Source organism: Pipistrellus kuhlii, unplaced genomic scaffold (genome assembly GCF_014108245.1).
Source record: "Pipistrellus kuhlii isolate mPipKuh1 unplaced genomic scaffold, mPipKuh1.p scaffold_m20_p_64, whole genome shotgun sequence".
Classification (NCBI taxonomy): Eukaryota; Metazoa; Chordata; class Mammalia; order Chiroptera; family Vespertilionidae; genus Pipistrellus; species Pipistrellus kuhlii.
This window is the reverse complement of record NW_023425567.1, coordinates 934085-1069660: the sequence shown is the minus strand read 5'-3', so window position 1 is coordinate 1069660 and position 135576 is coordinate 934085. Positions and strand designations below refer to the sequence as shown.

Genomic DNA, 135576 nt, shown 5'->3' with positions numbered 1-135576 from the left:
GCACACGCCCACCATCGGAGGGGGCTCCACGCTGGTACTGTTATTTGTCTCGTCTCCCCACTGAAACGGGGGGGCCCTGCCAGCCAGAGCCAGCTCTGTGTGTGCCCGCGCCCCACCCAGACACGCTCCGTTTGATTCCTGCCGCTCAGTCCCCCAGGTGGAGGGCGTCCGGGGTGGGCCAGGCACTGGGACAGTCACACCATCTCCCCGTGTCCACCAGGAGGGGGGTCTCAGTTCACGTTAGGAGCAGGCTCAGCGTGTGATGGTCTCGCCCGAGGTCACGCAGTGGGCAGGGCAGAGTCAGGAACACTTCCTGGAGGAGGTGGCAGAGGCACGGGGCCGGAGGAGGGCCTGGACTGGGCCGAGGGGCAGAGAGCTGGCGTTGTAGAAGGTGAAGGGGAAGATGGGAACTGCCCGGGGGCAGGGCCAAGCGCAGCACCCAGCACCCAGCACACTGAGGCTGAGCTGAGCGGGCCTGAAGTCACAGCACCCCAGCTGCCTGGGCCCTGGCCCGCCCCGCACGCACCCAGCGCCTTCCTTCTGCCGGGCAGGCAGGGGCGCCCTGCGGGGCGCCAGGCCCAGGCACCTTTCCGGGGCCTGCTCCGCGAGCAGCGATAAAATATTTATCAGAAGCACTGGCAGCGGGCGCCCCTGCATGGGGTGCGCTGGGGGGCGGCCCCTGCCCAGGCCTCAGCCCCGCTGTGCCCGCGGAGTCCCGGGAGCCCAGCACCTGCCCGCCTCCTCGCCCCTCTGCCCTCTGGCCCAGCGGGTGCCCCTAATGTGTAAGCCATTGGCGGCACGCGGGCCAGGGCAGCCCGGCCGCCGGTGCTGAGGGTTCAGAGCTCGCCGGGCGGAGGACCCGGGCCGCACGCAGAGGAGGCCGAGCGCCGGGCCCCCTGCACCCGCCCCACGGGGTCGCGCCTCCTCAGTCCTCCGCTCCCAGCAAGGTAGGTCCCTGCGCTGCTCCTGGCGGCAGGACACCCGGCTCAGGGCGGGCGCCGTGCGCGGGGTCTGCGCCCCTCGCTGTGCCGCCCGCCCAGGCCGCGCCTGGCGCCCATCTGGCCCCGAACCAGGGCCCGGTGTCTCCTGAAGCCGCCGGTGGCTCCCGGTTTGCGGTGTTGACTTCCGGAGGAACCGCAACAGAAAAACAGCAGCAGATGGCGTCTTCCCAGCGCCGTGTGGCGTGGGAGGCGCGGGCTCTCGGCCGCTTTTGTTCGCTCATTCATAAAAGCGCTCCGGGTGCGCGGGCCGGAGAGGGCTGGTGCGGGCCGGGCCCACTGCTGGCGAGTCCCGTGCTGTGTGGCCTCAGGCAGGTGGCTCGGCCTCTCTGGGCCTGTCTCTGGGTTGTGGGTGGGGGTGAACTGCCTCCGAGAGCAGGAAGCACCCGTGTCCGCGCGTCTCTCACAGCCTCACAGCCTCACAGCGATGAGCACCGATCGGCCTTTGGAACAGGGCTGGTTTCCAGAGGCCCCACCAGGCCTTGCGAACGCTCTCCCAGGAAGTGACCTGAGCTGGCGCCGGGCCTCTGGGTCTGGAGGTTGCAGGTGGAAGTGTGTTCTAAGCTGAGTTCTGCAGGGAATGGGGCCCTGGCAGCTGAGAAGGAGCCAGCTGGCTGGCCACAAACAAGCTGTTGATGGGAGCCTGTGGGGGGCCGGGTCACCTCCATTCCCATTCTGGACAGGGGTCCCTGCGCTCCCCTCACTGCCTGCCCACCCTGCGCCTTTCCCTCCCTCCTCCAGCCTCCCGCCATTGCTCTGCCCGGAATTCCTCTCCTCCCTTCTCCACACGGGGGCTTTTGTTGCCTCCTGAAGCCCCTGCTGCCGATGCCCTCCTCTTCCAGGAAGCCTTCCTGGCTGCCCCATGTCTACCCTAGGCAGGGTGGCCAGAGCCCCCCATGCCCTCCATCTGGGTCTGTGCTCGTGTCTTCCATCTGGCCCTGGGACCTCCCGCTGGAGTGACCTCTCTCCAGGTCTCCTTCCTGCAGCCAAGGTCAAGCTCAGGGCTCAGCCGGGCGTCTGATAGAGGAAGCAGAGAGTGAGTGGGTGAGTGAGTGAGTGATGGCGTCCAGGGTGGGGAGGGGCTGGGGGCCTCTGCCACGTGACTGTCTGTGGCCAGGACCCGTTTCCCGGGCCCTCGCAGAGGGTGGAAGCGCCGCTGATCCGGGAAGGAGCGGGGTTTCTGGGGCTCAGGCAGCGTGCGGGGGGGCGTCCCCGAGGTGGCCCCTGGCTGTGCCACGCCCAGCGGCACGGGCAGGGCGGCGGAGGGAGGTGTGCGTGGTGGCAGCGCCCTCTCGGTGGCGGTCCCTCCCGCCGTGCCAGGTTCGCTCCGTGGCTCCGTGTGCGAGAGCCTGTGCTCACTGCGGGCCACCGCCCCCGTGACCCCGCCCTGCCGCTGGCACCCAGGGTGTTGGACAGAAGGCCAGAGGGGGCCCTGGCTCAGCCCGCGGGCATGCAAATGTGCCAGCTTTGCTAGGGAGGCGGGTGTGCGGGGGGGGGGGGGGGGGGGAGGCAGGTCTTGAGGGGAGGCAGGTGTGCGGGGGGGGGGGGGGGAGGCAGGTGTGTGGGGAGGCAGGTGTGTGGGGAGGCAGGTGTGCGGGGGGGGGGGGGAGGCAGGTGTGCGGGGGGGAGGCAGGTGTGAGGGGGGAGGCAGGTGTGTGGGGAGGCAGGTGTGGGGGGGGAGGCAGATGTGGGGAGGCAGGTGTGCAGGGAGGCAGGTGTTGGGGAGCAGGTGTGCGGGGGGGGGGCAGGTGTGGGGGGGGCAGTTATGCTGGGGCCAGTGTGGGCCAGTGGTTGGCGGGGCTGGAGGAGGTAAGGTGGGGGGGGGGGGGGACCTGGGAGGAGAGGCTGGACCAGATCCTGAGCGGTGGGCGAGTGGGGAGGCTCCTTTTAGAATCAAAGTAGCCTCATCAGCTGAGGGACCCCAGCCTGCCCCGGGGGAGGAACCCCCAGCCTGCCCCCGGGGGGGGGCCCCCAGCCTGCCCCGGGGGAGGGACCCCAGCCTGCCCCCGGGGGAGGGACCCCAGCCTGCCCCGGGGGAGGAACCCCCAGCCTGCCCCCGGGGGAGGGACCCCAGCCTGCCCCGGGGGAGGGACCCCAGCCTGCCCCGGGGGAGGGCCCCCAGCCTGCCCCGGGGGAGGGACCCCAGCCTGCCCCCGGGGGAGGGACCCCAGCCTGCCCCGGGGGAGGGCCCCCAGCCTGCCCCGGGGGAGGGGCTGAGCACTCGGCCCTGGAGGCCCTCACGCAGCCCTGGGACAAGCCTCGCTGTGTCCCCGTTTCACAGGACGGGGGACTGAGGCCATAACCAGGGACGGCTGCGCTTCAGACCAGGCCTGTGTCCCCAGCGTCCGGCCCGGAGCCGCTGGCCGCGGCCTCGGCCTCCTGTCAGGAGCCTCCTGTCAGGGGGAGTGGCCGTCAGAAGTGGCTGCAGACCGAACGGGCACCATTCCCGAGCGAGCCGCACCTTCCGGAGTCCTGCCCGCGGCTGGTGGGGCCCGGCAGGCGCACCGGCCGCGCTGGGAGAGGGCGCCGCAGACGGAGATGTGTGATCTCACAGGAGCCCGGGCAGCCGCAGCCCCAGGTGCAGCCCAGGGAGCGTGGGGGCAGGGGGAGGAGTGTGGTAGAGTGGGCGGGCCCGGGAGGAGGCCACTCCGGGTGCCGGCCGGACGCCGAGGCCCAGAGGAGGCAGGGCCAGTGCAGGTGAGGTGACCTCTGCTTTCCCCTGAGGGGGAAGAACCAGCCCAAAGAGGGAAGAGGCCACCGGGCTAAAGGTCAAGGTCGAGGCCATCACCTTGGTCTGAGCTCTCTGGGCGCTGTGGGCAGTGGACGGGCAAGAGGGAAGGAGGGAGGAAGAGGGAGAGGAGGAGGAGGAGGAGAAATAGGAGGAGAGGAAGAGGAGGAGGAAGAGGGGAAAGAGGAGGAGGGGAGGAGGAGGAGAAGGAGGGAGGAGGAGGAAGAGGATGAGGAGAGGAGAAGGAGGAGGAGGGGAAGGAGGAGAAGAAGGAAGACGAGAAAAAGGAGGGGAGGAGGAGAAGGAGGAGGGAGAGGAGGAGGGGGAGGGAGGAGGAAAAGGAAAAAAGAAGAGGAGGAGGAGAAAGAGGAGGAGGGGAGGAGGAGGAGGAAGAAGAGGAGGAGAGAGAGGAGGAGGAGGAGGAGGCAGTGGCCTACCCAGGCCCAGCCAGGCCCAGCAGCCTTTCTCTGCCTTCCCAGGCGCAGGTGAGGGTCCCCTGCCCCCTCTGGGTTCAGCTGGATGGGCAAGGTGGGCAGAGAAGCTGGGCTGGGCACCTGGGTGTAGTCAGAGGCTGGGCTGGGCATGGTGTGCCTGCTGTGGGCCTGTCCTCCACTGGGGAAATGAGGACCCGCCCACCCGCACGGCACCTGCGGAGGAGCAGGGAGGGGGCACGGGGAGGTCCGGCCGAGGCCGGGCTCACAGCCGGTGTGCAGCTCAGCGCGCGGCCGTGGTGGCTTCTGGCTACATGGGAGGGCAGAGGCCAGGCCTTCGTCCAAGCACTGCCCCTGCCACGTCCTCAGGGAACGGGGCTGCAGGTGGCTGCGCCGCCGGGGGGCGCTGTGGGGCAGGCCGAGTGTGTGCCTCTGCAGCATGGCTGGGCAGTGCTGTGCTCCAGAGCGCATGCTGTGTCGTGGGGCGGGGCTCGTGGGGAAGACGTCGGTGGGCGCGGGCATCCTCAGCAGGGTTTTGCACGGTGGATGGGAGTTGGGCAGCCAGACCAGCTCCGGGGAAGGTTGCCCCAGGCAGAGCGGAGGGCCAGCTGGTGGACAGGGCTGGCCTGGCCTCCGGGATGCCGGCCTCACTTTACCCTGTTCCGGAGCTCAGGGAGGCCCCCGGCGCCCTGCTGCTCCCCCAGCGCCCAGGCCCGGGTGACCCCGTGCTCACCCCTTTTCTCACCCCTGCAGCCCGCGTGCCATCTGCCCCTGGAGGCGGGGAGTCCCTGGGGGCCAGCGGGGCGGGGGGAGCCATGCAGTCACAGCGCTGTGAGGCTCCCGGCTGGCAGACGTCCACCTCCGCCCCGCCTGCCCCCCGCCCACGCGGGAGCCTCAGAGACACCCAGACCTCGGCCACTCCCAGCCACAGTCTGCGAGGGTGTGAGGAGGGCCCTCGGGGCCAGGCCACCCCCACGCCCAGCCCCGGGGAGGGCTGGGGGACAGCAGGCGCCAGGACACGGGCTGTGCACCGGCCCCACCCTGGCCCCGGCACTCAGGCGGCTGCAGAGCCGCCGATTCCTCTCTCTGAGCCCCAGCTCTGTGGGCCGTGCCCGCGTGTGGCTGGCAAATCACCCAGCCGAGCCCAGGCCCCCGGCCCCACGGTGAGTGGTGAGCAGCACCCGTGGCCAGGGGAGGTGGGGGTCAGGGGAGGGTGGGGGTCCGTGGAGGGTGGGGGTCAGGGGAGGGTGGGGAGGTCAGTGGAGGGTGGGGAGGTCAGTGGAGGGTGGGGGTCCGTGGAGGGTGGGGGTCCGTGGAGGGTGGGGAGGTCAGTGGAGGGTGGGGAGGTCAGTGGAGGGTGGGGGGTCAGTGGAGGGTGGGGGGTCAGTGGAGGGTGGGGGTCACTGGAGGGTGGGGGTCAGTGGAGGGTGGGGGGTCAGTGGAGCGTGGGGGGTCAGTGGAGGGTGGGGGGTCAGTGGAGGGTGGGGGTCAGTGGAGGGTAGAGGTCACTGGAGGGTGGGGGTCAGTGGAGGGTGGAGGTCCGTGGGACACCCCAGAGCTGGTGCCATTCCCCGGCAGTCTGTCAGAAGTTCCATCTCACAGACGAAGAGACAGACGGATGCTCAGAGGATGCAGCACATGAGGCAGACCAGCCTGCAGACAAGGGTCCCTGTTTCCACAGGTGCAGGGCAGGCTGGGAGCGGGGCCCGGGAATCCTCAGCTGAACCAGCCTCATGGGACACACGCACACACACGCACACACACACACACGCACACACACACACACACACACACACACACCCGCCAGCGCGCACAGTGCCTGAGCCATGAGCCGGGCCTCATCTCAGCCTCCAGGTGGACGGGGCTGCCAAAGGTCCCCCCGCTATCTCACACACTCACACACACACACACACACACACCCGCTATCTCACCCCCCATCCGTTCCCCATCGCCACAGCCACAGCCCTCTGTGCGGGAGGGAGACTGAGCTGGGCGGGGCTGGAGCTGGAGGATGGTGATGTGGAGCAGAGATGCGAGCTGGGAGGGCAGAGCCTAGGTGGTGGTCTCCCTAAAACCCTCCCCTCCAGCCCCCTTCGCTCCCGGAGGTTGTCTGCCTGGCCCCCGCCTGTGGGCCCCTACCCTTCCGCCCCAGAGGCCCGGCCCCGCCCCCTGGGCCCGCCCCCCGGACAGCGTCACTCGGCTTCATTCCAATCTGCTCCTGGCCTGTCCCCAAGGGAGACCCCGGCTGTTGGAGCCCCGGCCGTGTACCCCCACCTCCACCCCAGGGGGCGGGTTGGGCACAGCAGCTGCTTGGGGGCCGAGAGCGCAGGGAGGGGTGTGAGGGGAGATGGAGAGGCCCAGGTCACCTCTTGCCTCAGCCCTGGCAGCCTGCGTGGCCTGCGCTGTCCCCCCGATACCCTCCCAGCGGGCTGCACGCAGCTGCCGACCGCAGGCCCCGTGCTGTCCCTGCGGGGCCCGGTCCACCAGGGGCCAATCCGGCCTGTCCGTCTGGCTGGGCCCCGCCCGGCCCTGCCGGGCGGCCACCCTCCAGGCCTGCTGCCGGACACCCCGGGCAGTCAGGGTCCTTCTCTGGAGTCCAGGAGCCCCCGCCTGCGTCACCGCGCCCCACGGGGACGGGGCGGGGACAGCGCTGGCCGGCGGGCACTGCCGTCCCTGAGGGCAGAGGGGCAGTGGCTGTGAGCTGTGGGCCCCAGGCAGAGCCGGCTCAGGCCTCAGCCCTCCCGCTAGCCTGGCCTCCGTTTCCTCGTCCGTGGACTCTGGAGGGCTCCCAGCGGGACCTTAGCGCTCGATGCGTGGGACAGCCCTGCTCCCGGGTGGCCGGCTTTTCCCGCCTGTGAAAGGAGCTCCCAGGCTCGGGGCCGGGCCGCCTGTGGGTGACCGCGGGGCGGGGAGGCTGGAAACCAGGCCACCGCGGCTTCCCTCCCTGGGAGGCCGGGCCCACTTCCTCCCGCTTTGACGGAGTCGGCACGGCGAGGAGGGGCCGTGGGGCCTGGGAAATGCTCTTTCCGCTCCCAAGCCGAGACCATGTTCACAGACAAGGAGCGTGCAGGGGCCTGGTGCCGGGGTGCAAGGCGGGAGGGGCAGGGAGAAGAGCCCGTCTCCCTGCTCGCCCACCCCTCCCGCCCCAGAAGGCAGTCTGATGGCGGCTGCTCCCGGTCAGCTGCTCTGCTGTCCCCCGCTCACCGCCCACATCCGCAGCCCCGTCCAGAGCATGAAGGCACCCCCCGCCCCGAGGGCGTGGCAATAGCCTGGTTGTACCTGCGCGTCCTGCAGGCCGTGCTTGGCCGTTAGAAAATGCTTTTAATGTGCTACCTGGGCCGGGGTATTGCTAGAGTCATTATCATGTGCCTGGATTTAAAAACAAAAACAAAAACCATGCCAGGAGGTCCAGTACACACGTAAGATGTGGACTGATGTTTTTTTGACTGAGCTTCCTAGCAACAAGAGCAAAAAGGGGCCGAAACCGGTTTGGCTCAGTGGATAGAGCGTTGGCCTGCGGACTGAAAAGTCCCGGGTTCGATTCCGTTCAAGGGCATGTACCTTGGTTGCGGGCACATCCTCAGTAGGGGGTGTGCAAGAGGCAGCTGATCGATGATTCTCTCTCATCGATGTTTCTAGCTCTCTATCCCTCTCCCTTCCTCTCTGTAAAAAAATTAATAAAATATATATTTTTAAAAAAGAGCAAAAGGGAAAGAGGACCACTAGATTCCTAATGCCTTATGAAGGAGACACAGCTGTTCCTGGTAATGAGATCCAAGGGGCGTCCTCCTGGGAGCCCCAGCGCGGGTCCCTGTGTGATGCGCTGACCAGCACCCTCGCTGCCTCCGTGGTCCAGCGTGGTCCAAGGACGTAGAGTCTGGAGCAGGGTCTGCCGTCCCTCCTGGCTGCCAGGGAGAGAGTGTGGGACATCCTCAGGGGGTCTGTGCGAGTCCCACCGAGGCCCCATAACCTTGAAATGTCGTGTTACCTTCAAAATCCATGGAGCATTCGTCTCGATCTATAATAGAGCTAAACGTGCTTATTAACTACAAAAATAACTCCTTTCCTTCCTCGTCCGCTCCAGGTCCTTGGGTACCACGGACGCTCCGTACAGATGGGCCATGCTCATGCCTCAATCCATGGGGGGAGCGTGGGGGGCGTGAGAGCCACACCCCTCCCCCAGCAGGAGGCACCCTCACCTCCAGGGGCCATGCAGACAGCTCCGAGGTCCCAGATCCTGAAACCTGCAGGGACTCCGGGCGCCCGCGTGGCAGGCTCTGACCTGGGTGACGGGGAACAGGCACCTTCTGGGCCACGTTCACGAACGAGATTCCTCCCGCAGGCGCCTGCCGGGCACGGGGGAGCAGGAACTGCCCTTGGCGTGCGTCTGTGCGTTTGTGTGTCTGTGCGGCACGTGGAGGTGACCCGGGCGGGCGTGCTGCTTTGCAAAGTGCTGAGGCCCAGGACACCGAGAATCCTGTGTGGATGCCAGAGATCTAACCGGGAGGCGCGGCTGGGAGGGACTAGGGTTAATCAGGACTCGCCTGCGCGGCACTGGGAGGCTGTCCTGCTAAGCCCCATCCAGCCTGCGACCGGCCGCACCAGGCCCAGCCGGCGGGGCCTGGACTTTGCCGACACAGCACAGGTCACAGAGCACAGGAAACGGGAGGAAGCACGACATGCCGGGGAGGGACCTGCTGTGCGCAAGCTGCGTGAGATCAAAACACAGGACGCGAGCCCTAACCAGTGTGGCTCAGTGGACGGAAGGGTCCCAGGTTCGATTCTCGGTCAAGGGCATGTACCTTGGTTGCAGGCACATCCCCGGTGGGGGGTGTGCAGCTAATTGATGTTTATCTCTCATTGATGTTTCTAACTCTCTATCCCTCTCCCTTCCTCTCTGTAAAAATCAATAAAATATATTTTATATATATTTATATATATATAAACACACACACACACACACACACGCAGGAGGCGAGCTGGTAACCACCGGCTCATCTAGACGCAGTGTCTCTGTGGCCTTCCTTAGCCGGAGCCGCTGGCCGGGTGGCCAAGGTCGCACAGTCCGCGGGCAGATGGCCTTCCCGCTCTCCCCCAGGCGGGAGGGGGAGCTGGAGCCTGGGAAGGACCTGTGTCCCCCCTTACGCACAGGTGCCCACACCCTCCCCGACGTGCCAGGCCCTCGAGGCCATCGGGACTTCCACGCAGACCGCGGACACCGAGGAAGGCAGGCCGAGCCCATGAAGACCGCGGGCCTCCCTCCTCCCGGTCCCCTTCCGCCCTCCCCTCCCTCCCCACCCCCCCCCCCCACACACACACACCTGGGAGGGTGCCGCACGCTGTGCCTCCGCGCTCACGCCCTGGTCACTGGCTCCCTGGCCGGCACTGGCCTCATGCCTGTTCGTGGAGCGTGTCCCAGCCTGCAGGGGATGTTTGTGGACATTTATCCAGCCGCACGAGGGCACGCCTGGAAGCGAGATCTCAATCGATGGAGAAAAGGCTCCCAGGCAGGCAGGCCGCAGGCTCTCACGTGCGCCTGGGACGGAGGGGGAACGGAAGGAATTTTCAGGAGCGTGCGCAGGAGGACGTGCTCGCTGGAGGGTTTTTCTACGGGAAAGAGGAGGTTTTTTTTTTTTTGTTTTGTTTTTAAATATATATTTTTATTGATTTCAGAGAGTGAGAGACAGACACATCCATGATGAGAGAGAATCATTGATGGGCTGCCTCCTGCACGCCCCCCTGCTGAGAATCAACCCTGCAACCCAGGCAGGTGCCCGTGGCCTGGACGGAATCTGGGCCCCTTCAGTCCGCAGGCCGACGCTCTATCCACTGAGCCACACTGGCGAGGGCCTCAGGTGTGCGTTTAGAAGATGTTTGTGTGTTTCTTCCCGGCATTTCCGGGAGAGTCAGAAGGAGCTCTCAGTTGCATAGTTCTGAGATCGCCCAGCCTCGTGGCCGATGCAGAATAACCCCAGCAGGCCCCGTGGGGGCCGACCTCTCACCTGGCACGCACAAAGCCCGCGGTCTCTGACTCCCCGCTCACTCCAGGCCGTCTCAGGAGTCCAGGGGACCGGGCCCGCCCCCTCCAGCTCCCTGACTCCCCGTCCCACCCCGCAGACCCTCCCTCCCGGCTCCCACACCCCCGGGCAGGGTGGGATCAGGGAATTCCTGTCGGATTTTTGTGACGACCCCAGAGTCTGTTATGGCTCCAGGTGGGGCAGTTTCTGCACCATCTACCCAGTGGGGGGGCCGAGGCCCTGAACAGCCTCACCTCGGGGCAGGGCAGGGTGTCCGGCCGATGGAGGAGGTCTGGTGGGGGGTCAGCGTGGGGGTGGGAGAGCTGGCCTCAGCTCCAAGGAGGACACACGGAGATGCCCTGCCTCAGGCCCGCGGACAGGAGAGGGCTCAGCGGGGCCGTCTGGGGTCAGGGGCTCCCCCGCGGTCAGTGCCACAGAGCCCTGCTGAGCGCGAGGCCGGCCTGGTGATACGGCGCCAGGGTGGGCGTCTGGCTGAGCACACCCAGCAGGCCTCTCGCTCCACGTGGACTCGGTACCAGGGAGAGGGAAGCCGCCGGAGGGGCCGGCCCGGCAGAGGAGCCGGCAGAGTTGGGACGAGACCATCTCGGTCAGCGTCCGGGGCCTCTACCTGCAGGAGCCCGGCCTCAGGGGGCGGCCTGGGCACGGTCAGTGGTGCTGTAAGAAAGGAGTGGACACCGGGCTGGGCACAGGGCAGCGTGGGACTGAGCGAGGCCAGCGGGGACGAGGGTGCGTGGGCCAGGCGTGGTCTCGGCGGCCGCAGCTGTGATTACATTTGAAGCCTGGGATCCCCCGGGGAAGAAGCTGCCGGATTCAATGGGGTTCAGCACGAGTCACCCCAAGAGTCACCCCCTGTGTACGCAGAGAGTTCTGGGCTAAAGGCAGCGTTAGCTGCGGGTTCGAGAGGAGGGTGTGTGCCTCCCCTTCGTGACCAAGGAGGACGTGAGGGGGGCCTCGCTCGGGATCAGAGGCTTCACAGCACCTTCTCTGTCCCCACCCCCTGCGTGGCACGGCCGACTGCTGGTCCCCGAGTCCCTGCGCCCCCTTGGCCTCCACAGCCCCAGCCACTGCACCGGCACACAGGGCGCCCTCCACGCCGGCCCCTCCTGCCTGAGCTGCTCCCGCGTGACTCCCCTGTGTGCGGGGCTCCCTTACGTACGTGTGTGTACACAGTGAACGTGGTTACTGCCTCTTGCTGATAAGCCTCCCGTCTATGTGACACTCAGACCAGCTGAAGAGCCCGGAGGGAAACACCTCTCCTTCCCCCACATTCTCACTTTACAAACGGGGAAACTGAGGCACGGGGAGCCGTTAAACAGCCGAGGGCTGATCAGTGGGAACCACAGACCTGCCCAGGCCCCCCACTTCCCCGGCCCCGCCCTGTCTGGCCTCTGGCCGTTGTTGCAGGCCCTGAAGGAGCGGCCGCGGGCGGGACAAAGGAAGGCAGCCAGCGGGGCAGAGCCCGGGGAAGTTCGAGGGGGAAGCAGGCAGCTGGACCAGACCACAAGCGGTCACTCGGTGGAGGTGGAGGTGGGCGTGGAGAAAGGGGCTGAGGGCTGGGGGGGAGGCAGCGCCCGGGCTGTGGAGGGCCCTGGACGCCCGGCTGGGGGAGTTGGAGTCCCCCCTGCAGGCAGAGGCCTGTGGGCAGCCTCAGGCGGTGCCGGTCAGGTGGGGTCAGGGACACTGGCAGCGGGGCGCATTCCAGCGCCCAGGTCTAGTGGGAGAGGGGCCGCATGTGGGAGGGCAGCGCCGGGGAATCCTGAGCCTGGGGGCCTGGGGCCCAGAGAGGTGGGCGAGCTGCCGGCGGGCCGGGCCTGTGCCTGTCGGCCCCGGGCTGGGCTGGGCGGACGGCAGAATGCGGATGGGGTCCAGCTGGCAGGGTTCGGTGGGGGCACGGGGGCCAGGCTGGCTGGGCAGGAGCTGGGGCCCCGCCCACATGGGGAGACTTGGGAGCGGGCTCTCCCTCAGGGAGTCCCTCTCTTCCGGGCAGGGCCGCGTTCCCAGAAGCAGGGGTGGCGGGGGGACACCTGCTCCGGGAGCCGTGCCCTGGACTCGGCAGAGGCAGGCGGCCAGCACCCCCTCACCGGCCGCCAGGTGTGTGTACAGTCAACAGGCAGGCCGCTGGGGTCCCACCTCGCCCTGCACCCCTGCTGGGGCTGGTCCGCCTGGCACCAGGAATTCTGGGAGAGGGGAGAGGGAGGGAAGTGGCGAGCGGCTGAACTCGCCCTCCCACCCTTGGGCTCCCTCCCCGGGTGCCCTGGTGCCCTGATCGGTGAGTGCTGGTCCCGCAGCAGCTCCTTCTTTCCAGGATTCTTCTAAGAAGCAGCTGCGGGCCAAGACCGGGCCCTGGGGAGCGGAAAGCTGCCAGGCGAGCCCAGTCCACCATCTGCCCCATGTGACCTCAGCCTGCACGTCGGCACAGGGGGGGGGGGGGCACGGCGCAGTGTGGGCACAGTGTGGACGCAGCGCGGCGTGGCCACTGTCAGTGCTCAGGGCGGGCTGCTCCCCTCCGACTCCCAGACCCCGGAGCCCCCCGGGCTCCCCCGGGACAGGGTGCAGCTGGGCAGGAGGGCGCCTGCCGCCTGCGACAGGGCAGGGCCTCCAATGGGGGTTTGCTGGACGCCCAGGTCCAAGCCAGGCCAGGAGGGCAGCCCGTCTGGGAAAGCACGTCCCGGCGTCTCAGCCGCTCACGTGGGAACCTCCTTCCTCACCATCCGGGCTGCGGTCGGAGGCCCAGGCGTGCAGGGCCGGCCTCCCTGTCTCTGCAGCCCCTGCAGGCGGCCCGCACCCTGGGCCTCCGGCTGCATCGCTCCCACCCCCGCCTCCCTCTGCCCGTGGCGTCCTCCTCCGTGTCCGTGTCCCCACGTGGCGTCGTCCTCCGTGTCCGTGTCCGTGTCCCCACGTGGCGTCCTCCATGTCCGTGCCCGTGTCCCCACGTGGCCTTTATATGGGCTGTGGTTGGATGTAGGGCCCAGCCCACCCCAGGGTGACCTCGCCTCAGTGGGTGACACCTGAGCCCAAGGAGGTCACATCGCCCGGCCGGCGTGGCTCAGGGTTGAGCGTCGACCTATGAGCCAGGAGGTCACGGTTCTATTCCCGGTCAGGGGCGTACAGGAAGCAGCCTTGGCTGATCAATGGTTCTCTATCTTTGATGTTTCTATCTCTCTCTTCTTCCTCTCTGAAATCAATAAAAATATATTTAAAAAAACAAATAGGGTCACATTCCAGGTCTGGGGGTCCGGGCTTCAGCATGGCTACCCACAACAGGAGGAGCAGCCCCAGGACTCCGCCAGCAGGCTGACTGCCTTTCCCCCTTTAATGGAGGGAGAGGGAGAGGGAGAGGGGGAGGGGGGGCAGGAGGAGGGGGAGAAGGAGAGAGAGAGGGAGAGGGGGAGAGGGACAGGGAGGGGGAAGGGGGAAGGGAGAGGGAGAGGGGGAGGGGGAGGGAGAGGGAGAGGGAGAGGGAGAGGGGGAGAGGGGGAGAGAGAGATGGATTTGGTGCTCCCCTTATCTGTTTATGCATTGATTGATTCTTACATGTGCTCTGACTGGGGATCGAACCCACAACCTTGGTGCATGGGGAGGGCACTCACCAGCTGAGCTCTTCGGCCAGAGCAAGGCTGCCTTCTCTGCACCCAGCTGGTGTCTGGGCAGCCCGGGCAGGTGGCGGCCATCCTCTGGTCCGGAGGCTGGAGGGGCCCCTGGTGGTGGCAGCCTGTCCCCCCCCAATCCTGGTGGAGGGACCCCTCCCCCGGCTGCCGGCCCCTCCCCGCTGCCTCTGACACCAGGTGGATCACAGTAAAGAACCGCTCTGGGCGGGGCCCTGGCAGAGGAGCTGTCCCCAGTGTGGGAGCCGGCTGCACCCCAGGAGCACATGACTTGTCCCGCCCCACCTCACCCCCTGGGGGGCAGGCGCGGTGCCACCCCTGTCCATCAGAGGATGAGAGGCGCCTGGTGGCCGGCACTCTGCTGAGCCCCTCCCCGGTGTCGCCTGACCAGCGGGAGGACCTTCCGGCAGCTCGGGGAGCCCCGGGCCTCACCACCAGGGGGCAGAGGTGCCCCTCAGAGCGGGCAGTGCCGGGTGGGCAGGGCTGAAGTCGCTGTTGGCAGGTGTGAGAGGGCTGGGGACAGGCTCTTGGGCTCAGCTTGCTGCCTCGAGCTTCGGCACTGACTCTGACTCTGACCCCCCGAGCTCGGTTTCTCTGCCTTACCCTGCCTGGCAGCGCCTCGCTCTGCCCTCCTCCCACCCCACCCCACCTCGCACACACAGGCTGGGGGTATGCAGCTGGTGAAGGCGGGCACCTGCAGGCCCCGGCCCTGGGCTCTAGCTGCCCGCCTGTAAGACGCAGATCGGAGGGTGGTACCGGCTCAGGGTCCGCAGAGCCCAGGGCCCCTGCGATGCCCCGGCCCCGGGGACCCTGATCCCCGGTTCCCGCGGGAGCCAGGCCGTCCGGCCCCGCAGGTCCCAGCACTGTGAGGGGAAACCTCCGGGCCGGGCCGCAGTGGGGTCACAGCCACCAGGCACTGGGGTCGCCATCTCAGCCGCCCGTCCGGGGGCACACGTGGCCTTGGACGGCTTCCAGGTTCTCTTTGCCCCTCAGACCCCCCCATGGCAGCTGATGGTGTGGCAGGAGTCTAGCTCTGGAGCTCACCCATCTTACAGGTGGGCAAACTGAGGCCTAGCAGTCACCTGACCTGACCCAAGTCTGGCCGTCTAATGAGGGCTCCCTCTCCCTCAGGACCAGCCCTGGGGACGGGGGTCCTCCTTGAGGACCAGGCCCTGTGCCTGCTCCTGACCCCTGTGGCAGGGACGTAGTCCTCAGGCAGCTTTGGGGGCGCATGAGTGGTCCCCACCCCCCGGCCTCCCTTTCCTTTAAGAGGGCGCTTCCCTTCCTGGAGCCTCAGGCACCGAGGGGCTTGCCCTGGGCCCCCTCCATATAGCTGTTCGGTCCCCACCCTCACCAGGCCCCGGAGGTGAGCAGCTGCCTGCCTGCCTGCGGGGGCAGCGAGACCGTCCCGTGGGGCCTGGGCCCGAGGCCCGGTCATCTGACGTCCGAGAAGCCAGAGTCAGGGCTTCCTTCCAGCCTCTGGCCGTGAAGCCTGCGGCCGGCTCTGGGTTCCGGCCCCCTCCCCCACACTGCAGGCCCCTCCCCCACACTGCAGGCCCCTCCCCCGCTGCGGCCCCTCCCCCTCACTGCAGGCCCCTCCCCTGCTGCAGGCCCCCCCCCCCACACTGCAGGCCCCTCCCCTGCTGCAGGCCCCTCCCCCACACTGCAGGCCCCTCCCCCGCTGCGGCCCCTCCCCCACACTGCAGGCCCCTCCCCTGCTGCAGGCCCCTCCCCCACACTGCAGGCCCCTCCCCGCACTGCAGGCCCCTCCCCACACTGTGGGCACCGCCCCCCCAGGCTGCGGGCTCCTCCCCCTGCTGCCGGCCCCTCCCCCGCACTGCGGGCACCGCCCCCCACACTGCAGGCCCCTCCCCACACTGCGGGCCCTCCCCCGCTGCGGGCCCCTCCCCACACTGCGGGCACCGCCCCCCCAGGCTGCGGGCCCCTCCCCCCGCTGAGGGCGGTGCAGGACGCGTCAGGGGCCAGTCAGGGGCTGGACGTGGGCCCCGGGTCCCAGGCCCGCTCTGGGGTTTGTGCTGGCTTTGTAGCTCTGGCCTCCCCCCAGACGCTGTGGCCCCGGGGGCCGGCTGTTCCCCTGGGCTGTCAGCCCCCCGCCCCCACCGTGCCCCTCTGCCTGTCACAGACGCACCCTGAGTCCCTGCTGCCCCCAGCCCTGGGCTGTGGGTGTGACTGCTGGGCCTGGGGTCACAGCTCATTCCTTAGCTCTGACTGTAGTTGCTTTTAACCCTGGGCCCTTCCTCCCTCTGGAATTTCCTATGGCCACCTCCCCCAGACCCTCTGCAGTCCCACCCCCTCCCCCCAGGGCCCCCTTCCCAGGCTCCCTCCCCCGCTCCTGCTCCCACGGTCCCTGACTCCTTATCTGGGCAGGCCAGCCAGCAGGCCAGTGGGCGCCCTCCCATCAGTGGCTGATGGAAGCCAGAGCCTGCCTGCCTCTCCCCAGGACCCGCCTCCAGCTCAGGAAAGCCTCTCTCCACCCCCATCCTCACCCCGGCCCACCCGATTGGCTCTCTGCCCCCTTCTGTCTCCTCTGTCCAGGGGGGCACCTTCAGGGATCTGCACCAACCTGGTCTCATCCCTCCCTCCGTGAGACAGGTGTTTATCCAGCCATTCAACCTATCCTGCGTGCCTACTGTGTGCTTACTGTGGGCCTACTGCAGACCTACTGTGTGCCTACTGCGGGCCTACTGCATGGGGGCGCCGGGGTGTAGAAGTCACAGTGTGGCTTACGGCGTAGGATGAAAAGCCTTGAGAGACCTGAGGGCAACCTGAGCCTCCTCCAGGGGAGGGCAATGAGCTGAGGGGAGAGGAGGCAGCCTGGGGCTGGGGCGAGGGCGCAGGCGGGAGGCCCTCTCCAGGCTGCAGGCTCTGGGCCTGGTCACCAGGCGATGGGAACCCACCGGGGTGCCCAGCCAGGACCCTCTCCGATCACCGTGGGGCCTGGGGGGTGGGGCAGAGTGTCTGTCATCCTGGCCGGATTACAGCAGCGCCGCCTGCAGAGGTGATGGTGGAGGCGGAGGGAGCAGCATCGCAGACACTGCCAAAGGGGTGAGAAGCCGCCTGAGTGAGTGCCGGGGTGAAAGGGTGAAGGTGAGAGGTCACGGCCTCAGCCCTGGGGCGGCAGCGCTGGGGGCAGTCCACGCCCGGATTCTGGCTCCGAGCCCAGCTTGTCAGCGGTGACTGCCTCCCTAGAGGAGGGCCATGGCTGGCGCGTAGTAGGCCCTCGGGAAGCGCGGTCTGACCCGAACCGGACAGCGTCCTCCCACAAGGCTCCTCCTCGCCTCGAGGGGCTCTCCTGGCTCCGGGAGCCACAAGAGAAGCCGCTCAGCCTCCGGCCCCTGCCTCCTCCACGCCGAGGTCCAGGCTCCCGTCTGAGTGGGAGCCATGTGGCCCTGCACCGCGCACCCCGAGGTGGCTCAGCCCACCCGTGGAGCCTCCCTCCAGCAGCCGGAGCTCTGCTCCCACCATCTCGGGTGGGGCCAGAGGCACGCGCTTTGGCATCGGGGACCCCGTGGCCTCTGGGCCTGCGTCCCTCTCTGTACAACATGGGGGGGGGGGGGGGGGCTTTTCGCATCCTTCTCATGTGAGAGTGGGACCAGGCCCTCTCCCCGCTGACTCACACGGGAGCGGTCAGGGCTCTGTGGGCACCGGGACCCGCTCCGCTCAGCGCAGCTCCAGGAGGGGCCAGCAGGGCGGGCAGGGCGGGCAGGCCGCACTGCTGTCCTGGCCCCTGAAGATGGGGGCCGGGCAGGGGGGCGAACCTGTGGGAACCCCAGAAGCTGGGGGTGGGGTGGTCTGTGCCGTATGGGCAGGAGGCCTGGTGAGGCCCAGCTTGGACATTTGTTGGCTGTGTGACACGGGGCACGTTATTTCACCGTCGGAGCCTCAGTCTCCTCAACTGGGCAATGGGACATCCCTACTCCCAGAGGGAGACTGATGGGGTCTCCAGGGACCTGGGGAGGGACAGGGGCTGTAGCAACAGCTTTCCATGACTGTCCCCTGGGAAAGCCACTGCTGACCCTCCAAACCCCCAATCTAGCCACCCCTCCAGGCCATAGGAGGCCGGCAGGGGAGCCAGGCGGCGGGTCCTGGCCTGAGGCACCCCAGGGGCTGAAGGCTCTGTCTGTGAGCACAGCCTTTGTGGGAAGGGCAGGGAAGAGGGTTGACCCTGCGGAGTGGGGAGTTCTGGGGGTCAGGAGTCGCTGAGCATCCTGTGGACGTGTCCGCAGGGGCGCGGCGGGGCGGGGCGGGGCGGGGCTGGTTGATTCCTACCGTGCAAGCTGGTTTGCTGCGGGCCTGTGGGGCCTTCGGAGGAGCGGAGCGGTCCCGCAGACCAGGATGGGGCTGAGCTGGGGTTTATTGACGGAGGCTCGGGCTTTGCCCGCAGCTCGAGGCCCCGCCCTCTCACCCCGCTCCGCGCCGGGATCTGACCCCGCCCCTCCGCCCCGGCCCCGCCCCGGGATCTGGCCCCGCCCCGCCGCTGGCCCCGCCCTCCACGGCCCCGCCCCCGGCCTCTGTTTGCGCCGGGTCCGCGCTGCCCGCCGCGGGGCTCCGGGCTCCCGCCACCACCGCCCGGAGCAATGATTAACCCGGAGGGCCGGCCGGCGCCGGGCCCGGGGCGGAGGCGTGGGGCCGGGGCGGGACCCCGCGGGGCCGGTCGGCTTCCTGCTCGCTCCCAAGTTTCCTCGTAGGCGCGGCGCCGGCCGGGCCGCGGCACCGTGTGGCGCGTGGCGCAGGGCGCGGCGCCGGACGCGCGTGGGCGCGGCGCGGGCCGCGGGTCACGATGCGGACTCTCCGCAGGTTGAAGTTCATGAGTTCGCCCAGCCTCAGTGACCTGGGCAAGAGGGAGCCGGCCGCCGCCGCCGCGGACGAGCGGGGCACCCAGCAGCGCCGGGCCTGTGCCAACGCCACCTGGAACAGGTAAGCGCCCGCCCTCCGGCCCCGGGCCCGGGGCCGGCCCCAGAGCCTGGAGCCCCGGCCCGGAGCCTCAGTGCCGGGGCCAGCGCCCGCCGCGGGGCCGCCGGGCCGCCGGGCGGGGAGGGCGCGCCCCCGGCCGGGGCTGTGGGCGCCGGGGCTCCGCTCAGTTTGCAGGAACTCCTGCGCCGCGGTGCGGGGCGGACCGGGAAGTTCAGTGCAACGTGTTCCCGGACCCGGACCCGGACCCGCCGCCCCGGAGCGCCCGGCGGGGATCGCGGTGGCGGGTGGGCGGCCCCGTGCCCGCCTCCCCCCGGGGTCTCCCCGCGGCTCCGCGCGGGGCCCGGGCGGCCCGGAGCTGGGGCGGCAGGAAGTCTCTCCCGTCCCGCCCGGGAGCGCGGGCCGGGGCGCAGCGGGCGGGCTGCCGCCGCTTCCTGTCTGCGCGCCGATCGGGGCGGGCGGCTTCCCCGGAGCGGCCAGGCCTCCCAGCTGCCGGCCGCCGGGTGCGGCCGCTGCCCGCATTCCTGCGACCCCTCCCCCCGCCCGCCCGGCCGGGACGGGGAGCCCTCCGCCCGCCGTGTGCGCGGCCGGGCTGGGGTCCGGGAGGCGGGGTTCCCAGCGGGGTGCCTGTCTGCCACGGCCTCTGACACAGACACTGTCACCGAGAGGAAAGGGGGCCCGCGGAGGCTGCCAGGGGGCTGAGGCCGACCCACCCCACGCGCCTCCGGCCGGGCCGGGCCGGGCCAGGCTTGGACCTTGCCCTGTGGGTAGGCAGCCGCTCCACCCAGACTCCTTGTCTTCTGCCCCCGCCAAGCTGCAAACGGCTTGAGGGCGGGAAGTGTCTGCCTCAGTTTCCCCATCTGTCCCCGGCATGCACATCCTCCTCACAGGCCCCACGTGGAGACAGTGGAAGGACTCTGGTTGGGGAATCTCACTGACCCGGCGGCTGCACGCTGTCCCCCAGAATCGGGGGACGGACAGCGCCCCCTCCGTGTCTCTGCTTGGGGGACCAGAGGGAGCCGGCAGCCTTAGTTAGAGCCCAGCTGCCCCTTCCTGCTCTGCGGCCTTGAGAAGTCACTTCTCTGGTCCTCAGCGTCCTTACCCATAACATGGTAGGTCCCCTGTCACCCAGCTCAGCCCAGACTCCTGTCGGGTGCCTGCAGGGTTGGGGTTTGGGGGGGGGTTCCTCGGGAACCTGATGGCTCCCTTAATGGCAGGCCCTGCCCGGTGTCCCTGCAGAGGTGGGCACCCTGCGGCCAGCGCTGGTCTCCGGAGAGGTCGCCTGGGTCCCTTGAGAGTCACTCCATCTGTCCCTGGGCCTGGCGGCTGCTGAGAAACAGGTCCCCGTCCCCCTCCCCCTCCCCCCCACACACACACAGCCAGGCCCCTGAGTGACCGGCGGGGTGGGCTCTGGCCTCCCATGGTCCCAGGATGGCTGCAGCGGCCCGCCTTGCTGAGCTGACCCCATTGAGTCCGGATGCACCCCTTTACCTGTGTGGCCACATTCGTGCCCCGGAGACACCGACGGGGGGACCTAAACAACCAGCTTCTTCTCGGGGTTCTGGGCCCGTAGGTCCGCCCTGCCGGCCAGCTCCATCTGTGACTGGCCCCACACCCCTCTGGCTCCGCCTCCGTCTGTGGGGATGGAGTCCGTGCCCTGGCCCAGCCACTCATCCGCCCGCTCACTCCCTCCTCCCTCGCTCCTCACCGGCACTGGGTGCACAGGGTGCCGTCCGCCGGCAAGGGATGCAGGTCTGCTTAGCGCTGGGAAGAGGCCCACGTGCATTCCTCCCCATCCGTGTGTGGGACACGCCTGAGGACGGGGTGCCAGGCGGGCCCCCCCTTGGCCCCCCCTTCAGACCATCCTCTAGAGCTGTGGGGAGTGGTTTCCCCGAACCCGCAGCTGCTTGGTGGGCCGGGTCTCCTGGTGCCCAGCCCGGTGCTGGAGCCACCGAGGGGCTGGCCAGGAGGTTAGAAGGAGCCTGCCGCTCCCACCTGGCGTCCCATATGCCCCCCCCAAGGTCAGGACCCAGGCGTGTGGGGGCCTCCAGCGCCATGAAGGTCGTGCTCTGAGATGAGGATGGAGGGAGCTCCCCGACCCCAACACTGGTCCCCCACACCTGCGTTTGGCGCTGAGGGCGCTAACCATTGTGATACCCTGCTCCTTGCCAGGCCTGGATCTGCCCCAGGGCTAGGGTTTGGAGAGCCCAGCACCCGCCCCACCTCAATGTTAGCGTGGAGGCGCCGAGCCAGGCAGGAGCAGGGGAGCGTGTGAGCCCATGGGTGGGGGTGACACTGGTCACTCCCCAGAGACCCGCCTCCAAGGCGGGGCGATTGTCTTCAGCGGGCAGGGCCTTGGGTCTGCACCCAGGTGTGAGCGCGTGTCCCACGGAGGCTCCCACAGAGGGTCCGGAGGCTGGAGCTGCCTCCCCCCCCCCCATCCTGGTGCCCCGGAGCCTCACCAGGGTCTGCCCTGTGCCCTGTGCCCGTCAGTGCTCGGGAGGAGGCTGGAAGGTGGCCCTGTCTCTTGCGGTACCGGGGGGAGGGGGGGGGATGGCAGGCCCTCTGAGGGATGCCCAGGAGGACATGAGGGGAGCCAGAGGGAGGCCGGTGGGGGCGGGGGGTGGCAGGCCCTCTGAGGGATGCCCAGGAGGACATGAGGGCAGCCGCTGGAGGGAGGCCGGTGGGGGGGGGGCTCCTGGAGGCTCGGAGAGGAGGTTGCCTGCGGGGCCCTTGGCCCTGCCCTGCTGGGCCCGCCCTCCTCTGGCCTCTGTGGCCACCGCGGGTTTCACTTCTGTTTTGGGGGCAGAGAAGTCACATGAGGGCCTCCCCCCCTCCCAGGGGCTCAGCAGGGCTTGTTTACCCAACTGGGACCTGGGAAAAGCTGAACCTCCTCCAGCGAGAATCGCGGGGAGGGGGGTGTCCTGCCGGTTCCCCACCCCCACCCAGGTGTGGGTGTGGAGGGCTGTGGCAGCCCCGCTGGGTGTGGTGCTGGGTGGGGCCGCCTGCAGCCTGTTTGCCTGAGGGTGACAGGCCCCACCTGGTGCTGTCAGAGGGGGAGGGGGAGACTGAGGCACCACAGCATCGCCCCAGCCTCTGGCCCCGCCTCAGTGTCACAGCCGCAGGGCTCCGGGCCCACCGCCCCCCTCAGAGGCCACGCTGAGCCCCATGTGTGGATGGGGACAGGAGCCCATTGTGTGGCTGAGACACGGAGGCCGGTGGGCAGACAGACTGGGACTGAAACCACACCCTGAGCCAGCTGGTGGGGCTGGGGTGGCAGTGGGTGGGAGCCAGGTGACCCGGTGGGCGGGGCTGCTTGGACAGACAGGGGGCGACAGAGTGCAAGGCCATGCCCTGTTCCTCAGGTGGCACCCTGCTCCCCTGTGCCAGGGGGGGTTTAACCCTGAGCAGGAGGTGGGGGGATGCCCTCCCCACACGGGTGAGAGGAGGGCCTGGCTCTTGGGGTGGGAGGAGGGAGGTGGAGGAAGGCCATTGAGGCAGGAGGGGCCATGAGGGAAGCCGGTGGGGTGGGTCACAGAGGGGCTGGACCCCCTGAGCGGCCAGACTGCGGGCCTGGTTATCCACAGCCACGTGGTGTAGGTCGGCAAACTGCGGCTCGCTAGCTTTGGTTTGCCACTCTGTTGACTAATGAGTTTGCCAACCACTGCTAGGGGAAAACTCTTAAAAAACATTTTAATAATGTACTAATGTCTTTAACCTGAAGTCAAAACTTCTGGGTGAGCGGAATGCCTTACGCAGGGGCTGGCAAACTCATTAGTCAGCAGAGCCGCAGTTTGCAGGGGACGGGAGTGGGCTGGGGTCCAGAGGGTTAGAGCGAGGGGTGGGACGGGACGCCCCTTTTCTGGGCGGAAGCCCTGTGGGGAGTTGGCCCTGCACGTGTCAGCGCTCACACTGGCTGCCATATGTGGTCGAACGTGTAATGACGCCCCACACGCCTCCGTGGAGCCAGGCCACGCGATTTCTCGGCCTCATAGGCCCGCGGGCCGGGCTTCGCACCCTGGTTTAAGGGAAGGGGCACAGAGTGGTAAGCATGGGTCCCGAGAACAGCAGGACAGGCCTGGGTGGCCGAGGCCTCAGAGGCCCCGGCTCCAGCTGCCTGACTTGGGGCCCAGGGAGGACGCGGCCGGCCCCTCTGAGCTTCGGAAGTGGCTGGGTGGGGCCGCCTGCACCGTGCCCCCCTCCCCGCCCCCCACAAGCTCCCAGCAGCCCCCAAAGGCTGGGAGTGGGCTCAGCTGTCGGATTCCAGGGCGCTGCCCTAGGACAGCTGCTTCCCAGTGGCCGTCAGACTTCCCGAGGTGTCCCTTTTTCAGTCTGTGGGTGGGAGCTGGGTGCGGAGATCCTGGCCGGGAACCTGAGGCCCAGCCCCCGCCAGGCCAGCATTCCGTCCTCACCGCGGAGGGGCGGGCGCACGCAGGACCCGCATCTCACAGGCAGGACCGGGCAGAGGCCGCGCGGCCCGGACGTGTGACCAGCATCCGGCGCCCGGCTCCGCTGGGATCCGCTGAGACCAGCACGACCCCCATCGAGCCCACAGCGCTCAGACCCTCCGCCCACCGGGCCGCGGCCCTGCCCTGCCTGTCCGCCCGCCCGTCCGTCAGTCCCTGCAGGGCCTCAGTCGGAACCTGCCCAGGACGCTGCCTGCGGGAGGCTGCAGGGGAAAGGGCAGCTGCTGGGCCCGCTCTGTGGCTTCCCTTAGGGGGCTTGGCCTCTCTGAGCCTCAGTCTCCTCGTCTGAGAAGTGGGCAGCCAGTCCGTGCTGCTGGGAAGGCAGATGGGGCACCAGGAGCGTGGCAGCCCGGCCCGCCCTGTGTGTGACCAGCAGCGTGTCCAGCGGACCCCTGCTCACCAGTCACGCAGCCTGCCAGGTGGTGAACTTCAGCGTGCGGCCGTGGGAGGGACTCGGCGAAGTGCGGGGACATGGTCCTTGCAGAGAGGGAGGGAATCCGGAGGGCTTCCTGGAGGCGGTGGCTCCTGAGCTGGCTCCCGTCTGAAGGCTGCTGGCCTCTGAGACGGGAGGAGGCTGCCTGCAGGCAGGAAGGCAGTGGCTGCAGGCCCCGCGGGGCGGCTCCCGGACAGGCTTGGGGTGTGGGACGCCGGGAACCAGGAGGCGTCACCCCGAGGAGCCTCGGATGCAGCGCCCAGGCCTGTCTGCGCAGCGGGTGCCGGGCCGGGAACTGACTGGCAATGGGTGAGGGGAGACCGGTCCAGGGACCGAGGAGGGCCGGGCGGAAGGGAGAGGAGGGGCAGACAGCCAGCAGCAGCGGTGGGATGGGTGGGTTTGGAGGGGAAGGAGATGGATTTCACCAGGGACTTACACCCTGCCTCTCCGAGCCCGGCACAGGGCACAGGTGTGGGCACACGGGGCCCCGCGCTCGGCTTTGTAACAGCGGAGGAAGCAAGTGACTGACAAACCGCCTTCTGCTCAGAGACGCCCAGAGCGGCGGCCGCCTGGGGTCTGAGGGGAGCGGGGGGGGGGTGGAGGGGCCCAGGCAGCAGACAGCGCTGTGTGCAGCGCCCCCCCCAGGGCTGGTGCAGACCCGGGCCTGCCGCTGGGGAGGGGGCACCTGATGCCCAGGCTGAGAAGCCCGGGTGGGGAGGAGTGCACCGGGCTGGGAGGGCTCAGGAGCACGGGCAGGGAAGCAGAGTGGGGGTGCACAGGACCCTGGAGGGGTGACGGGCGGGGCCCGACGCACAGGGGAGGCTGGGGCACAGGATTGTGGGGTTGAGGTGGGAACTGAGGTTCGGGTGTGGACGGGGTCCCGCCGAGACAGCCCATCCCTGCTTCTGGGCGGCCTGCCTGTCCCCCGACCAACCGAGCAGGAAGGCTGCGGTGGAGACGGGCGGGAGGAGGGCCGGGAGGCCGGGGGTCCGGGAGGCTGGGGAGGGGAGGGTGCCCCTGGAGGCCGGGGGGTCCGGGAGGCCGGGGGAGGGGGGTCCGGGAGGCCGGGGGTCCGGGAGGCTGGGGAGGGGAGGGTGCCCCTGGAGGCCGGGGGTCCGGGAGGCCGGGGGAGGGGGGTCCGGGAGGCCGGGGAGGGGAGGGTGTCCCTGGAGGCCGGGGGGTCCGGGAGGCCGGGGGAGGGGGGTCCGGGAGGCCGGGGGTCCGGGAGGCTGGGGAGGGGAGGGTGCCCCTGGAGGCCGGGGGGTCCGGGAGGCCGGGGGAGGGGGGTACGGGAGGCCCGGGGGGTGCCCCTGGAGGCCGGGGGCTGGCCTGGGCACAGCTCCCCTCTCCCCTCCTGCAGCATCCACAACGGGGTGATCGCCGTCTTCCAGCGCAAGGGGCTTCCCGACCAGGAGCTCTTCAGCCTCAACGAAGGCGTCAGGTGAGTGCGCCCCCCGGGCCCGTCCACCAGCCTCACCCAGACTCCACCTGAGGCTGTGACAAGTGACACCATGGCCCTTGGCGCTGCTGCGCCCCCCCCCACACACACATCTGGTCAGGCTTAAGACAGCACCCGCATCCCTGCTGACGGTGACGGAGCGTCTGGTAGGGCGTTTATTCTGTGAGAGGCGGACTATGCCCGTGACGGGAGTGGATTCCTGGTCGCCCTGAGCGCCGGGGAGGAGCCCAGGACCGGCTCCCGGAACTGCGAGGCCAGGGGCTGCCATAGTGCTGGGTGTCGGTGGAGGTGCCCGAGCTCAGAGAGGTCGCAGACTTGCCCAGGGTCACACAGCCGCTACAGGGAGGCATGTGCTGCCCCTGTGTTCCCTTCCGCCTTTGAGCTCCAGGCGGGAGTGGACAGGCGGGGGTACCCCCACGAGCCAGGCCGGGAGGGAGGGCCGGGGAAGCCTGAGAGCAGGCCACATGTGACCATTCACCTTTTCTCAGGCTTCTCCGGCCAGCGGGGTGGGGGGGGGGGGGGGCAGGAGCCCCCGGGGTGCCGAAGGGGCCGTGCAGCCCTGGTCCTGATATGCCTCTGCTTGGGAGCAGGTTTGTCCAGGCCTGAGGGACCTGCTGTGTAAACAACAGAGCAGAGGAAATGCTTCTAAATTCCTGAGCAAACCATCCAGCATAGGCTGGCCTCCCGCAGTGTCTGCCCCCTCCCCTCTGCAGTGTCTGCCCCTCCCCCCCACAGTGCCTGCCCCCTCCCCTCGAAGGTCTGCCCCCTCCCCCGCACAGTGCCTGCCCCCTCCCCCCCCGCAGTGCCTGCCCCTCCCCCCTCCTCGCAGTGTCCTGCCCCCTCCCCCCCACAGTGCCTGATCCCTCCCCCCCTCCCTCCGCAGTGTCTGCCCCCCTCCCCCCTCCCCGCAGTGTCTGCCCCCTCCCCGCAGTGCCTGCCCCTCCCCCCCGCAGTGCCTGCCCCCTCCCCCCCTCCGCAGTGTCTGCCCCCCGCAGTGCCTGCCCCCTCCCCTCCGCAGTGTCTGCCCCCCTCCCCTCCAGTGTCTGCCCCCCCGCAGTGCCTGCCCCCTCCCCCCCGCAGTGCCTGCCCCCTCCCCCCCTGCAGTGCCTGCCCCCTCCCCCCCGCAGTGCCTGCCCCCTCCCCCCCTCCGCAGTGTCTGCCCCCTCCCCCCGCAGTGCCTGCCCCCTCCCCCCCGCAGTGCCTGCCCCCTCCCCCCCTCTGCAGTGCCTGCCCCCTCCCCCCGCAGTGCCTGCCCCCTCCCCTCCGCAGCATAAACCAGACCACGTGCCTCGTCACCAGCCCTCGGGGGCTGGATGGAGCAGGGGCCGCTCTGGGGTGTGTGTCTGGGTGGGGGACGCAGAGATGGACGCCTGGGCCCCAGCACCCCCTGGCCAGCCCCGTGATCCTTACCCGAGAAGCAGGGAGAGGTCAGGGGAGGGGCCCGCTAGGCTGTTTGGGGCAACTTCTTCTCTTTTCTAGACAAAGACAATCTTTTTATTTACCACAGCATTGCCATACTTAGTTCAGTACGTCTTTTTAAAAATATATATATTTTACTGATTTCAGAGAAGAAGGGAGAAGGGGAGAGAAATAGAAGCATCAGTGATGAGAAAGAGCCATCGATCGGCTGCCTCCCGCACGCCCACCCTGGGTACCGAGCCCTCAACCCGGGCATGTGCCCTTGACCTCCTGGTTCATAGGTCGACACTCCACCTCCGAGTCGCGCCAGTCTGGGCGGCCCGTTTAGCCAGTTCGAAGCGAAGTGCGGGACTGTCAGGTCAGCAGGGCCTTCCTTTTTTTGAGAGTTGGCTCTGGGCCAGCCGCCTGCCCCACTTTCCATGCCTCACATTGCACAGCCTGAGGAACGGGCACCTTATCACCCCATTTCACAGGTGAGGAAACTGAGGCACAGAGGTCGGGGGTCGCTCAAGGTCAGAGGACTAGTCACTGGGGCCGGGACTTAGGCCCCCGACTCCAGGGCCTGTGGGTCCTTCCGGACGGCCCCAGCTCCTCCCCATCCTGTGCACCTTAAGTTAGTGAATTAATTGGCATCGAATCCGTGGTTGGCCATTGGCTTCGATCCCACGAGAGCCCGTGATGAGCCATCCAGCGCCCCCGTAGCCGAGTGTCCCCCTCGGTTCTTGAAGCTCCTGTTTGAGGTCAGGCTGTGCTGCTCCTGGGCCAGGATCGGGGTCCCAGGGGCAGACCGCTGCCACTGAGCAGTCTCTGACCCCTCTTCCTCACTGTCTGCCCCCTCTCCCCGCAGGCAGCTGCTGAAGACAGAGCTGGGGTCCTTCTTCACCGAGTACCTGCAGGTGGGTGGTCCCGCTCCCCAGGTGGGTGGTCCCGCTCCCCAGGTGGGTGGTCCCCTGGCCAAGTGGGAGGTCCCACTCTCTGGCCCAGCTGGGGTTGCTTCCTGAGCCTGCCGGAAAGGACAGGCGCCTCAGTGGGTACATGGAGCACTAGGTATCAGTCATGACTCAGTTTCCCCATCTGCCACCACTGGCGGTTGTGAATGTTCAGTAATAAACTCGGGAGGTGCTAGCATGGTGCCCACCTCCTCCTGGACCGTCACCTCGGGCCCGGCGTGCGTGCTGGGTCGCCGCACAGCCCCGGTCCCTGAGCCGCGGTATTTGATCATGTCGCCAAGGCCCCCCTGGCCCAGGCGCTGCCCCTCGGGGCCCTCCTGGCCCCCGTCTGGGCAGCGGGCCCGCAGAGCCGCTGACACGCGGGACCAGCCGGGTCACACGGCTCTGTCCAGGCGTGACCCACGCGCCGGCTGCCACGCGGGGTTCTCAGTGCAGTCACAGCCCTGTGGCCTTCTCCACGGTCAGTTCCAGATTGTTCCCTCAGCCCTAGAGACACCTCAGTTTACCATCAGCCCCACGCCCCTCTCCTCCCCTCACACCCCATTTCATGGCGGGGGCGGGGGGGTCTCACACCTGGCCTCTGTCTGCTTCCTTCGCTGAGCACAGCAGGTCCTGCCGTGGCAGGTGGGGGCGCCTCGTTCCCTTTACAGCCGAGGACCACCCCATTGTCTGCACCCGCTTGTCCCCTTACCCATGGGTGGGCATGGGGCACCTGTTGGCCGGGTTAATGGAGCTGAGACCTGGCGCGGCCGGGACCCCTGTGGGTGAGCCCCCATGGCGGCCCTGCGTGCTCCAGCGCCCCCCCCCCCCGGCTGTGGGGGTGCAGGCCGCCTGCCTGCCGGCTCTCGGAGGCTCCAGGCGCCCCCGTCTCTGGGGTTGTCCCTGCGGCCCCCTCCTGTCCCGTGAGGACCCCTGGTTGAGTCAGCGGGCGGTGTCCTCCCAGGGCGAGCCGAGGGTCGGGCTCTGGCCAGTAGGAGGCGGGATGTCGGGGAGCCCCTCCCGCTGGGCCCAGGTTGCCCCCGGGAAGCCCGGGCACCCCCAGGCGGTGACGGCGTCTCCGTGTGCCTTCCAGAACCAGCTGCTGACGAAGGGCATGGTCATCCTGCGCGACAAGATCCGCTTCTATGAGGGTGAGTGCCGGCCAGCGTGAGCTGAGCCCGCCGCCAGCCGGCGTGGCTGTGTCTCCGTGGCTCCTCGGGGAGGCGGCACAGCAGGTGCCATGGGGCCTGGGCCTCCAGGGCTCTGGGGGGACAGGCCTCCTGGTCGGGAGGGCTCAGAGGGACAGAAACGATGGTCCGGGAAGCAGGCTGAGGCCCGACCCCAGGAGGGACCCCACTGCCGGGAGCCTCTGCCCCCAGGAGGCCCTGCCTCACCCAGCCCGCAGCAGCCGGCCCCGCGGCTCTTTGGGCCTGAGGGAAGGTGGCCTGAAGAGGTCGCTGACGCCCGGGGAGCAGCTGGGGGGGCGGGGCGCTCCCTGCCGGGCATGCTGGGAGTGTTCTCTCTAAGGCCACACCCACCCGGGGGCCTCTGGGTCCCGGCTCCCATTGCCCAGCTCAGGAACAGTGCGGTGATGGCAGGCGGCCCACCCTCTCCTCCAGGCCCTGAGTCTCAGCGGGGTGGGGGTGTGCCCGGTCCCACCCCCTCAGGCTCCCAGTGTCTGCAGGCCCCGGGCCACCGCCGAAGGGGGGCCTCCTTAGGGAGGGTCAGGGGACGCGAGAGCCGGCTCAGCCGATACACCTCTGCGAGCGCCCTCTGCGTCCAGGCCGGTGCTGGGGTCAGTTCTGTGAGTGTTTGCTGAGCACCTACTATGCACGGGGCACAGAGCACATGCTTGCTCTGTAGACACTTTCCTGACTCTAACCCACCAGGTCCCCCAGCAGCCTGTGCAGGAGGTACCATTGTTGTAGCCCCTGAACAGAGGGGAAACTGAGTCACGGTGGGGTTCGGGGGCGCCCAGGCCACATGGCCACGGCTCCAGCCACACTCTTCTCTCTGCTGCTCCAGACGCCTCCTCGAGCCCTCACTCTGACCGGGGAGAGAAGGGGTGTCGCTCCATTTAGCAGAGGAGCAGACTGAGGCCTGGCAGCTCTGAATGAACTCCGAGCTGCATCCCCGTTCCTTCCACAACCCCCGCCCTTCCCTCACCCCGGGCATGGCGGGTGGGAGCTGCGGAGGCTGGAGCCGGGAAGGGGCACACGGACCTCAGCTGTGGGGCCGGGGGTTCGGGCCAGCTTCCCAGAGGAGGTGCTGGAAGCCCGCAGGCCGGGCAGGGAGGGTTTGGCACCTGGCGGAGACGCCCGCCCACGCCCCTCTCCTGACTCGGCGCATTCCGGCACATTCCCCGTGGCCGCCTCCCACCGGCGCCAGCCCGGGGAGTGGGCTCGCCGGAGAAGGGGAGCTTTGTGTGGCTGGTGGAGGCCTGCCCACAGCGCCGTGTCCACCAGGCCACGGGCAAGGAGTGCCCGCCCCGTCCACCCCCCGGCCTCGGGGACAGGCCCGGGGCCGTTCTCCAGCCGCAGAGGCAGCCTGTCCTCTGGCTCCGTCCCCGTCTCAGACTCTGGGGTCCGTCATCCTCCATCCACACGCTCAGCACGTGCCAGCCCGGTGGCCTTGGGGACCTGGGGCCGGAGGAGACCGGCCTCACAGCCACGGGGACACCAGGTGGTGGAAGTCCGTGTGCTGCGCGTCAGGGGGAAGGGATTGGTTTCGCTGGCAATCCAGGAGGCCTGCATGGAGGCGGTGGCCCTTGAGTAGAGTCTCGGAAAATAGTCTGTTCCAGACGCCTGGCCCCCTTCGGCCCTGCAAAGGTAACAGTCACCGGCCTGCCACCCCGAGAACAGCCTGGAGAGCCTCCCGCCCGGTTTGGGTCCCAGGGAGAGTTCTTCCCAGGGACGGCTGCCTGCACCCAGCCATGTCCCCACGGGGGCTCTGCTGGACCGGGTGGCCGCCCCCGGGACGGCCCCGGACCCCCACCACGGCTCCTGTCTGCGCCTCCACGAATGCCGTGGACGTGGGCTCCCAAGTAGAGCGATTCCTGCAAATGAGAAGCCTGGAGGCCAGCCCGGAGGTGGAGGCTCCTCCCGGGACCCGTCCCAGGCTGTGGGCGGGTGGTCTCAGCACGAGGGCTGCTGGGAGGGAGTGGACTCCAGCCGCAGCCAGGATGGCCCCCTCAGCAGCCAGCCCGTGGTCGTCGCAGTCCCTGGGGACTCCGGAGCCGGGCTGAGACCCGAGCCCAGAGCCCGCCTCGGCACTTGGCAAAGGAAGGCTGACTGCCCCCTGGGGCCCCAGCCGCTGCCGTGGCCCCGCTCAGCGTCACAGTGGTGAAGCCACACTCCCCGCGCACCTGATCTCAGCCCGCACGGGGACAGTCACTGCCCCCATTTTACAGAGAAACACGCCGAGGCTCGGTGCCGGGCTCCCCTGGGCCCACAGCAGAGCCCAGCTCAGTGCTGCCTGACCGTCCCCCCCGGCCTCGGTCCCAGCGGAGATCCGGGCCTCGGCCAGCGTGCGGTCCGCCGGGCCTGGGCTCCGTGCGGCAGCGTCTGCTTCCCCTGCCTCTCCCTCCGGGCGGAGATGTCCTGAGCCCGCGGACGCTGGCCGGGCCCACGCCCAGAGCACCCCGCGGCCGGCGATGGCGGGACCTGAAGGGACCTTTGTGCTCAGGCAGACCTGCTGGGGCCGCAGCACCCGCCTGTCCCACCGCACACCCACGTGGGCCGGGGCGGACGGGAGCTGGCTGCTGGGCAGAGAGGCCGGCACCACCCACCAGGCTGCCTGGGCCTCCCTGGGTGGCCCAGCCAGGCCCCCTCCCGGGACCCCCCAGCCAGGCCCCCTCCCGGGACCCCCAGCCAGGCCCCCTCCCAGCCCAGCACCCACAGGCCTTTCCGGACGGAGGGCATGGGGCCCAGAGCACAAGGAAGTGAGACTCGTTCCCATGGAAACCTCAGTGGTCAGGCAGGAGCAGTGCAGTCTGGAAGGCCTCCCGCGGGGGCCACTGGCCCCTCCTTGCCCAGAGATGCCCACCACGCTCCTGCTGGTGCCTCGTGGGCTTGCAGGTGGGGCCGGCTCCTCCTGCCGGGCAGCCTCTCGTCCGAACTCTGGTCTTCCCAGCGGGCGGGCTGAGGTCTGCACTGGCATTTCCTGGGGGTCCCGGGCCAGCGTGGGGCCCTCGGCTGCCCCGTCCCCCAGGTTTGGCACCCTCCCCTGGGCACAGCACCCTCCCCCTCAGGGCTGGCCGGACCACCTGCTTCCCGCACACCCACTTCGCTGGCTCCCACCCACGGGTGCCGGTCAGTACGGCAAACACCCTAACTCAGCCCGGCTCACCGGCTCTCCTCTCCTCCGGGGCGTGTTGCTGTGGCTGGAAATGGTCTCCCTGGCTCCCAGAGTCCCCTCAGGCACCCTGGGGTGTCGGGGACCCAGGCCCTTGAGAAAGACCTTGAACCTCGGAGGCTTTCCCTTCCCTCGTCCAGCGCAGTGGCCCCGTGCCATCGTCCTCCTATCGGCTGTCCAGCCCCTGCTTCCCGGTCCGGGGAGGGGGGGCGGGTTGTTAGGTTCCCAGGGCAGGGTCTGGCCGTGTGGACGTCCTGTAGACATCTGTCCGGTGGACAGACGGGTGGGTGAGCAGAGGGAGGGGAGGGGAGTCAGGTGGGCGGGTGGGTTCCTCAGCTCCTTGGCAGGGCGGTTAGTGAATGAGATGAGACAAGACATGAGCAGAAGCTCCCGTTGGGGGGCGGGAGAGGGGGTGCACTTGTGTGCGTCTGGCCCCTGAGGGTCCGGTGTGGGCAGGACCGGGGACCACAGCGAGCACACGCCAGCACTCGCTCTGCGCCAGGCCCTGTGGAGCTCGTTTCGTTCATCTTAGTGGGGAAACTGAGGCCCAGGAAGGTTCGCGTGGGCCCCAGGCCAGCCTAAGCGCCGCCCCTGCGGGCGGGAGACGCGTCCGGCCCGGGAGGGTGTGGTTCTGCCGCCGTTCGGGAGGGACGGGCGGTGGTGACGGCCCCTGTGCCCACAGGACAGAAGCTGCTGGACTCGCTGGCCGAGACGTGGGACTTCTTCTTCAGCGACGTGCTGCCCACGCTGCAGGCCATCTTCTACCCCGTGCAGGTGCACCCCGGGCCCGGCCCCCAGGCCGCCGTGACCCCCCGGCCGGGGAGGGGCGCCCCTGCCCGCGCGGCCGTTCCAGGCTGCCTCCGGCCCCTCAAACCTGCCTCCCACCCACAGGGTGGACCTAAGGCGGTTCCTTCGAAGGGCCCTGCAAAGCCTGAGCGGCGCGCAGTAGGCCGTGCCCAGCGCGCAGTGGGGGCTCCGGGTGGGACAGGCCAGTGGTCGCTGCCCGGTGTCTGGGCGCCCGTGACCGGCGGCGTGCTGTCCGCAGGGCAAGGAGCCGTCGGTGCGCCAGCTGGCCCTGCTGCACTTCCGCGACGCCATCACGCTCAGCGTGAAGCTGGAGGACGCGCTGGCCCGTGCCCACGCCCGGGTGCCCCCCGCCATCGTGCAGATGCTGCTGGTGCTCCAGGTGGGCGCACGCCGGGCCCGGGCAGGCCCCGGAGGCAGAGCCGAGACGAGGGCCTGGGCCCACAGGAGTCACAGCAGGGGCCGTCGGGAAGAGCCTGGGGCGGGCGTGAAGAGGGCAGACTCGCAGCTGGCACACTAGGGGTGGGACGGCGCGCTGGGCAGAGCCCGGGTTCCAGGAAGGTCGGCCTCAGCCTGGTCCCCTGGGTGCCCAGGAGCGTGACCGGGACCAGCCGCCTCCCCCACACCCCACAGGCCCCGACAGCTCTGGGGGGAGGCTTCACCGAGGGGACAGCTCTGGGGGGGAGGCTTCACCGAGGGGACAGCTGGGGGGGGTAGAGAGCAGCTGTGAGGGGGCAGCCACACTCCTAGCAGCCGGGGTGAATGCCCTGCCCAGGACAGGGTCTGAGGGCCCCCAGCAGCCTCCACTGCAGGCTGGGCCTTTGGGCTCCACCCGGGCCCTGTATGGGCCGGCAGCCAGCCCTGTGCGGGCTCCGCTCCCTGTCCCAGGCCCGAGGCGGCACCGGCAGGGAAACCGCGTCCCCGCCAGGAGCCACGTGCTTGCAGCTGACAGGCCAGCAGCCCGGCACCGGAGTCCGTCCTGCTCCGAGGCGCTCAGTGTGGACGCCCTGCACGGGGGATCCTGGTCAGGCAGGATCAGTGCGGGTGGGCCTGCGGCCAGGGCAGCCGGGGAGCCCAGAGCAGCGTGGCCGGTGGCTGTGGAGGCGGCACAGCTGGGAGCTGAGGGTTAGGGTTGGGGTTAGGCACAGCCGGGAGCTGAGGTGGCCTGGCGGCTCCGGGGCAGCAGGCCGGCCAAGCAGGGGTCCCGGGGGTGTCCAGTCAAACCTGGCCGGGCTGAAGCTGGAGGCCTTGTCTCGCAAGCCGCCCGTTGGCAGGCAGGTTCAGTGATATCAGGGAGAAATCGATGTGAAGCCCCCAGCATGCCCCTGGGGAGCGGGCGCCACTCGGCTGGGATTTAGAGCCAAGGAGTAAGGTCCCGACGCCGGGATCCCAGGAGCCCCGTCCTGCAGGTGGTGCTGCCCTGGTCCTCCAGACTGCCCCTCCTGCGCCTGTGGGTGCCTCCCCAGCCACAAGGCTCTGCTCTGCCCCCCCCCTCCCCCGCGTGGCCCACACTTGGCATGACCTTGTCCCAGTGAACCTGTCCCCACTGATCTAAAGTTCCAGATGCCTCTGGAGTCACAGCTGCTGGGCAGCATGTGTGGAGGGCCTACTGTGCGCCCTGTGCTTCGCCCACAGGGACACGGTTCCTACTAACGGGCAGGGAGTGAGGCCGGGCGGGGGGTGAGGCCGGGCGGGGAGGGGGGGTGAAAAAAAATTATATATATATATATATATATATATATATATATATATATATATATATACATAGATATATAGATATATAGATATATAGATATATAGATATGTTTTTGTTGATTTCAGAGGGGAAAGGAAGAGAGAGAAACATCAATGATGGTAGAGAATCAATTGGCTGCCTCCTGCACGCCCCCACTGGGGACTGAGCCTGCAGCCCAGGCCTGTGCCCTTGGCAGGAATCGCACCCAAGACCCTTCAGTCCACAGGCTGATGCTCTATCCACTGAGCCAAACCAGCCAGGGCTGGGAGGGGGTCTTGATGGGCATGAGGGGAGGGCAGGGCGCTGGAGGTGGCTTTGGGGGGAGGGGAGGGCGTTGGGGGAGGGCAGGTGCTGGAGGTGGCTGTGTGGGTGACCTCCCCTCTCACAGGGCGTGCACGAGGCCCGCGGCGTGACCAAGGACTACCTGCGCCTGGAGACGCTGGTGCAGAAGGTGGTGTCGCCCTACCTGGGCACCTACGGCCTCTGCTCCGGCGAGGGCTCCTTCACACACTCCTGCGTCCTCGGTAGGTCCCGGCCCTGGGCGTGTGCCAGGCCTGTCGCTCTGAGGCGGTCCCCTGGGGTCCCTCCTTCACGGTCCCTCCGACACCGCGGGGATGTCGTCCTTTGCCCCGAGGAGTCAGGACGTTGCCGGGCAGAGTGGACAGCACGTGGCCGAGCCCCAGAAACCGGGCTCACCTGGGGAGGCCCCGGGAGGAGTGGGGTGGAGCCGCTGGCGTCCCGGGCTGCCTGGCGTGTCCGCAGAAACAGCCATTGCTCCTTTAATGGCAGCCCACCGTTCACTCACCAATGGAAACTGCACCTACTGTGCGCCTGGGCCTGGGCCTGGGCCTGGGGGGTCAGTCGAGACCACGCCCCACCCTCGGCTCCCTCCGCCAGGAGAGGCAGACCACGGAGTGCATGGTCCCCAGATGAGTGCCAGGAGGACCTGGCTGCGGGCAGGGAGCTCCAGGGAGCCCAGCCTTGGCCGTGGCTGCGGCCGAAGTGCCCGGAGGAGCCCGGCCTGGGGGGAGGGGGAGGGGGAACACCCCGGCCCCAGCGAGGGGACAGCAGTGCAGGACCGTCCTCGTCCTGTGCCCCCCCCCTCCCTCACACCGGGCACGTCTCCGCCCCGGGACCCTGGCGGCTGGAGGGGACTCTGAGGTGCCTCTGAGCCACTCCGCACACTCAGCCCTGCCACCTGGTGGCACTCTGCGGAACTGCGGGTCCTGAGTGGGAGTGGAGACCTGCTCCTGGGCAGTCACCCCGGGTCCTCCCCGCCCCCCGGGCTCCTGGGATCGGAATAAACCCCAGCGCTGACCTCACGCTGAAGGGCCCCTCGCTGCTTGCCCCAAAGTGGCACCTACCCTCTCCTACCGCCACCCCCGCCCAGACCCTCCCACGCCCACACACACAAGACTGCAGCTCTGAGGACGGTCTGAGCTGCCCAGGAGATTTCTTGGCTTTGCCCGGGGCTGGGGGTAGACACCGGCCAGTCTTAGCCCCCAGCCCCCCTGCCTGAGCAGCCCCCACGCCCACGCCCCACCGAGACCTGCCGCTCCAGAGGCCACCTCGGGGGAGACGGGAGGTGGGAGCCCCGTGACCTCATGTAACCTTAGAGACCCACCTCCCCGCGGCGGGCAGGGCTTCGAGAGGAACCGGGGGACAGTTCACCCCGTGGCATCGGGTGGGCGACGGGCCCAGTTCTCATCGCTCTTCCCGCCCCGGCCTCTGCGCCCGGCTGGCCACTCCGTCCCCAGTCCGCACTCCCGGGCGGGGCCGCGGATCTGGCCGGAGGGAGGGCCTGGGACACCCTGTCCCCCTCCCCGGCCCCGAGCTGACGCCCGCCTGTCCGTCCGTCCGTCCGCCCGCAGAGAAGCACCTGCTGCGCCGTTCCCGCTCGGGCGACGTCCTGGCCAAGACCCCGGTGGTGCGCTCCAAGAGCTACAACACGCCGCTGCTGAACCCCGTGGCCGAGCACGAGGCAGAGGGCGCGGCGGGCGCGGGCGTGCGCCGGCACTCCGTCTCCGAGCTGCCCTCCTGCCCGGACGCGCCCGGCCCCGGCCCCGGCCCCGCGGGGGACCGCGCGCCCTCCCCGGGCACCCAGTCCGGGCCCTGCCCCAGCAGACTGCACCCCCCGCCTCGGCCCCCCGGGCCCGGGCCCGCCCGCGGCTCCCCGGCCTCCAGCCCCGAGCACCTGGTGGACCGCGTCCTGGAGTCCGCGGACTCGGACAGCGAGGGCATCTTCATCGACTTCGGCCGGCGCGGCGGGGCGGACGGCGTGGCGTTCGAGGGGGACCACGGCCGGCAGAGCTTCGTGTGAGGGCCGCGCGTTTTTTACTGAGCCCGTGTGCCGTGTGCGCGTGTGTGTGTGTGTGCGTGAGAGAGAGAGAGGTTTTTACTCTGTCCCAGCCGGTCCCCGGTCAGCCCGGCCACAGCAGCATCTCCCTCTTTGGTGGAAAACCATCGCTGCTCCCCCTCTCCCCGGCCCAGTGCCCCTGTCCTGGGTGTCCGCACCCCGGCTCACCTGCCTCCTGCGGTCACAGGTGCACGGGCCAGCCTTGCGTGCTGGGTGGGCATCATCACTCACTCCGCCCAGCACGCCACGCCCACACCCACGGAGACTGTGACTCAGGCCGCGTGACCAGGCCCCGGAACGGCCCTCGGACCCACCTGCCACCCCCTCCCCGTGGCACACCCCGTGTCCGGACCCTGGGCGCCGCCTGCCCTCACTGGCCGTGGGCAGGACAGGACGGGGGAGGAATAAAACGTGTCAGCCCAGCTCGCGCTGGAGTCGGCTCCCTCGCACAGGGACACTAATCCTGGCCATCAGGCCCCACCCTCGTGACTTCACCTCCGGATGCAACTCCACGGAGTGACGGCTTCAGAAGGAATTGGGGGACACAGTCACTCCAGGGCACTCTGGTGGGTGACGGGCCCATCTGTCAGCCAGCGAGGCCCCCAGGCCAGTTCGGAAGCCAAGGGTCACCGAGGAGCAGGAGCCAGGTCCCTGGAGCCTCCTACCCACATCCCCACACTCCCACCGGAGAGCTGGCATCTAGGAAAACACCGGGGCCTCCTGAGCTTCCCTGACTGCACCTCCAAGTTTACATTTGTCTGGGGTATACATGTGCACCCCAAAATGCCCTTGGGCCAGGTTGTCCTGGAGCACCCACTGCACTCCGCTGGTTCACTCCAGGAGGCTTTGGAGGGGCTGCCGGGCGGGCTGTGGCCCAGGAACCCCTGTGGGGGGAGAGGAGGATCCCCACCGGCTGGGGAGGACTCGAGGAGAAAGGCCAGGCAGTAGGTGTGACTTGGTGATTTTCCACTGGCCACGAAAGTGACATTGGACTGTAATTAGGAAGGCTGAATGTGCCCCCAGCGAGCGGAGGCGGGGGCTCGGGGTCCTTGCCCACCGTGTTCGGAGCACCTCCCGGGAGAGCCGGAAGGGGTGGCAGCCCAGGCGTCTGCGGGCAGGGGACGGGTGAGCAGTGTGTGTCCGTCCACTCAGTGCAATGACTGGGCCTTAAAAGGCAGAGATCCATCCCAGCCTGTGTGGCTCAGCGGCTGAGCATCGACCTATGAACCAGGAGGTCACAGTTCATTCCCGGTCAGGGCACAGGCCCGAGTTTCAGGCTCCATCCCCAGTGGAGGGTGCACAGGAGGCAGCTGGTCGACCGTTCTCTCTCATGGATGTCTCTCTCCCTCTGCCTTCCTCTCTGAAATCAATAAAAATATATTTTTAAAAAGTTAGATCCAAACCATTCGCACAGCCTGTGAGAGGCAGGGGCTGTGCTCTGCAATCCATGTGAACAACAAATGCAGTGGCTGGGGGGGGGGGGGGGGGGGGGGGGATGGGAAACCTGGAGGGGACCCCGCCTGTGACAGCAGCAAGGCAGCCCTGACCTGCGGGGTCTCCGGTCCTGGCCCCCAGGACGGGGGGCCTGGTCTGCCGGTCCCCGGGGCGGGGGGGCCTGGTCTGCCGGCCCCCGGGGCGGGGGGACCTGGTCGGTCTGCCGGCCCCCAGGGCGGGGGGACCTGGTCTGCCGGCCCCCGGGGCGGGGGGACCTGGTCTGCGGGCCCCCAGGACGGGGGGGACCTGGTCTGCCGGCCGCCTGGGCGCACGCCGCTGTCCCCGCACTGGGCCGGGACACGTTGCTCTCGGGGTAACGGTTCCAGGCAGCACCGCCCGGGCGCACGCTGCTGTCCCTGCACTGGGCCCGGACACGTTGCTCTCGGGGTAACGGTTCCAGGCAGCACCGCCCGGGCGCACGCTGCTGTCCCTGCACTGGGCCCGGACACGTTGCTCTCGGGGTAACGGTTCCAGGCAGCACCGCCCGGGCGCACACCGCTGTCCCCGCACTGGGCCCGGACATGTTGCTCTCGGGGTAACGGTTCCAGGCAGCACCGCCCGGGCTCAGGCAGCGGCAGGACATTCCTCTGGGAGAAAACAAGAGCCAAGTCCCGGCCGGGGCCTGCGTCCCCTCCCTCCAGCCCCGCCGCCGCCATGCGTGCGGAGTCGGCTGCTTGGGGAGCACTGCGCTCCGGCTTCCTAACCACGGCGAGAGCAAATGTGATAAAGCTGGACCGTCGCGCCGCTCGGCACGCCCTCCGCTCCATCCTTCTGTCCGGAGCATTGGGAGTGCAGGGCGTGACTGCTGCGGCCACAGAGGGGAAGGGGGCACTGGGCTGGGGGCACGGACAATGGGGCGGGGGCAGCCGCCTGGACTCCCCGCGCCTGCTCTCTCTCTCCCCTCCGACTGTGAACGGGCCGGCACGCATTCCCGCGCCCACAGCCACTGTGTGCGCTGCTTTACTGGGTGTGTGACGGCCGCTGGGCTGTGCTGAGCTGAGCTGTGTGGGGATTGTGTGAGCTTTGCACAGACACAGGCGAGGAGAGTGCACCCCTGCGGGGCGGGGGCACCCCGGAAAAACAGCGCCGCCGGCCGGACAGGGTGCTCTCTCTCGCTCCCGTGCAAAGTGCTTTTTAAAACGGACCCGCCCCTCGGCCCTCTTTCTGAGAGGGGTCTCCCATGGGTGGTTCCGCAGAGAGAGAGAGGTCTGCATTCCAGACGGGAAGGAGAAGCCACATGGAGCTCCAGGCGAAGCCCAGCAAATGGGTGCTGGGAGGAGGTCTGACCTAGCGCCCCACCCCTCGCCTCCGCCCCGCACCCCCAGCGGCTCCGTGGTTGAGTGTGGGCCTACGAACCAGGAGATCGCGGTTCGATTCTGGGTCAACATGCCCAGACGGTGGGTAGCCAATCAATGTTTTCTCTTACCACTGACATTTCTCTCTCCCTGTCCCTTCCACTCTGAAATTAATAAAAGCATATATATATATTTGTAAAAATATATATATATATTATTGATTTTTTACAGAGAGGAAGGGAGAGCGATAGAGAGCTAGAAACATCAATGGGAGAGAAACATTGATCAGCTGCCTCTTGCACACCCCCTACTGGAAATGTGCCCGCAACCAACCAACGTACATGCCCTTGACCGGAATCAAACCTGGGACCTTTCAGTCCGCAGGCCGACGCTCTATCCACTGAGCCAAACCGGTTTCGGCATCATCATTGATGTTTCTATCTCTCTGCCTCTCCCATCTCTGAGATCGATAAAAAATAAAAGGTATAAAGATATTTTATCATGTGGCACCTTGCAAGAAATAGCTCAAACTAGATTAAACAAAAAAGAATTCATTGGCACACTCAATGTGGAGTCCACAGACAGAGCAAGCCACCTCTGCGTCACCCTAAGCCTGGATCTCTGCGTCACAGGATGCCAGCCGGGTGTCTCTGGTGCCCCACTGGACTGGGGAGGGGAGGGGAGGGGAGGGGAGGGGAGGGAGGGGAGGGGAGGAAACAGGTCCCTCCCCCCGCCCTCCAGGCCAAACCCAGCAGCTCTCACACCGCCTGGCCTGGGCTGGAAGGACACCTGGTGACCGGCCTAGGCTCGGGCTGAGGGCTCGGCAAATGCTCCCAATTGTAGATGCCCCGGGACACCCCACTGTCCAGCCCTGGATGAGCTACTGCTTCCTCTCAGCGCCTGGCAAACCCCACCCTTCCCCGCGGTGCGCACCCGCCCACCCTCCACCCCGGGGGCAGGGCGCCGGCCGGGCAAGGGCCACTCCCGCCGGTGCCACCCTCCGCCCTCCCCGCCGGTGCCCGGCTGCTGCGCCCTCCCCTCCCCTCCCCGCCCACAAGGCGGAGCCCCGGCCCCCTGACCCAGCGGCCCCGGGGGCGGGGGGGCGGGGACGGGGAGGGCGGACCGGGCCCAGGTGCGGCGGCGGCAGGTGAGCCGGGCGGGGAGTGCTCTGTGCCCGGCGGGGGCGCCGCTGGCTCCGGGGGCGGTCGGGCTCCGGGCTCCGGGGGGCGGTCGGGCTCCGGGGGGCGGGCTCCGGGGGGCGGTCCGGTCTGGCTCCGGGGGGCGGGCTCCGGGGTGCGGTCGGGCTCCGGGCTCCGGGGTGCGGTCGGGCTCCGGGCTCCGGGGGGCGGGCTCGGGGGGCAGGCCCATGCGGGTCGGGGCCCAGACGGTGCTGCGGGTCCCTCCCGCCTCCGCCGCCCTCCCTTCCGGTTTACCGGGTCCGGCCGCCCACTCCGCCCGCACTCCGCCCCCCTCCCCTGACCGGGCCTCTGACCGGGGCCCCCGGGGCCGCACACTCACCGGCGCCCCCCGGCGGGGAGCACGGGGAGGGGAGGCGGCCCGACCCAGGGTGCTGCCCGCTCCGCAGGGGACGGAGCCCACAGTAAGCCCCCAGCGCACCAGCCCTGCTTTCCCTCTGCTCCCGCCCTGGGTGGGGGAGCCCTGGGGGTCCTGCAGCCCCTGGCGGGGCACCTCCCTGCCCCGGGGCTCCCCCCGCCGCCCCCGGGCACCCCCCGCCCCGGGGCCCCCTCCGCCCTAGGGCACCACCCTTCCCCGGGCACCCCCCCCAGCCCCGGGCTCCCCCCCCCCCCGGGCACCCCCTCCCTCCCCCAGGCACCCCCCACCCTGGGCCCCCCCTACCCTGGGCAACCCCCCCGCCCCCGGTTCCCCCCCACCCTGGACCCCCCCTACCCCGGAGCTTTCCCCCCCCCCCCCCGCTTTGGGGCTCCCCCCTCCCACCCCCCCTGCGGTGCGGGAGGGGGACACGGACCCTCCAGGAGGCGGCCAGCTGGAGGAGGGGCTCCCGCGCTGCTTGTCTGCCCGTGGGGGTTTCGGGGGTGAGGGGGTGGGGAGGTGTGTGGGGGGGGAGTTGTGGGGGCCGTGGGGGGGACAGGGCCGCAGACGTGGGGGTGTGGACTGCAGAGAGGCTGTGCGCAGGCGGAGGTGGGTCCGGGTGAGAAGAGCTCAGTCTTCAGACTCAGCAGTCAGGTCTGGATGTCTCCGGCGGCAGTTTTAGGTCCTGTGTGTGAGTTCCTCCTGGATGTGGGACAAACCATTCCTCAGACCGGCAGGGGGCGGAGAGGGACCCAGGGCGCTGACCGGAGCCGGCCGGCCCACAGGGACCCAGCGTCTGCTCCCGGTGACAGAGAAGCCAGGCCCTGAGTGGCCAGGGAGGGCTTCCCCAAGGCGGCGGCCGCCGAGGCGGAAGAAGGACAGGAGCGAGGCAGTGAGACGGGGAGGGTATGGCGCTGTGGGTCACACGTGGATGGAGGTAACTCACCTGTAAGGGTGGAGACGCCTGTGGAGGAGCTGACAGGAGCTGGTGGCAGCTGATGGGAAACTCCCTCATCGTCCCGATCTGACCTCACTGGGACCTTTGAGGGTCTGGGAACCGACTGGTCCCGTGGACGTGTGGCATCTCCCCCACAAGCCGCGTCCGTGTGGCTCTTGGCTTCGGTTAGAGAAGGCAGCCAGAGCCCAGCCGTCCCGGAAGGGCCCAGTGCACGATCTCACCACGTTCAAAACGCCATCCCGTTCCCTGACTGCACCCTTTCACTCACGGGGAAACTGAGGCACGGGGCAGCAGGAGGAGTCAGTGTGTGAGCAGGTGAACGTGGGCCTGCTGGCCGCCTCCCCAGGGTGGTCCCCGGCGCCCGGCTGTCAGCCCTCACGGCGTGCGTGGTGGCCTCCCCCTCCCTCGCCACAGCCTCGGGAGGCAGGGGCAGTTACTGTCCCCTTTCACAGGTGGGGAGACTGAGGCAGGGAGGCCTCCGTGACTGTCCGAGGCCCCAGGGCCGCTGTGTGGCCGCAGCGCCCGCACCTTCCCCGTGGGCTCTGCCTCTCCCCGGTGGGCACTCTCCGAGCCCCAGGAAGATGTGTCACAGGTGCCCAGGCCCGGCACTGGGGGTGGGGACAGCCTCAAAGATGCTCCTGTGTGGGGCTCTGCCAGTGGCACACCGGCCCCAGTCCGGCCCCAGAGACCTTCCTGTGTGGCTCCTGGACTCTGGCAGCCGGTCTGGGCCCCGCCCAGGTGTCTGGGCCGCTGGAAGGCAGGGGACCAGCCGAGGAATCTCCCCAAGTCCCTTCTCGCCCGTGTACTCCCCTCTCGCTTGGCATCATGAGCGGCAGGCTGCCCTGCAGCTCACAGGGAATAACGCCCACGTGAGTGGTTTACAGCTGGCTCTGTGACCTTGTGTTGCTAGCCCTTCTGTGCCTTGATTTCCCTACCTGTAAAATATGGACAGTCTTAATCTCTACTAATAACCTGTACAATAAAAGAGTGATATGCTAATTAGACTGAACATCTTCTGGACGACCTTCCTGACAGCCATGGTGGCAGGGCTGAGGCAGAGGCAGTTAGAGGCGATCAGACTGTCAGAGGAGAGCAGTTAGGGGATCAGGCCGGCAGGCAGGTGAGTGATTAGGAGCCAGCCGTCCCGAGGGGTCCCAGATTGGAGAGGGTGCAGGCTGGGCTGAGGGACCCACACACACACCTGTGCACGAATTTCGTGCACCAGGCCTCTAGTATATACACTGAGTGGCCAGATTATTATGATCTCTGAATGCATAATAATCAGGCCACTCAGTGTATATCCTATATAAAAAAGGCTAATATGCAAATTGTCCCCTCGACCAGGAGTTCAACAGCAGGCAGGCAGGCCGGCCAACCACCCATGTCCCCTCCCCCTGGCCAGGCTGGCCAGAGCCCACCCATGCAGGAATGCATGCACTCGGCCTCCAACACACACACACACACACACACACACACACACACACATTGAGTGGCCAGATTATTATGTATTCAGAGATCATCATATCTGGCCACTCAGTGTATATGCATTAAGGGAGGAAAGGAGAGGGAGAGGGAGATAGAAACATCCATAATGTGAGAGTCATTGACCAGCTGCCTCCTGCACACCCCCCACTGGGGATCCAGCCTGCAACCAGGCATGTGCCCTGACTGGGAATCAAACTGTGACCTTTTGGTTCATAGGTCAATGCTCCACCTCTGAGCTGCTGCAGCGGGCATCGATACCTCCTCACAGGGCGATGGGAGAATCGGGCCATTCACTCACGCTCGGTGCCAGCACAGGGCCTGGCACCTATGTGTGTGTGTTTGTATTGGTATCAGCCCCTCCCCTGCCGGCGGGAGCAGAGCTTCCGGAATGTGTGCAGAGTGAACTTGCGGGGACCTGTTCCTGCCCCGGCTCAGGGCCAAGCGGTTCTCTCTCCCGTGACCTCGGCCAGAGCCGGGCAGCCAGGAGCTCATTTTCAGTTGGTGACTGTCCACTAGAAGGAACTGGTTTGGCAGGTCAGGAGCCCGGAACCTTCTGGGGAGGTGTCCCCTTAAGACCCGCCGAGGAGACACTGGCGGGCAGGGGCCGGCACATTGTCACCCCAGGACAGCCCCCACCTGCCTCTCACCCCCACCGCTCACCCCAGAACCTCCTCCCCCCCGTCCCCTACCCCCCCATCTCGCTCACAGGTCAGCATGGGGCTGGCTGCCGAGAGACAGAGGGGCCTCCCCGGGGGCAGGGGCGGGGGGCGCAGAGGAGATGGGACCTGGTCTGGGAGGTACAGAGAGGCCTAACCTCCCCCCGGCACCTGGGGCCCTTTTCTCTCTGGCCACGTTGAGGGAAAGCATTTGACCCGGCTGACCTGTGACCTGATCTTCCGGAAGAGCATCTGAAGGCGGAGAGGAGGTATCTTAGCCGTGGCTCCCACACCGATTTCCCAGGAGGCCAGTGAGCAGTGGGTCTGAATCGGACTGAATAAGTGAATTGCACTTGAGCCAAGGAGAATAGAAAGCAGCATGGATCACTTCCCGCCTGCAGAAGCCAGAAGCCCCGTGTCCCAGGGAGAGGGGCGGCACGTGCAAAGGCCCTGAGGCAGGACAGCCTGGTGTGTTGGAGGAGCACCAGAGGCCTGGGTGGCTGGAGCAGAGAGCACGGGGAGGAGAGAGCACGGGGAGCAGAGAGCACCGGGGAGTGGAGAACTGGAGAACACGGGAGCAGGGGGCACGGGGAGCAGAGAGCACGGGGAGCAGAGAGCACGGGGAGCAGAGAGCACGGGGAGTGGAGAACACGGGAGCAGGGGGCACGGGGAGCAGAGAGCACGGGGAGTGGAGAACATGGGAGCAGGGGGCATGGGGAGCAGAGAGTCCTTTCTGTGGGCCTCCGGTCCTCCAGGGGCGGTGAGTTACCTGCAGCCTCTCCAGGCTCCACCTTCATGCACCGCAGACGGCTCCCGGGCCTCTCTGACACAGGCCTTCTGTCCCAGAAGCGCCGGGACCTTCCCTGCTGCCTCACGGGCCTGAGCGCGCTCCTCCCCGCGGCCAGGGGAGAGCTGATGCTGATCGGCTCGCCGAAGAGGAGATAGGTGACTCTCGGGGAGTCGGGTGGCTCTGGCGGTGGCTGGGCCGGCGCCGGCAGCAGGGCCTGCAGGTGAGTGCACACCCGGAGGGGCCCCGGGGTGTTCACGTTGGTGCCTGTGAACCACGGGAGGGGTGGGTGGCCCAGCAGTCCCCGCGCCCTCCCTGAGCGCCCAGGGCCCCTGGGGCTGGGGGCAGGCCTCTGACAAGGTCACAGAGCATCGCCGCTTGCTTGGACCCGGCTGCCGCGGCCTCGGGCGTCTCACCCAGCGCCCTGCCCCGATGCCCGGGGTGCTGGCCCCTGCCTGGCACCCACCGCCTTTTCGCCGGTGTCAGGCCCCCGCGGTGTTTGTGCGGAAGAGTGGGCGGTGGGTCTGTATCAGTCCGTCTTCGACAGCTGAGACGGGGTGACAGTTACTCTCCTGGGAGCCCCTGGTTCCCACCTGGGGGGACCCCCTTTCTGCCTGGAGCAGGCACCCCCGCCCCTCCCACCTGGCTGTGCGTTGCCTGCCTCGGTGACCCTGCTTCGGCCTTTCTCTGGGGCCTCGGGGGCCCCTGGAAATACGGGGTTAGCTGGATGGTGGGAGCACTACCCGCTCCAGACCAGAGCAGCCGTGCGGATGCCCTCCTCGACCACCCTCTGATGAGGGCTGGTGCTCGTTTGCCCCAGGTGAGCGGGTGCTAATTTGCAGCAGCGGCGTGTGGTAATGGCTGTGCGGTTGTGTATGGAACGTGCACATGGGTTTACAGCCACAAGCCGTGTGCTGTGCAGTGGAAACAGAACATGGGGGGGGGGGTCAGAGTCTTGGCTGCAAGGCACCCACGTGGCCAGTATCTTCGCCAGAGCCGCGTCCCAGACCGATGGCTCCTCCTCGGAGCCCCAGTCCCCGTCCCGGGCGGCTCCTCCGGGCGGCCAGCGGGCAGGCGCCCAGGCAGGGACTCAGGCGGAGGGTGAGGCGGGACAGAAATGCCTCCCAGTCCCAGGGGTCCGTGTGCCCTGGGCATCGGTGCCCGGGAGGCCAGTCCCCCCGGGCAGAGGCCTGGGCCGAGGCCGGGGACTGTCTCAGGTGTCCGCCCGGCGGGCATGGCCTCCGGCCAGGCTTTCACACACATGTTCTGGAGTGTTCCCTGGGTCCCCTGCATTTTCAGGGGGCGCCTGGTGCCGCAGACCATGGCTCTCCAGCCTTTGTGTGGCCGGGGACGGGCTCAGCCACGGGCGGGACACAGAAGGCACCCGGGACCCTAGGACCTGGGTGGGGCAGGGAGTGGGGGTGGTCTCCTGTCGTCAGACTTTGGGGAGCCCCTGCCTGCTGTGAGGTGCAAGAGGAGTGATGGTGGCAGCAGGCCCCCCACAGGACTGTCCTCCAGCTCCCAGGGCAGCACCAGGCCGGCCCCTGCCTCTGGCTGCCAGGCTGGTGCGTGCCCACAGCCGGAGGAGAGCGCCCGGCTCCTCCAGCCGCCCTGCCTGCTGCCCGGAGCCGTGTGGCGATCGGGTTTCTGTTCTCACTTTCACTCAGTGGAGTGGCTCCCGGCCAGGGGTGAGGACGGGCCCCCAGGCCTGGGGTCACGCAGGGCCCTCCCGCGATCGGCCACAGCGAGGGGAAGGCTGGCTGGAAGCCGGTGCGTTCCTTCCGGGCAGAAGGTGGGCGGTGGGGCCGGGCGGGGCCTGGGGGCAGGGCTGGGGCCCCTGCCCGGTGCTCTGTGCCCGCATCGGGCCAGGGAGCAAGCTGATCCTGTGTGCACCAGCCCCAGCCAGCTGGCTCTCCTCCCCTGTCTGCACACCCTCGTCCTGGGCCAGAGCATCCACCTGGAAGCCTTCCCCTAACAGGTCGGGGATCTGGGCAGGCGACTCCCTTCTCTGCCTCGGTTTTCTGATCTGTGAAATGGAGCTGAAGAGGCACTAAGCTAACAGGGGTTTTGGTGTGTGTGTGTGTGTGTGTGTGTTTAAGGAGGCAAGGTTTTTAATATATGTCATCAAGCTAGAGGCCCGGTGCACGAAATTTGTGCAAGGGGGGATCCCCGAGACCCCTCAGGGGATGTCTGACTGCCGTTTTAGGCCTGATCCCAGACTGGTCACCCCCTCCTGCTGCTCAGTCATTTGGTTGTCCTTCACTAACCCCCCCGTCGGACTGGTCACCTCATGCAGCATGCTGCTCAGTCATCCATTGGTTGTTTCAGTCGTGACGGCATCTGGCTTTTTTTTAATATATTTTATTGATTTTTTACAGAGAGGAAGGGAGAGAGATAGAGAGTTAGAAACTTCTTTTTTTTTTAATATATTTTATTGATTTTTCACAGAGAGGAAGAGAGAGATAGAGAGTTAGAAACATCGATGAGAGAGAGTCATCGATCAGCTGCCTCTTGCACACCCCCTACTGGGGATGTGGCCGCAACCAAGGTACATACCCTTGCCCGGAATCGAACCCGGGACCTTTCAGTCCGCAGGCCGACGCTCTAGCACGCATGTGTCAAACACAAGGCCCGCGGGCCAAATCCGTCCCGCCAGGCCTTGCAATGTGGCCCGTACCGCGCTGTCATCACTGCACTCTGCTGCATTTCCATCACAATGACAGTTTATGACTGTTCAGTAAACCATTCGGCCCGCGATTTAGGCTGGATTTTAGATTTTGGCCCCTTCTCTGATTGAGTTCGACACCCCTACTCTAGCCACTGAGCCAAACCGGTTTTGGCTAAACTTTTTTTTTTTCCTCTTAAAATACTGGACCATGCTTACATGCTGTTTTCACCCGTTTTGTTGATTTTTTAAAACCACTATTGAGGTGCACCTCACAGGCCACACAGTCCGCCGGGAAAGGGGTGGCTCCTGGTGCTGGCGTGTTCACAGGCAGCGCGGCCGGCACCGGTCAGCGCTAGGACGGCGTCCTCGCCTTCGGAAGAGCTGTGCCCTCACCCCCCCTCCCCTCCTCCTCCTCCCCGTCCTCCTCCCCCGCCCTGCAGCCCGCCTCGGCTGCCTTTGTATCAGAGGAATCAGCCACGCTGTGGCCGTCCGGGGCCGGCTGCTTCCACGTAGTGTGACGAGTTCCAGGCTCATCCGTGACCTGGCGTGTGTCAGAACTTCGCTCCTTTTCAGAGACACAAATATTTCATGATTTGGACACAAACAGAGATTTGTTTAGATTTTCTCAGGCGTTAAGGCAGTGCCCCGGGCACAGGGTCAGCCTGGCTGTCGGTTAGGGTTCCTGGCTGTGCCGCCGTGAGCAGCGCTGACTGACCTCTGCCGGCCTCAGTTACCTGCTCCGGGCAATGGGCACAGGAGGGAGTGCGTATCTCTGGGGGCGGGGGAGAGGTTAATGGTGTCCTGGGCGACCGGGGCCCTGCTCTCTGGGCCCGGGGCGGCTGGAGGGAGGGCGCCCCCTGCAGGAGCCGTGTGTGAGGTGCACCCTCTCCCTTTGCTTCTCCGGCAGGTCCCAGAGGAGGCATCGCGGCCGTGTGCCCCCCCTGCCCCCCAGGCATGGCGAGGCTGGACCTGGAGGAGCTGGCCGAGATAGGTGCGCGGCCCTGCCTCCGGGCTCGCCCCTCTTCCCACGGGAAGTCCCGCATTGTTGGGTTCGGGGCCAAGGCAGGATTTGGAGCTGGGAGATGGGGTTCGGTCCACAGGCTGGTGCCATTACAGTGTGACCTTGGGGAGTCATTCCCCTTCTCTGAGCCTCAGTGTCCGCCTCTGTCACTGTGAGGGCCAACATCCAGCCCTCGGGTCCATTTTCTCCTCCCATGTTGCTGCACTTAGCAGGCGCATAGTGGGTGTACAGCAGAGGTGGGCGCGCGGTGGGCACATAGTGGGTGCACAGCAGAGGCGGGCGCGCGGTGGGTGCACAGCAGAGGTGGGTGCATAGAGGGTGCACAGCAGAGGTGGGCGCGCGGTGGGTGCACGGCAGAGGTGGGTGCACGGCAGAGGTGGGCACCTAGTGGGTGGGCGCATAGTGGGTGCACAGCAGAGGTGGGCGCATAGAGGGTGCATGGCAGAGGTGGGCGTGCAGTGGGCGCATGGCAGAAGCATGGTGACCGTCCTATAAAAAGGCGCCCGGAGGCCCCTCGTGCTCCTCCCTGGAGCACACAGCTGACCTCTGCTCCTCGCTGTCCACCGCAGAGCTGCAGAGAGACGAGGAGGAGGCGGCGGCGCTGGGCGCAGTGCGGAGACCCTCGGCGGTGGCAGCGGCCGACCAGGACCCTGCCCTGAGCCTGAGCCACCCCTTTTACGACGTGGCCAGACACGGCATCCTGCAGGTGGGAGGTGAGCCCGCTGGGAGGCCCAGAACATGACTGCGCGCCTGCCTTCCGGAGGGTGCTGGGGGTGGGGGGGGCCCGGGGACAGTGGGACCCGCCCAGGGCTCCGCCTCGGGCAGCCACACGTCACTCCCCCCCAGGGGTGCCCCAGTTTTCCTCCCGGTGCCCCTGTCCGGCACCGAACATCGAGCCCACAGCCAGAGCCAGACTGCCACGGGGACAGTGCACTGACTGCCGGTACTGAAGGGGAGCTTTGTAGAATTTTAACTCCTAAGATGGTGTCTTATTGTTTCTGCTTTTTAAAAAAATTTTATTTTAGAGAGAGGAAGAGAAACATTGATTTGTTGTTCCAAGTGTTTTTGCATTCATTAGGCGATGACTGGGGATTGAACATGTGCCCTGACTGGGGATTGAACCTGCAACTTTTGTGCATCAGGACAACACTCTTTTTTGTTAAAATACGTTTTTACTAATACAGATTCCGTGCACTGGGGAGGAGGGGTCCCTCAGCCCAGCCTGCACCCTCAGTCTGGGAGCCTTCGGGTGGATGTCCCATCGGCAGCTCCTGCATTGAGCGTCTGCCCCCTGGTGGTCAGTGCCATCATAGCGACCAATCGGTCCACCATCGGGCTGAAAACCCGCTCTCCACCATCCCCAGCTGGGGCGCTGGGGTGCACGCAGGAGGCAGCCAGTCGGCGTTTCTCACGTCCGTGTTTCCCTCCCTCTCCCTCCCACTCTCTCTAAGACCGATCAAAGGCACATCCCCGGGGAGGGTTTTTTTTAAGGAAGGAAGGTCCACACGGGTCCTGGTCTGGCCGGATGCCCGGTCACCGCTCCACCCAGATCAGGGCACAGACCAAACACAGGTGGTCGGAATCCCTGTGGCTTCCGCAGCGAGGTCAGCGGCCGTGGCCGAGGACCTGAGCCCCGTGGCCCTGTGCACCCGCTGTGCGCCGGCTCAGTGTGCAGGCCCCGCCGGGCTGCTGCCGCCTCGCTCTGCAGGCCATCGGCCTTCCCTCCGGGCGTGAGGAGCGCGGAATCGCTTCTTTATCGCACACGGGCTCTCGTGAGCCGCCCGGCAAGCAGCGAGGGAGGAGGACGGAGTGGATTGACCGCTGCCTCCGGGGTGGCCCGTTATTGATAGCTTTCGTTTCCGGCGTGTCACCTCATCTCGCGGCCTGTGTCTGACACGCGGGCTGGTGCTGCCAGAGGGCGGGCCGGGCGCTCGCTCACACGGACGGATGGTGTCGGCACCGTCGCTGTGCCAGCAGGATGCTGCTGGGGGAAGGAGGTGGGCCCGGTGTGGCGCTGGGCTCCGGCCCTCTCCGTGTCGCTGCCTCAGGGCCTTTGCACATGCTGCGCTCTCCTGTGTGACGGCAGGGCGGCGGGGCTCACAGCCGGCAGTGCCTTCCTGCCCTGTGGCTGGCGGAACTGGGCACCGATTTCCCAGGTGGGGCTCGTTGTTCTGACCCTTCCCTGCCGCTCTGCCCTGGTCTCACACCCTGCGCGCTCCGGCCCAGCCGACCAGCAGCCCCTCAGCGGCCGGCACAGGCCCCTCTGGCAGGAGGTCTGATGGGCACTGATAGGCTGCGAGCCCCGCTCCCCACCGAAAACCGGAAGCCAGGGCAGGGCGGGCACCAGCATTGTGGGAAGCCTGCTGTGCCCTTGGTGGAGGCTTGCTCCATGGGCACTGCCTCCTCTGAGTGCCGGGCGTCTGCCCTCAGAGCTGGGGCGGGCAGTCAGGGGCACCCGGTGAGTGTGTGTGTGTGTGTGTGTGTGTGTGTGTGTGTGTTTCTGTGTGTGTGAAGGCTGGTGTGTGTGTGTGTTTCTGTGTGTATGTGAAAGCTGGTGTGTGTGTGTGTGTTTCTTTGTGTATGTGTGAAGGCCAGTGTGTGTGTGTGTGTGTTTCTGTGTGTGTGAGAAGGCTGGTGTGTGTGTGTGTGTTTCTGTGTGTGTGAGAAGGCTGGTGTGTGTGTGTGTGTGTGTGTGTGTGTGTGTGAAGGCCGTGGTCCCAAGAGGCAGCTGGGGGCCTCGGCGCTCAGCGGGGTGTCCTGCAGGGTTGGACCGCCTGGGGAGACGCATCGTCACCTTCAGCTGCTGCCGGATGCCCCCCTCGCACGAGCTCAACCACAGGCGCCTGCTGGAGTAAGTCCCCCGAGCCCATCCCTCTCTGGCGCCCCCCGCGCTGAGCTAGGGCTGAGCTCTCGGTGCGGATGGCAGGTGGCGTCATGGTGGTGAGTCTGGCTTCCTTCGGGGTGAGGACCTCCTCGGGAGAGGGTGGCAGGGCCTGGGGGCCATCTCAGTGTCGCTGTCACGCTAACTCCGATTTCACCGCCCTCCGGGGACGCACCCGCAGTGGGTGCCTGGTGCTCCCCTCCCCTGCCCACCTCCTGCCGTAGGGGCAGGGTGGGGCCACCATGGGGCGGGGTGGGGCTGCCATGGGGCGGGGATGGGGATGGGGCTGCCAGCGGGTGGGGCGGGATGGGCTGGTGGGGCCGCCATGGGGCAGGTGGGGCGGGGATGGGGCCGCCATGGGGCGGGCGGGCTGTGGGTGCGTGGTGACGGGCCGTGCCCGCAGGTACCTGAAGCACACGCTGGACCAGCAGGTGGAGGGCGCCTACGCCGTCGTGTACTTCCACTTCGGGCTCAGCCGCCAGAACCGGCCGTCGCTGCGCTGGCTGCAGGGCGCCTACCGGGAGCTGGACAGGAAGTGCGTGCGGGGCGGGGGCGGGCGGCACGGGGCTCACAGCCGTGCGGGGTGGGGGGGGCACCTCCTCTCAGAGCCGGTGTGCCCTGCGGGGGCCGGGGCGGTCCCGGTTTCCGGGGGGGGGGGGCCCTCTGAGTCTGGGTGACGCGGCTGAGCGCGCCCCCCTCAGGCACAAGAAGAACCTGCAGGCCCTCTACATCGTGCACCCCACCAGCTTCGTCCGAGTCCTGTGGACCGTCTTCAAGCCCCTCATCAGGTAGGCCCCGCACCGCGGTCCCAGCAACCCTCTTCTCACCGGTGAGGAGCACACACACACACACACACACACGTGCTCACATGTACACACATGTGCCCCCACACACATGTACACATGCACCATCAGTGATCCCAGATCACTCTTCGAACTGCTGCCTTCTGAGCGTGCTCTGAGAAGCAACTTCCAGCGTCCTGTGCTGTGAGGTGACCGAGAAACCCTGTGCCACCCCCATCCCTCCCCCAGCACCCCCACACACACATACACGCACACACACGGGACACCAGGAAGCCTGGGAGGCGGTGATGTGCTCGCCACCTTGACTGTGGAGACGGTGTCATGGCAGGTAAACACAGGTCCCATGTAAGGTAGTTCCATGTAAGGCGGTCCCGTGGAAGGCGGTCCGTGTGAGGCGGCCCGTGTGAGGCGGGTCCGTGTGAGGCGGGTCCGTGGGAGGCGGTCCGCGTGAGGCGGTCCGCGTGAGGCGGGCCCGTGTAGGGCGGGTCCGTGTGAGGCGGGCCGTGTGAGGCGGGCCGTGTGAGGCGGGCCGTGTGAGGCGGGCCGTGTGAGGCGGTCCCGTGTGAGGCGGGTTTGTGTGAGGCGGGTTTGTGTGAGGCGGGCCGTGTGAGGCGGGCCGTGTGAGGCGGTCCCGTGTGAGGCGGGTTTGTGTGAGGCGGGCCGTGTGAGGCGGGCCGTGTGAGGCGGCCGTGTGAGGCGGGCCGTGTGAGGCGGGCCGTGTGAGGCGGTCCCGTGTGAGGCGGGTTTGTGTGAGGCAGGTTTGTGTGAGGCGGGCCGTGTGAGGCGGTCCCGTGTGAGGCGGGCCGTGTGAGGCGGGCCGTGTGAGGCGGGCCGTGTGAGGCGGTCCGTGTGAGGCGGTCCATGGAAGGCGGTCCGTGTGAGGCGGGCCGTGTGAGGCGGTCCGTGTGAGGCGGTCCATGGAAGGCGGTCCGTGTGAGGCGGGCCGTGTGAGGCGGTCCCGTGTGAGGCGGGCCGTGTGAGGCGGTCCGTGTGAGGCGGTCCGTGTGAGGCGGGCCGTGTGAGGCGGGCCCGTGTGAGGCGGGCCGTGTGAGGCGGGCCGTGTGAGGCGGGCCGTGTGAGGCGGTCCGTGTGAGGCGGGTCCATGTAAGGCGGGCCGTGTGAGGCGGCCGTGTGAGGCGGGTCCGTGTGAGGCGGTCCGTGTGAGGCGGGTCCATGGAAGGCGGGCCGTGTGAGGCGGCCGTGTGAGGCGGCCGTGTGAGGCGGTCCGTGTGAGGCGGTCCGTGTGAGGCGGGCCGTGTGAGGCGGGCCGTGTGAGGCGGGCCGTGTGAGGCGGGCCGTGTGAGGCGGTCCCGTGTGAGGCGGTCCCGTGTGAGGCGGTCCCGTGTGAGGCGGCCGTGTGAGGCGGCCGTGTGAGGCGGCCGTGCTTCAGGGAGCTGCGCACCTGCAGCCCGCCTGGCTGGCGTGGCCGTGGCTGAGTGCCAGCCCAGGAGGCAGGAGCTGACGGCCGTTCCGGTCGGTCCGGGCAGGGGGCGGGCTCGGTGCCGCGGGCACACAGGGCGGCAGGCGCTCACCAGCTCACGGCGGTGCTTCTCCCCCCCTCCTCTCTGAAGGCGATAAAAACTCACACTTGGTGAGGATTTGCTTTGTTCTTGTTTTTGAACATATTTCTCTCCATTGATTCTCCTGCACGTCCAGCCACAAGTTCGGGAAGAAGGTCGCCTACTTCTCCTCGCTGAGCGCGCTCCGGGAGCACCTGCAGTGCGGCCCGCTGGCCGTGCCCCCCGAGGTCGTGCAGTGAGTCACCCCCGTCCCGAGCGATCCGGTCCCGGGCGGCCCCTCTGTCCGGCGAGGACCGGGCGGCCCCTCTGTGTCCGGCGAGGACCGGGCGGCCCCTCTGTGTCCGGCGAGGACCGGCCGGCTGGCGGGGCGCAGGGAGAGGCCGCGGGCGGGCGGCCGGAGCGCTCCTGCCTCCGCTGCAGACGGTCTCCCCCTCACCCGGGCCGCTGGCTGCGGGCGCGCTCTGGCTCTGGCACCGAGGAAGGCAGTGGGCGTGGGCGGGGCAGTGGGCGTGGGCGGGGCATTGGGTGTGGGCGGGGCAGTTTGGGGCGGGGCGGTGGGTGTGGGCGGGTTGTGGGTGTGGGTGTGTGCGTGGGGGTGGGGGGCATGTGTGTGGGTGTGTGTGTGGGGATGTGTTCGTGGGGGCATGGGGTGTGTGTGTGGAGATGTGTGTGGGGTGTGCGTGGGAGTGGGGGGCATGTGTGTGGGGGTATGCGTGAGGGTGGGGGCATGTGTGAGGGTGTGTGCATGGGGCTGTGGGTGTGTGTGAGGGTGTGTGCGTGGGGGTATGGGGGGTGTGTGTGGAGATGTGTGTGGGGTGTGCGTGGGGGTATGGGGGAGGTGTGTGGAGATGTGTGTGGGTGTGTGCGTGGGAGTATGGGGGGGTGGAGATGTGTGTGGGGTGTGCGTGGGAGTATGGGGGTGTGTGTGGAGATGTGTGTGGGGTGTGCGTGGGGGTATGGATGGGTGTGTGGAGATGTGTGTGGGGTGTGCGTGGGGGTATGGGTGTGTGTGGAGATGTGTGTGGGGTGTGCGTGGGGGTATGGGTGTGTGTGGAGATGAGTGTGGTGTGTGCGTGGGGGTATGGGGGTTGGAGATGAGTGTGGTGTGTGCGTGGGGGTATGGGTGTGTGTGGAGATGAGTGTGGGGTGTGCGTGGGGGTATGGCTGTGTGTGGAGATGTGTGTGGTGTGTGCGTGGGGGTATGGAGGGGTGTGTGGAGTGTGCGTGGGGGTATGGGTGTGTGTGGAGATGTGTGTGGGGTGTGCGTGGGGGTATGGGTGTGTGTGGAGATGTGTGTGGGGTGTGCGTGGGGGTATGGGTGTGTGTGGAGATGTGTGTGGGGTGTGCATGGGGGTATGGGTGTGTGTGGAGATGTGTGTGGGGTGTGCAGTGGGGTATGGGGGGGGTGGAGATGTGTGTGGGGTGTGCGTGGGGGTATGGCTGTGTGTGGAGATGTGTGTGGGGTGTGCGTGGGGGTATGGCTGTGTGTGGAGATGTGTGTGGGGTGTGCGTGGGGGTATGGGGGGGGTGGAGATGAGTGTGGGCTGTGCGTGGGGGTATGGGTGTGAGTGGAGATGTGTGTGGGGTGTGCGTGGGGGTATGGCTGTGTGTGGAGATGTGTGTGGTGTGTGCGTGGGGGTATGGGGGGGTGGAGATGAGTGTGGGGTGTGCGTGGGGGTATGGCTGTGTGTGGAGATGAGTGTGGTGTGTGCGTGGGGGTATGGGGGGTGTGTGTGGAGATGTGTGTGGGGTGTGCGTGGGGGTATGGCTGTGTGTGGAGATGTGTGTGGGGTGTGCGTGGGGGTATGGGGGGGTGGAGATGAGTGTGGGGTGTGCGTGGGGGTATGGGGGGGTGTGGAGATGTGTGTGGGGTGTGCGTGGGGGTATGGCTGTGTGTGGAGATGAGTGTGGGGTGTGCGTGGGGGTATGGCTGTGTGTGGAGATGAGTGTGGGGTGTGCGTGGGGGTATGGGGGGGTGGAGATGTGTGTGGGGTGTGCGTGGGGGTATGGCTGTGTGTGGAGATGTGTGTGGGGTGTGCGTGGGGGTATGGCTGTGTGTGGAGATGAGTGTGGGGTGTGCGTGGGGGTATGGCTGTGTGTGGAGATGAGTGTGGGGTGTGCGTGGGGGTATGGCTGTGTGTGGAGATGAGTGTGGTGTGTGCGTGGGGGTATGGGGGGGTGGAGATGAGTGTGGGGTGTGCGTGGGGGTATGGCTGTGTGTGGAGATGAGTGTGGTGTGTGCGTGGGGGTATGGGGGGGTGGAGATGTGTGTGGGGTGTGCGTGGGGGTATGGCTGTGTGTGGAGATGTGTGTGGGGTGTGCGTGGGGGTATGGGGGGGTGGAGATGAGTGTGGGGTGTGCGTGGGGGTATGGGTGTGAGTGGAGATGAGTGTGGGGTGTGCGTGGGGGGTATGGGGGGGTGGAGATGTGTGTGGGGTGTGCGTGGGGGTATGGCTGTGTGTGGAGATGTGTGTGGGGTGTGCGTGGGGGTATGGCTGTGTGTGGAGATGTGTGTGGGGTGTGGCTGTGTGTGGAGATGTGTGTGGGGTGTGCGTGGGGGTATGGGGGTGTGTGTGGAGATGAGTGTGGGGTGTGCGTGGGGGTATGGGGGGGTGGAGATGAGTGTGGGGTGTGCGTGGGGGTATGGCTGTGTGTGGAGATGAGTGTGGGGTGTGCGTGGGGGTATGGCTGGGTGTGGAGATGAGTGTGGGGTGTGCGTGGGGGTATGGCTGGGTGTGGAGATGAGTGTGGGGTGTGCGTGGGGGTATGGGGGGTTGGAGATGTGTGTGGGGTGTGCGTGGGGGTATGGCTGTGTGTGGAGATGAGTGTGGGGTGTGCGTGGGGGTATGGCTGTGTGTGGAGATGTGTGTGGGGTGTGCGTGCGCGGCCCAGAGCTGTGCCGGGTGAGAGCGGCCTCTGCCCGCAGGTACGACGAGAAGCTCCGGAGCCTGCAGGAGGGCCGGCCGCTCAATCCCGCCAGGACACCGCCTCCGCGGCCCCCGCTGCCCACCCAGCAGTTCGGCGTCAGCCTGCAGTAGTGAGTGCGGGGCCTGCCCTCTTCCTCCGCGGGCCTGGGACGCCCCCCTGTGCGGGGCCCTGGACACCCCTGAGTGTGCGGACCTGGGTGCCCCTGTGTGTGCTATGTTGTGTGTCCACACGTGGTCTTATTTGAGGCATATGTGCTGCAGATGTTTTCTGGTTTATGGTCTGGTGTGTTTTTTAAAAATATATTTTTATTGATTTCAGAAAGGAAGAGAGGGAGAGAGAAACATCCGTGATGAGAGAGAATCATGGATCAGCTGCCTCCTGCACCCCCTCCCCACACACTGGGGATTGAGCCCACAACCTGGGCCTGTGCCCTTGACCAGAATCGAACCCGGGACCCTTCAGTCCACAGGCTGATGCTCTATCCACTGACCACACCAGCCAGGGTAAGGGTGGGGAACCTTTTTCTGCCAGGGGCCATCGGATAGTGAGAACATCGTTTGCAGGCCACACAGAGTAATCCACTGACACACTGGCCCGCAGTCCTTGGTCAGACACTTAGTTAACGCACCCCTGTGCCTCGCCGGGCCCGACCACATGACTTCTGGGCCTCGAAGGGCCCGCCAGCCGGACATCCCCCACCCTGCAGCGGGGCCAGGTCACTGGAAACCCGCTCCTGGTACCCCGTGCCGGCCACTCGGAGAGGGAATCCGTGTGGTTGGCTCTTCACGTTAACATTTCATGCCGCTCCATTGCGAACACTGGGATAAAACGGCAATAAACACATTTTTTAATATATATTTTATTGATTTTTTTACAGAGAAGAAGAGAGAGGGATAGAGAGTTAGAAACATCGATGAGAGAGAGACATCAGTCAGCTGCCTCCTGCACACCCCCTACTGGGGATGTGCCCGCAACCAAGGTACGTGCCCTTGACCGGAATCGAACCCGGGACCCTTCAGTCTGCAAGCCGACACTCTATCCACTGAGCCAAACCGGTTTCGGCCTGGCAATAAACACATTAACTAAAGCACCAAATAGTTAATTTGCTTGGACTGTGAGTGAATAAACGCCCTTAAAATTCATAACCAAATCCTATTCACCAGTGCTGACATGCTGAGCTGGGTCCCACAGCACACGGCGGGAGCCGTCACCCAGAGCCGTCACCGAGCTCGGGTGTCACGGGGCGGGCTCACTGTGCCCGGACGGGGAGCCCGGGAATGCACGTGTGTGGTCAGTAGGGCCGTGGGGGCCACTGGGAAGAGAGGGGCCTCTGGGGGAGGGGGAGGGAGGCCACAGCCCAGCTCCGGCACTTTCTAGCTTTCTTTCTCTGTAACTGTCATTGAACCCCGCCCCCTCACCCTCCAGGGTCACGGGGGCTTAACCACAGGGTGTCAGACTATGTGAGCCAGTTCCTGCTGCCCAGCACTTCACCCGCTCCTCTCCCTCCTCCAGTGTCCCCTCCTCCAGGAAGCCTTCCCTGATGACTCCACACCAACGAGAGCCACTTGCTGAAAAGACTGTTTTTCTCCCCTTGGCCAGCCCTGGCCCGTGTGGCTCCGTTGGTTGGAGCATCATCCCGTGCACTGAAGGGCCGTGGGTTCAGTTCCCAGTCAGGACACACACACAGGTTGTGGGTTCCATCCCCACTCGGGGTGCACATGAGGCAACCAATTGATGTTTCTCTCACATCGATGTTTCTCTCTCTCTCTCAAATAAATTTTTTTTAAAAGCATATCCTTGGGTGAGGATTAAAAAAAAAAAAAAAGCCGAAACTGGTTTGGCTCAGCGGTAGAGCGTTGGTCTGTGGACTGAAAGGTCCCGGGTTCGATTCTGGTCGAGGGCATGTACCTTGGTTACAGGCACATCCCCAGTAGGTGTGCAAGAATCAATGTTTCTCTCTCATCGATATTTCTAGCTTTCTATTCTTCTCTCTTTCTCTCTATAAAAAATCAATAAAATATATTAAAAAAAAAAAAAGAGCCGAAACCATTTGGCTCAGTGCGGACTGAAGGGACCCAGGTTCGATTCTGGTCAGGGGCATGAACCTTGGTTGAGGGCACATCCCCAGTAGGGAGTGTGCAAGAGGCAGCTGATCGATGATTCGGGGTGCTCTGTGCACCGGTGAGGGGCCTGCGTGGCTCCTGGGGCCTCGCCCAGCGGGACCCACTTCTCGAGGGCAGAGGGGACACTGGTCTTTGGTCCCTGCCCCAGGGGGCTGTGCAGAGCGTACAGCGCCCTCTGGGGAGGCTGCGGGGGAGGCTCCTCAGGCTCTGGCTCGGCCTTAGCTGCCAGAAGCGCCCTCCCCAACCCCCATTAGCGTCTGGGGACTGGTCTTGCTGATGACACAAACCTGTTTCTCTTTGCCCATTTGCCTCCCAAAGAGGGCAGCTGAGCAGAGGGGAGTCCCCTCCCAGCACCCCCACTGCACCACCTCGGAGCACAGGCCTGGGCTGCTCAGGGACAGGGCCTGGGTCTGGTTTGACTTGGCCCCTAGGCTGTGTGGCTCCGGATGGAACAGCCAGCCTCTCAGAGTCTGCTCTGTCCTCTGGGAAATGAGGCCCTGGATGAAGCCTGTGGGCTTAGTAGCGCATCCGTGTCCGGATCTGGGTCTGTGTGTGTCTGTGTTTGTGTGTGCCTGTGTCTGTGTGTATGTTCATGTCTGTGTCCGTGTCCGGATCTGAGTCTGTGTGTGTGTGTGTGTGTGTGTGTTCCATGTCTGTGTCTGTGTCCAGATCTGGGTCTGGGTGTATATGTGTCTGTGTGAGTGTGTCCATGTCTGTGTCTGTGTCTTTGTCCGTGTGTGTGTCCGTGTGTGTGTCTGTGTCCATTTTTCTGTGTGTGTGTGTGTGTGTCTGTGTGTGTGTATGTGTGTGTATCTATGTCTGAGTGTGTGTGTGTCTGGAGGCCTTCTGTGCGTGCTGTACATAATGTGTTGAAGTTTCTCCATGTGAATGGGTGTCTGGTCGGCACAACCAGAGGCTGAGAGCGAACAGCCCTCGAGGCCACATGCGGTTTCTTCCCAGAAACTGTTTGACGGTCGGCGTCCACCCGGTCCCTGCTCCTGCCCTTGGGTCGCGCCTCCGCTCCCCGGCTTCCCTCTGTGCTTCCCTCCTTTGTCCTCTGAGGCTCCTCCTCATCCCGCAAAACCCAGCTCAGAAGTTGCCCCAGGTGCAGCCTGCGCCACCCAGGCCTCCCGTGTCCTGTGCCTCTCCGGCGCTCAGCTTTATTTTCCTGCCGCTCATCCGGCCCCCCGAGGCCGAGGCTGTATCTCTCGGCGGCTCCTCCGCCCGCCTCTCCTGCTGGCGGGATGAGGCCCCCTCGCGATCACCCGTCCAGCCCACGTGACACTGTGCTGTCCTCTCTCCTCAGCCTCAGAGACAAGAACCATGGAGAGCTCATCCCCCTGGTGCTGAGGTCCACGGTGACGTACCTGCGGGAGAAAGGTGCGGGGCGGCCCCGCCGGGGGCGGGAGGGCTGTCCGCACCACCCAGGAGGCCTGCCCGGCCCTGCGCCCTGGAGCCGCACCCACCAGCCCGTCTGACCTCAATGCCCGGCCCTTCCCGGTGTCCTCCCCGTGTCCTCCCCGTGTCCTCCCCGTGTCCTCCCCCCTCTCCTCCCCGTCTCCTCCCCGTCTCCTCCCCGTCTCCTCCCCCTCTCCTCCCCATCTCCTCCCCCCTCTCCTCCCCGTCTCCTCCTCGTCTCCTCCCCGTCTCCTCCCCGTCTCCTCCCCGTCTCCTCCCCCCTCTCCTCCCCCCGTCTCCTCCCCAACTCCTCCCCGTCCCCTCCTCGTCTCCTCCCCGGTCCCCTCCCCGTCTCCTCCCCGTCCCCTCCCCGTCTCCTCCCCCCTCTCCTCCCCGTCCCCTCCCCGTCTCCTCCCCGGTGTACTCCCGTCTCCTCCCCGTCTCCTCCCCCCTCTCCTCTTCGTCTCCTCCCCGTCTCCTCCCCGTGTCCTCCCCCCTCTCCTCCCCGTGTCCTCCCCCCTCTCCTCCCCGTGTCCTCCCCCCTCTCCTCCCCATCTCCTCCCCCGCCTCCTCCCCGGTCACACGGTGGGGACGGGGGAGGGACTGGCGAAGCTGGGCTGAGAGGAGTGAGTGGAGGCGGCAGTAGGTGGGGGGCCAGTCTGCGAGGGTCCCGGCAGCCCCAGGCGGTGGCACCAGCAGGGGGTGGGCCCGGTGAGCGGGCCGGGGGAGCAGCAGGCTGGCCGCACACAGGGCTCCGCACCGAGGGCCTGTTCCGGAGGTCGGCCAGCGTCCAGACCGTCCGCGAGATCCAGCGGCTCTACAACCAAGGTGAGGCGGCTTCCGGGACCCCGGCCCTGGCCCCCACCCCCCGAAACCCACAGCCACGTGCTGTCCCCCAGCCCCCAGACAGCCCGGGTGGTTTGCGGGCAGGGACGGGTCTGCGGAGGCTCCCTCGGCTGCCGCCCGACATTGGGGAAGCGCTGAGCTCACTTACGGGGGTCCCCTCCATTACGTGCACCCCATCATTTCCACGGCCACGCATTCACTCTGTGAGCCACGGGGCCGGTGTGGGGTGCTGTGGCCGGCCCCGCTCAGCAGCCCCATCCCCTGCGGACCAGGCCACCAGCAGATAACGCCCCAGCCCCGGCCAGGCGCCCTCAGAGGCAGAGGCAGAGGCAGAGGCGGGGTGACAGCACCCCCATTCCAGAGGACAGAGCCGCCCCCAGACATGTGGCCCAGCATCAGGCTCTCCCCTCGGGGGTTAGAGCCTCTTGGCCTCAGCAGACCAGACGCGGGGCCCCCGCCCAGGCCAGGCTCAGACTGCCCCGTGTGCAGGGAAGCCCGTGGACTTCGATGCCTACGGGGACGCCCACATCGCCGCCGCCGTCCTGAAGGCCTTCCTGCAGGAGCTGCCGCAGCCGCTGCTCACCGTCCCCGCCTACGAGCAGGCCCTCAGCATCACCAGTAGGTGCCGCCCCGGTGCCAGCCATCCCTCCGGGGCTCTGCCAGCCTCAGCCGGGCCCGTGTCCGAGGGTCTCTGGGAGGCAGCAGCCAGGCACTGGAGAAGGGAGGGGGCTGGGGTAGAAGCTCGGGCCATCGGCGGGGCACTGTGCCCTGCCCCTGGCCCTCCCCTCGGGCACTCAGGAGGCCCCGTGCCATGGCAGGTGTGGAGAGCAGCCTGCGGGTGACCCGCTGCCGCCAGATCCTGCAGGGTCTGCCCGACCACAACCGCGCGGTGCTCGACTACCTCATGGGCTTCCTGCACCAGGTGAGCAGGCAGGGCTGCCGGCGAGGCCCGGCCTCCACGCCAGCGCCGCCGGCCAGGTCCGGGGCCGCCCACCTCGGCCTTGGGACGCCACCCCTGGCCCCAGAGGGCTTCCTCCAAGGCCCGGCAGGCAGGGACTCCATTGGGCAGCCCTGTGTGCCATAGCCAGGGCCACCCTGCCACTCCTGCACGCTGCCCTGGTCACTGCCCTGGGCCTTCCTTCCTGGGACCTCTGCTCCCACACCGCCTCCTGATCGGAGGGGGCGGGGGAGGGAGCCTGGAGGGTGGGCTGTGTCCCAGGCCGTCTGTCTGGCTGGGTGAAGCCAGGGGCCCGCCATGCCCTCTGTGCCAGAGGCCCCACCTCGGGGTAGAAGAGGAGTCGGGAAGGCTGAGGGGTCCCAGAGGAGACTGTAGCAGGTCAGAGCCGGAGGCGGGTCCCTCTGCATCAAGGCCAAGCCCTTCCGCTTGCAGATGGGGAAACTGAGGCGCGGAGCAGGGAGGTGGCAGCGCCAGGCCGTCCCCCGCACGGGACCCACGCCCCCCCTCGCCCCCGGTCTGCCCGCAGGTGTCCCGGGAGAGCCTCTTCAACAAGATGAGCAGCTCCAACCTGGCCTGCATCTTCGGCCTCAACCTCATCTGGCCGTCGCAGGGGGCGGCCTCGCTGGGCGCCCTGGTGCCCCTGAACCTGTTCACCGAGCTGCTGATCGAGCACCACGGCAAGGTCTTCAGCGCCCGGGACGCCTGCGGGGCGCCGGCCGGCCCGGCCGGAGAGGGGGAGCCGGGCCAGCCGGGCGGCCCCATCGCCGGAGGCCGCACTGCGCCCACCAGGCCTCCGGCCCCCAGCAGCCGCCCGGGGACGCCGCTGGTGCTGGAAGTGTCCCGCTGACGTGTGCCCGTCCATGCACACGTGTGTCCTGTAAACTCACAGTAAATGCCCTCCCGGTGGCAGTGCCTGGCCCTGGTCCCTGGGCGCTGGCCACGTTCCCGAGCCGTGGGCGGGGATGCGGGGGTGGGTCTGGGGGAGTCCTAACTCCGGGGCCGTCTGAGGGGGGCCTCGATGGGGGGAGGCCTGTATCTGTCAGTGGCAGCTGCAGTAACGCCGGGTAGCCAGCTGGGCGGCGCTGTGCCCATGGAGCAGAGGCCAAGGCCGCCTCGCTCTGGCTGCTGCCGCCCATGCTCGCACACCGTGGGCCCACGCCGGTCTCGCGGCCTAGGCCGGGATGGCAGTGAGCGGGCCTGCAGAGTTACTTGGCAAAGGTGGCCGGGGGGTAGGAGGGAGAATGGGGTGGTAAACTGGGGGCCTGGCCAGCCCATTGCAAGGACGCGGCTCTGTGGCAGCTGCTGGAGAAACATCGGTAAGAGAGGCATCGAGGGGCTGCCTGCCGCACGCGCCCTCACCAGGGCCCAGGCCAGGGAGGAGCCTGCCACCGAGGTACGTGCCCTTGACCGGGAATTGAACTCAGGACCCTCCTGCCAACCGGTCGATGCTCTATCCACTGAACCACACCTGCCAGGGCTCTTTATTCTTTTTTTCAAACGCACCCTGGCAGCTCTGACCATCGGCACAGGGAGCCCAGGGCAGGCCTCAGTGGGGTTCCCAAGGGGGTCTCAGTCTGAGCCCAGGAAAGCCCCAGTCCCCGCCTCGGCCCTGGAGGAGCCGCGGGCCCCAGCGCCGGCCCCCAGCAGGGCGTCTTGTACTCAGCCAGCTCAGCGCACCCCAGAAGCGGCCTCAGGCACCTGGACCTCAGCCTCCCGCCTCCTGGAGAATACATGTCTGTGGTTTGAGCTGTGCAGTCTGTGGGGCCTAGTCATGGCCACCCCCTACACACACACACCCCCTACACACACACACACACACACACACACACCAGTGTCCCAGCCGCACAGCCCTCTGGGAAGTGGAGTCCCCATCACCTCGGTCATGTAAACAGGCCACAGAGAGGGTGACCGTTGGACAGCCTGCACCCTCCACCCCCGGGGCTTCCATCCGCAAGGCCAGGGAGCCAGGACCGGCCCTGCTCTCTCTGGCCTGGGTCAGAGGGGGCTGGGAGGGCGCTGGAGGGGCACTGCCCCCCCCCGGGCTGCCTGCACCCGGGCACAGGACCCCGGGCTGGCTGGGCGGGCACAGGACCCCGGGCTGCCTGCACCCGGGCACAGGACCCCGGGCCGTCTGCACCCGGGCACAGGACCCCGGGCCGTCTGCACCCGGGCACAGGACCCCGGGCCGTCTGCACCCGGGCACAGGACCCTGAGCGGGCGGGCACAGGACCCCGGGCTGTCTGCACCCGGGCACAGGACCCCGGGCTGGCTGGGCGGGCACAGGACCCCGGGCTGTCTGCACCCGGGCAAAGGACCCCAAGGCTGGCTGGGCGGGACAGGACCCCAGGCTGGCTGGGCGGTGCACAGGACCCTGAGCAGGCCAGGACCCCGGGCTGGCTGGGCGGGCACAGGACCCTGGGCGGGCACAGGACCCCGGGCTGGCTGGGTAAGCAGAGCTGCGGGAGGCAGATGTCCATGCTCTCTGGGTCCCTTTGATGGCAGAGCTGCCGCAGGGAGGAGGGGGCAGGGAGGATGGGCCTTTGGAGGGAGACCCCGTCCTGGTCAGGGGCTGGGGGTGGCCCTCTCGGTGGGAGTGGGTGGGCCGGGCTCCCCACCACACCGCAGGAGCACACACCGCGGGAGCACGGGCAGTCTTCACTCAGTGCACCCTTCACCCCGCTTTGCCGGGCCAGGTGGGGGCCCCTGGGCCTGGGCAGGGGCAGCCCCGCGGCCAGAGCTCTGACCCAGGATGAAGGCAGTGGAGTCCGCAGCAGAGGACCAGGCTGGAGGCAGCTCGGGCAGACGCCAGAGGCTGGGGGGTAGGGGGTGGGAGGAGGCGGCTCAGGCATGCAGAGGCCAGCCGAGGTGTGGACCCAGGGCCTCCGCCTCCCCACACTCAGGCAGAAGCCAAGCCGTCACCCTGTGTGACCAGGGCCCACCGTGGCTGTCGCAGCCCCTGCTGGGTGGGCTGTGCAGCTCTGTGCCCCTTCTCCCCCGTGTGTCCCTCAGACCCAGGCCTCCCGCGGACAGTCAATTCCCATTGGACCCCTGCTCTGGCCACAGCTGAGGCACAGGGGGCTCCTCCCAGCCTGGCCGGGCAGGGAGCCCCGTGCAGGGGGCAGGCTCCCAGTCTGGCAGCTCCCTGGCTGTGGGACCTTGTGTGCCTGTGGGACGGGTGGTGACGGTCCAGTGTGGCCAGCGCCTCCCCATGCCTGGCCTGCAGGTTGCTACTGGCAACATCCGTTCTGGCCCCAATAGGTGCACCTGTCACCTCCTGGGGAGGCGGTTGGCCTGCAGAGGGCGCCCGTGAGCTGCCCTCCCACCTCCCTGGGCTTCCCCTCCCAATGCCCAGTCCCGCCCCACGTGCTCCCAGGGCCTTTGCTGAGGCTGCAAATAAACCACAGGGCTCCGCGATCATCAACTGAGTTTAATGCGTTCAACAGACGAACTACGCGGGCCAAGGTACGGCGAACACTGGTCTCTACCCTCACTACCCACTGGGCGGGCTCCTCAGTCCAAACACCACGTCTCCAGACGCGCCAGCAGCTGCCCCTCCCGGGCCCGGCCTTTCCCGTCCGCCATCACGTTTGTCAGAGTTGAGCCCAGGACACCCGCGAAGGAAAGGAGCCCAGAGAGAGCCTGAAGACTCCACGTGGGGGCCAAGGAAGATGCATCGTGGGCGTCGGCAGTGGCCGGCGGGGAAGACATGCGTCTCAGTCTGCTTTGTCCGTCAGTAAAAGAATATAGAATCTGGTTGCACCCAGTGTCGAGTATATGAAAATAGATCTGTATCGTACAGCACAGTGTCTCCGGGGTCGTGGCCGTGGCAGCGGGGGCCGTGGCCTGCAGCGCGGACAGGCCTCCCTGCTCCTGGGTCTGCGTGTGCCTGTGGGTCTGGGGCCGTGTGCGTGCACACACGCGTGTGTTCAGTGAGTTTGGCACCGTGTGACGTGCTGGGGGTGGGAGCTGCGGCTCCCGTGCTTGTCTGTCTGCTGGGCGAGGTCCCTGGGGGCTGGAGGGGCTGGTGGAGGTGGTGAGGGGCACAGACCATGGGGACGCAGGAGCCCTGAGAGGCCAGCACACCCCCTGCGCCCCGGGACACCCCCTCCCGAGGCCACATGCCCGCCCGCCCGCCCCCGGTGTCTCTGGTCCAGCGGCAGCGGCTCTGAGCGCCCTTTCACATTAAATATCTCCCAATAAACACGCAGTGATTTTTGGCTTAGTGTCCCTCCTGGCCAAAGCCAGGGTGGAATGCTCTCCTGGCTCTTCGGAAGGAGGAAATAAGGGCTTCCCAGACGGGGAATGATCCCACCCAAATGGAACACGCGCCATGCCCCCCGCATGGCTGTGGAAACTCCGTGAGAAAAACGCTCCCACAGCCAATGGGCCAAAGCAGCCGGGGGAGGGAGGCACAGGCGAGGGGTGTGGTGCCCGGCCTGGGGCAGGGGCGCTGACGGGGGACACAGCAGCCCCCCCCCCCCCCCCCCCCCCCCCCGGAGCGCAGTTTCAAGTCAAACAGCTGCTAATACTGACCAATGGGCCTGGGTGTCTGCAAGGCACGGAGCACCCCGCCCTGGGCGTGGCCCCATAAGGGAGGGGCCTAGAGTCCTACTAGATTCTCTACCCTTTCCTGTCCCACTACCACTACTCAGCTGGCTGCGTCCGGCTCCGCCCCACCGGGCACTGGTCCTGGGATGGGGCACGCTGGCCCTCAGCCGGGAGCGCCCTGGCCCCTCACACTTCTGCACGAGGGAGGGAGGTGTGGGGACAGCCGTGCGGGAAGCCCGAGGCTTGGGCAGTCCCACCACAGCAGGCCGATGGCGCGCCTGCCTGAATCTGAACATGGGGGGACTCCACCTGCACCCCCAACCCCACCCCCGGCTGGAGGAGGAGTCTCTCTCACTCCACTGCCTTCCCTCCTGTCCTGTCCTGTCTGGCTCTGTTTGTGAAATTCACATTGTTCAGTGGTTAAGGCTGACAGAACCCTGGGAGTGTGGGCGGGTCCCAGTGACTCTCCGTGGGTGTGAAGACGGGCCCTCGGGTCAGTTGTGTCCCTGGGGGTGCTGGAGGGCGGCGTGCCTGGCTGGGGCCGAGGGCTTGGTCCAGGGCCCCGCCAGCCGCGGGGGGACCTGGCGCACCTGCTCGCCCTGTATCAGTCTCAGGAGGGCCCGCAGGCGGTCCAGGGCCGACTGGGCGCCGCTCTGCCGGGCCAGCAGGCTCACCTTCAGCTCCAGGCATTTCTGTGGGGGAGGGGGCAGAGAGGAGGTCTCAGAATTCAACTGTGCAGGCAGCCTGGGCAGCACCCCTCACCCCCCCTCCCACAGCCTCTCCCTCCACCGCAGAGCCTGAGAGATACCAGGCAGAGAGCCTCACAGAAAGCAGGCAGCAGCGAAAGCGGAACCAAAAAGCAGCCAGACCCACAGAAGTTTGTTTTAGACTCGGGGTTACAGAGTGTGTGTTTTTGGGGACGTGGGAACCTCCTGCTCACACTGCCACGCGACCGAGCCCCCGGCGCCGTCTCTCCTCGCTGGAGGAGCTCAGAGCCAGCCGTGCGGCGCACAACCTTCAGGCGCCAGCCAGCTCCCTGCGCCGTGTCCCGCAGGCTGTATCCGGCCTTTTCTAGCCTGAATGTGTATCATAGCAACGAGCACAGGACTGAGACCTCCACTCAGGCTATCTGCTGCTTAGGCCAATAGCTTAAAGTCCCTGAGACTGTGCCCGAAAAGCTAAGATAGGAATAATCAGAGTATCTTCATACTTCACTGAAAGAGCTTACGAGGGCATGGCACTGCTTTTACCATCATTGTCACCACCAGCACCATCATCACCACCATCACCACCATCACCACCATCACCATCATCACCACCACCATCACCACCATCACCACCATCACCACCATCACCACCAACATCACCATCATCACCATCATCACCACCATCACCACCATCACCACCACCATCACCACCATCACCATCTCTATCACCACTGTCACCATCATCACTACCACCATCACCACCATCACCACCATCACCACCACCATCACCACCATCATCATCACCATCTCTATCACCATCACCACCATCACCACCGACATCACCATCATCACCACCATCACCACCATCACCATCTCTATCACCACTGTCACCACCAGCACCATCATCACCACCAGCACCATCATCACCACCAGCACCATCATCACCACCATCACCATCATCACCACCAACATCACCACCATCACCACCATCACCATCTCTATCACCACTGTCACCACCATCACCACCATCACCATCATCACCACCGACATCACCATCATCACCACCGACATCACCACCATCACCACCATCACCACCATCACCATCATCACCACCATCACCACCATCATCACCACCATCACCATCTCTATCACCACTGTCACCACCATCACCACCATCACCATCATCACCACCGACATCACCATCATCACCACCACCACCACCACCATCACCACCATCACCATCTCTATCACCACTATCACCACCATCACCATCATTACCATCATCTCTACCACCACCATCACCAGTCATCACCATTACTATCATCATCATCATCACCACCATCACCACCACCATCTCTATTACCACCATCCCCACCATCCCCACCATCACCACCACCAGCACCAGCACCACCGCCACCATCACATCTGTCACGTTGTCCTGTCACCGCCCTCCAGGGAGGAACCATGTCCGCTTTGCACAACAGGGCGCTGGCTCAGGGACGGCCAGGCGCCGGTCCCGGGCTGAGAAGGAGCAGACTCGCAGGGAGCTGCCGATGACCGTCTGTCGGGTGAGGCCCCTGACTGGCAGCGAGGTACTGGCGGCCTCTCTCCTGGGGCTTCGGATCCACACCCCGTGGTTCTGGGGCGGCCCCTCCCCGCGCCCCGAGCCCCCGCACCTTCACGGCAGAGGCCAGGCGCCGGTCCCGCTCCTCCAGCCGCTGGCGCCCGCTCTGCAGCTCGCTGCCTCTCCGCAGCAGCTTCTGCCTCTCCTCTTCTTTGACTGCGAGAGGGCGGGCCGCCCCAGAGGGCAGGTCAGCCTGGGAAGCCGAGGTGGGCGCCTACAGCCACACCCTCCCACAGGCGCCGTGGCCCTGGCTGGACACGTGGGGACTGGAATACCCTCCTCCCACGATCCTGCCCTGCCCCAGGCCCATCCCCGGGCCCTCTCCCAGAGTCCGGGCCGGAGCAGCCCCAGGGGCCTGGCGGGGGCGGAGGAGGGAGCAGGTGCCCGCCCGGTTCCACCTGTCTTGTGGGTGAGGTAGGAGCGCACGATGGCCAGCATCCCGGTCCAGGGCACACTCCCGTCAGTCCTGAGGGCCTGCAGGGCAGAGACCCGCCACGCCCCAAGGAGGTGAGCCTGGGGAGGCACAGCACTCTGAGCTGCAGGTCCTTCAGCGGGACCAGGGGCGGGCACCCAGGGCCTCACACGGAGCCTGGCACAAGCAGGCTGAATCTTCCCCAACGAGAGAACAATACAGGAGCACTTGTCCTGTGCCCACGTCCTGGGGCCCGAGAGCAGCGGGGACGAACCCGGGGCCAGGGAGGCCCCCCATCATGCTGGAGTGTGAAGCTGTGACCCCCGGCAGGCACAGGGCAGGGGCCTGTCCCACAACCAGCCTCCCCCAGCTCCCCACCCCGTGCCCTGCCCTCCCTGTCGGCACCTCAGGGACCACCCGGAGGCACAGGTCTGCACAGCCTGAGACGCGGTGCTGGGGACAGGCTCACCCCCGGGTGGCACCGGCCCCTCACCTTGTGCTGGCACTTGGGGCACAGCCACACGCCCTCGGGCGCCGCGGGGCGGGGCGGGTCCAGGCAGCGGAGGTGGTAGGCGCGGGGGCAGGTGCCGCAGGGCTGCAGGTTGGCGCCCCCCTGGCAGGCCGCACAGCGCTCATCATGGGCGACCTCACTCTGGAAGAAGGGGCGCAGGTGAGTGCGGCCCCCACACTCTGCCGCCCTGCCCGCTCCTGACCCAGCCACGCCAGCAGCTCCGGGAGGAGGGGGAGGCCGGACGGGACCAGCAGGGGTAGCGGGGGTTCCTGGCACTTAGTAGGGTCACGAGTGCTCGCTGGGCATGGAGTGGCCCAGGGCCCCGATTCCTCCACCTGAGCCGGGACCCCCAGTGTGGGGGCGGGGGCGGGGCGGGGCTCCTGAGGCTGAGGACTGTCGGGTGCCTGTCCAGGGCGGGGACGGGCCAAAGCTCCCGCGATGGGTCCTGTGTGTGAGCAGGTCACATCCTCGCAGTCCTCACGGCACCAGATCTAACCGGTGTCTCACAGCCAGTGGCTCCTGCGCACCTCCATCTCCACGTCCGCCCGTGGCCGGTGGGAGGACTCCGCAGTCAGGCACACAGAGCCCCAGGGGCGGCAAGCACCCGCCTCAGAAAGGGGCTCAGCCATCGTCAGCCTTACTTACCCCTCCAGCCAGGGAGCTCACTACCTCTCCAGCCCAGGCGGCTCTGAGAGTGACGAGTTATCATAACCACACCGTGACCTGCACAACCTGCGTGACCTCCCTCCGCCCAGAGAAACCCTCCCCCGAGTCACATCTGCTCTCCCCACGTGAGCTCCTGCCCCCTTCAGACCTGGGAGGGGCCAGAGGCTCTCAGAGGGCCGGCCGGGCCGCCAGGACACGGGGTCCCCCGCTGACTCTGAAGGAGGCCTCGGACCCTGCCCGCACCTCTACTTTCAGTTCCAGGACCCCGAGAGGGTGAGCAGCTTGCCCGAGGTCACCCAGGAGCTGCGGGTGGAGCCAGGACCAGCATCTGGGCCTCCTACCCCGCAGCCAAGGCCCCTCCAGCTCTGTGGGCTCTTCGGGGTGGGGCTCGGCCTGGGCCAGGCCCGGGGCGGCTGCGGACACAGGCGCCAGGCCCTCTGGCCCCGGTCACGACCGTGCAGGCTCACCAGGCAAACAGCGCAGCCTGAGCGGAGTTTACACCCGTCACCTACTGCTTCCAGCAGCCGGTCATCACTGGCACGAGGGACAGGAAGACTCAGAATTAAACCGTAAATGTAGACAGAGAAACACGAATGAACTCTGAGCCAGGCCTTCAGTGCGGTCACAGCCAGCCCGTCCTGGGAGGCAGGGACGTGCTTGTGCACGGGGGACTGGGGCCTCCCAGGATCACAGGAATGTGGGTATGTGGGTGAGATCCTGCCAGTCTCACCCCTCGGGAGCGGGCAGTGGTCACACAGTGAGGCCTGGCAGAGACAGGAAGAGCCCAGCTGGCAGCCAGCCCGCATGGGTCCGGGTCCCCACCTCCTCAGCACCGGGCAGAGGGCCAGAGGGCTCCCCCTGCCCCACGGGCTGCCGACTGCCGGCCGGCTGGGAGGTGGACAGGGCAAAGCCCTGGGCACCCAGGGCAGAGCCCAAAGGCTCTCGGCTCCGCCCCCGGGCAGGACCCTGGGCCCTCACCCCCGCCAGGAAGATCCTACCTGGACTGGGGGAAGCATGCCCCCCACATACCTTCGGAGCACATACCTTCCAGCAGGGGTCCTCAGAGGCTAGCACAGGGAGGAAGGGCAGAGAACATGTTAGTGGGCATCTGGGGAGCACCAATCAGGACTGGAGTCCGTCAGGCCGTGTGGCCAGGTTCTCACTCAGGGCATGATGGGAGAATCACAGCCCCAGTGTGGCCAGGTTTTCACCCAGGGCATGATGGGAGTATCACAACCCAGTGACACCTGGTTCTCACCCAGGGCATGATGGGAGTATCACAACCCAGTGACAGCTGGTTCTCACCCAGGGCATGATGGGAGAATCACAGCCCCAGTGACAGCTGGTTCTCGCCCAGGGCATGATGGGAGTATCACAGCCCAGTGACAGCTGGTTCTCACCAGGGCATTATGGGAGTATCACAGCCCAGTGACAGCTGGTTCTCATCCAGGGCATGATGGGAGAATCACAGCCCAGTGACAGCTGGTTTTCACCAGGGCATGATGGGAGTATCACAGCCCAGTGACAGCTGGTTCTCGCCCAGGGCATGATGGGAGTAAGGGTTTCTGCCCTGGTCACGGGAAGAACCCGCCATGGACCAGGCTCGCGGTGGCCCACGTGGCTGAGGAGCAGGGCAGTTGGGAACGTGGGGCGGAGGGAGGGCTCATGCCTCCAGTGAGAACACGGGGCTCACTCTGAGCTCCTGTTACCCATAACCCCTCACTGCAGTGAGTGATGCCCAGCACACCTCCCAGTGACCTCGCTGGCTACGGTGACACCAGCAGGGAGGCCCTGGCTGCAGATGCAGGTGCTGGGGGGGCCCTCCTGGCACAGGGTCCTCACCCTGACCCGGTCGGTTCTGTGGAGGGCGGTGCCACCGCAGTGGCCGTGGGCACCCGGGCCGGCTGCTCACCTCGTGCCGTGAGGAGCAGGGGGCCGTGCAGGTAGCTGGACGCCAGCCGCTTCCTCTGCGGGGACAGAAACAAACCGACAGCGGGCGCCCGCTCAGGCTGTGTCCCCGCCGGGCTCCCGGCCCCGAGGGATCCCGGGAGGCAGACCCGGGACAGGCCCGGAGACAGACACGGGGACAGGCCCCGAGACAGACACGGGGACAGGCCCGGAGACAGACACGGGACAGGCCCGGAGACAGACATGGGGACAGGCCCGGAGACAGACACGGGACAGGCCCCGAGACAGACACGGGACAGGCCCGGAGACAGACACGGGACAGGCCACAAACCGACCCCGGGCGCCCGCTCAGGCTGTGTCCCCGCCGGGCTCCTGGCCCCGCGGGATCCTGAGAGGCAGACACGGGGACAGGCCCGGGACGCGGGGCGGGCAGGGGGGCGGGGCCCTGTGTCCTCCCAGTGGGAAGGCCATAGGACCCACCCGGGGGCAGATCGGTAACAGAGGACTGTGGTGCCCCATCGCCTGTCTGTGTCCTCTCTCTTGGCGGTTCTGGGGTTCGGTGGGGAAACGGGGTGTACGGATGAGCTCCCAACCCCACTTTCCGCACGTGCCCCGGGAGCCCGGGGGCCAGACAAGGAGGGCCCTCTGCACCCGGCGGCCCCGCTGCCTCCGCCTCGGGTGGAGCTCCCTCCTCCCCCACCCCAACCCTTGACCCCCGCCACGGGGTCCCACGATGTGGCTCCAGTCCGGAACCCACTGCTCTGGCTGTGACTGTTCAGAAAGATTGTTCTAGAGTCTGTGTTTGGCTTAAACCATCTCTCAGAGGTGGTCCAACCTCGGGAGAAGCCCATGAAGGGCTGCCCTGACCTACTGTGTGCCCTGACCTACTTTGTGCCCTGACCTACCATGTGCCCTGACCAACTCTGTGCCCTAACCTACTGTGTGCCCTGACCTACTATGTGCCCTGACCTACCATGTGCCCTGACCTACTGTGTGCCATGACCTACCGTGTGCCCTGACCTACCGTGTGCCCTGACCTACTCTGTGCCCTGACCTACTGTGTGTCCTGACCTACTATGTCCCCTGACCTACTCTGTGCCCAGGCTCAGGGCACCGGTGCGTGGGTTCCTGATGTGCTCCCGGGTTGAGGGAGGGGGGCAGGAGGGGAAGAGGGGGAGCAGCAGCCTGTCCCCTCCAGGCCCCACAGAGCCTGTGGGCCTCAGGACTGCCTCTCTTGGGGGCGGCCCCAGCCGTGGGCTCCGGGGTCTCAGAGACACGGCTCCCGGGGCAGGGCCAGCGCGGTGCCCACTGCCTGTGCCAGGGGAGCCTCGGGACGCCGCTGTGCCTGCGACCTGCACCCCGTGAGCTCAGCCGACCCCTCCGTCTCCGCCTCCGCCCCTCAGCGGCCCCTGAGCTCGGGGGAAAGCACAGTGACCGCCTCTCCCCGGGGCGGGGGGGGGGCGGCAGCCGGGAAGGCGCTCACCTCCGGCTCCAGGAGGCTGCTGTAGGCGGGGTTGGCCGTGCTTCTCCGCTTCCGCTCCTGCCGCTTGCTCTGGATTTCTGCGGGGCAGACGCCGGTCACCCTCCCTCCCGGTCACCCTCCGTCTTGCCAGGGAACCCGCGGCTTCCCCAAAGCCCTGGCCATCACCCCCCCCCCCCCCATCCCACGCCCCTGTCTGCACAGGCTGGGGCCTCCAGGCACCGCTCCCCACCCCCGCCCCCGGGAAGGACACACCATGGCTCCGGCGGGAAGGACGCAGGCAGGGTGGCAGGTCCGGGGCCCCGGTGCCATCCAGCTGGGGCCCTCGGACCTCGGGCAGCAGGTGCCTTTGGGCAGACGCCGGCCCGGCTGAGCCGCCCGTGAGGCGAAGGGCTCCGGGCCAGGCCTGCAGCTCAGGGGCCGCCCCACGAGGCCCGGCCCGGAGCCTTCAGGAGGCCAGGCTGGCAGTGGGCGGGCCTCCAGGCGCTGTTCACCCTCGGGCGCTGCTCTCTGGCCAGGGGACCCAGAACCCACTGCTCCGGTCCGATTCCTGCCGACCACCCGCTGCCCCCCCCCCCCGCCCCTGTGCACAAGGGGGACCTCACCTTCCAGGTGCTCCGCGGTAACCAGGCCTAGCGCCACCATGAAGGCGATTTTCTGAGGGAAGGAAGCAGAGAGGTGTAACCTCGGCTTCATGGTCCATCCATCCACTCATTCATTCATCACTCACTCACCAGGCAATGCTGAGACCCGTGCGCTGGCCCCTTCCTGTCTCCTTCACTTTAAGCTAACGGGCTTTCTCTGGCCGGGGCCACACCCGAGACCCACGTCACACCTGTCCTCACGCCATCCTAGCGCCTCGGACCCGGCGTGTCTCAGCACCCCTCGTTCTTATGCCCCTGACGGTGTGAGGGGCAGGGACTTCACAGCGGGCGGGGGGAGAGAACACAGAGAGGAAATGCCTTTTCTTTTATTTTTTTAATATATATTTCTTTATTGATTTCAGAGATGAAAGTAGAGGGAAAGAGAAACATCAATGATGAGAATTATTGATCGGCTGCCTCCTGCACGCCCCCTACTGGGGATTGAGGCCGCAACCTGGGCCCGTGCCCTTGGCTGGAATCGAACCTGGGACCCTTAAGTCCGCAGGCCGACGCTCTATCCATTAAGCCCACTAGGGGGGGAAATGCCTTTTCGTTACATCCTGTCAGGGATTCTGACTGGCCACCCGGCTGAAGAGGGCCTGGCAGGGTTCCCACCGGGACCTTCCCTTCACCCCATCTCCCCCCCTTTTTTATTTTTTATTTTTGGCTAATCCTCACCTGAGGATGCTTTCCCATTGATTTTTAGAGAGTGGAAAGGAGGAGGGAAGACAGAAATATTGATGTGAGAGATACCTCGACTGGCTGCCTTGGGCATGCACCTGACCGTCCCAATGAGGCTGGGCTCGAACCTGCAACCGAGGAATGTGCCCTTAACAGGAATGGAACCCAGACCCTTCCATCTGCAGGCCGACGCCATCCACTGAGCCAGCCAGCTAGGGAGGAGTCAGCGTGCACTGCCCTCGCTCCGGGAGTTCTGGGGCACATGCGGACCTTTAACAATGTGTATGTGGTGGGATTTATAGATATTTCCCTCTGCAGTGTTTGTTTTTGAATTTTGGCTAGAGGCTTAGGTTATACAGCAAGTCAGCTGTGCCTTATTTCAGTCCCTACGGTTCACATTTTACATTTAGATTTCGGATCCAGCTGAAACTGGTTTGGCTCAGTGGATGGAGTGTCAGCCTGCGGACTGAAAGGTCCCAGGTTCGATTCCGGTCAAAGGCATGTACCTTGGTTGTGGGCACATCCCCAGTGGGGGGGGGGGGTGCAGGAGGCAGCTGATTGTTTGTTTTTGTCTTTTGTTTTTAAATATATTTTATTGATTTTTTACAGAGAGAAAGGGACAGAGACAGAGAACCAGAAACGTCGATGAGAGAGAAATGTCGACAAGCCGCCTCCTACACACCCCCCATTGGGGATGTGCCCGCAACCAACGTACATGCCCTTGATCGGAATCGAACCTGGGACCCTTCAGTCCGCAGACCGACGCTCTATCCACTGAGCCAAACTGGTTTCGCTGATTGGTTTCTAACCCTCTATCCCTCTCCCTTCCTCTCTGTAATAAATCAATAAAATATATTTTTTTAAGAAGAAAAGAAATAGATTTCGGAGCCACCTGGAATTTATCTGAGAGTAAGGGGATCCATGGGCATATTTACTGGGATGATGTCAAAGCTATAAATTAGCCGAAACCGGTTTGGCTCAGTGGATAGAGCGTCAGCCTGCGGACTGAAAGGTCCCGGATTTGATTCCAGTCCAGGGCATGTACATTGGTTGGGGGCACATCCCCGGTAGGGGGTGTGCAAGAGGCAACTGATCGATGTTTCTCTCTCATTGACGTTTCTAGCTCTCTATCTCTCTCCCTTCCTCTCTGAAAAAAATCAATAATATATATATATTTTTAAAAAGCTATAAATTAACTCTATAACACCAACATTTCCTATCAAACCATGGTGTGCCTCTCTTCTTTTCACCTTCAGGGGCTTCAAACTTTCAAGTGGGTGTTGAATACTTTATTGCTATTATTCCGAGGCATTTACTCTGCTTGTTGCTATGGTGAATGGTCTGTAAAGTTTTGTACGCTAATATTACACCCGCCACCACACGGAATTCTCTTAGGGTCTGTGGCAGTTTTTCATCCATTTTCTGAAGTTCAGGGCTGCGTGGACCGGTCAGCAGCCAGCCTGGCCCTCACCCTCTGACATCGCTGCATCAGGCCCTTCCCGCCCACTAAGGTCAGTGCCTGCCCTGGGCTGTGTCTCCACGGGGACTGACCGTTCCCCCGTACCCAGGGGGTCATTCAATGTGTGAGCTACAGGATTTCATAAGCTTTTGGGGGTTATACTTAGAAATCACTAAAGCATCACCACACCAAGAACGGTGGGTGCCCGCATCCCAGTCCCGTCAGAGGCGCCCCGGGTTAATGCAAGACCAACGCCGACGACGAGGGGCCCCAGAGCGGCTGCAGGGGGAACCGGTCCAGCAGCTCCCGCCAGCCGGTACAAGGCCAGGCTGAGGTGCGGTGCCCCTGGGACCCCTATCCCTCCTGGTCCCCTCTGAGCTGGAGTCTGGACACAGCCACGCCTTCATCCCCACCCAGGTTTTATCTGTTGCTGCTCTGGGTCTGCGGATGGGGACACCCGAGAGTGATCCTGATGGGATGCACGCTGATGAATTCCAAGAGGTGGTGACCTCCTTATTTCCGAAAGGTCCTTCTCGTGGCAGAGTGAACGGACGGGGGGACCCATCCAGGGGCAGGGGGACCAGAGCCGGGGAGAGCCGGGCAGAATGGGGCCTCGGAAGCGGGGATGGTGTGGAGGCGGCAGCATCTGAGCGCACAGGTGTGACCCCGAGGCGGCCGGGCTACGGTGCGCTCAGGCCTCATGGGGCTGGCCCCGCTCCGGCTGGCTGTGCGGGGCACACGGTGGTCCGAGGGTGGCCAGCTCAGTCAGGTGACGCCCGAGGCCAGGACAAGGGGTGGGGGGGTCCTCGGGCACTCTGCCCGGACCGCGCTAGCACAGGTTGGAAGGCGCCCTGCTGCTCCGAGCCTTCCTTTAAAAGGAACCTTGACAAAGACTTTTATGCCGAGACCGCTGTAATTGCAAGTTCTATTTAAGCCGTTACATGTATTTATGATAATTATAGTTAGATGTAATTACACTAATTGTATAAATGAGCAATAATAGACTAAGATAACTTGGAGAGAACAAAGAACCCGCCAGAAAGCCCTCGGAAGGTTAAGAGTGGGGCAAGACCCCTGGGGGCAGAGGCTGCTCGTGTGAGCCTGGGCTCCGAGCCAGATCAGCGCTCCCGGTGCATACAGCAGGTGCTCCGAGTGCTCCCGGTGCATACAGCAGGTGCTCCGAGTGCTCCCGGTGCATACAGCAGGTGCTCCGAGTGCTCCCGGTGCATACAGCAGGTGCTCCGAGTGCTCCCAGTGCATACAGCAGGTGCTCCGAGTGCTCCCAGTGCATACAGCAGGTGCTCCGAGTGCTCCCGGTGCATACAGCAGGTGCTCCAAGTGCTCCCCCCGTTGCCATGGACCTCAAACGCCTGTCTCTCCTGAGATAAAATTGGGCCTGGGGCCCTGAGGAGCCTTGGCTCCCAGTCAGCCTGGACGAATCCCACAGGCCAGCCCTCACATCCCTCTCCTGCTCAGAGCTACGCCAGGCTCCCTGGTGCCCAGGAATGAGGTGCTGCCGGGGCTCCACGGAGCCAGCTGCGGGCCGTCTGAGCAGGCGGCACAGACCGCCGACTCTCCGGGCATGCTGGGCCCTCCCACCTCCATGCGGTCGCCCGGGCAGCACCCTCTGCCTGACCCGCATCCCTCTTGCCGCCTGCCCCTCTGCTGAGACCCTGCCTGTTCCTCCGGGCCCTGCTGGCCACTCCCCTCGTGGGCAAGCCCTCAGGTCCTCCCAGGTGGAAGCACGGCCCTCGCCCTGCACCTCTGAGTCTGACTGTGCCCCTCTCTGCGACGCCTGGCATGTTCACCCAAGTCCCGTGCCTGCCTGCCACAGGGCGAGTGGCCCTGGGGCCAGGACTACGCCCGTCCTTGCCTGGGCCCCACCCTCGGCACAGAGCCTGGCATGCGTCATCCTCACGAATAACTGAATGCACAAAGGTTCCTTCTTGTAATAAAGACATTAACAAAAACGATCCTAAAGAGCAAGCCCAGAGGGCTGGGTGGTCAGGGAGGGCTGCCCGGAGGAGACAACGTCTGCAGTAAACGTGAGAAAAGGGGAGTTTGCAGGGACAGAGGGGGCCAGGCAGCCCAGGCAGCACCAGGGCCCTCACTGCTGGGACCCAGACCCGCTGCCTCCTCCACTTCCATGGGTGCAGGTGGTGCATTAGGAGGGGTAGGGAGAGTCCGTCCTCCTTCCTGCTTCTCACAGGGGTTGGCAAGGGGGTGCTGTGTACAGTTCTGGAAAGTTCTATGGGCACCTTCCGGAGACACCTGCGCCTCCGCCGCCAGCCGTGGGCAGCGGTTGACTTCTCAGGTAAAAGTATGTTCTGCCCGCCTTCAGGCACTCGTGATTGGTCACGGGCAGAGAGAAGAGTTGTGATTGGCCACACCAGAGAAGAGCCGTGATTGGTCACAGGCAAAGAGCTGTGATTGGTCACAGCAGAGAGAAGTGATTGGTCACAGCAGAGAGAAGAGCCGTGATTGGTCATGGGCAGAGAGAAGAGCAGTGATTGGTCACAGAGAGAGGAGAGTGGTGATTGGTCACAGCAGAGAGGAGAGCGGTGATTGGTCACAGCAGAGAGGAGAGCGGTGATTGGTCACAGCAGAGAGGAGAGTGGTGATTGGTCACAGCAGAGAAAGAGCCGTGATTGGTCACAGGCAGAGAGCAGAGTCATGATTGGTCACAGCAGAGAGCAGAGTCGTGATTGGTCATAGCAGAGAGAAGAGCGGTGATTGGTCACAGCAGAGAGGAGAGCGGTGATTGGTCACAGCAGAGAGGAGAGCGGTGATTGGTCACAGCAGAGAGGAGAGTGGTGATTGGTCACAGGCAGAGAAAGAGCCGTGATTGGTCACAGGCAGAGAGCAGAGTCATGATTGGTCACAGCAGAGAGCAGAGTCGTGATTGGTCACAGCAGAGAGCAGAGTCGTGATTGGTCACAGCAGAGAGCTGTGATTGGTCACAGCAGAGAGAAGAGCGGTGATTGGTCACAGGCAGAGAGCAGAGTAGTGATTGGTCACAGCAGAGAGGAGAGTGGTGATTGGTCACAGCAGAGAGCAGAGTCGTGATTGGTCACAGCAGAGAGCTGTGATTGGTCACAGCAGAGAGGAGAGCGGTGATTGGTCACAGCAGAGAGGAGCCTGGGATGCTGTGGGCCACTGGTGGTTCCTCCGAGGCAGCAGGGCCCTGAGGACGGGCGTGACCACGGAGGGACCAGGCTGTGGGATCGGGATGGGGGTGACGGTCCGGGGCTCCCCCCACAGCACCGCCGGGAGGGAAGACGTGCCTCCATTTCAGACGGGACAGGGGGTTCCCCGTGGCACCCCGGACCCAGCCACGGGATGCAAACCCAGGCCCAGGCTCCAGCCTGCTCAGCGGCCCCCGGCGCCCCCGCACAGGCCGACTCCCCGCACCCCGACAGCAGCCCTGCACAGCACCTACCTCGGGGTCTTCCTGGCTCGGGGGCCGGCCTTCCTCCCCTTTGGCGGCCTGAGCTCCCTGAGGCGGCTCCTCCGAGGGCGGCCGCGGCCCGGCCTCGCTCTCGGGCTGTGTCTGCACCTGAGGCTGGATGATGATGACCTGGAAGGCACGGCGCAGGCGGGGTGAAGGGGTGTGGGGGTTAGGAGGGGTGAGGGTGGGGGGGAGGGAAGCAGGAGGGGGAGCTGGGGGGGCGCAGGGTGACCCAGGTCTGTCACCCCGGAGGGCGCGGGCCCTGGAGCGCCGGATGGCGGGAGGGGGCGGCTGTGGAGCTCTGCAGCCTGTGGCAGGGCGTGTGCCGCCGCCGCCCTTCACCGCGGAGACAGCCTGGGGAGCAGGGGCCTGGCCGAGGACCCGGGGCCGGGTTGGGTCCTGTGCTCCGGGCCCCCGCTGGTGCCTTTGGGAGGTCAGGCCGCCTCTACCCTCAGCGTCCTCAGGAGAGGTTAACCCCCGACTCAGATGCAGGTAAACTGAGGCCGCGGGGGAGCCGAGGGCTGCATGACCTGGCCACCCACCTCCTCCATCCCCTTCGGCCCCAGGCCACTGTGTCCGAGGTGCTCCCACTTGGCCAGGAGGGGGCGGGAGGGTGGGCATAAAGCTGCTTTTCTCACTCTGAGGAGCCCTGCCGAGCCCAGGGGTGGGTGGGCGTGTGGAGGAGGGGGGGTGGGCTCCAGGCCTCACAGAATCACCCTGAGCAGCCCCACTTTAGGCAGCCCCCACCCAGGGTCAGGGCACCCCCACCAGGGGTCAGGGCGGCCCCCACCCGGGGTCAGGGCGGCCCCTGGGTCTGATGGAAGCTCAGAGGCTGGAAAGTCTGAAACTGACTCCCCTGGGTGGCTCGCTCCCCTCGGGCTCAGCTCTTTCATTTCTGTTCTTAGACAGGAAATGGGGGAAATCCTTATATTTCTTGGGTCCAGGGGAAGGAACTCAGGGCGGAGCCAGGAGTAACTTGGACTGGCATTTCCCCCTGAGAACGGGTGTGACTTGTGAATCGTGATGGCTGCTTCTTCCTATCACAGTTTAAAACCCCGGCATTCTCTGGATGGGAATAACGCCCGTCTATATTCACAGGGAGAAAAACACGAAGGTCCCCCACAGCAAGAAGGGAAAAGAATATCCTCGCCGAAACCGGTGTGGCTCAGTGGATAGAGCGTCGGCCTGCGGACTGAAAGGTCCCAGGTTCGATTCCGTCAAGGGCATGTACCTTGGTTGCGAACACATCCCCAGTGGGGGGGTGTGCAGGAGGCAGCTGGTTGATGTTTCTCTCATCGATGTTTCTAACTCTTTATCCCTCTCTCTTCCTCTCTGTGAAAAATCAATAAAACACATTTAAAAAGAAAAAGAAGAAGAAGAAGAATATCCTCAAATGACACACAGAGTTCTTGAGGAGTACAGGAGAAACATTCAAGTTCAATAACCAAACAACTCAGCTCCAACAGTATCTGTTTGTCCAACTGAATGAAGTGCTGAAATCAACACCCCCCCACGCGGCTGCTCCGCACACTCTGGACGGGCCGCCTGGTCCACACTCCCTCGTGGGCCCGCCCTGGTCCACCTCCTCATGGGACCGCGTCAGACCAGCCCCTGACAACGCTTCCGGCTTTTGGAATCCCTGGGGACACGGTCCCGAGGTGGCAGGGCACATAAATACGCTGCGGGCAGAGCCAGGGTGGCAGAAGGGGAGTGCCGGCCCTCAGGCTGGGGAGTGACAGCCATGCCGGCCACAGACAAGAGGGGGGCAGCCTGGCGGACCCCAAACTGTGGCCAGGAAAAGAGGCCGAAGGAAGGAAATGCCACTTTGGATACAGCCGAAGGCCTCAAAGCAGTCCGAGGCGCTTGGAGGGAAACAGGGAGACGATCTTAGTTTTAAATCAGATTTTTCTAAAAAATCACAGGTTTTTCCAGTCAGACTCCTGGGTCCGAAAGTCCTTGGCCGCCTCACTCCACCAGCACAGCCACAGTCAGCGTGGGCTCCCCTGCGTCACCCCTCCCGCCACATTGCAGGAGGCAGGCACCCCAGTGAACAGAGTAATTATCGCCCTGACCAGGCATTCTGGTTTCACTGGAATTAACTTGCTGGGCCATAGAGTCTTCCAGTCACACACCCGTTTATCTGCACCCCCATTCATTCATGCATGTGTGGGTCCACCACCTGACCACTCATTTGTGCCCCGTTTATCCCTTCGCCCACCTGGCCACCCAGCCCTGTCTTTCCTCGGCCCGGCCGTTCCCCGGCGCCTCCTGGAGGGCACGCGGGCCTGCCGCTCGGCTCACCTTGCTGTCGGTGCTGATGAGCAGGGGCTGCACCTTGATGCTGTCGCTGACCACGGACACGGCATTGCCGGGCGCCGCGGAGAGGATGGCGTAGGCCACCCCGGCGGCCGGCTCGGCGAGGGCCTGGGGCTGGCTGCCGGGCGCTGGCGCATGGCTCACGGTGTTGTTGGCGGTGGGGAGGGCGGGGCTGGGGTTCTTGGCGCTGACCACGGCGGCCTTCCGGAAGGCTGGGGGCTGGGGCGGCCGGTCCCGGGCGGGGGTGACGGGGAGGCTGTCTGGAATCAGAGTCTTTGGCCTAACCTGGGGGAGGGAGACGGACGGATGGACAGGTGGACGATGGAGATATTTAACCATGGCCCCCGTTTACCAGTAAAACCCCCTCCCCGCAAGGCCCGGTCCAGAAATGAGTCGTTCAAGCAGCAGTGCTGTGAGGCGGCCATTCTGGGCCAGCCCAGCTCATTCCTCGTTTTAGAATCCTGTCGTCACCCACTGCGCTGATTTCCCAGATCCTCTGGGAACCGCCGGTGCTGGTCCGAACGCTCGGAGGGCGGGAGGAGCCGGCGAGGGAACGGGCTCCGCCAGCTCAGTGCCCGCCAAAGCCTCCGCGCCGAGGGGCTGGGGCAGCGGCCGCAGACAGACGGACAGACCCCGGCGCCCAGCCTGGGCTGCTTACCTGAGGTAGCACTGCCACTCCTTGCCCGGCCAGCCTCTGCAGGGAGCTGACCTGAGGCCCCGGGACAGGCACTGCAGTGATGGACCCCAGAGCCTGGAAGACAGGGCGCGGCTGAGCGGCCGGTCAGCAAGGAACCCGCCCCCCGGCTCCCCGACCTGCGGCCCCGGCCTCAGCCCTCCGGCCTCCACCAGGGAGCTGCAAGCACATGCCTGGTGTTTACAGCCCACCTCCTCCCCGCGCCCGTCTGTGGGGCTGTTACAGCGGCTCAAGCCGCCCAAGACCGCCTCCCAGAGGCTGCGATCTGAGCCTTCCTTCTGGTTGGTGCTCGGACACCAGCGACCCTGCCTTAGAAATGCAGTTGGGGATGAGGGAGGGGACGCAGGGGCGGCTGAACAGAGGCAGCGAGGGCAGGGCCCACGTCAGCGGAGAAATAGCTTTGCTTTGACCCGGTTCTCTGCCAGAAACCGAATGTTGTCACTAGTGGTTAAACGTGAAAAGAAGGATGGCCAACCTTAACGGCTCTGAATGGTCCAAGCTAATCACAGTTTAGTGGAGACATTGGTAGCTAAAGCAGCCTCCACCTGTTAACCATATGCAAATTCTTGCTGATTGGCTATTATTGGAATTTCCTGCCAAAAGGATATGGGTGTTTCCCAGAGACTCAATAAAGAGAGAGCGCTGAGGCCGGTGTTGCTCAGTGGATAGAACATTAGCCTGCGGACTGAAGGGTCCCGAGTTCGATTCCGGTCAAAGGCATGTGCCTTGGTTGCGGGCACATCTCCAGTAGGGGGTGTGCAGGAGGCAGCTGATAGATGATTCTCATCGATGTTTCTATCTATCCCTTTCTCTTCCTCTTTGTAAAAAATGAATAAAATATATATTTTTTAAAAAATAAGAGAGCAAAGGCCAGAGCAGGGGTAGTCCTCCCCCTGGAGGACTCCTGCCTGACCCCCCCCCCCCTCATTTTCCCAAATTAACTCTTCATTTGTGTGCAGCTTCTCCAGGACCCGAACCCCGAAGAGGAACCCTGAACCATGCGGGACATGAGAAGGGATCCCACATCCGGTGCCCGAGGCACAGCTCCCACCCTCGGTCACCAGCAGGAAACGGCCCACCGCCCTCTGGGCCTCGGAACCCCACCGCCTCGGCGCCCTGGGGTGTCACGGGGGAGGCGCACAGCGTCCTCCCGGGGCGCCCGCCGAGGCCCAGCACGCTTGGCTGGGGAGAGGCCTCCAGGCGCGGGCAGCGGCCTGAGGGGCGGCCCCAGGGCCGGTGTGCAGCCCCAAGGACAGAGACAGATGTCCACACCCAGCAAGCACCACCCAGACCGCAGGCAGAACGTTCCTCAGACCCAGGGCGCGGGTTCGAGTCCCTGAGCCGGCAGCCGCGGTTTTCTAACCTGCTGGCACCATTAGCTGGCTGAGCAGCCACTCGGTGCCGGCCACGCGGGGCCCCGCCCACTCTGTGCCGGGCCAGGACGTGAACCCAACCTGACACCCCTCGGCCAGCAGAGGCGGAGGAGGACAGGAAGGGGAGGGGGTCTGCCTGCCGATTCCCTCAGATCTGGGGGTGACTATAGGACCCCCGTGAGGGTGAGGAAACCGGGGCGGGGGTGGTGGGGGGAATGACCTGCCCCAGGCAAATGGCTGGTGAGAGGCATTGGAGGGACCCAAGGGTGGGCTGAATCCCACCAACACCCCCCACCCTGTCCGGTGGGAGGAGCGGGGACATGGAGCTCTGAGTCCCCTGCAGGGTCAGCACGGCCCTCGGACGTACAGTGGGGGCTGGGGAGTCTGGATGGAGCGGAGGCGTTGTGTCCCAGCTGCCGCGGGGCTCGGCACACAGGAGGCGCTTAATAAACGCACTCCCTCTCAGAAGTGCGTCCCGCGGGACAGAGGGACCTGACATTTGGGGGTGGCACTTTGGTGTGGGAGGTGACGGTTGTGGGAGAACCACTGGGAGCTCGGAGTGGGGGCCCATGGCCAGGTGGCCCCTCTGTGCAGAATGGGAAGCATCCTCCTGCTGCTCCCACTTCAGATCTCTCTGGACCAGCGCCCTCCTCTCCTGACTCAGTTTCCCACTCCTGTGGTGGGGCCACCAGGCTCACATGGTCAGACCGTCACCAGGAAAGGTCTCCTGAACTTGACACTGAGGTGACCCAGGCCTGTGGCAGGGGCACGGGGACCACAGCCCCCCGGGCAGCCCCGCAGCCGAAGCTCGAGGCCCTCGCTGTGAGCTCGCTCCCTCTGCAGGAGAGCCCTGTCTCACCTCACTCTTTCTCCGGCGGCTTCTGGGCGCCAGCCCCCTTATGCTGGGCGGGCTCCCCACCCAGGACCCACCCCAGCCTCCCCACACCCCCAAAGCCTCAGGAAGGTCCCTGACCGCCCGGCGTCCGTTTCCGCAGGCGGAGCCGTGCCCTGTGCTCAGAGTGGCTGCGCCACGAAGGGAGAGCGTACGTGAAGGGTTTTAGCGCTGCAGCTGAGGGCAGTGACCGAGGCTCCACACGGGCCTGTCTGTGCCTGGTGGGCACTGCTGGGCTCGGCCACAGCGCCCTCTCCCCCGGCACCACGTCACAGCCTGCAGGGGAGGGCGTGGAGCGGCACCGGGCAGGTCAGCAGCGCCCACAGGCGGACCCGTGGCCTGCGACCCAGGCTCCCCGGAAAGAGGCAGGTTCCCGCGAGGTGCCGGGGCGGGGCTGAGGCGGGTGACAGAGGCTGTCACCAAGTTCACGGCAACGCCTGACCGTGGAACCCAGACCTCCTCACCCTGAGCCTCTTCTCATCACTCAGCTCCCGGGGGTGGCGGCAGGTGAGCAAGGAGGTCATGGCCTGCCCGTTAGCCCGGCGAGAGGCTCCAAATGGAATCTCACCGCCAGTGACCGCCAGTGCTGCCCTCACTCACCCTTCAATGGCAGAGAGACTGGGGTTTCCCTGCGGGGGGGGAGGGTGTTTGAGGGGAGACCCAGGGGGCCTGATGATCAGGGGGTGAGGGCCCCAGGGCTGCTGCTGGGCCGCCCGGGGCAGTGGACTTTGGGAACCCACTTGCCCTCTTTGGAGACCGGGAACAGGTGGAGACGGGCGGTCCTGCCACGAGGTGCGTATGGGCAGTCACCGCCCACGCCCTCTCCGGCTGCCCGTGGTGCTGCTGGCTAAGGCCCTGAATCCCCGACTGAGCGCTAACCCTGCCCAGCCAGGCCCAGCCCTTCCCGGGACCCTCCCTCCTGCACCTCAATCCCCTCTTTCTGGGCTTCACTCCTTTATTTGGGGGATACCCCGCCAAACTCCCTGCCCCCCAAGGTCAGGCCCTGCACCCGGAGCTGCGTGGAGATGCCGGCAGTGGGACCCCGGTTGTGCTAAGAGCTCGGAGGCCGTTCAGTCTGAGCCATGCCCTTCGGTTACGGAGGGCCGCCTGCCTTCTGGTCTGCCGGCCCGGCCTGGCCCGGGCATCGGTGCTGCCGAGTGGGCTCGGGCGCAGCTCAGAGGCTAACATGGGAGGGGAGGGAGGGAGGGAGGGAGGTGTGTCATGTGGGCTCACCTGGGGCTGCCCCTGCGGGCACTGATCACTCTGAATCAAGCAAAGACGCCCATTCACACTCACACTACCCTAATGGGTGACACGCGGGCCTTGGGGGAGCGACACAGAACGGTCCTGAGAGAGGCCTGGCGTCCATCAAAGAGAAAACAAAAGAAGGGAAGGACAGTGAAGCCCTGAGGAGGAAATCACTAAGAAGTTGTTAAAAAATAATGACAGGAAGTGATATGGGAAAACAGCAAGTAAAGTTTCAAAACAGCAACTGAAATTCGTAAATCTGTCACGATATATATTTCTATGCTGTGCATGAGGCCCCTAGAACCTTACTAAATGCACAAATTCCCAGCTAATAACTCATTCTCCAGCTGCCCCCTCAAACATCAGGTCGCCCCCTGTGGGCCCCAGACAGGAGCACGGAGCCAGCGGCCGGTCCCTTCCAGGCCGTCGCCGACGCTCCCGGACTGGCCCAGCGCTGAACAGTGCACGTCACATCGAGCCAGACCGAGGGCGAAGGGGGCGATGGCTCCGCACACAGCAGGCAGCCCCCCACGCTGCGTTCACAGCTCGAATCAGAGCTGCCGAGCGTGACTGCGACGCCGGTTTAACAAGACCAGGGTGGTAAGCGGCGCTATAGATGCCATCAGATTGGTTTTAATTAACGGCGTGGGGAGTGGAGATCCTGTGCTGCTGCTCAGCGCCCAATCGTTCCACAAATAGACAGAAATGCGATTTAACAAATGGAGTCGCCCTGCCCAGAGGCAGATGCCCTGGGATCTTCCCGCCTCCTCCCCCTGCTCCCCAGCCTCACCTCCGCTGAGGGCCCTGCTTCTCATTTCACCGAGGAGAGAGAACTTTCCAGAAGTCACCACCACCATCTCTCTACACCACAAAGTGCATCAAGACCCCGTCCTCCCCAGGGATGGAGGCCCAGGGCCCCAGCTCCTGGCCGGCTCCTGCCTGGCCTCACCCCTCCTCTGGCCCTGAGCGGGAAGGGCAGGTGGCAGAGAGGCAGGAGCCATCAGGGTCACAGCGGGAATCCTGTCTCCGGCAACCCCCATGTTGGCCAGGGAGCCTCCTGCCCGCCCTGCCCTGCCCAGCCTGCCCCCTTGGCCACCCTCCCAGCTACCGGACCCTCACCGGGATGTGCGGACCCTCACCGGGATGTGCCGGGCCCTCACCGGGATGTGAGGACCCTCACCGGGATGTGAGGACCCTCACCGAGATGTGCCGGACCCGCACCGAGATGTGCCGGGCCCTCACCGGGATGTGCCGGACCCTCACCGAGATGTGCCGGACCCGCACCGGGATGTGCCGGACCCTCACCGGGATGTGAGGACCCTCACCGGGATGTGCGGACCCTCACCGGGATGTGCGGACACTCACCGAGATGTGCGGACACTCACCGGGATGTGCGGACCCTCACCGGGATGTGTGGACCCGCACCGGGATGTGCGGACCCTCACCGGGATGTGCCGGGCCCTCACCGAATGTGCCGGGCCCTCACCGGGATGTGCCGGACCCTCACCGGGATGTGCGGACCCTCACCGGGATGTGCCAGACCCTCACCGGGATGTGCGGACCCTCACCGGGATGTGCCGGACCCTCACCGGGATGTGCGGACCCTCACCGGGATGTGCCGGACCCTCACCGGGATGTGCCGGACCCTCACCGGGATGTGCCGGACCCTCACCGGGATGTGCGGACCCTCACCGGGATGTGCCGGACCCTCACCGGGATGTGCGGACCCTCACCGGGATGTGCGGACCCATCGTGCGGCCCAAGGCCCTTCCCCTCCGCAGCACAAGAGCTTCCTAACAGGACGGCCCTTCTCCCAGCCCCAGGCACACGCCGGGCACCGTCCCAGCACCTTCCAGACTCATCTCCCCGCGAGGACAGGAGGGGACCGAGGCTCCAGGCCCTGAGACCTGCCCAAAGCCGCAGGGACAGGGTCCCCCCCAAAGCGGCCCCCAGGTGCGGGGCCGGGCGCCCGCACCAGGGCCGGTCCGCGCAGCGCTGTCCGCGGTGCTGACGACGCGGCCGCATCCTCCCACCGGGACGCGGCGCCCCGCCTGCCTTGCCCAGGAGAGGGCGCTGGCCAGTTTGTCTGATTCCCAGAATGTACCTTCGTGAACAGGGAACTTTTAATGGGGCCTTAAAGCTCTTTTAAATATGTTTTTTTGTTGATTTTATTTATTTATTTTAATATATTTTATTGATTTTTTACAGAGAGGAAGGGAGATAGAGAGCTAGAAACATCGATGAGAGAGACATCGGTCAGCTGCCTCCTGCACACCCCCCACCGGGGATGTGCCCGCAACCAACGTACATGCCCCTGACCGGAATCGAACCTGGGACCTTTCAGTCCTCAGACCAATGCTCTATCACTGAGTCACACTGGCTTTGGCTTAAAGCTCTTTTAGAACAAAGCCCATCCGCCTGCCCCAGCGCCTAGAACCGCCCCGGGGGAGGCAGGACACGCCATCCCACAAGTTCAGTTCAATATGCATGCGTGTACCAACGCGAGACTAGGAATGATGACATGCGTGTCCCGTTCGAAGAATCAGTACCATGTGTGCCCAGAACCCGGCTTAACAGGAGAAAACTGACGTTAGCTTTGAAATACACTGCCTGCCCCCTCCCCACCTACGGGTAACGAAGTGTGTGCACCATTCCGTGCCTTTCCTTTGTGGCTTACCAAATACGTTTACCAAAACACCTCGCTCTGCTTCGCATGTTTTGGACTTTGTATACATGACGGCATATTACAGTGTCCTGCACTCAACTGCCCGTCCCTAAGGCTGGCTCTGTCCCAGCCCGGGGCCTGGCTCACCCCTTCCCAGCCGCACAGCTCTTGGAACTTTCCCCCTTAAAACCGAGATGAAATTCACCCTTCGAAGTGGGGGACTCAGCGGCGTTGACAACATTCGCCGAGTGGGAGAGCTAGACGGCTGTCTGGTTCCGACCCCCTGCACCCACGGGACATGAGGCTTTCCGTGCTGCGCCCGGACCCCTCGGGGGCCCTCAGGGCTCCGGGAGGACCAGGGAGGCCTCGTTCAGAGATAAACCAGCTCCCAAAGACGCAGTCACGTCCTGGCTGGTGTGGCTCAGTGGATAGAGCACTGGCCTGCAGACTGAAGGGTCTCGGGTTCAATTCTGGTCAAGGGCACAGGCCCGGGTTGCGGGCTTGATCCCCAGTAGGGGGCGAGCAGGAGGCAGCCGATCCATGGTTCTCTCTCGTCACCGATGTTTCTGTCTCTCCCTCTCTCCTCCTCCATGAAATCAATGAAAACATACTTTAATAAATAAATAAAGATAAAGACGCAGTCACCGCTCTCACGTCTCCTGAGTCTACGCAGCACCTCCCAGTGTTAGGAGGCGCCCGCCAGACAGGTAGCCAGAGCGTCGCCATGGGTGGCCAGGTGGGGGGGAGGGGCTGAGCTGTGACCAAGGCCTGAGGGGTGAGCAGGGGCACAGGAACCCCTGCTGCTGTCACAGTGGTGCCCGCGGGCGGCCAGAAGGCCCGCTGCCCGGCCCCGCCCCGCAGTCCTGTGCACACCCGGCGGGTCAGGGCAGTGACTGACAGAGGGGCTGTTTCTCAGACTCGGGGAGCAGAGCCCTCAGGGTGCAGTGCCCGTCTAACCCGGACCAGGAAGCACAGCTGTCACCCTCTGCCCCCGAGCCACCGCACAGCTAATCTCGGCTAATTGTGATAGGCTCCGTGTGCGCTCAGTGCGCTGAGACTTGCTAATCCAATCAAACCTCCGCTCGCGTGGCTCTGAGCAAACGCTCCCGCAAAGCGCGAAGTAAATAAATACTCCGGCTTCTCTCTCTCTCTCTCTCCCTGTAGCTGTATGCTGGGGGGGAAGCGGGGGCATCGAAGAAATTTAATGAGGACTTAGCCTTTACTGCCCAAAGCTTCCAAAGGGGGGGCCGGGGGGTGGGGGACTGGGGTGAGGGGGAGGATGCTGGGGTGGAGCTGAAAGGGGGGCCAGGAAGGCCCCTCCGTGGAAATGCACCGGTTACTCTGGCGATGCTGCTGACTCCTCACCTCGCACAGCTGCCGGGGACCAGCTCCCAGCCAGGCCTGGCCTAGACCGTCGCTGCCCTGGCCCAGCCTCAGCGCCTGCCCAGGCGAGAGGCGCTCTGGGGCCCATCATGGCCACTTCCTGTCAGGCTTCCTTTTCCCTCCCGGCAGAAGGAGCGAGTGAGTGAGTGAGCGAGGAGTCCATAGGATGCAGCCACCGCCTCGGGCTGAGAGGGTTTGGAGCAGGGAGGGAAGAGGTGAGAAGAAGCGCTGGGCATCGACCCTGAGCAGGACCGTGCACCCGGTCACCGAGATGCTCCGGCTGGACCCATTTCACAGATGAGGAGCCTGAGGCTCCAAAGGTCGTTTAGCCACCTCGAGAGGATGCCGGGCGACTCAGAACCTGTGTCCTGCCCACTCCTGCACGGCACCAGGAGCACAGCCCTCCTCGAGCAAATCTCCGCCTGGCATCTCACAGCCGCTGCTGCTGCCAGGAGGGGACCACGTGGCGCGCACGCAAGCACGCACGCACATACAAAGGCACATGCACACGCGCACATATGTGTACACACGGGCACAAATACACATATGTATACAAGCACAGCATTCTGCAGGTTACAAAGGTACCTCCCCACAAGGATTTAATCCCTGCCCCAGGCCTCGGAGGCAGGGTCCATCCTTGTGGCCACTTTACAGGTGTGAAAACTGAGGCTGCGCGAGGAGAAGTGACTTATGCCAAGTCAGGAAGCTCCTGGGAGGAGGGGGTGGGAAGAGTGGCCTCCACTCCAGCGGGGTCTCCCCTGGCCGCAGGGCACAGGGGCTGCATGCACGGCCTGAGGCGCACACTCCCACGTGCCTTCTGCGCATTCTAGGGCAGTGGTCGGCAAACTCACTAGTCAACAGAGTCAAATATCAACCGTACGAGGACTGACATTTCTTTGGAGAGCCACATTTTTTTCAACTTAAACTTCTTCTAACGCCACTTCTTCAAAATGGAATCACCCAGGCCGTGGTATTCTGTGGAAGAGCCACACTCAAGGGGCCAAAGAGCCGCCTGTGGCTCTCGAGCTGCAGTTTGCCGACCACGGGACTAGAACGCCACGCCCCGCGGGCTGCTGACTGCGGTGGAGACGGGCAGAGTCCCTGCTTCCCAGCTGGTGCCGCTGCAGGAACAGAGTCCGGAGGAGAAGACCCAAACCAGGGAGTGCGGGGACGAACCCCACGGGGCGGGGGAGGCCTGCAGCTCCGGGGCTGGACTCCTGGAGGCCGCCCGCCCGCAGGCCCGGCGGGTCCCCACGCCAGCCACCAGCGGGCCAGGTCCCGGCTCCCAGCGCCGCTGTCTTTTCCACCCGCCAAACAAAGCCCTGAGACGCAGACAGCCTGGGAAGCCGCCCAGCCTCCCTCCATCCGGCGGGGCTGGGGCTGGGGCTGGGGGCTGGGCTGGGGGGCTGGGCTGGGGGGCTGGGCAGGGGCGGGGGGGGGGGGGGGCTGGGCTGGTGGGGGACTGGGCTGGTGGGGGACTGGGCTGGTGGGGGGGATAAATTACTGCGCGCCCAGCTGCACTGGATGTAATAAACCGTGTTGCTAAGAGACAAGCGCCCAGAAGTTCATTAAAGGACACTTGAAGCCGCGCTGCCACATCTCCCTCCGAAGGCCGCGGATTCGGAGCGGCCTGTCTGTGATTAGATCCTCCAGACCGCTCAGCAGACTCGTTAATAAAGTGACTTGCACTGACTCCGCCCGGGGCAGGCAGGCGTGGGGGGCGGTGGGACTCTCTTTCCGGAACCAGAGTGAGCTCCACTCACTGCCCTGGAGAGAGGCCGGACTGGGAGAGCCTGGAGGCCCCCCCGCCCACACACACACACACACACACACACACACACACACACACACACACACGGGAGCGCCTGCTTCTCCGCAGGAGGCGGGTCTCGGGGTGCGGGAGGGGGGTATCGGGGTGCGGGAGGGGGGTATCGGGGTGCACGCATGCTGGTTCTGGGGCCACAGCACACACCTTGCCCAGAACCTCAGGCCACGGGCCCTGCGCCTTCCGCCCTACAGCTCTAGTGCCGGGCGCGTGGCATCCTGTGAGCGGAGTGAGTGTGTGTGTGTGTGTGTGTGTGTGTGTGTGTGTGAACAGGGGACGAGACTACAACCCGTAGGACAGAGCCCGAGCCGTGAAGACGTGCAGCGGGCGGGGGACCCCAGCCCCGTCAGGAAGGAGCAGGTGGCGGAGAGGGTCGTGCGGGGTGGCACCGGGGCCCACGGTTCCTTCGGCCAAAGGTCTTTGAGCCCCGCCCACGGCCAGGCCCCGGGCAGCCACACGCTCGCAGGTTCTAGCTTCGCTGGAGAACTCCCCGGAGCCGGCGCGGGTGCGGCTCTGCCCACCTGGACCCTCCTGACGCAGCGCTGGAGCCTGGGGTCTGTTTGGAGTTCCGGGTCCGGTTGGCGTTGGGGGTCCGGTTGGAGCTCGGGGTTCGGTTGGATTTGGGGGTCCAGTTGGAGTTGAGGGTCCGGTTGGAGTTGGGGGTCCGGTTGGAGTGGGGGGTCCGGTTGGAGTGGGGGGTCTGGTTGGAGTTGGGGGTCCAGTTGGAGTGGGGGGTCCGGTTGGAGTGGGGGGTCCGGTTGGAGTGGGGGGTCTGGTTGGAGTTGGGGGTCCAGTTGGAGTGGGGGGTCCGGTTGGGGTGGGGGGTCCGGTTGGAGTGGGGGTCCGGTTGGAGCTCGGGGTCCGGTTGGAGTTGGGGGTCTGGTTGGAGTGGGGGGTCCGGTTGGCGTTGAGGGTCCGGTTGGAATTGGGTGTTCGGTTGGAGTTGGGGGTCCGGTTGGAGGGGGGGGTCCGGTTGGAGTGGGGGGTTCGGTTGGAGTGGGGGGTCCGGTTGGAGCTCGGGGTTCGGTTGGATTTGGGGGTCTGGTTGGCGTTGAGGGTCCAGTTGGAGTGGGGGGTTCGGTTGGAGTTGAGGGTCCGGTTGGAGTTGGGGGTCCGGTTGGAGTTGGGGGTCCGTTTGGAGTGGGGGATCCGGTTGGCGTTGAGGGTCCAGTTGGAGTGGGGGGGTCCGGTTGGAGTGGGGGGTCCGGTTGGAGTTGGGGGTTCAGTTGGATTTGGGGGTCCGGTTGGAGTTGAGGGTCCGGTTGGAGTGGGGGGTCCGGTTGGAGTGGGGGGTCCGGTTGGAGTTGGGGGTCCGGTTGGCGTTGGGGGTCTGGTTGGAATTGGGTGTCTGGTTGGAATTGGGGGTCCGGTTGGAATTGGGGGTCCGGTTGGAGTTGGGGGTCCGGTTGGAGTGAGGGGTCTGGTTGGAGTGGGGGGTCCTGTTGGAGTGTGGGGTCTGGTTGGAGCTCGGGGTCCGGTTGGATTTGGGGGTCTAGTTGGCATTGAGGGTCCGGTTGGAATTGGGTGTCCGGTTGGAGTTGGGGGTCCGGTTGGAGTGGGGGTTCCGGTTGGAGTTGGGGGTCCGGTTGGAGTGGGGGTTCCGGTTGGAGTTGGGGGTCCGGTTGGAGTGGGGGGTCCGGTTGGAGTTTGGGGTCCGGTTGGAGTGGGGGGTCCGGTTGGAGTGGGGTGTCCGGTTGGAGTGGGGGGTCCGGTTGGAGTTGGGGTCCAGGTGGGAGTTCGCCGTCTGGTTCCACATCCCCGCAGACGGTAAGCAGGCGGACAGAACCCTCGGTCTTGGCGTTTCTGAGCCTCAGAACCTCAGCTCCTGCTGGTCTCCCCCTGGACCAGCCACGGTGCTGCCTCTCCTCCCCGCACCGGGGGTTTGAGGGCAGAGGCCTCAGATCCAGCACCTCCACCCAGACATCAGGGAGCCTGCCCCAGCGGAAGTCAGCTTCCAGCTTCCAGCCAAAACCCTGCTCCTCTCGTCCAGTGCGGCCAGCGGTCACTGAAAGGCCGGGTCAGTCACGGTGGAGGGGACAGCCCCCAGCCCCTGGGCAGGCGGCCGGGCAGGCGGCCGGGGGGCGGGGTCCTGCCATCAGCGGCCTCCTCTCCCGCCCTCTCTCCGGCCCCTGGAGACACCAGCCCCACCGCAGGGCCTGGTACAGCTGCTCCCTGCGCCCAGAGCACGCTTCCCGCAGAGGCACAGGCTCACTCCTCCGGCCCCTGCAGCCTGCCTTCTCAGCGAGGCCTGGACCACTCATTAAAATAGCCACCCACACACACACACACACACACACACAACCCCACTCTGCTTCTCCGCAGAGCGCTCATCCGATTCACCGTTCACCTCCCACTGTCTCTGTCTCTCCCTGACGCTGGCCACGTCTCAGGAGCCTGTCCGTCCCCTGCGGAGCCCTGCAGCCAGTGCCGCTCGCACCGGGCAGGCACCGGGCAGGCACCGGGCAGGCACCGGGCAGGCACCGGCTGACGTCAGACTCCACAGGTGCGTGATCACTAGTGCCATCACCATCTGAGCACCGTCTCCCGGACATGTGCCAGCTGTCAGGCCAGTGGGCACTCAGGGGAGACCCACTGAGCTTGAGGCACAAGGAGTGCTGCCCCTGCTCCACCCTGTCCCCACACGGAGCCTGCGGGCACTCCATCCCAGCTCTGCCTCCTCAAGGCCCCCCTTTCCCCTGGGGGCCCACTGCCACCGCCTGCAGCCGGCACGGCGCCTGGGCCCCTTGGCTCTGTCCACATGACACCGGGGGCCCGGTGGTGCCAGCCCTCCTGTCACACCAGGACCAGCCCGTGGAGGGGCCTCGCGAGCACATGTGCCCTGGGCAGGGCAGCCGGGGCAGATGGGCGAGGAGAGCTGCTTGGGCGGGTGGGCTGTCCCCTGGGCAGGGCAGCCGGGGCAGATGGGCGAGGAGAGCTGCTCGGGCGGGCGGGCGGGCTGCCTGCAGGAGCCTGGAGAGGCGGACCCGGATCCTCCCGGAGCCGGCGCCGGCAGCGGCGGGCTGCGGGAACGCTGTGTGGCGCTGGAACCCGCACCGCGCATTAACTTCTGGATCACGGCTCTCGTATGTATTTATTTTAATTGCATTTTCAACTTCATTTACATGCACAGATTGGCTTTCCGCCTGAGTGACATCAAAGAGAAACACAGCTCCCTGCTCCCCTTGCCCCCGCCCCTCCTGCCCTCTCTCCCGCACCAAAGCCTCTCCCCGCTGATGACAGCGTCACTCACAGACAGCCGCTGGCGTCCCCCCCAGACCCCCCCAGGCCCCCCCTGCTGCTTCCAGTAACTTCCTGCTGCCTCCACGCGGGAGAAGACAAGCACCCTTCCTCTTCCTGAAGGTGGGCCACCCCCGTCAGCACCTTTCCGGTGGAGGTGACCCGTCTGCCACATGGAGACTCTGAGAGGGAGCCTCCTGCTGCTCGGTGTGTGTGTGTGTGAAACAGGAGGGCAGCTCGCACAGGGGACACCCTCTTGGGCACGTAGCTTCCGAGAGCCGTCTCCCGTGGACAGAATTAGCAAATACACAGGCCTGAGGGGCTGTGGGTGGGGTGGGACCCAATCCGGGCTCCTGGCTCCCCCGGGCGGCCCCACGCTCAGGGCCGAGCTACCCACGCGTAGGAGGGAGCTGGACGGAGGTGCCCTGCCAAGACCGTCCTGTCCCTTAGGTCATCGGTGGCGTCTGGAGACACAGGCCCTCGTGTCCACCGGAGCCCAAGTTCAGGCCCTGGTCCTGGCTGTGGGCACACCGTCTGCGGAGACCAAAGCCACCGGAGCTGCTGTCCGCACCAAAGCTGAGGTGCCTGCCTCGTCCAGGCGGTACGGCTCCGGGCACCTGCAGCTCAGGTTGCTGTCAATAATGCAATATTGGTAACAGCTCCCACACCCGCTGCCCGGCTGCCCAGCTGCGCATTGGGAATCAGCCTGGCATGCGCACCCACAGCCTCACAAACCCTCGGACCCGCAGCCTGGGAAGCGGGTTCTCCACTGAGACCAGGACAAGCACCTGCCCTCCACCTCCCAGGGGCTGAGGGTTCCCCTTGAACCTGGACAGAATATTACCCCCCCCCCATATACTTCCTTCTGCTGCGTCTTAACCACACGCCCAGGGGCCCCGCAGAAAACCCCGTGCGGCCACCTGAGAGCCCGCGGGATGCCCGACCAGAAGCTGCAGCCAGTGGCAATCTCTCCCGCAGCCGGGACGCTGCTGGGCCCGGGCGGCAGGGCGCTGCCCACACGGACGCCTGAAGGAAGTATGTTTGCTCCTGGAGAGCAAAGGCCGTTTCAAAGTGAGAAGATGCCTCCACGCGGAAGTGTGAAGTCACAGCAGTGACCAGAGGAAAAGCGCAGCCCCACAGGGGGCCTCGGCGAGGTGGGCGAGAGGAGCGGAGGATGGAGGAGGCGGATCCGGGGGCTGCTCACAGACGGCAGGGGGTGAACTTGCTTGGGGTCCATCCAAAGCCCCACCTGCCGCAGGCTCAGCCGCTACCCTGCAGCCCCCTCCCTGCATCCAGCTGGCCACACACTCCCAGGCAGGGGCAGCCCCAGGCAGATGCGGGGACTGGGTGCAGACCAGGGCCCCCTCCCTAGTTCTGCGACCTTCGACCTTCGACCTTCAACCGCAGAGTGAAATACCCCCCCATTATCACTGTGCCTCTGACAGACTCTACCACTCCTGCCCACAGGTGGGCCCTGAGAAGCTGCGATACACCAGGCCCTCCTGGCCCCGGGGGGACATGCCGTCACCGCCCCACACAACCGTGAGGTTTGGGTCAGGTGGGGTCGGGATCAGGACCCACAGCCCATGTGCCCGCAGCTCCCGCTCCCGTCGCTGGGAGTCCACAGGCCCGCAGCCTGTCCAGGCTCTGGCCTCCTCCGGATCCAATGACGCTAAGAGCCGGCCTTCCCGGCAGGGCTGTGTGTGGTGAGTGAGCCGGCCGGAGGGCCTGGCTCGGGGTTCGAGTCACACAGGAAAGCTGCAGGGAGCAGACCCTGTCCAAGGCCACGTGTTGAGGATGGACTACGGGCGGAGCTCTTTCCTGAGCGTGTGCCCTGCGCCAGCACCCGCCACCTGGCTGGTGGCACCCGCTGCTCCCCTTCCCAGCAGCCCCTCCTGTTCCGGAGGGAAGCCAGATCCGGGGCTGGTCCCCTAAACCTGACTGCCCACCAGCGGCGGGGAGACCCGCCTCTCCCAGAGCTGGAGGCTGAGCCAACAGACACCCCAAGGCCTCCTCCAGCCCCGAGTGACCAGCCCCTGGCAAGACGCTGCCCCCCCCCCTGCGGTAGAAGGTCGAAGGTCGAAGGTCGAAGGTCAAAGGTAGCGGAACGAGGCGGCTGTGGCGGGCGGTGGGCGCACACAGGGAGACACGCACCAGCCCGGACACAGTTCTGACGAAGGCGCCAGAGCAAACCCTGGGGAAAACTCAGGGCGGTCACCCGGCCAGCAGCTCTGGAGGCAACGTGGGGCCACGAAGTGACGGAGGGAGGGACCGGGGGTGAAGGACGGAGGGAGAGAAGGGCCCCGGGAACGGGCTCAGGAAGGTGTGGGCCCAGGACACTGGCCTGCGAGGGGCAGCGGGTGGTCAAGGGCTCGCAGGTGGCAGTGGGCGAGGCAGGACCAGCCCCGCTGCCTCCATCCACGCTCTTTCCCGCAGAGTGCGCAGCGCGGGGTGCGGGGAGGGGCGATTCTCCTCAACGTGCAGTGATGCCGGTGAGAACGTAGGCTCCTGCCCCACCCCGTGGCTCAGGGGCTGAGCGACGACCTGCGAACCAGGTCATCAGGGCGCATGGCCGGGCTGCAGGCTCCATCCCCAGTAGGGGGCGTGCAGGAGGCAGCCGGTCCATGATTCTCTCCCATCACTGATGCTTCTCTCTCCCTCTCCTTCTCCCTTTCTCTCCCAGATAATAAAAACTATATATGTTTTAAGAGTAGCCTCCTGGATAGGAGCGAACTCAGGAAGAGAACCTGGAACACATCTGTCCTTCAGGGCTGCACTCGTCAGGGAGCTCTCTGAGGGAGCCTGCCCGCAGCCCCCCGGGGCGAACACTTCCGGGGAGGAGCCCCTGGTGTCCGGCGTGGAGGTAACTCACGGCTCAGCGCCCGGCGCACACCACGGACGTGACCCCCTTCCAAAAGGCACAGCTCTGCTGCCCACTGAGGCAGCCCCGGGCAAGACGCTGCCCGGAGAGAGAAGCCCGGGGCCGAGCACAGGGCCCAAGCTCACCTCCAGGCCCGCTCCCCACCCAGCATGGCCTGCAGCTCACAGCAGGCTCCTCCGGGTGACGCTGAGCTCCCATGACGTTCAGGCCCGGAGATGCCCCCTCCACGTGGCACCCGGAGCGGGGACACCACCAAGGCAGGGAGCCAGCCCTCTGGCATCCGGACGGGTCTGTTGCTCACCCAGAAGTGCTTGTCACTGACAATCGAGATGAAAACGTTACTGCAAACTCATGGCGTAAAGCCACTGGGGCGGCTGACGGAGTCTTTACCCATCAGATCTCGTTAGGGAAGAGGGTCTGGCTCCACCAGAACTCACCCCAGCCCCAACCCCGCCCCCCGCCTCAGGGCAGCCACACCTCCTGTGACCGGCCACATCTCAGCTCTCACCAACTCCCCACGCCTCCTTCTCCTTTAAGGAAACATGTGCTGTTTTCGCTGCCTTTCAATCCCTTCGTCCACCGGAGACAGGAGTTACACAGCACCTGTCTCTCTCTGCTTCTGATCAACAGCCAACCTGTTTACTTCTAGGGGGCCTTGGTAACATCTTTAAACATGTGTGCATGTTTCCAGAAGTAACGGGGGAAGGAGGGGGCGGACAGCGCCAAGGGTATGAATGGGAAACTGACAGCTTCTCCACGAGATGCTGCTACTCGGTGACTATTTCTAACACGTGGATAGTGGGGTCATCGTTCACGTACTCTGGCTCATCACCCACGTCTGTCTCCGCAGGTGCACGTGGTGTGAGTCTCTCCCCTGGCAAACCTATCCATGAACGCTGCCTTTCCGTGTACGTGGAGTGAAACGCAAACTCCGAAATGCCGGCTTCTCCACCCCTCCCCCACATCTCAGCTCCTCCGGGGCAGGTCTGGGGTGACCAAGCAGAGCCAGGGTGCAGCCCAGAATCCCCTCCAAGAGCTGGTTCTCCACCTTTCCCCAGCCAAGCTGCCAATCACCACTAAACTCTCCCAAGCAGAGAGGGGAGGAGGGAGAGAGAGATACACGCCGGTAAATGTTAAGTCTACCAACTCACTCCCCGTGACCTCTGGAAGATTCCGCGGGGAGCTGGGAGAGCAGCTTTATTAGCATGCTGCGCCAGGCCCGGCCCCGCCCCCTTTATGAGCCCTTGTTATATAAAATGCCACAAAGGGTAAGGGAGAACAACACACTTACAGTCACACACACGCGTCCAGCCGGCCAGGCCAAACACCGGCGGCTGGACAGAGGGTATTTTTAGTCATTTAAAGGAAAAACACTTTTAAAAAGCCTGAGAACAAAAGTTTTCGTTGTTGTCTTTTTTTTTAATATATTTTATTGATTTTTTTACAGAGAGGAAGGGAGAGGGATAGAGTTAGAAACGTCGTTGAGAGAGAACGATTGATCTGCTGCGTCCTGCACCCCGCCCCCCACTGGGGATGTGCCCGCAACCAAGGTACATGCCCTTGACGGGAATCGAACCTGGGACCCTTCAGTCCGAAGGCCGACGCTCGATCCACTGAGCCAAACTGGTTTCGGCCGTTGTTGTCTTTCTTACACACAACACACACACACGGAGTCCATTCCCTTCCCAGGCACCATCCCCATTCAAATTCCTTCCCCATTCACATTTAAAGGAAAAGGAAGGCGGGGACAGTTCCTTCATGGAGGCGGCACCTTTCCCAGTGCTTCCCTCTGCATTCCGGCTGACAGATCGCGCACAGCGCCCGGTTCACGGTCACGCAGAGATTAAACAGCCCGAAGCAGCCGCTACACACAGAGGGGAGCGCAGACCGGAGCTCCGGGCGCTCGGAGCTGGGACACTATCGCGCTGCACAGCACACACATGCATCGCTGCCACAAAAGCGGCGGGATTAGCGGATTTTCTCTCTTTTAAATCTTCTTCTAAAAGTCAACAACTCCTTTTGCCCCAGTGGGAAAAAGGAGAAAAGGCTCACAGCCCTCGGCGATCACAGGCGCCGGATTCGGAGGCGGTTCCTTCCTGTGAGGAATCTGGTTCGATTCCTCGCGGTGATTAAACTTCTTTGTGCTCCCGGAGAAGGGCCTCCGCCCCGCCCCCTCCAAACCCGCAACGGAGCAATCAAAACGGAAATGCGGCCGGGCCCCCTCCGGCGGGAATGGGAGCGTCCGCTCCCGCAGGGAAGGGGGCGGCCCGGCGGAAAGGGTTAACCGTCCCAGCCGCCGTCCAGCCGGAGCCCCGGCCCGGCCCGGCCCGGCCCGGCCCCGCGGGGGGCACAGCCCTCACCCCCTCCGCGGCCGCGGCCCCGCCCGGCGCGCTCCTCCGTCACTTTCCAACTTCGAAGCCTCCGCTTCTCCCTCCGGAGCCGCCGCCGCCCCCGACCCCTCCTCCCGTCTCCGGCCACCCCTCCGCCTCCCCCGGGGAGACCCCTCCGGGGAGGGGGCATCTGATCGGCCGCCCCGCCAAATGCGGGAAGAAACGAGGGCCCGATCTGCGGCGGAACCGGGGAGGGGCGGGCGGGGCGCTGTCCAAGTTCCGTGCCGACGGCGGCCGCCGGGCGCGGGGGCGGGGGCGAGGGAGGGGCGCCGGCCTCCCCGCTCCCCCAGCCCCCCGCGCCCCCGCCCCCGCCAGCCTCGGAGCCCTGGGAGCGCCATTGGCTGCGCCGCCCAAAGTTCTTCGCTCCGGGCGGCGTGAGGAGGGGAGGGAGCGCGTGTGCGGGGAGGGGAGGGGCGGGGAGGGAGGGGAGAAGTGGGGAGGGAGGGGAGGAGCGGGAAAGGGGAGAAGTGGGGAGGGAGGGGAGGGGCGGGGAAGGAGGGGAGGGGCGGGGAGGGAGCGCGTGTGCGGGAGGGGCGGGGAGGGAGGGAAAGGAGGGAAGAAGTGGGGAGGGAGGGGAGGGGAAGGGCGGGGAAGGAGGGGAGGGGCGGGGAATGAGGGGAGGGGCGGGGAGAGGCGAGGAGGGAGGGGAGGGACCAGGAGGGAGAGGAGGAGCGGGGAGGGAGGGAGGGGAAGGGCGGGGAGGGAGGGGCGGGGCGCGCGGCCGGCGGCTGTCCGCGGTGCTGAAACCGCGAGCGCTGAGCTCAGCGCAACTAAGTCACAAAGGACAACTTTTCCTCCGGAAGAGCCGGCGGGCGGCGGCGGCGGCCCGGCCCCCGCCCCGGGGGAGCCCCTCCTGGGCCCCCGTCCACACCGGACGCCCGCGGACCAGAGTCGGGGCAGAACTGGGGGCCCCGGGGCGCGTTCCTTTTGTCCCGGGAGCGGGCGCGGGCTCGGGAATAGAAAGTGATGCGGAGAAGTGAGGGCCGGCGCCGGAGCACCGCTCTGAACATAGCAGGTGCAGTGGGACCCAGGCATCGCTTCCCAGGAGTTTGGGGTCAAACCACAGTCCCCCTGCCCCTACCCCCAGAAATGCCCACGTTCCCCAAACAGGTCCCCAACTCAAGATGGACGCCGGCCGCTGGCCGCTTTCAGTGCAGCGCGGGCCCGGGCCCTGCCCGCTCCCCTCGGCCCGGGAACCGGCTCCTCCAGGAAACGGGCCCGGTAACTCGGAGGGCGGCGCCGGACTCCTCCGGGAGCCTGAGCGCGGCGCCGAGCGGCACTTCCGGGGTGCTGCCCAGTGCCCGCGCCCGGCCCCGCCGCGGCGGGTGCGCAGGCCGCTCCTTACTGGTTTGTGGCTGAGCGCGGCCACCGCGGCGCCGCTCGCCGAACCGCTTCCTGAGGCGGCCGTTCTGCGGAGACACGGAGCGGCTCAGCGCAGCCGGGGGGTCGGTCCTCACCCCGGCCCCGCGGCGCCCCAGTCCCCCGCCCCGTCCCGCGGCGGCCGGCGGAGCCGGGCCCTTACCTGTGGCTGCCGCCGCATCGGGGCCGCTCGCGGGCGGGCGGGGGCCCAGGCCACCCGGCGGCGCGCCCCGGGCCGCGCAAGTTTGCCGGCCGGGGTGCGAGTGCGAGTGAGGGGAGCGGGGTGTGAGCGGAGGAGGGGGAGGAACAAAGAGCCAAGTAAACACGGCGAGCCCGTGCGGAGCGATGCTCATAAATATTCCAGGCGCGTCCTAATCCCCCACCTCCCGACACACACACGCACGCGCCGCGATGCCGCTCGCCGGCCACAATCGCCCAAACTCCTGCAAACTGTGGCTCCCGGGGTGGAGCCGGGGCCGGCGCACACACTCGCACAGACCGGGCCGGGCTCAGGAAGATCCACCCGGCACCTCAGGCCTGCAGAGCCCGGGTGGAGAACGAGAGGACACCGGGCTCGGGTCTCCTAGGCCCCCGACCCCCCCGTGTCCCCCCAACTGTACAGGACTGCGGAGGGGGAGCGCAGCGGGTCCCGCAGCAGCTACCGTCCCTCTCCGGGGGCAGCTCAGGAAGGAGCCCCCTCCGGAACCTTCAGCGGGGCAGACCCTGCGGGGAGGATCGGGGCGCCGGGCTCGGGTCTCCGGAGCCCCCGCCCCGGCCCAGGACCCCGGCCGCCTACCTGGCGGCGCGCGAGCTCCACGGCGAGCGCCTCGGGCCGGCTCTGCAGCTCCATCCCGGCAACTTGGCGGCACTTTGCGCCACTTTGGCCCCCGCTCCCGGGAAGTTGCAGGGCTCCGCGGGGGCGACCGGACCGGGCCTCCCGGGATGGGGGACACGAGCCCCGTCCCCCACGACCGAGAGGAGGGGGCTGGAGAGGGGGAAGAAAGGTGGCCGGGCGCCCCGGCTCAGCGCCCTCGGCCACCCGAACTCTTCAGGACGCCCGGCGGCGAGTTGCGCCGGGTCCCCGGGCTGCGGGAGCCGCCCGGCGCATGGCCCCCCGGCGCCGGGAGCCCCGCGCAGGCCGGGCGCGCCCGCCCCGCCGCCCCGGCCGCCCGGAGCCGCCGCCGCCGCCGGGGACTATATTTCCTCCGGCCGCGCCGGGATCTCGCGGGGTCTCGGTAAAGTTGTCCCGCGGCCCGATGCCAATTCGGCAGTGCCCGGATGGAGCGGCCCGGCGGCGGGGGTTGGCGGCGAGGGGCGGGGCCAGGGCGGCGAGGGGCGTGGCCCGCCGCTCGCCCCGCCCCCCGCCTGCGCTTGCGCACTGCCGCCCCGCCGCGGCCAGGCGCCCGGAGCAGAGAACAAAAGTGACAGCGAGGGGCGCCAGCTCGCCCACCCGGCTCAGGGCGCCGCGAGGCCCTCCTCTCGCCCTCCCCAGCCGAGCCCGAGGATATCAGGGCGCCCCCATCGCCCTCCTCTGGGGAGCCCAGCCTAAGCCAGGGTTAAGGAAACGTCTGTCCATTTTTCATTTCTTTCCCCTCTGGCTCTGGCCGGCCCCTCCGTCCCCGGCTCCGCTTCCCCTCCCGACTTTGTTTAACGTGTCCCGCCTCCCGCCTGCCTCCCGCGCTAGCGCGGCGACTGTGCCAGCCTCCGCCGCCGCCCGACGGCCACCGCGTGGTTCCAAGAGCGGGAGCATGCATCTCTTCACTCCTCTAACGGCTTCTACACTCACATTAAACTCTACAGAGGCGCTGGACTTTTTAAGACTTTAGTTAAAAATCGTAAATAGGAGGTGTGCAGGAGGCAGCTGATCAATGTTTCTCATTGGTGTTTCTAATTCTGTCCCTCTCCCTTCTTCTCTGTAAAAAAAAATCAATAAAGTATATATATATATATATATATATATATATATATATATATATATATTTATTTATTTATTTTTAAATCATAAATGTGCCAGTCAATGTGACATAAAACAATGATAACTACAGCCATGGAAATCACATTTCCAAACTCTGGGCCCACAGCCAGGAGGTTACTGTCTCCAAGTCCAGTCCCGTGGATTCGCCGGGTGGACTTCCCATTCTAGCCAATTAACATGGGAATGCCTTGGGCCTCGTGGGTAGCGGCCAGCATGTTTGAAGACGCTGGGGAGAAATGTGCAATCGGACTTTAAACGTTCCCACTGGTGGGTCATGGCTACGTCATACTCCACAGCACAGAGAGCACCCAGGCACGCACACTCAGCAAATGCCCCTTTTACCCCGCCACCTGCCACCAATTACACCAGGTTCAGCAGAGCCGTGGGCATTCTTTTCAGCTGGGCCCCCAATGGAGGAGGAGAAAATGCAGGTGCCAAGTTACACAAACAGCGTAAGCTCACCCAGGTAAAAAGAAGGAAAAGTGCCGCCAACCAGCTGTAGCAACCTTTCAGAGGGAGTTTTCCCCCCTAATTTTTAGCATTTTCTAAAATTGTCTATAATGAGCATGCAAGAAATAATCCTCCTATATAATAAAAGCCTAATATGCTAAGTGTCTGGTCATCCTCCTCCATTCAACCAATCAAATTGTAATATGCTAATGATATGCTAAGGCAACTCAACCACTCACTATGACGTGCACTGACCACCAGGGGCCAGATGCTCCAACTGGTAGGTTAGCTTGCTGCTGGGGTCTGACTGATGGGGACTGAGCAAGATGGGCCAGACACGCCCTCCTGCAGTCCCTCCCTGATGGTGCACTGTGGGGTCCCTCAGCCTGGCCTGTGTCCTCTCACAATCCAGGACCCCTCAGGGGATGTCTGAGAGCCGGTTTCAGACCAATCCCACGGCCAGATTAGGGACCCCACTGATACACAAATTCATGCACCAGGCCTCTAGTAAGAAAAATAAAATGAGAATTTAAAAATCTCAAGGTCTCGCTCTGATCTTATGTCCAAGTTCTGGTAAGGAGGGAGCAGTGCCCACCTCACACCTGACGGGAGACACAGCACCGACAGCTGCCGTGAGTGCAGAGGGAGGAGCACGGAGCAGGATCGGGTGGGAGCTAAGCCGTGTTCACCTGAGGCTGGAGCTGGCCTCCTGCATGCACACCTGGCCTTGCCTCCCCTGCAGGTTCCTCCCTCATCCTCTCTGAGCAGTCCTGCCTGGCTTCTGGCTGCTCCCAGCCGGTGGGCTCAGGAGGCATGGGGCAGAGCCCAGATGCAAAGCCTGATGGGGCAGGGAGGGCACGGCTGCTGGGCAGAGCTGGGCCCTCGGAGAGACTTTCTCTCCTTGGGGCCTCAATGCTGAGGATCCTGCGAGCCCAGAGCTGCTGATTCTGCAGCTGCGGAGAAAGGCTGCTTCTGAGTGAAGCAGAGGAAGGAGAGAAGGCGCTCAGACATGGAGAGACAAGTCCTAGGGCCATCGCTGGAGCCAATCAGCGTGCCCCAGGGCCATCCCCAGCCTCCTGCAAGTTCTTCTTGCTGATGCGATCACTTTCCTTCTGGAACTCTCCGGAGCGGGTTTGGGTGGGATGTGTACCCCATTACAACGGAAAGACTCCTGGCGCAACCACCTTACAGGATCCGGGTACAGAGACTGCACCCAACCGTACCCTGGCTCTCCGCTTACAAACCCCAAGGTGCTCGAATTACTACGGAACCTGCTTTCTTAAACAGCGAGTGAGCAAACGCAGTCACCGGGGAAGGCGAGGCGGCGGCGAAGAGAAACCGGTGTACAGATCCTGGGCGCCTCCCTGGAGGCGTAATTAGTGCATCTGGCATCACTCATCCTCAGCTCCTGTAATTTCCAGCTGCGGCTGAAGCTGCTGAGCAGGAAGGAGCCGCTATTAATTAGCACAGATTCCTCAGGTGATGGAATGGAGGGGCGCTGGTTGGGGGAATGCAAGTGCACATCGTCCCACGTGTCGATTCTCACCGAGATCCCTGCCTGCTGGGCTCGCTTAGGGGGTCAGCGGCTGTCTTCTCTGACCGCGGCCCTGGGAGCCTGGCCCTGGTGACAGGCCAGCCCTCCCGCCCAGCTCGGCCCCGTGTCCCTCCCTGATCTCCGAAGCCTGTCATTTCTAAGTTCACTATGTCTTATCCTGGCCTTGGCTTGTGGGGTGGCCTTCTGCCGTCATAAACATACCCCCAATGTTTACCTTCCACTGTCATTTAAAAGTGCTGCCGCTGAGAATAAAGACGTGAGGGAGAGACCACACCATGCCCACGGGTCCCGAATCCAGCCCTGATTTCAATAAAGTCACTTAGGAAACAGTCGTGCTTTTACTGAGAGCTGTCATCTTTCTGCAAAACAGGAACGCAACGAAACACAGCCACTGCGTGCGAACCTGGGCATCACCAGCTTCCGGTCCCTCAGGGCTGAGGCTGTGGGACAGCAACCTGCCCACAGCGGCGATGGAGGGGGAGGCGGGACCCGACACAAGCTCGGCTCAGGGAGCCTCTGGAATCCTGCAGATGCAATGAGGGGCCCTGGCGACGGGAACAGGAGCTAGATGCTCCTTGTTTGAATGAAATGTTTTCTTTCAGATGAGATCGGGCGCGTTCAGGGTGGTATGGCCGTAGACTGAAATGTTTTCTTTCAAATCTTCGGACAGCCTCCTCCTCCTCCTCCTCCAACACCACAGCAACCAGGCAGCAGGTCGGGGAGCTGTCTGTGAGCGAGGCTGAGTGGAGGGGGAGGTGGGCTGGAGCAGGAACCTCTGCACCCCTCTGAGCCTCAGTTTTGGCATCTAGAATATGGGCACAACAACCCAGTTGTCGGTTCCTGTCAACCCAGGTGCTCCAGGAAACGGAGGCCCAGGCTGGACCATTGAGGGGGAAGGCCGGGAGGTGAGGGCGGGGCTGGGGCTCGGCCAGGCTGCGGGGAGTCCCCGTGTCAGCCCGCCTGGGCACCCACTGCACTGTCACTGCCCAGGAGCCGGGAGCAGGAGGCAGGGCTGCAGCACAGACACGGGGATGGAGCTCCATGGGAGCCAGCAGGGAGAGGTCTAGGGGGTCTCCCTGCCAGGGCACAGGGCTCAGCTGCTCCCAGAAGCAGGTCACAGCCCTGGCTGAGGTGTGTGCCTGAGGCAACATCTATGTTTTCCTCTCTCCTCCTCCCTCCCTCCTCTCCACTTTCTCTGAAAAAGCAATGGGAAAATATTCCAGGCAGGGATTAGCCAAAATAACTAAATCTCAGCACATCTGACCACTGGTGCCCTTCTCGGAGTCCTCGGTACTGGGATAGTACCTAGAATGCCAGAAGTGGTGTTTCCTACCGAGATTGCTCCCCCTACCCCATCTCGGCCTTCACTTTTCATACTTTCTCCTCTGCCGCCTGCCACTGTCCCTGTAGGGAGGCCAGAAGGATTCGCAGAGCTGAAGTCTGCTTCGTAAACAAAGCTCTAAAATAGGGGTGTCGAACTCAATCAGAGAAGGGGCCAAAATCTAAAATCCAGCCTAAATCGCGGGCCGAATGGTTTACTGAACAGTCATAAACTGTCATTGTGATGGAAACGCAGCGGAGTGCAGTGATGACAGCGCGGTGCGGGCCACATTGCAAGGCCTGGCAGGATGGATTTGGCCCGTGGGCCTTGTGTTTGACACATGTGCTCTAAAACAAGAACCCCGCTGGGGAAATCACAGCAAGCCTCTCCGTGGTGGGATGGAGCGCCCCCCCTCGGCCTCGTGGTAACAGCCCATGTGCTGAGTCCTGGCGGTGTGCTCTGCACCCATGTGCGCTGTGGTCCTCGCACCCCATGCAGAGGTCACAGGTGAAGAAACGGACTCGGAGTTCAACAGCTGTCCGAGGCCCATCCAGTAAGCAGCACGGTCAAGAAGCAAACGCCATGCAGTCCACTCCAACACTCATGCTCTTTTTAAAAAATTATATTTATATTGATTTCAGAGAGGGAGAGGGAGAGAGAGAAAGAAACATCAATGATAAAGGGAAAATCAGTTGTCTCCTGCGGGCCCCCCACTTGGGGTTAAGTTAAACTCAGGCATGTTCCCTGACGAGGAACCAAACAGTGAACTCCTGGTTCATAGGTTGACACTCAAACTGCTGAGCCATAGTGGTGGGGCTAAAGTCTTTTTTTTTTTCTTCCAGATCTTTTATTTTATTTTTTCCCCCATTTTTTTTAATTAAGGTATTATATGTGTACATACCTTACCAATCCCCATCCCCAACTCCCATACATGCCCTCCCTCCCCAGAGTTTTTCGTCCATCAGTTATGCTTATATGCATGCATGCAAGGCCTTTGGTTGATCTCTAAAGTCTTTTATTTGTTAAGTAATTACTTAATTTATTTAAAATTTTAAAAATAATTCTTTATTGTTGAAAGTATAACATGTCCCCTTTTATCCCTCACTCACCCCCTCCACCATGCCCCCCCATCCTATTGTCTGTGGCCATGGGTTATGCATATATGCACACAAGGTCTTTGGCTGATTTCCTCCCACCCCCCATCCCCCACCCCCACCCCCCACCCTGTGGCCCCCTGCTGGGCTGATGGAACGTCCGGTTTTAATTCCTTAAACCAGGAGCGCCATGTGGTTCTGCAGGCTCCTTTTCTGGAAAGCCCAGAACGATTCCCACCTGAAGACTGGAGCCTGCCTACAGCAAAGGCCGGAACGCAGCTGGGATTCAGCCGATATTACCTTGCACCTCCCTTCACCAGGGTAAGCGGGGCACGCGTGACCTGAGACATGTGTGACACGGTGTCATGACACTCCAGCAGCGGAAAGAAAGGCCAGCTCACACGGCCATTGCCACGAGCGCGTTTTGAATTAGGGGAGGCAGCAAACCAACGCATCTAGACGCTAACTTACTGAACATCAACATGAAAAGGACCAGCCGGGCAGCCATGAAGCCCGCAGGGGCTGCGCAAACTGAAGGGGTTTTTGGAGGTAGAGTTCAGAAAAGACGGGCTAACACCTTTGGAAGCCTAGTTCACAAAGGCTCTCGCTGAACAGAAGCAGCCGAATTCAATGCCGGCAGGAGCCCGCATGCAAACGGCCTCCGTTCTCCTGCGTTGTTGGCAGTTTAAAGCTGTCATTTTGGTCAGCACTGACACCCACCGTGCAACGTGCACATCAGCTACGTGCTACTGGATGTATGCATAAATCCTCCTTTATTTCTATCAGAAAGGCATCGATTACCTCACCTTACAACATGTAATTAAGTAAATGTGCTATTCTGCTTAGCCTCACAGGGTAAACATTGTATTACTGTAAGAAGAGAAGTTGTGATTTTAACAAGCCACATTTCAACAGAAGAACTGGGACTCTAAGAAAGTCTTTTACTACCTAAGCCATGTCCCTATGTGGTACATTATATAGATGATGAAAAAATGAGAGAGGCTGAAAAACCAGGACACAGGCTTCACTGGAGGAGAAGGACCTGCCGCTGTCTCACAGGGAACACGCCTTTGGAGGGGAAGAAAGGGGAGGGATTGGGGCTTTGGGCGCTTGGCACACGCTGATTGGTGGTTTCATATAAAGCACATGATCAGGAATCAGGGGCTGAGGGTATGTGGCAGGTGCTGATTGGCGGCTCAGTGTCCAGGCCATATAAGGCGCCTGGTCAGGTGCTCAGGAACGCCCAGGCCCCAGGGGCAGGTTAGGTCACCCTCCGTCCACCAGGTGGGGGAGGGAGGATCTACCAGTTGACCGCAAAGAAACATCCAAAGCTGTAGAGAATTTTTGAGTTTATTTGAGCCAGACTGATGACAATTGCCAGGAAGCAGTGTCTCAATGGATTGAGAAAATGCCCGAGAGAATCAGTTTTACAGGCTTAGGCCGTGACTACCTGCCGGGACTCACTCTTAGTTAGGAATTATTTTATACATTAGAGTCACAGGAGACATGATGACAGATTAGGAGGCGGGAGAAAGTAAAGTGGGGAGATCTCTGCGGTTGAATAAAAAGTCAAATGCAGAGCCCCAGGGGGCGGCCCCGGTGGCTGAGTATCACCCCTGCACCCAGACGTGGGCTCTGGTCGGGGTACATGCTCGGGTTGCAGGCCCGACCCCCCTAGGGAGAGTACAGGAGGCAGCAGACTGATATCTCTCATCAATGTTTTTCTCTCCCCCGCTCAAAGATCAATAAAAACTGCATTTTTTAAAAAGTCAAATGAAGAGACACTTCTTTTACATGGGTAAGAACAGGCTAGTTAACACATTACAGCACGGAGATGGTATGTGGGCAACAATGAGGGGGTCTGTGGCCTCACGCCCTGGTGGGAGGTTGTGCCTGCCACCAAGGGGCCTGGGAAGGGGATTACTCTGACATTCCAGGGAAGGGTCATCTGAGATGCACAAAGGCCATAAATAAGTTCACTTTCTTTTTTTTTTCCCATATATTTTATTGATTTTTTTACAGAGAGGAAGATAGTTAGAAACATGAAACATCGATCAGCTGCCTCCTGCACACCCTCCACTGGAGATGTGACCACAACCAAGGTACATGCCCTTGACCGGAATCGAACCCAGGACCTTTCAGTCCGCAGGCCGACGCGCTATCCACTGAGCCAAACCGGTTTCGGCCACTTACTTTCTGTCTCTGAGGTTGTAGGGCCTGCCTCACAGACCTCCCTGCGCTTGTCAGGTTTGGCACGTGGCCCCTTTTCACCCACAATATGAACAGCAAGTGGACTAATCACACTTTGATGTTCAAAGCAAAAACTAGCCCTTCATACGGCACCAGAAAACAAACTGGGAGGAAGGAGCTCCACAGACAACTAAGTATAAAGACCCACAAGCTGTTAGTGGGAGGGAACCATCTGGGGTAACGTTTCTATCGATGAAGAAAAGGTTTGTTCCTTTGGTAATCAGTTGAGTGCCTATTACGTGGTAAGGACGGGAAAGCAGGAGGTGCGGCTGGGGCTGGGAGAAGGGGGCTAGGACTGTCACCATGGGGCAGGGAGAGGAGACCCAGGGCCGCCTGTAGCTCGCCACCAAAACCCTGCAGAGTCCCCGAGAGCAGGCATCCGATGTGGAAGGGCTGTGGAATGGGGTGGGTGTGAGCCCCGGGCTCTGGCCCCAGCTCAGCCACTAGCCAATCAGATGGCTTTGGCAACCATCCTGAAGGGTGTTACAGGTGCTCTCTTCAGTTTTTGTTATTTTTTAATGTTTTTGTTGATTTTTTTTAAGAGAGGGAGAGGGAGGGAGAGGAGAAACATCCATTGGCTGCCTCCTGCATGCCCCTTACTGGGGGTCGGAAACCCAGGCGTATGCCCTGACCAGGAATGGGATGGGTGACCTTTCCGTGCGTGGGATGTCCAACCAGCTGAGCCCCTCCATCACGGCCTCCTTTGGTTGATAAAAACAAAGACACTGCCCTGGCTGGTTTGGCTCAGTGGATGGAGCATAGGCCTGTGGACCAAAGGGTCCAAGGTTCGATTCCAGAAAGGGCCCCCTGGCCTGTGCCCTGGTCAGGGCTCATGGCGGAGGCAACCAATCGATGTGTTTCTCTCACATTGATGTTTCTCTGTCTCTCCCTCTCTAAAAGTTAGTGGAAAAATATCCTCAGTGAGGATTAACAACAACAACAAACCCAAAACACAGTAAAAACAAAGACTTCTCTTTCTGCAGTACATCGTTAGCCAACACTCTCTGACCAGACACACGTTCATATTATCCTAACACCCAGTATAGTGCCCGGTTGTGGGCTTCCTTTTCACTCCTATCGCAGAAAAAGAACAAACATGTTTTGGATTCCTTGTCTTAGGGGGAGTAAACACATGGCAGGGAATAAGTGTGACTTTTTCTCATACACCCAGAGTGGGGGCCCTTTTATTTTTTTAAATATATTTTATTGATTTTTTTTTTTTTTTTTACAGAGGAAGGGAGGATAGAGATCTAGAAACATCGATGAGAGAAAAACATCAACCAGCTGCCTCCTGCACACCTCCTACTGGGGATGTGCCCGCAACCAAGGTACATGCCCTTGACCAGAATCGAACCTGGGACCCTCCAGTCTGCAGGCCGATGCTCTACCACTGAGCCAAACCGGTTTTGGCCCCTTTTATTTTTAAAAAAACCTTTACAGTTGTTGAACCCAGTGTTTAGATAAGAAGTCCCCCCACAGGGGTCCATGGATAGGTTTTAAGGGAGAGTTCAGAAATACCCCAATGCAGACCAGACGGGAATGGCAAGAAATATTCCAGGTGATGAATAGCAAGAACCTATAGGCAAAAATACTCTACCCAGCAAAGCTATCACTCAAAACCGAAGGCCAGATAAAGAGCTTCACTAGTAAAAAAGAGCTAAAGGAGTTCATAACCGCCAAACCAGAATTATATGAATTGCTGAAGGGGGTTCTTTAGGAAGAGGAAGAAGATAAAGATAAAAATTACGAACAACAAATACGTCACTATCAACAGGTGAATCTAAAAACCAAGGGAATTAAAAAATATGATGAACAATATTAACTGGTGAATATAATAGAATCAGAGGTATGGAAGGGGAGTGGACTGACAATTCTCGGGGAAAGGGGAGTGGGGGGTGCGGGAAGAGACTGAACATAAACTGTGCACCTATGGATGAGGACAATGGGGGGTGGGGAAAGGGCAGAGGGTGGGGTGGGAACCTGGAGGAGGGGAGCAATGGAGGGGAAAAAAAATGAGGAACATTTGTAATAATACGAACAATAAAGATTTATTTAAAAAAACAAAAACAAACCACCCTGAAATCATAGGCAAACTGGTTTTCAACATGCACATACGCACTTTTTTTTTTTTTCATTTTCAAGATTTCGTGATCCCCAAAAACCACCAGGGAGCCGAGTCCGATGCAACAGCAAAAATACTTGTATTCGGACCAGAGCTCTGTCCCACTCACACCGCCGGCGTGGAGGAAGAGAGCCAGCTTCACAGATTAAAGGGTTTTATAGGGGTCTGGGGGAGGGTGGTGATGTCACTGCTTTGGCTGACCCCGATTGGTTGGGTGAGGGCTGGGGTCCAGTTACACAGTGATACAAAATGGAGGATCAGGAGCTAGCCCTGCCCTGCCCCACAGTACAAAATGGAGTCAAGAGTTAGCCCCACCCCGCCCTCTCATTCCCCCCTTTTCTTGAGACTTATGGGCCCCATCTGCACTTCGGAAGGGTGTACAAGTCCCTCCTTCCCGGTGCCCTGATCTGACATTTTGGGGGGTCCACCAGATGAGTCCAGTGGAGACACAAGACTCCACGGCGGGGTCGGGAGTGTCCAGGGCAGAAGTGAGTCTTTCCCCCCGAACCAGTGTGTGAGGTATGGGGCTCCTGCAGCCGGAGCGGCCACAAACAGAATTTCTGGTATCAGGCAGGTTCAGTACGCCGTAACTTGAGCTTGAGGGGGTTGTCTCAGTCTCGGTTGATGCTCCATCAGTTGGAGAAGTCTTCCTGGATCGCAGAGGAGTCAGCTGGTCGAACATGGGTGTGGTGGACCCAGGTCGCAATGCTGTCCACTTTGAGGGCGGTGGGCGTGGTCAGCACCACGATGTACGTTCCTTTCCAACGTGGTTCAAGCATCTCCCGGCGGCGTCTTTTGACAAAGACCCAGTCTCCCGGCCGGTCCGGCCGGTACTGGTGGGGCGTTGGGATCGGGCCAGCCTCGTAGATGGCCTGTAGGCGTGGCCAAATGTCCTCGTGCGCCCTCTGGAGCCCTCTTAAAGAAAAAGACATTTCTTGGTTGTCAAATTCAGTTAGCAGTTCTGCCTTAAGATTGGGAATGATAGGCGGGGGCCTACCAAACATAATTTCATAGGGAGTGAAGCCTAGGGTATAGGGTGAGTTCCTCTCCCGGTAAAGAGCAGAGGGAAGGAGAGCCACCCAGTCCCCGCCAGTCTCCATGGTTAGTTTAGAAAGCGTCTCCTTAATGTTCTGTTCATTCTTTCTACCTGTCCTGAGCTCTGGGCCTATACGCACAATGTAATTTCCAATTTGCCCCTATGGCCTTGGCTACTGCCTGTGTTACCTGTGAGATGAAAGCCGGGCCGTTGTCCGATCCTATCACAGCTGGGAAACCGTACCTGGGTAGAATGTCCTCCAGTAGCTTCTTAGTGACCGTCTAGGCTGTTTCATGCTTCGTTGGGTATGCTTCTACCCATCCAGAAAAGGTGTCTACAAAAACTAGAAGGTATTTATAGCCATACTTTCCCGGCCTTACCTCAGTGAAGTCAATCTCCCAGTGCACCCTGGGCTTAGTTCCTCTGAGCCAGGTTCCTTTTCCACTGGACCTGGCCTTTGCATTTGTAAGCTGACAAGTTTTACAGGCTGATACAATTTGATCTATTCTGGCGTCCAGCTGGTGAATTTTGATCTTAGTATGCCCGACCAGATCCTTTAGTTTCCGGGACCCTAGGTGAGTCGATCGGTGTATGTGTTTCAACATCGGGATCCCGAGCTGGTCTGGTAGCAGGAGCTTCCCGTCTGGAGCATACCACCAGCCTCTGACGTCCTTGTTCGTGGGGTGGCTTTTGATTCGCTGTAGTTCTTCCTGGGAGTATCTGGGCTGATCCGGCAGGACTGGGTTTGCTGGGTCTGGCTATTGCAGGGCCAGTCTGGGGACTGCAGTGAGGGCTACTTCCTTGGCCACCTGATCAGCCTTCTGGTTGCCCCTGGCTACAGGATTGTTGGCTTTCTGGTGTCTTGGGCAGTGGATGATGGCTAGCTTGGCTGGGAGCCATAAGGCAGCTAGCAAGTCGAGTATTTCTTGTTTATTTTTTATAGTCTTTCCTTCTGCAGTCAACAGCCCTCTCTCCTGATAGATTGCCCCATGGATGTGAGCTGTGGCAAAGGCGTAGCGGCTATCTGTGAAGACACTGAGTCGTTTCCCGGCCCCTAGCGTCAATGCCTTTGTCAGAGCGATGAGTTCTGCCCGCTGGGCTGACGTTCCAGACGGCAGAGCCTCTGCCCATAAGGTGTCAGTCTCAGTTACTACTGCCGCGCCCGCGTACCTGTGCCCGTTTCTCATGAAGCTGCTCCCGCGGGTGAACCATGTGGCCTCTGCATCTGAGAGGGGCTGGTCCGTCAGGTCCTTCCGGAGTCCATGCAGCTGTTCCAAGATCTCGGCACAGTCATGTAGCAGGGCGTCCAGGTCAGGGTCAGGCAGGAGAGTTGCGGGGTTGAGGGCTGCACTGGGGCGGAACCGCACTCTGGGAGGGTTGAGGAGGAGGCTCTGGTAGTGAGTCATGCGCGCATTACTCATCCATCTATCAGGTGGCTGTTTTAGAACTCCCTCAACCGCATGGGGGGTTGTAATCCAGATTTCCTGCCCTAGAGTTAGCTTGTCAGCATCCTTCACTAGGAGTGCTGTTGCCGCAATAATCCTCAAGCACGGTGGCCAGCCGGCAGCCACTGGGTCTAGTTTCTTAGACAAGTAAGCTACTGGATGGCCTGAGGCTTGAGTCAAAACTCCCTTCGCTACCCCTTTGCGCTCGTCTACAAAGAGGTGGAAGGGCTTGGTAATGTCTGGCAGTCCCAGAGCCGGGGCGTGTAGGAGGGCCTTTTTCAATTGGTTAAAGGCCGCCTCCTCTTTCTCTGTCCATTCAAATGTCTTCCCCTCTCTGGTAGCTTCATACAGGGGCCTGGCGATCTCAGCAAAACCCGGAATCCAGAGATGGCAGTAGCCAGCCGACCCTAAGAATTCCCTCACTTCTCTTCGAGAGGTGGGTGTGGGGATCTTTAGGACAGCTTCTTTTCTGGCATCTGACAACCGCCGCTGTCCGCCCTCCAAGATGTACCCCAGATAACTCACCCTCTCTCTGCATATCTGTGCCTTCTTCGCAGATGCCCGATACCCCAAGGCCCCCAGGGTGACCAGCAGGTCTTGGGTTCCTCGTTCACAGTCCTCCGCTGTGTCGGCAGCAATCAGGATGTCATCTACGTACTGTAGGAGGGTGAGGCCAGGGTGCTCCCTTCTGTACTCACCCAGATCCTCGTGTAGCGCCTCATTAAAGATGGAGGGCGAATTCTTGAACCCCTGAGGCAGTCGTGTCCAGGTGAGTTGTCCGCTGTAGCCTTCCTCTGGATCATGCCACTCGAAGGCAAACAAGGGTTGGCTCCTGGGTGCTAGCGGCAGACTGAAGGAGGCGTCCTTTAAATCTAACACAGTATACCAGACTCTGGAGGGCACCAGGGAGCTCAAGAGAGTGTACGGATTGGGGACAGTTGCGTGTATGTCCATGACTCTTTTATTTACTTCCCGGAGGTCTTGCACCGGTCGGTAATCATTTGTGTGAGGCTTCTTGACCGGCAGTAGGGGGGTGTTCCAGGCAGATTGGCAGGGAACCAGCACCCCTAGACTCCGCAGTCTCCGGATGTGTAGCTGAATTCCCTCCCGGGCTTCCTGAGACATGGGGTACTGTTTGATCCTTACCGGACCTTCTCCTGGCTTTAGCTCCACTAGGACTGGAGTCCTGTGAGCAGCTAGTCCTACCCCTCCTGTCTCTGCCCAGGCTGTGGGGAATTCTCGTAGCCATCTATCCATGTTATCCCCCCTTGGGAGCGCCTCTTGGTGGAGGCGGTACTCATCCTCTAGCCTCAGAGTCAGAACGTGGATGTGGGGGCCCTCGCCATCGGTGACCTGAGGCCCCCCTTGTCTGAAAGTTATCTGAGCTCCAATCTTGGTCAGTAAGTCCCGTCCTAACAGTGGGTAGGGGCATTCCGGTATTACCGTGAAGGAGTGGGTTACCCGGCCAGTCCCTAGGTCCACTGTTCTTCGGGTAGTCCATGAGATCTTTACTCGGTCCGTCTTGCTCCCCCTCACGCTGTCCCTCTTCGGACATTCTCGAGCCCAATGCCCTATCTTCTTGCAGCATGCACACTGATCCTTCTGCAGTCTCCGCCTCCCTTCCCCGGAGGTCTCCTTACCCTTCTTTCCATCGCTCACAAGCTGTCGGAGGCGGAGGTCCAGTTTCTCGGGGGAGTCCGTAGTGGTATCCAACAGGATCCTAGCCAGGTCTCGGGTCTGCCTGCGAGCCTGTTTATCTTCAGGGGGCTCCCGGTTATTGTACACCTTTTCAGCCACCGCCAACAAGTCCTGCAGACTCTTCTCTCCCAGCCTGTCTATTCTTTGCAGTTTTCTCCTAATATCTGCAGCAGACTGGTTTACAAAGGCTATAACGACAGCCGCCTTGCTCTCAGGAGCCTCTGGATCCATGGGGGTATAGGTGCGGAAGGCCTCCATGATCCGCTCTAAGAATGCTGCTGGAGATTCATCTCTCTCCTGCTGAACGCTCCCTACCTTAGCCAGGTTAGTCGGCTTCCTGGCAGCCGCCCGGAGACCCCCCATCAGAGCCTGGCGGTAGACCCGGAGCCTCTCCTTACCTTCTGCTGTGCTGACATCCCATTCAGGCCTAGTCAGAGGAAAAGCGGTATCTATCTGAGCCTGGTTGGTGGTAGGATTCCCATCCACGCCTGGAACCAGCTTCCGGGCCTCATTGAGGATCTTCTCCCTCTCCTGGGTGGTGAACAGGACATGCAAGAGCTGCTGGCAGTCGTCCCAGGTTGGCTGATGGGTGAAAAGGACAGAATCTAACAAATTAATAAGCCTCGCTGGCTTCTCAGAAAACTCAGGATTTTGAGCTTTCCAATTAAAGAGGTCGCTAGTGGCGAAAGGCCAGTAGTGATGGGGCTGATCGCCCCTCTCATCTGGGGGACCAGTGGCTCGCAGGGGTAAAGTCTTAACAGTGGAGTCGGCGACGGAGGCGAATGGTTCCCTCTGGGCTCTTTGTCTGGTATATGGCGGGCTTCCTGCTCTTTTCGTGGGGTCTGCTTCCCTTAATGGAGGAGGGTCAGGTCCCTCCTCCCGCGTCCCAGGGAACTGATACAGGGGAGGAAAACTTAATTCTTCTTCAGTTCCCCCCTGCAAGGCAGAGGAGGGGGGAGCTGATGGCAGGGGGATTTTCTGCTCCTCCGTCCTCTCCGTTCCCATTAAGGCAAACATAGGTTCCAGCTCCCAGGGGCGAGGAGCCACGAAGGGCTTAAGCCAAAAGGGTGGGTTCTCCACAAGGTCCTGCCACGTGATAATGTACGGGAGCTGATCGGGGTAATCAGTCTTGGGTCGAGAGAGGACACTCCGAACCCGGCGAATGGTAGGGAGATGGAATGTTCCTTCTGGTGGCCATCCGACATTGAAAGCTGGCCACTCTCTAGAACAACAAGTCTGCCATCGGCCCTTCCGGACCTCCACACCACAATTGTTAGCTCTTTCCTCTACTTCCTGAAAATGATCAATCACAATGCTCAAAGGAGTAATCCGAGTCTGTCCCATAACATCCACACAGCGAGTCCACAGAGTAACACAGAAAATCACAACCACCAGCAAGAAGAGGGCGCCCAACATCAACATTTCAACTCCTTAGAAGAAAAACCAGCCGTGCGGCCGGCGGGCCCGCTTCTCCTGGGCACCACCGAGGCCGGCCCTCCCGGCTCGGCGGCCAGTCGCAGAGGACTCCACGGCCAGGCTCAGCGCGAGCTCCGACCAGACGCCGTCCCGGCTCCACTCACGTTTCCCGGGCCGCGGCCGGTCCCTCTCGGCCCCGCAGCACCCGGCCCGGGACACCGCGAGCCTCAGCCACGCTCACGGACGGACCGTGCTCTCCCGAACGACTCACAAGTCCCACCCGCGACCGCCCAGCCGCAGGAGCCGCACGCGAACGCCTCAAAACGCGCGCGGTGGCCGCCACGTGACCAACGTGCCGTCCAATCCGGCCGCGGGCGCCGGTTCCCGGCTGAGGCCGGCGCGCGCATGCGTGGGACTCGGACGCTTCTCCCGGCGACGGTTCCCTGGTGCCTGGGCGCATGCGCCGCGCGACGCCCCGCCCCCGCCGAGCGCGGCCCGCCGAGCGGGGCTGCCGCGCGCTTGCGCCATAGCCGGACGCGGGCGTTTCTTTCCTCCCTTTTCGAATTGGTCCGAGGCGGCCTGGCGTTACAAAATGGCGGCCTGGAGCGCGCTCGGCGCCGTTCCCCCGGCGGTCTCCGGCTGAGGGGGCGGCTCCGCTCGCTGCCGAGCGCCGACAGACGAGCCCCTGGGGGACATGGTGTGTGAGACCCCGGGCTTGCTGGCCTCCGAGTGCTTCGAGGATCCCCGCGCCCCGGGAGCGGCCAGGTGCGCTCACCCGGCGACCGGCCGCCGCCGCCGCGCCCCGGAGCTTCGCCGTGCCCGCCGCCCAGCGAGTTCCGCGGCAGCCGCCCCGGAGGTGAGAGGCTGGGCAGCGGGGGCGGCGGAGGGGCCTGGGGGCCCCCGGTGCGGAGCCCGGGCCTGGGAGCCGCTGGACCGGGGTTCGGGCCTGGAAGGGGTCCTGGGACGGAGGCGCTGAGGGAAGCCCCCGGGCGGGGGAGGCGCGGGCCGCGGGGCCCGCGGGCGGGGCGGTGACCGCGGCCACGCCATCGGCTGTTTGTGAAGCGGCGCCGGGGCCTCAGGGAGGCCGGCCCGGCGGCTGCGCCCCGGCGGAGGCCGGCGGCCGGAGCGGCAGGGCTGGCCCGGCGTGGCCTCTGGCTTCTTCCTAGCGCTTCCTCCCGGTACTTGTGTCCCCTCGGGCCCCTCACCGGCCTCTCCTCGCCCCCTCCACTCTCTCTTTGGCCTAGGCCCCCCCTCCCCGCCCTTTTAAAAAACATCTAATGGTTTCAGAGAGGGAAGGAGGGAGAGAGAGAGCTAGGAACATAAATGGTGAGAGGAAAGAATCACCGATGGGCTGCCTCCTGCACGCCCCGCGCGGGGGAAGGAGCCCGCCACCCAGGCTGTGCCCCGACCGGAAGCGGAACCGTGACCTCCGGTTCCTAGGTCGACGCCCAGCCACCGAGCTACTTGGGCTGAGCATTGGCTTCTCTTGTTATTGCGATACTGGAACATAGATCACCCCGTACTCTGTTCCCTTTTTAAAGAAGCAATTAATTTTTTTAAAGTTGATTTTTAGGGAGGGAGGGAAAGAGGGAGGAAGAAAGAGAAAGACATCCACTTTATATATTTTTTTGCCAACCTGTCTCCTTTTTTAAGAAATAAATCTTTAGTGTTGAAAATATTACGTATGTCTCCCTTTTCCCCCCTTGTTTGTGCATTGTATGCATTCCACGGCTGCTTCCTGTATGTGCCCTGACCAGGGCCGGAAGCGGCAGGCTGGGTACCGGGGGCAGCGGTACCCATCGGAGCTACCCCCAGGGCTAGAAGGAAGCAGTTTCCTCTTCCGCTGGCGGTTCTGTCCCCGGGTCTGACCCTTGTTCTCTTTTTCCTCCGGACACTGCACTTGCAAGTGTGGTCAGACCTGTTTTCCGCCCAGGGTAAGCCGATGTCGCCGGACACGTGTCCTCCAGTTACCAGGACGCTTCCTAGGAATCAGTCCCTCACGTGGTGCCTGGTCACCGCCAGCCCCGGCGCTTTCGGAGTCCCGGTACTCCGCCAGCACACCAGGCTCCAGGCGCAGCCTCGCCCTCAGTGCTTGGCAGGGATGCTTTACTCCTCATCTTGCATCCAAAGGAAAATGATTATCTGAAGTGTCATGCTTTGAGACAACATATGAATTGATTAAAATATATCTTAAAGTTTGGTTCATAATTCAAGTAAATACTCTTTTTTTCCAAGGAACTTTAAAGTTTCAGAAGAAAAAGTATTTTATAGCCTTTGCTTCTAATAACATTTGTTTCTTTAATATTTATTGAGCCCTTCCTCTGTTCCAGGCATTATTCTTAACTAAGTTTTTTGTTTATCTCACTTAGTTTTCATAGCTCCCTGTTCTGCCTATGAAAAAACGGGGGCACAAAAATGAAACAGCTTGCCCACGAAAACGGGAAGACTGCGTTTCCAGCATCTTCCTGTGGTATTTCCCAAGTCTGTGTGTCCCAGATCCCTGACTTAGTAGCTGGCACACCCGGCGTGAGCTAGGCAGGCTCTAGGTGTGTGAGTACAGCCAGCACCCAGAACAGACCTCTGGGTAGGTCCTGACGGGATGACTGCGGGAGAATGAGAGCAGCTACATTTAGATAGTTTCGCTGTGCCCATTATGATTATCCACTGTGGGTATGAGAGGTTAAATTCTTTATCACAGTTTTTGTATTTTCAGCTCCACCTCCTTTTCCTTTTAATAACTTATTAACAGGTAACAACAATAGCTATTTCAACTTCTCACCTCTCCTGCCCTCTGGTGGGAGCGTTAGTTACTGAGCAGCAAAAGGCCAAAAGAATGCAGGCAGACCTGGCCTCTGGACAGTCAGGTTCAGTGAGGAAGTCTGTGTAAAACTATATTGATCTTGTTTGCATTAGTAGCCAGACTTGACCAGTGTTTGTGGGAGACATTAAGAAGGGACTCAGATATTATTAGGATGCTGTTGGAAGCTGGAGCCCCTATGTAATCACAGGGCGGGTTTTGGAGGACTTGGGGGTGTCATCCCGCGATGTTTATTTCATAGACATTAAAAAGCAGTAGTGATGTGTGAGTTTGTATCCCAGTGAACGTGAACTTCTAGGAGCTTACGGGGTTGTGTAGAGGGCACACCAGGGTGGAGAAGGGTTATCAGAAAGGTGTGGCCGGTCCCCGAGGGAACCCATGGGTGAGGTGCGGGGCAGAGGAAGAGGGTTTCTTGGCCCGTCGGGCTGGGAGTTAGCCGCTCACAGTGGACTCTCACTGACTGCTTTTGTTTGATAGCAGAGGATATGCTGTGGGATCAGAAAGCAGATTACAGAGGGCAGGTGCCAGCACCCTCTTCCAAGATAACATTGCCTGCCCCATCCCGCCCCCGCCATGGTGTCAGGAACTGAGCTCCTGGCTTACTTTTGAGAGGGTTATAAAATCTCAGAATGTTACACTTGTAAATGATGTCCTATTTTAGCAATATGCAATTTGGGGTAGTTAAATGTTCAGTCTTGGGAAATGTATTTATACCAACGTCTGTAGCCTAAACACGAGGACTTATGCTATGAACTTTTGACCAATGTCTTATGAAAACTCCTACTTAAGCATGAACTTCCCTGGATCATCTTGAAGAGAATTTTATTTATTTTTTCAATATATATTTTATAGATTTTGTACAGAGAAGGAGAGAGATAGAGTTAGAAACATCGATGAGAGAGAATCATCAATCAGCTGCCTCTTGACACCCCCTACTGGGGATATGCCTGCAACCAAGGTACATGCCCTTGACCGGAATCGAACCTGGGTCCTTCAGTCCCCAAGCCAACGCTCTATCCATTGAGCCAAACCGGTTTCGGCTTGAAGAAAATTTTAAATATTTAAAATGTTTTGTCTGTAGCAAGGCTATAACTAGCATAGAATAAGTTAGTTAAGCACTTCTTGATTATATAACTTTCTTTCAAATAGAGTAGGTTCAGTGCTGTTCAGAAGACCTAACTGCTTCCTCAAGTAATCCTCTGTTGGATTTGAAACAGTAGGAACCTAAGGACACCTTTGTAAAATTCCGTTAAAGCAGTTCTCAGTGGAATGTTTTCTATCTCATTTCATGCTAGAGTGAATTTTGAAAATTCTTTGTAAGAGTGATCTCTTGCTGAAACCGGTTTGGCTCAGTGGATAGAGCATCAGCCTGAGGACTGAAAGGTCCTGGGTTCGATTCTCATCAAGGTCATGTACCTTGGTTACCGGCATGTCCTCTGGGGGTGTGCAAGAGGCAGCTGATGGATGTTTCTCTCTCATTGATGTGTCTAACTCTCTATCCTCTCTCTTCCTCTCTGTAAAAAAAATCAATAAAATATTTTTTTTTGGGGGGGGGGGGGAATAAAAGAGTGATCTCTTGGTCCAGAAAAGCAAATCTTGTACTCTTTTTACTTTCAGCTTCGAAAAAATGGCCAAAAGAATTGCTGAGAAGGAATTGACCGATAGGAACTGGGATCAAGAAGACGAAGCCGAAGAGGTAAAAAGTAATTTTCCTAAAAGTGATTTCGTGCTGCTTCCACATTTAAACTGGGGTCCTCGTGAAGACTGGAAAAATGAAAAGCCTTTTTAAGACCATCCTGCGCGGGAAAAAGTGTGGTTTCCCGTGATCGGTACTTAATGGAGACGCTTATTTATCCATCCGGTGTGCCTTTCCACCAGCACCTTCCTCCTGAATTTCACACACTTGCCGCTCCTGAGCCCTGGTTTTAATCAGCCGAAGGACGAGGAAATGATCGAGTCTTAGCGCAATGCCATGGTCAGGCTTGACAAGTGTCTGCCACCACCATCTTGGTTGGCCGTCCCTGTCATTTTAGATTCAAATGGTTGAGTTCACCTCCCTCACTCTGATCTTCTCAGAGCCCAGCTTCGTGTCTTATTCTTATAGATCTGAGATGCACTCCCCACCCCAAAAACGGCATTAATGGGAGTAGAGCTTAGATTGGCCTGGTTTCTTTCCTAACAAAATCACAGTGGCCTTCCCTGAGGAAATCTCTTCCTGTTTCGGGGCTTCCTCAGCAGTGCGGAGCCCCAGGCCGTCACCGAAGAAGGCTGCACCCACGCTAAGAGGATAGTGTCAAGTAAAAAAAAAAAGAATGTGCAAGTATCTTTAAGCTTATTCTTAGACTAGAGGCCTGATGCAGGAATATTCTAGCAAGAATAGGCCTTCCTTCCCCCAGCTGCTGCGCCGGCTTCCCTCTGGCTGGCTTCCCTCAGGCTGCCCGCAGGCACCTGGGCCTTGGGCTGGCTTCCCCTGGCCCGGCTTCAGCAGGAAGGACGGACATCTGGTCTAATTAGCATATTACCCTTTTTTATTATAGATGGCTGTCTTCTTTCTGAGTTTATTTCATGGCAGTATTTTTTCTTTACAAATGTTTGCACAAAATCACAAGCATGTTAATGTTTTAGCAGGGCTTTTAACATTTCTAGCTGCCGTCATGCTTTTTCGCCAAGACTGGGTAACTGCATTTTTTCCCAGGTCTTACATACAGCTACGTTCTGAGCCCAGTAAGATTTAGACTACCATATAAAGATTGCTTTGATGTTAAATATTTCAGGAATGAAAGAACTCCCGTTTGGGTAGTTGCTAATGAATGAACGAGTGTGGAAAGACAGTCCCATTTGAGCAAATGCAATGAGATGGTCCCTTCTCTGGCCGTGGAGCTCTGCCGCTCTGAGTGGCTGCGGATGGAGTTCACGGGGAATGCCACGCCAGCCGGTGGGAACAGCAGGGAGGGCGAGCCAGAGGCCTGGGCCCGCTCCTCGCTGTGTGCTGCTGGAGCTCGCTCTGGGGGTTAGTCACCCCGAGTCCAGTGCTTTGGGGGAGGTTAGGGGGGTCTCTTGGATGAGGGGCAGATGGGCAGAGCTCTTTGTAAAAGTAATACTTATGTGTTTCATAAATACAATTTTACTATTGAAAACGCTAGTAAAATACTAGATTTGTGCACCTGGGTTTCAGAACTGTCCACTCTCCCCGGTTCATGATATTTAAGGCACCTTCCAGCAGAAGTTTTACTAATGCCTTTGAATGCATCTGAAATACCTGAAAGCTGTGCTAAGTAGTTTGGCACCAGAGTTTGGGGGCTGAGCCTTGTCAGACTCTGCGCTCGCCCTCCTCTCTCCGATTCAGATCCTGGCTTTGTAGGTTCAGAAGCCTGGTGGGTCACTGATTGCCATTGGGATTCACCAGAGGGAGCTTGTGTGCAATTAACGCGCCCGCTCCATAGTGTGTGAGGATGAACAGGACTTGGAAACGAGCAGATGCGGGAGGGGCTGCCTGGTCTAGTTTTTTCACTCAGCATGTGTCTCCACGTGGCCGAATCTCACTGCTGTCTGTCTGTGTGCTCCTGCAGGTGGGGACGTTCTCAGTGGCCAGTGAGGAAGTCTTGAAGAATAGAGCCATAAAGAAAGCAAAGCGTAGGAATGTTGGATGTGAAGTGAGTGTTTTCCACAGCTTTCTACTGGGCGGGGGCGGGGGGCAGTCGGATCAGTAAGTGCTCGTTAAAGTGCTTTCTCCACTGTGGACAGCGGCTGCCAGCCTTTTGGCCCTCAGACCACCGTGGCTGGCGCCTGCTGGTGTAGCACATGCAGAACAGTGCCCCACGGGCTGTGCCTCACAGCGAGCTCCCAGCGCAGAGTGCCAGTGAGGAGGAGGAAGCGGACAGCCGTACGGAGAAGCGTGTGGCAGTGGCAGTGAGAGGAAAGGAGGGGATTCTCAGTCCCCTCTGGGGGAGGTGTGGGTTGGAGCAGTCCAACCGGAACAGAAGCCGTTCCCGTGCCCGCCATGCCATGCAATGCATTAAAATGCTTCCTTCTGGGCTCGGAGGATCCAGGATGAGGTGCATACAGCTCAGAAATTGAAACCCCGTGGTCAGGATTCAGCAGTCACCACATTAACACCTTCTCCCATGCTGGCCCTCAGCCTCCATGCGCTCCAGGCCTGGGTGCCGTGCTGCCGGCCTGGCCGTCTGCTCAGGCTAGGCGGTGGGACATGCGGGCAGCTTCGGGAGAAGCCTGCACAGCTGTGCCTCCCTTCCCCGTTGTCCTCTCTCAGCCGTTCTTCAGACGGCTGTGTAGTTGGCTGCAGGTGACAAGTCAGGTGATGTGTGATGGGAAAGGGCCAGCTTCACTAGGAAGGAAAGATGGAGTCTGTGTGGAAAGGCCCGGAAGGGTAGTGTGGAGTTCTCCACGGGACCACAGGGGACTCCTCAGAGGTGCAGGAGGAGATGAGCGGCCCCGGGGCTGACGCCACAGCGGGGGAGACGCGAGGAAGGGGCTCTGGTTTGCGTGAAGGAAGTCGCTCCTGTCCTGGTTCCGCTCTCGGCCAGCAGTTCTCCTCCAGTGGATGGAGGCTGCTGACCTAGCCAAGATCGTACTGCCCCTCGCTCACCGGTTATAAATCAATGGTCTGTGCTCCTTCTCTGTGTTTCAGTCGGATGGTGGAGGGGCCTTCAAAGGCTTTAAAGGGCTGGTGGCGCCCTCTGCAGGAGGAGGGTTTTCTGGATTCGGCGCTTGTGTTGGAGGGAAGCCTTTGGAAGGACTGTCCAACGGGACCAGCATGACTGGTGCCGCGCCCTTCTCCGGGGCGAGAGCTGCGGCCGAGACCAAGGTGGCCTTTGGTAAGTACAATAGACCCCCTCCCCCCCTCACACCTGTGTGAAGACAACCCCGGAAATAACTCCGGGCTGCGGACTGAAGGTCCCAGGTTCCATTCCAGTGGTCACGTTCCCAGCAGGGAGTGTGCAGGAGGCAGCTGATTGATGATTCTTACTCAATCGTTCTTCTTCTCCCTTCCTCTCTCTAAAAAAAAATCAATAAAATATATTTAAAAAAGAAGATTTCAGGATTAGCAATAGGGAATAAGATCATGGGTTAAAATATTGAGTTCTTGGAAAAGATCCCAATTTGTTGGATTGTTCTTAGCTATTCTAGAAGAGTTTCATCTTAATGAGGCAGAATGTTTATGTGATAAAATAAAATTAACTTTCTGTTAAGATTTTAACTGCATTAATATTCATTCCTAAAACCTTGGGGATTAAGTTTTATACTAACAGTATTTTGACAGTTCTGGGTAAAATGGGTATCTTTTTGAAGGAAAATATTATTTTTAAATGACTGATGCAAGCATAGAATAGATACTGTTCCTGTGTAGAGTCTGACTTGATTTTTGTGGTAACCAGATCCTAAATATTAGGTGTGCACATACTTCCTGAGCTTCACAAAGATGGGATGCAATAAAGCAGAAAATAGGAAGAGTGATACAAAAGTCTAGATGATTTAGTCAAGTAAAAATCTTTTTTTTAAAAAATATATTTTATTGATTTTTCTTACAGAGAGGAAGGGAGAGAGCTAGAGAGCTAGAAACGTCAATGAGAGAGAAACATCGACCAGCTGCCTCTTGCACACCCCCTACTGGGGATGTGCCCACAACCAAGGTACATGCCCTTGACCGGAATCGAACCTGGGACCTTTCAGTCCGCAGACCGACGCTCTACCACTGAGCCAAACCGGCTTCGGCTCAAGTAAAAATCTTAAAACTTGAATTTTCTTTAGGATCTGTTGCTGCAAACGGCCCCGCCTCCTTGGCTGATGGGAAGCTTTCAAATCCCAGACGGAACAGCGGCAGTCAGCAGTCCTCCGGGCTGGCCTCCAGCACCGCCTCCCTGGGGAGCGCCTACCACAAGCAGCTGGCCGCCCTCAACTGCTGCGTGCGGGACTGGATCGTGAAGCACGTGGATGCCAACCCGCTGTGCGACCTGACGCCCGTCTTCAGGGACTACGAGAGCTACCTGGCGGGCATCGAGCAGCAGCAGGGCGACAGCGGGAGCAGCGGCTCTGAGCAGAAATCTAGCCAAATGTCACTCGACTCTCAGGCTCCCTCCCTGTTTGGTTCCGCCAAGTCCCAGCAGGAGTCGACGTTCCTGTTCCACGCGGATAAAACTGAGGGCGCCTCCGGAAAGAAGACGGCGGCAGAGCCTGAGAAAAAGGGGGACCTGTCGCTGGGAGTGACAAGTGCCTCGTTTAGTTTCGGCAAGAAGATGGACGGGTCTGTGCTGGACTCCTTAAACTCTGGCCCCCTGGCTGGGTTTTCCTTTTCTTCTGGAAACGCCAGTTTGTTTGGCAAAGACATTGCCCAGAGTAAGCCGGCTGCTTCACCCTTCTCCGCCCCAGGACTGGAGAGCCAGGCGGGTGGCGGCAGCGCGGGCTGCAAAGGTAAGGGGGACGTTGGTCCGCAGTCTGGGGTCGGGTGTGGAGGTTTGTGTTCAGGGGAAGAAGCAGAGACGTCACCATCATGACCGAGCCGCGTGGTCCGGGGCTGGCTGGCCAGCTCGTCTCCGCTTCCTTACGTGCAGAAGGCAGTGAGGCGGTGTGCAGGTCATTGTGAGGACTAAGAATATAGACATTAAGAAGATGACTTTCTGGCACAGTGATTTTGAAAAGTATCAAATACCTGGCTTGTGTGTAAAGAATTAAGCGAATTAACGTTTGAAAATTGCATTTTATTGGGAGTTAATCATGAATATCCACTGAGTTGGGTTGTAAGTAAAGGCACAGAGCAGAGTGCTGCTGTCCGTGTAACAGGGAGACTTCGAGAGTCCGGGGACAGATCAACCAGGGCTTTCCCCGGGGAGTTGTTTGAGCACCAGGACTGTTTCTCAGCGGCGATGTTTAAGTTGCTTTTTAGTTTAGGGAGTTTCATGGCCTGCCGTTCTCTTTGAGACGGGCATTGGCCTGGTGTGTGTCTTCCGTCTCCCCGTGGGCTGCAGGGAAAGGAATGCTGCTCTGGCTCATGCAGGTGGGGGTGGGAGGCACGCAGGTCAGACAAAGCTCACGTGACTGATGCTGGGCTCTGGCGTGATCCTGTGGCAGCTGCTCATTTCCCATCGGATCCAGTCCCTGCGGGCTGCAGGTGTGGTCACAGGAGCATGTGGGGAGGGAGGTTCGGGAAGCACATTGAGATGTTCCTCTCCCAGTGATGAGTGTACACACAGTGTGTGTCACCTGTCTGTGTGCCCATGTTTCCCACTTCAGAACCTGAAGGAAAGTCTTATTGATCAGGAAGTTGCCAGCTGAGAAGATGGGAGACTCCCCCTCAAATCCATCTTAAGAAAGTACAAAAACCAGGCTTTTTTATGAGAAGGGAAGGGGAGTGGGCGGGCAAGAGTGATTGACGCAGACCAGCAGCGTGCAAGGCAGACTGCTTACTCTGGGCCTCGGTGGTGTGTGCCTGGTGAGAGGTTCCTGCTGGTCTTGGGTAACACCACGTACTTCCGCCTCTCCCGGGAGGCCTGCTGGTGAGGCCATTTGTGTGAGCTGCCTCTGTGGACTGGCTGTGCGTGTGGGAAGGTAGAGCCTGCACCTCGGAACAGAGCAGGCTGGAGGGCGGAGCCAGAGGCCCACGCTTCACTGCACAGGTTTGCTTTTCCTTGTCTGTGAAAGTCTGCATATGCCCTGCATCATAGCAAGGACAGTCTCCCTCCCAGGGCTTCCTATAGACTGATAGTTGCTTTATAATAGAGAAGTGTGTTCCCATTAAAAATGTCACAGGTTTCTCATTTTTCACAGAATGATGAAAACCCGGTGGGTGCGAGCACACGCACAATGCGATATCAGCTTACGTGGGATGTTAGGTTGGAACGGGGAGGGGGGTGGCTGGGTTTTCCTTTCCTTCCTTACCACGTGGTTAAGCTTGGTTTGCGCTCGCTGAGTCCGATTGTCTCTGACAGGTGGGGAAGAGGAGGAAAGTGACGAGCCGCCCAAAGTAGTGGTCACGGAGGTGAAGGAAGAAGATGCTTTTTACTCCAAAAAGTAAGTCCGAGTTGGAGCCGAGGACCCGCCTGATGAATGCTGTCAGCGTGGACGGAGGCCTCCGACATCGCCCTGGACTGACTGTGTGGGGTGTGCCTGCTCCTTGGCTGGAACAAGGAGCGTTCTCTGCCTGTTTATTTAAAAACAAACATGTTCTAGACTTTTCCTCAGGCACAGCCTTCTCTCCTGCCGACCCAGTTCTGCTTTAAAGGGCCGTAGAGAGGGCCTTTGCTTTGCCTGCCTCCCCTCTCGGCTACTTCCTCTCCCCTTTCCTTCTCCCTGCCTCTCCCCTCCTCCATCCCCCACAAGAAAGTCACCCGCCACTGACTTGGGGTTCGGTGCTACTTCTGCTCTTGGTCCGGAGGCGCCTGTGATCCGTCCTGGAGACTCGCTGGTTTTCATGGATTTTCTTGCAGGTCCACACAGCCCTGCCAGTGAGGCTGTGTGAACAGTCTGCCCTGCTGTTGGGCTGCTTTGTTTTAAAGTTATTGGGGTGACATTGGTTAATAAAATTATAGAGGAGTCAGTGAATTGCACTGTGTTCTCCACCCAAAGCAGCTCCCCGTCACGGTGTACTCGACCTGCTTTAGAAGGCGGAGGGGACTTTTTAATTGCTCTCTGTGCTTCGAAGAGATATTTACTGAAAGATTTTTGCCAGAAGCTTCCCTGGGTGTGTTTTTCTAATAGAAAAAGTTCAGCCTAATGAGTCAGCAGTTTTCATGGCAAAAAATCACCATGTCCTCTGAGATTTCCAAGTGTTAACTACTTCTAGAACTTTTTTTTTTAAATATATATATTTTATTGATTTTGTACAGATAGGAAGGGAGAGAGAGAGTTAGAAACATCGATGAGAGAGAGTCATCGATCAGCTGCCTCTTGCACACCCCCCACCGGGGATATGCCCACAACCAAGGTACATGCCCTTGACCGGAATCGAACCTGAGACCCGTCAGTCCCCAAGCCGACGCTCTATCCATTGAGCCAAACTGGTTTTGGCTACTTCTAGAACTTTTAAAAGAGGCCAGCCTTTCCTTTCGCCTGTTTTTAAAACTTATTTACACAGATGACAGAAGGCGTGCCCCTGTCGGTGTTTTTTCCTAATCCGAGCCAATCGGAAGCAGTGGTTTTGGTTTCTCTGGTGATGAGCTAAGGACTCTGTGACACACACTTCTAGCAGGCGTTTCACTGCGTCCTCATTACTTAGGGAGGTAAAAAAAGTTGTTGGAGTTCTGAAAAGAATTCAGAAATAAAGGAAAAAGGGGAGGGCTGTGGGCAGTGTTGTTTCTGTTTTGCTGTTTTCTTTTTCTTTTAGTTAATCCTCACTGAAGGATATTTTTTCCATTGATTTCTAGAGAGAGTGCAAGGGAGGGGGAGAGACAGAGAAACATCTATGTGAGAGAGAAAAAGACACGTTGATTGGTTGCCTCACACACACCTACCAGGGTTGGGGATCAAACCTGCAACCAAGATATGTGCCCTTGATCAGAATTGAACCCGGTACCCTTCAGTCTGCTCTACCCACTGAACCATACCAGCCAGGGCTTTTCTGTATTCTTGTCCTTGGAAGACCAGATGACCGTGATTTTTTTTATTTTTTATTTTATTAAGGTATCACATATTTGTCATCATCAGATGGCTGTGATTTTGATTGTCTTGAGAAAGGGTAGTTTCAGAAAGTTATGTAATAATTTGAAAAACTAGTGGAAGGGTTCTCGAATATCCAAGCAGGCATTCCTGTTCTGGTTCGTGCCTGGACCTGGTCTAGTGCACAGAAGGTGGTCTGGAAGCTTCCTCTGCTCTCCTTCAATGGCGATCCCCCACAAGCATGAGCATTGGTGTGAGAAGGACTGATGTGTGGCTGTTTGTCTGACCGGATTGTGATTCTCTCCATAGGTGCAAACTTTTTTATAAGAAAGACAATGAATTTAAAGAGAAGGGTGTAGGAACTCTGCATTTAAAACCTACGGCGAATCAGAAGACACAGCTGTTGGTGCGGGCAGACACCAACCTAGGTGGGTGCCTTTTCCCCGGTGGCACCGTGAGAAGCCCTTCCCCTTGCTCTTCAGTCTGGGAAGTGGGGGAGGGACAGCGAGACCATTCAGGCCAGTTCATCCTGACTTAGTGGCTCTTGCGGTTGGTTTGAGTCGGGGTGTGTGTGTGTGTGTGTGTGTGTGTGTGTGTGTGTGTATGTGTAGAACAGGCACTGCTAAATGCTAACAAAACACTCCATGCTCCTGCGTGTGAGACGTGACGAGAAGCTGGAGGAAATTGGATGTTTAATGATAATCACACGGAGAATTAATCATTGAAAGGGATCCTTTTTCCTCATTAACACCCTCCCCTCAGCCCATCCTCCAGCTGGGCCCTGAAACCAGTCCGTGAGGGGTTTGGAGGGAGCCAGTCTAAGAGGAAGTGGCAGCCCCAGACTGGTTGCAGAAGGAGGCCTCTGGGCATTGGGCAGAGCCCGGTCCCGCCCGTGGCCTCAAGGTCCTAGGCATACCCGAGGCTCCCAGTCAGTCCCTGGAGTGCAGGGGGCTCCGTGTTCAGTGTTCACACCCTGAGCTCTGGTTTGTCTGATTGGGGTCATTTTTGTTTCCTTAAACGCAGGCAACATCCTGCTGAACGTGCTGGTCCCGCCCAACATGCCGTGCACGCGCACGGGGAAGAACAATGTGCTGATCGTGTGCGTGCCCAACCCCCCGGTGGACGAGAGGAATGCCGCCGCCCCCGTGCCCATGCTGGTCCGCGTCAAGACCAGCGAGGACGCCGACGAGCTGCACCGGCTGCTCCTGGGCAGGAAGGACGACGCCAGCCCGCCTCCTTAGTCAGTTTCTCCCTCCGCCGACATTCTGAGGACTTTAGGTAACTTAAACCCTGTGCGAAAGATTAATATGGCCAATAAACCTTTCCTGTTTAGTGTTAAGAGCTGTCTAGCGTGTAAACTACATTGGAGAGACATTTGGGGATTTTTAATGTTCATTTATTAGGTTAACCACAAGTGATTTCTTAACGGACTGAAATCAGGGTATCACTGGATTTCCCAAAGCTTTTCCCACGGGGGTCTGGGCAAGGCTCCGGGTGGGCGTCAGGAGGGCCTGGCCCTGCCCTTCCGCCCGTGGGCATGGCCAGCCGAGGCCAGCAGAGGGCCCGAGCCCTCCCGGGGGCGCCGCCCTGCCGACGGCTGTGCTTGCTTCTAAGTGTTCTTCCAGAGCGTCCCACAGGCCACCCTCTGCGGTGCTCCGCAGCGCGGCCCGGCCTCCCAGCAGCCGCAGGGCCGGGCCTGCCGCTCCTCTCACGGGGAAGCAGGACCTGGTGTTCGGTTTTGGAGTTGATTCATGAGGTGCTGGTGCTGGTAGTTCCTTCTGTGCTCCCCTCATGACAGACGGAGAAAGGGGGCTGCCAGGTGAGATTTAAAAGCACAGATTTGGTCGCTCACGCTTTGTGCGTGACTGTGTTTGTGGCGGCGAGCCCTGTGGGTCACCTGCTAAGGCCGGGAGCTTCCGGGGCAGGGCCGTGAGCGCACCAGCCCGGAGGGGACGTGAGTGTGCACGTGCTGCCTTCAGCTTGGACACGGTATTCCACATTCGCCACCCAGTTCCCGGCCCTTTGCAGTGAGTTGTTCAGGGTTGGCACAGGAATGCCACGTCGCCTCCCCAGGCTGTGGGAGCTCAGCCAGCGTGCCCGCACATAGCACGTGGGAGACGCGGCTCTGGGGGTTGAAATGCCCAAGTTCCCCATTCAGTTAGCGCGGCGCCAGGCGACTTGTTTCAGGCTCGGTGGGTGCCTGGGGCTCACGCAGTATGTTCTGGCCTTCAGCACATCTGACTCAGAAAAGGGGAGTCACGATAGTTATAAATCGTGTCGTTTTTTCTTAAAGAAAACAACTAATATTTAGGTGTAAAGGGGCGGGGAAATGTGATCAAATAACAAATACTGGAGGTCAGGTGACTGCTCTGTCTGTTAACAGCACAGGCTGGCGGGCAGGCGGGGTGAGCACGCAGACCGCCTGCTCGCGGTGAGGGGTGGGCCAGCTCTCCTGCAGCCCAGGCAGAAGCCACAGTGGCCTTAGCATCTCTGCTTAGCTTGAGGCTGTTGGTGTGCTCTTGCGACAGGTGGTGAGTAATAGACCAGCGGTTAATGCTGTTACAGGGGTCCTGCCCCGCCCCTGCCCTGGGCACGTTGGTTTATCTGTGAAGGAGGAGGAAGTACGGGTTTCCACGTCAGGGCCTCACACCGTGCTCCCAGGCCCTCCCTCCCGGAACAGCACGGCTCAGTGGGACCCTGTGGTCACGGGCATCGAGGTCAGCTTTTGCAGACTGGTGATGGCTGTATGTGCGCTTACCTCTAACATTCCCAGCAAACTCGCTGCTGAAACTGTTCAAGTGAGAATTACAGGGCAAATGTGACGTGTGTCCCATAACCCAATGTAACATTTTCTTACAGTTCCTACGCTTTAGGCTCTTGGCTTCACTGTAGTGGGTGCTGGTGTGCCAGCGCCCGGAAGTGTACGACCTCACTGTCGCCCAGCCCCTCGCGTGTGGCCTTTCCCCCCGTGGCGGGACAGCTTCCCCTCCCCATGCGGCCACGCTCACCTGTAACCGCGTGTGAGAAACAAGTCTGTAAAGTGTTTAATGTGGACTGAGATGTCCATTTGGGTTGAAGAACCTGTGAAGCGTGTTTTATCTGTGGCCTGGAGTGGGTGTGCCTAGCTTTTGTTTGAAGTGGGTGTTGTTGCATCTTGACAAACACTGAGCATCCCAGTGGCCTGTTTTCACCCTGGTGTCCTCCTCCTCCTCTTGCGCTTACCCAGTAGGCGAAACACTGCAGGGGCTCCTTTGTTGTTAGACTTAGAGACAGAATTCTGTGTCCAGGTGGTTTTTGATTTAGTTTTAATTCCATAGAGAGGAAGGGAGAGGGAGAGAGAGAGAGAGAAACATCAGTGATAACAGAAAAGCATTGATTGAGTTCCTCCTGCACGCCCCCTACTGGGTGTCAAGCTCCAAACCCAGGCACATACCCTGACCAGCAATCAAACTGTGATCTCTTGGTTCATGGGTCCACACTCAGCCACTGAGCCGCACCAGCCGGGAGCATCAGGTTTTAAAGAAGTTGTGTTTCCTAGAGGAACAACTCTGACTGTTTAGGAACTGGTTTTCTTTGAAAGGATGACCGTTTTACGACTTCAAACCCAAATCCTATTTTTGATATGCTGCATGCCAAAAATACCTACCTACTGTCGTTTAGTTCAGACCAGTGCTCCCTGAGAAAGGTGGGGGTGGGGGCGGAATTCTGTTAGTCATATTCTGGAACAGCCGGCAGTGCACTCGAGGCTTCGCACACCAAGTGGCTCCCTCCCAGACCCCCAAGTCCATTCTCATTCTGAACGGAGGCTTTGAAGTAGAAACGGGGCCGCCCTGTGCTGCCCGAGGGGACGGAGCCTCTCGGCAAACAGGCCTCAGCCCCGCCCTGGGCACAAGGCCGCTCGGAAGTACCTGGTCTTGGGCCCAGGGCTCTCCCAGCAGACCAGTGGTAACGGAGGAACGCTTACTTCCTCGCCATCAGGTGGATAATGTTTGCTTTGTTTGAAATAGGAAACTTCTTTAATACTTGAATTGTCAGCCCATGTAATCCCAGTCTGTGCCAGTTTTTGGATTATCCCATTGAGGACATGTAACAACCCAGGAAATGTGAATAAATGGAGAGGAAACAAAATCCGTGTTTGACATTCCATGTTCTCCGTGACGCACCCGGCGCTAAGAGAGCAGAGGGGAGGGGTCTGCAGAGCGGGAGGAGGGGGGTGCAGAGCTGGGGCCTGCAGAGCCCCACCCAGAACCTCCTGCTTGGAGGGAGGCAGAAGTGCTCCGGCCCCGAGGCCACTCCCACTTGCTGGGAACAGCTCTCTTGCTCGGGCTGTGCCGGCTTCTCCACCCCCTGGTCTAGTCCTCACAGCCTTCTCCGCCCC

At 63.0% G+C, this 135576-nt stretch overlaps 5 protein-coding genes across 13 annotated transcripts in view; 3 read left to right on the top strand and 2 right to left on the bottom strand.

Annotated features, from left to right (window-relative positions):
• PRR5 (proline rich 5) overlaps positions 1-37974 on the top strand; it is a 41153-nt gene extending 3179 nt beyond the window's left edge. Inside the window, exons 1-9 of one of the 6 annotated variants that reach the window (XM_045575085.1) lie at positions 846-947; positions 18619-18738; positions 24992-25072; positions 27357-27405; positions 28532-28589; positions 32479-32565; positions 32837-32977; positions 34719-34854; positions 36202-37974. In XM_045575085.1, coding sequence (XP_045431041.1) covers positions 18629-18738; positions 24992-25072; positions 27357-27405; positions 28532-28589; positions 32479-32565; positions 32837-32977; positions 34719-34854; positions 36202-37147 — 1608 coding nt within the window. In that variant the 5' untranslated portion in view covers positions 846-947; positions 18619-18628 and the 3' untranslated portion in view covers positions 37148-37974. Of the gene's footprint in view, positions 1-845; positions 948-18311; positions 18739-24991; positions 25073-27356; positions 27406-28531; positions 28590-32473; positions 32566-32836; positions 32978-34718; positions 34855-36201 lie in introns of those variants that run through there. The other 5 variants (XM_045575087.1, XM_045575086.1, XM_036420251.2 and 2 more) reach the window with 5 other exon arrangements.
• Positions 37975-48490: 10516 nt separating this feature from the next.
• ARHGAP8 (Rho GTPase activating protein 8) lies at positions 48491-62964 on the top strand. Of its 2 annotated transcripts, XM_036420255.1 has the most exons (12): positions 48491-48571; positions 49171-49314; positions 51365-51452; positions 51886-52017; positions 52184-52270; positions 53942-54040; positions 56732-56842; positions 60163-60236; positions 61005-61082; positions 61590-61718; positions 61919-62022; positions 62585-62964. In XM_036420255.1, exons 1-12 carry the CDS (start codon positions 48535-48537, stop codon positions 62903-62905), a joined length of 1404 nt encoding a protein of 467 aa, XP_036276148.1. In that variant the 5' UTR covers positions 48491-48534; the 3' UTR covers positions 62906-62964. The 2 variants fall into 2 exon arrangements, with proteins under 2 accessions (XP_036276148.1, XP_036276150.1); XM_036420257.1 differs by lacking the exon at positions 51886-52017.
• Positions 62965-66189: 3225 nt separating this feature from the next.
• PHF21B (PHD finger protein 21B) lies at positions 66190-103384 on the bottom strand. 2 transcript variants are annotated; one of them, XM_036420259.2, is made up of 12 exons: positions 103206-103384; positions 83121-83213; positions 82448-82747; positions 80138-80275; positions 74520-74571; positions 73918-73994; positions 72439-72493; positions 71571-71593; positions 69843-70001; positions 69336-69411; positions 68990-69093; positions 66190-67298 (listed from the first exon to the last, which is right to left on the bottom strand). In XM_036420259.2, the coding sequence occupies exons 1-12, from the start codon at positions 103257-103259 to the stop codon at positions 67101-67103; spliced, it is 1329 nt and encodes a 442-aa protein (XP_036276152.1). In that variant the 5' UTR covers positions 103260-103384; the 3' UTR covers positions 66190-67100. The 2 variants fall into 2 exon arrangements, with proteins under 2 accessions (XP_036276152.1, XP_045431049.1); XM_045575093.1 differs by lacking the exons at positions 71571-71593; positions 72439-72493.
• Positions 103385-114654: 11270 nt separating this feature from the next.
• Positions 114655-123020, bottom strand: LOC123651597. The gene is made up of 2 exons (XM_045575099.1): positions 123015-123020; positions 114655-118291 (listed from the first exon to the last, which is right to left on the bottom strand). Exons 1-2 carry the CDS (start codon positions 123018-123020, stop codon positions 114971-114973), a joined length of 3327 nt encoding a protein of 1108 aa, XP_045431055.1. The 3' UTR covers positions 114655-114970.
• Positions 119342-135326, top strand: NUP50 (nucleoporin 50). 2 transcript variants are annotated; one of them, XM_036420240.2, is made up of 8 exons: positions 119344-119627; positions 123207-123285; positions 125159-125242; positions 126238-126424; positions 127359-128018; positions 129533-129614; positions 131508-131626; positions 132222-135326. In XM_036420240.2, exons 2-8 carry the CDS (start codon positions 123217-123219, stop codon positions 132437-132439), a joined length of 1419 nt encoding a protein of 472 aa, XP_036276133.1. In that variant the 5' UTR covers positions 119344-119627; positions 123207-123216; the 3' UTR covers positions 132440-135326. The 2 variants fall into 2 exon arrangements, with proteins under 2 accessions (XP_036276134.1, XP_036276133.1); XM_036420241.2 differs by lacking the exon at positions 125159-125242 and having other exon boundaries at positions 119342-119627.
• The last annotated feature ends 250 nt before the right edge of the window (positions 135327-135576 follow it).

Bases quoted from the DNA above. Each gene is read 5' to 3' on its own strand.
- ARHGAP8 (XM_036420255.1), top strand. From the start codon at position 48,535: ATGGCGAGGCTGGACCTGGAGGAGCTGGCCGAGATAG. The intron at 52,018-52,183 runs GTGCGTGCGGGG...CGCCCCCCTCAG, and splicing joins TACCGGGAGCTGGACAGGAA to GCACAAGAAGAACCTGCAGG. The intron at 56,843-60,162 runs GTGAGTGCGGGG...CTCTCTCCTCAG, and splicing joins TTCGGCGTCAGCCTGCAGTA to CCTCAGAGACAAGAACCATG.
- PHF21B (XM_036420259.2), bottom strand. From the start codon at position 103,259: ATGGAGCTGCAGAGCCGGCCCGAGGCGCTCGCCGTGGAGCTCGCGCGC. The intron at 80,276-82,447 runs GTGAGCCGAGCG...CGTGCCTTCCAG, and splicing joins TCATCAGCACCGACAGCAAG to GTCATCATCATCCAGCCTCA. The intron at 69,094-69,335 runs GTGGAACCGGGC...GCCCTCTCGCAG, and splicing joins CTACCTCACCCACAAGACAG to TCAAAGAAGAGGAGAGGCAG.
- NUP50 (XM_036420240.2), top strand. From the start codon at position 123,217: ATGGCCAAAAGAATTGCTGAGAAGGAATTGACCGATAGGAACTGGGAT. The intron at 126,425-127,358 runs GTAAGTACAATA...AATTTTCTTTAG, and splicing joins CGAGACCAAGGTGGCCTTTG to GATCTGTTGCTGCAAACGGC. The intron at 129,615-131,507 runs GTAAGTCCGAGT...TTCTCTCCATAG, and splicing joins GATGCTTTTTACTCCAAAAA to GTGCAAACTTTTTTATAAGA.